Source organism: Coregonus clupeaformis, chromosome 39 (assembly GCF_020615455.1).
Source record: "Coregonus clupeaformis isolate EN_2021a chromosome 39, ASM2061545v1, whole genome shotgun sequence".
Taxonomy (NCBI): Eukaryota; Metazoa; Chordata; class Actinopteri; order Salmoniformes; family Salmonidae; genus Coregonus; species Coregonus clupeaformis.
The window spans coordinates 11,432,355-11,576,533 of NC_059230.1; the positions used below are offsets into that span (position 1 = coordinate 11,432,355).

Here is a 144,179-nt window from a genome sequence, read left to right on the forward strand (position 1 = left end):
TTGAGAGATTGTTGATGAGACCTCTGTCAATAAGTATTCCACCCCTTTGTTATGGCAAGACTACATAAGTTCAGGAGTAATTCTTAACAAGTCACATAATAAGTTGCATGGACACACTGTGCAATAATAGTGTTTAACATTATTTTTTTATGACTACCTCATCTCTGTACCCCACACAATTGTCTGCATGGTCCCTCAGTAGAGCAGTGAATTTCAAACACAGATTAATCCACAAAGACCAGGGAGGTTTTCCAATGACTCGCAAAGAAGGGCACCTATTGGTAGGTGGGTAAAACTTTTAAAAAGCAGACATTGAATATCCCTTTGAGCATGGTGAAGTTATTAATTACACTTTGGATGGTGTATCAATACACCCAGTCACTACAAAGATACAGGCATCCTTCCTAACTCGGTTGTCAGAGAGGAAGGAAACCGCTCAGGAGTTTCACCATGAGGCCAATGGTGACTTTAAAACATTTACAGAGTTTAATGGCTGTGATGGATAAACAACATTGTAGTTACTCCACAATACTAACCTAAATGACAGAGTTAAAAGAAGGAAGCCTGGTCAGAATATAAAATATTCCAAAACATGCATCCTGTTTGCAATAAGGCACTAAAGTAAAACTGCAAAAAAAAAAAGGCAAATAAATTAACTTTATGTCCTGAATACGAAGCATTTTTTGGGGGGCAAACCCAACACAACACTTCACTGAGTACCACTCTTCATATTTTCGTGGCTGCATCATGTTATGGGTATGCTTGTCATCAGCAAGGACTAGGGAGAAACATAATAGAGCTAAGCACAGGTTAAATCCTAGAGGAAAACCTGGTTCAGTCTGCTTTGAAGTCACCTTTCAGCAGGACAATAACCTAAAACAGAAGGCCAACTCTGTGACGTTCTGGCTCCGGGACTCTTAGTAGTGAGCCAGGGTTGTCATTTTCATTTGGGTGTAGTTCTATGTGGGATCTAGTTGTTTCATTTCTATGTTTAGTTTTGATGTTGATTAGTCATATGACTCCCAATCGGAGGTAACGAGTGTCAGCTGTCGGCTCGTTATCTCTGATTGGGAGCCATATTTATACTGTGTGGTTTCACCTTGGTTTTGTGGGTTTTTGTTCCTGTACAGTATTTTGTAACTGTGGACTTCACTAGTCGTCTTGGTTTATTGTTTTGTCGTTCGTGTACTTTTCTCAAATAAAGTCATGTTCGTTCAACGCGCTGCGTTTTGGTCTCCTTCGTCAGACGACCGTGACAGAAAAACCCACCTTAAAAGGACCAAGCAGCGCGTCCAGGAGCAAAGGGTCTGGACATGGGAGGAACTGTTGGACGGTAAAGGGTCCTGGACTTGGGAGGAGATCCTGGATGGTATGGATCGCCCGACCATGGAGCGAGACGGTGGAGAGGCGACGGCGAGAGGAGCAACGGCATCGGCAGGGCCATCGTCGGAAGGACGGGAGGCAACCCCCAAAAAAATTTTTGGGGGGGCACATGGTTTAGGCGGCTGGGCAGCAGGAGGCTGCCACAGGGAGAAAAAGGAGAGAAGGCTAACGGAGTACGGGAGCCATTGGCGAGTAGAGGGAGGGAAGTGTTTGTGGCACGGCGTGAGAGACTGATGGGTGTTGCCAGTCCGGTCCGGCCCGTTCCTGATCCCCGGTTGAGGCCAGTGGTGTGTGTTCCCGGTGCGGACCGGCCTGTTCCTACTCCAAGCACCAGGTCCACGGTGTGCTACGCCAGCCCGGCCCGGCCTGTTCCGGCCACTCGCACCAGGGATACGGTGCGCGTCGCCAGCCCAGCCCGTCCTGTTCCTGCTCCACGCACCAAGGATACGGTGCGCTTCGCCAGCCCGGCCCGGCCTGTTCCGGCCACTCGCACCAGGGATACGGTGCGCGTCGCCAGCCCAGCCCGGCCTGTTCCTGCTCCACGCACCAGGGATACGGTGCGCTTCGCCAGCCCGGCCCGGCCTGTTCCGGCCACTCGCACCAGGGATACGGTGCGCGTCGCCAGCCCAGCCCGGCCTGTTCCTGCTCCACGCACCAGGGATACGGTGCGCTTCGCCAGCCCGGCCCGGCCTGTTCCGGCCACTCGCACCAGGGATACGGTGCGCGTCGCCAGCCCAGCCCGGCCTGTTCCTGCTCCACGCACCAGGGATACGGTGCGCTTCGCCAGCCCGGCCCGGCCTGTTCCGGCCACCCGCACCAGGGAGACGGTGCGCGTCGCCAGCCCAGCCCGGCCTGTTGCTGCTCTCCGCACTAGGCCTTATGTGCGTCCCCAGGGTCCAGCATGCCCTGTTGCTGCTCTCCGCACTAGGCCTTATGTGCGTCCCCAGGGTCCAGCATGCCCTGTTGCTTCTCCCGCACTAGCCCTGTGATGCGTGTCCTCAGCCCGGTACCTCCAGTTCCGGCACCACGCACCAGGCCTACGATGCGCCTCAGACGGCCAGAGTCTGCCGCCTGCCCTACGGCGCCTGAACTGTCCGTCTGCCCAACGCCGTCTGAACTGCCCGTCTGCCCAACGGGCGCCTGAACTGCCCGTCTGCCCAACGCCGTCTGAACTGTCCGTCTGCCAAGCGCCGCAGGAACTGCCCGTCTGTGCTGAGCCTGCAAAGCCGCCCGTCTGCCATGAGCCTTCAGAGCCGTCCGCCAGACCGGAGCCGCTAGAGCTCTCCGCCAGACAGGATCAGCCAGAGCCTTCCGCCAGACAGGATCAGCCAGAGCCTTCCGCCAGACAGGAGCAGCCAGAGCCTTCCGCCAGACAGGATCTGCCAGAGCCTTCCGCCAGACAGGATCAGCCAGAGCCTTCCGCCAGACAGGATCAGCCAGAGCCTTCTGCCAGACAGGATCAGCCAGAGCCTTCTGCCAGACAGGATCAGCCAGAGCCTTCTGCCAGACAGGATCAGCCAGAGCCTTCTGCCAGACAGGATCGGCCAGAGCCTTCTGCCAGCCAGGATCCGCCAGAGCCGTCCAGCCAGGATCCGCCAGAGCCGTCCAGCCTGGATCCGCCAGAGCCGTCCCGCCAGGATCCGCCAGAGCCATCCCGCCAGGATCCGCCAGAGCCAGCCAGCCAGGATCCGCCATCTAGTCAGGTGCTGCCCCTTAGTCAGGTGCTGCCCCTTAGTCCGGTGCTGCCCCTTATCCTGGTGCTGCCTCTTAGTCCGGTGCTGCCCCTTAATCCAGGTGGGTTTAAGTGGAGGGTGGTCATTGGGAGGAGGTTAAGAAAGCGGGTAGTAACTATAGTGGGGTGGTGGTCAAGCCCGGAGCCGGAACCGCCTCCGGGGAGCAACACCCACCCAGCCCTCCCCTATTGTGGGGTTGTGAGGCGCGGTCGCAGTCCGCGCCTTTAGGGGGGGGTACTGTGACGTTCTGGCTCCGGGACTCTTAGTAGTGAGCCAGGGTTGTCATTTTCATTTGGGTGTAGTTCTATGTGGGATCTAGTTGTTTCATTTCTATGTTTAGTTTTGATGTTGATTAGTCATATGACTCCCAATCGGAGGTAACGAGTGTCAGCTGTCGGCTCGTTATCTCTGATTGGGAGCCATATTTATACTGTGTGGTTTCACCTTGGTTTTGTGGGTTTTTGTTCCTGTACAGTATTTTGTAACTGTGGACTTCACTAGTCGTCTTGGTTTATTGTTTTGTCGTTCGTGTACTTTTCTCAAATAAAGTCATGTTCGTTCAACGCGCTGCGTTTTGGTCTCCTTCGTCAGACGACCGTGACAAACTCTACACTGGAGTTGCTTACCAAGAAGACAGTGAATGTTCCTGAGTGAACCTAGTTACAGTTTTGACTTAAATCTGCTTGAAAATATATGGCAAGACCTGAAAATGGTTGTCTAGCAATGATCAACAAACAATTTGACAGAGCTTGAAGAAATTTGAAAAGAATAATGGGCGACTGTTGCACAATCCAGGTGTGGAAAGCTCTTAGAGACTTACCCGGAAAGACTCACAGCTGTAATCGCTGCCAAAGGTGCTTCTACAAAGTACTGAATCAAGGTTGTGAAAAAGTATGTGAATTAGATATTTCTGTATTTTATTTTTAATACATTAGAAAAAAATCTAAAAACTGGTTTTCACTTTGTCATTATGGGGTATAGTGTGTAGATGGGTGAGGAAAACAAATATATTTAATCAATTTTGAATTCAGGCTGTAACACAACAAAATGTGGAATAAGTCAAGGGGTATGAATACTTTCTGAAGGCACAGGAGTTTACAAGTTTTCGTTCCAGCCTTTCACCAACACCTCATTCAACTATGCTGAACAAGAATATAAACGCAACATGCAACAATTTCAAAGATTTCACTGAGTTACAGTTCATATAAGGAAATCAGTCCATTGAAATAAATTCATTAGGCCCTAATCTATGGATTTCACATGACTGGGCAGGGGCGCAGCCATGGGTGGGCCTGAGAGGGCAAAGGCTCACCCACTTGGGAGCCAGGCCCAGCCTATCAGAATGAGTTTTCCCCATAAAAGGGCTTTATTACAGACAGAAATACTCCTCAGTAAACCATCAGCAAACCGCTAGCCTACACAACACCATACACAGTGTCTGCCATCTGCCCTGTACAGTTGAAACCAGGATTCAGCCGTGAAGAGCACACTCCTCCAGCGTGCCAATGGCCATCGAAGGTGCGCATTTGCCCACTGAAGTTAGTTACGACGCAGAACTGCAGTCAGGTCAAGACCTTGGTGAGGACAACGAGCACGCCGATGAGCTTCCCTAAAACGGCTTCTGACAGTTTGTGCAGAAATTCTTTGGTTGTGCAAACCCACAGTTTCATCAGCTGTCTGGGTGGCTGGTCTCAGATGATCCCACAGGTGAAGAAGCCGGATGTGGTGGTCCTGGGCTGGCGTGGTCTGCGGTTGTGAGGCCGGTTGGACTGCCAAATTCCCTAGTCTCTTTGGATAAAAGTGTCTGGCAAATGGTGTATATTATATATTCTAACTCTAAACAGTAAATTGAGACCCCAGCTGAGTTCCAAAAAACACAACAAAAAACATGTCTGCAACCCACAAATTATCACTAACCCAAACAGGTCTTTAATAGACAAAAATACCAAATATGTTACAACATCCCCCAGTCTCCCCTTACTAAACGGAGGTTTTTACTCCGCTGGTCTCGGGAAGGAATTACAAGTCCTCATTGTCTGAAACCGAGTCAAGACCAAGTAAAAGTGTATCTGACACCTAGACCAGTGTATCAAATACTTGTTCTCCCCACTGTATGTTTTTGATGTGATTGATAACAGCTTGGCATGACTGTTTTTCCTGAACTGTGCGTGCATGTGTGTGTGGTTGAACTCATGTTGAACTAATTCTGTATTTTGATATGGTCATGTCTGATCATGTTGACGTAACTGTTATTACTGGCCCGCACGCGCATGTCCTGGCCTTTTTTTTTTTTTTTTTTTTTTTTATTTCACCTTTATTTAACCAGGTAAGCCAGTTGAGAACAGGTTCTCATTTACAACTGCGACCTGGCCAAGATAAAGCAAAGCAGTGCAATAAAAACAACACAGAGTTACATATGGGGTAAAAAACATAAAGTCAAAAAAATACAACAGAAAATATATATACAGTGTGTGCAAATGTAGCAAGTTATGGAGGTAAGGCAATAAATAGGCTATAGTGCAGAATAATTACAATAGTATTAACACTGGAATGCTAGATGTGCAAGAGATTATGTGCAAATAGAGATACTGGGGTGCAAAAGAGCAAAATAAATAACAATATAGGGATGAGGTAGTTGGGTGGGCTAATTTCAGATGGGCTGTGTACAGGTGCAGTGATCGGTAAGGTGCTCTGACAACTGATGCTTAAAGTTATTGAGGGAGATAAGAGTCTCCAGCTTCAGAGATTTTTGCAATTCGTTCCAGTCATTGGCAGCAGAGAACTGGAAGGAATGGCGGCCAAAAGAGGTGTTGGCTTTGGGAATGACCAGTGAGATATACCTGCTGGAGCGCAGACTACGGGTGGGTGCTGCTATGGTGACCAATGAGCTAAGATAAGGCGGGGATTTGCCTAGCAGTGATTTATAGATGGCCTGGAGCCAGTGGGTTTGACGACGAACATGTAGTGAGGACCAGCCAACAAGAGCGTACAGGTCACAGTGGTGGGTAGTGTATGGGGCTTTGGAGACAAAACGGATGGCACTGTGATAGACTACATCCAATTTGCTGAGTAGAGTGTTGGAGGCTATTTTGTAAATGACATCGCCGAAGTCAAGGATCGGTAGGATAGTCAGTTTTACGAGGGCATGTTTGGCAGCATGAGTGAAGGAGGCTTTGTTGCGAAATAGGAAGCCGATTCTAGATTTAACTTTGGATTGGAGATTCTTTATGTGAGTCTGGAAGTTGAGTTTACAGTCTAACCAGACACCTAGGTATTTGTAGTTGTCCACATACTCTAGGTCAGACCCGTCGAGAGTGGTGATTCTAGTCGGGTGGGCGGGTGCCAGCAGCGTTCGATTGAAAAGCATGCATTTAGTTTTACTAGTGTTTAAGAGCAGTTGGAGGCTACTGAAGGATTGTTGTATGGCATTGAAGCTCTCCAGGAGGTTCTAGTGCAGGGGTGTCAAACGTCCGGCCCACGGGCTGGATCAGGCCCGCAAATGGGTTTAATCCGGCCCGCGAGATGATTTTGTAAAGTATAAAAATGAGCTGCAATTTTTCAATAAAATAAACAGCTGTTCCAATTGTGTCCACTGGATGGCGCAATAGCAATTGTGTTAAGCAAGCAAACTGTTTATACCGGGGCAGAGCAAATAGGTCAACCAAGTGCAGCCAGTCCGGATGAGCTACTTTGTTTTGCCCGCGATATTTATTACGGCTTCTACTTTTAACATTATGTGCTTTGGCACCCTCATTGCCCCAATATGTCTCTGTCAAAAAAGAGAAAAGTGGACGCAGAGTGCAGAGTGTTCCAAGAAAAATTGTCATCCTTCTATTTATTCACGGAATTGAATGGGAAAGCTGTATGTTGCAGTGCTGAAAGAATATAACCTTCGTCGCCACTATGTGAGTCTTCATGCCGACAAATATGACAACTTTCAAGGACAGCGGAGAAGAGAGAAGGTGAATGAACTGTTGGTGGGTCTGAAGAAACAGCAGTCTGTGTTTACTCACAGCCGAGACATCAGTGACGCTGCAGTGAAAGCTAGCTACCTCATTGCTAATGAAATCTCAGTGGCTTCAAAACCATTTAGTGAGGGTGAATTTGTAAAAACATGCATGATGAAGGCAGCAGAGATTGTGTGCCCTGAAAAGCACCAGGCTTTTGCAAATATCAGCCTGACAAGAAACACAGTTGCAGACAGGATTTCCGATCTTTCAGTGGATTTGGACAGCCAGTTCAAGCAAAAAGTAAAGTCATTTATTGCGTTTTCGGTTGCAATTGATGAAAGCACGGACATTACAGATGTTGCACAACTGGCCATTTTCATCCGCGGAGTTGATGACACATTGACTGTCACCGAGGAGTTCGTGGAGTTGGTGCCGATGACAGATACAATGACAGCAGCTGATATTTTCACTGCACTCGTCGGCGCGCTGGACAGGGTCGGAGTGGACTGGTCCCGCGCTGTCAGCCTGGCTACAGATGGTGCGCCATCAATGATCGGGAAAAAAGCAGGCGTTGTGACAAAGTTCAGAGAGAAAGTGCAATCTGCAAATGGAGGACGTGATTTTTGGACTTTTCACTGTATTCTGCACCAGGAGGCTTTATGTTGCAAGTCATTAAAGATGGATAATGTCATGAAGGTGGTCATCCAAACTGTTAATTTCATCCGATCCAGAAGCCTGAATCACCGTCAGTTTGACAGCCTTCTCAGAGAGAAAGACCACATCTATGGCGTGCCATACCACACTGAGGTAAGATGGTTAAGCCGAGGTGCTGTGCTGAGGCGTTTCTTTGATTTACGAGAAGAAATTGAACAGTTCATGGAAGAAAAGGGCAAACCAGTGTTAGAATTTCATTCCGCAGAATGGATGCAGGACCTTGCATTTATGGTGGATGTTACAGAGCACCTGAATAACTTGAACAAACATCTGCAAGGGCGCAACAAAGTTGCCACGCAGTATTATGACAGCATACGTTCTTTCAAGTTGAAGCTGTCATTGTGGGAGACGCAACTCGCCGGTGGTGATGCAGCTCACTTCCCCTGTCTGAAAAATGTGTGCGCGACCCAACATGTGGCAGACATGAAGCGGTTCAAAGATAAAATAACGGGACTGTTAAGGGAGTTTGAGCAACGCTTTCAGATTTTTGGTGAACTGGAGAAAGACTTCAAAGTTTTTTGTTCGCCATTCACCGTGAATCCCTCTGATCTGCCCGTCAGCATCCAACTTGAAATAATAGACTTGCAGTGTGACTCGGATTTGAAGGGCAAATTTGCCGCAGCTGGCTTGGACACATTTTATCAGAATCTCTTGCCAGGTTACCCCAACTTGACAGCCCTCGCTGCAAAACTGTTGTGCATGTTTGGAACCACATATCTTTGTGAGCAAGTTCTCTGTAATGAGCATAAATAAAACAAAGCTGCGCTCAAGGCTCACGCACAAGCACTTGAATCACATCCTGAAGTTGGCTGCCACTCAGGATGTGACGCCTGATATTGATGCGCTGGTGAAAGCTAAAAGATGCCAGGTATCAGGAGTCAAATAAACTATGCAACCCCACTTAAAGTGCTGCATGAGACACCCTGATATAGTTATGTGATCTGTGATATACTTCTGTGAATCACTGAGGCATTGTGTGTTTGTGTGTTGTTTGTCCTCAGAATTTCAAATAACTTGAGGTGTTTTATGATTAATAGTGATGTTGTGCTTTTGGACACACACTGTCCTCAGGCTCCAGCTTTATGTTTATATGTTTTTATGTTGATGTGCTATTGTTTTTAATTGATTTTATTTTATTTGTATATTTAACCTATTCTTGACTCTGTGGTTCTTGCACTTGTTTGGGGAACAGGATTTCATTATTTGTATCTACATTTCTGCCTGAGAAATGACACCCTGATATAGTTCTGTGATCTGTGAAACAGTTCTGTGAATCACTGAGGCATTGTGTGTTTGTGTGTTCTTTTTCTTTAGAATTTTCAAATAAACTTGAGGTGTTTTATGATTAATAGTGATGTTGTGCTTGTACTATTTTGGACACACTGTCCTCAGGCTCCAGTTTTATGTTTTATGTTGATAGTATTAATACAAAGAAAACAATCTGAAGTTGTTGTTTTTAAGTTATATATACCATGATTTTACCGGTCCGGCCCACTTGGGAATAGATTTTCCTCCATGTGGCCCCTGAGCTAAAATGAGTTTGACACCCCTGCTTTACACGAAGTGAAGAAGAAGACAATGCACCAGACCTTATCATTTCAGTCTGCAGCTGGCATGTATAGTCGTCTAGAGAACTTTCACTAAAGACACGAGGTGGAAAGGATAATACCTCTCAGACAACCACTGGTACATCTGAAGTTTCCATTCTAACCACAACCATGACCAGAAACTCTACCAAGGACATTGGGATCTCTGGTGGGCAAACCAGAGTCCTACATCATCAACTCAACTATCGAGGACAGCTACACGTAAATACATGTGGCATTTCTAATCCGAATGAGTGTTTAGTGGGGTTTCAAGCATTTCTATTTCCGTGTAGCGTAGTTTCCAAAGTAACAACGTAGTTTGAATCTCTGTCTCTCCCTTCCACTCTGACCCTCCTTCTACACAAGCATTCATGCTAATGTTAGTCCAGTCCACTAAGGACCTGTTTTCACTGTATTATGTTAGTAATCAATAACCTATGTGTGTGTGTGTATTTGTATTGTGTTATTATTTAGTTAGTTAGTAAATAAATAATTAAGCCAATTTGTGTATTGCTGATTCATCAATAAGGTTAGGGTTCTTGCAGGTTAAAGGATTATGCGACGTTCAGAATTAGACTGATAAGAGGTAATTATTTAATAAGTGACTGTTATTGATATATAACATACAGTTGAAGTCGGAAGTTTACATACACTTACGTTGGAGTCATAAAACTATAGTTTTGGCAAGTCGGTGAGGACATCTACATTGTGCATGACACAAGTCATTTTTCCAACAATTGTTTACAGACAGATTATTTCTCTTATAATTCACTGTATCACAATTCCAGTGGGTCAGAAGTTTATAGGCTAATTTACATCATTTGAGTCAATTGGAGGTGTACCTGTGGATGTATTTCAAGGCCTACCTTCAAACTCAGTGCCTCTTTGCTTGACATCATGGGAAAATCAAAAGAAATCAGCCAAGACCTCAGGTTCATCCTTGGGAGCAATTTCCAAATGCCTGAAGGTATCACGTTCACCTGTACAAACAATAGTACGCAAGTATAAACACCATGGGAACACGCAGCTGTCATAACGCTCAGGAAGGAGACGTGTTCTGTCTCCTAGAGATTAACGTACTTTGGTGCGAAAAGTGCAAATTAAGTGCAAATCCCAGAACAACAGCAAAGGACCTTGTGAAGATGCTGGAGGAAACAGGTACAAAAGTATCTATATCCACAGTAAAACGAGTCCTATATCGACATAACCTGAAAGGCCGCTCAGCAAGGAAGAAGCCACTGCTCCAAAACCGCCATAAAAAAAGCCAGACTACGGTTTGCAACTGCACATTGAGACAAAGATCGTACTTTTGGAGAAATGTCCTCTGGTCTGATGAAACTAAAATAGAACTGTTTGGCCATAATGACCATCGTTATGTTTGGAGGAAAAAAGGGGGTCCCTTGCAAGCCGAAGAACACCATCCCAACCGTGAAGCACAGGGGTGGCACCATCATGCTGTGGGGGTGCTTTGTTGCAGGAGGGACTGGTGCACTTCACAAAATAGATGGCATCATGAGGAAGGAAAATTATGTGGATAAATTGAAGTAACATCTCAAGACTGTGTTCCTCTGTAGCTCAGCTGGTAGAGCACGGCGCTTGTAACGCCAAGGTAGTGGGTTCGATCCCTGGGACCACCCATACACAAAAATGTATGCACGCATGACTGTAAGTCGCTTTAGATAAAAGCTTCTGCTAAATGGCATATTATTATTATTATTATAAGACATCAGTCAGGAAGTTAAAGCTTGGTCGCAAATGGGTCTTCCAAATGGACAATGACCCCAAGCATACTTCCAAAGTTGTGGCAAAATGGCTTAAGGACAACAAAGTCAAGGTATTGGAGTGGCCATCACAAAGCCCTGACCTCAATCCTATAGAAAATGTGTGGGCAGAACTGAATAAGTGTGTGCGAGTAAATTCATCCAACTTATTGTGGGAAGCTTGTGGAAGGCTACCCGAAACATTTGACCCAAGTTAAACAATTTAAAGGCAATACTACCAAATACTAATTGAGTGTATGCAAACTTCTGACCCACTGGGAATGTGATGAAATAAATAAAACCTGAAATAAATAATTCTCTCTACAATTATTCTGACATTTCACATTCTTAAAATAAAGTGGTGATCCTAACTGACCTAAGACAGGGAATTTTTACTAGGATTAAATGTTGAAAAACGGAGTTTAAATGTATTTGGCTAAGGTGTATGTAAACATGCTTAAGGTGGATTCATTTTGTTTTTCACACTAAAAGGTTGAATGTGAAACTTTGATTGTAAGATTGATTGTAAGAAGAAAATGCTAATATTTTCAATAGCCGTTATGAATTTTCATAATATGTTATCATTGAAATGTGTATCAAACTGTTGAAGAGCGACTAAAAACATTTCAAACAATAAAGTAATTATTGAAAGGTCAAAATCATCACTCAAAATAATTATGTTTCACAAAATTGATAATATTTTAGAGCCATATAAATAAAACACAGATATTACATTATCAGGTCATTTTGACCCGGAATATGAATTCTTGGGGCATCATGTTTACTATGCATCCTAGGGTTAAATCCCTGTTAGTGAGCATTTATGCTTTGCCAAGATAATCCATCTACCTGACAGGTGTGGCTTATCGAGAAGCTGATTAAACAGCATGATCATCACACAGGTGCACCTTGTGCTGGGGACAATAAAAGGGCATTCTAAAATGTGATCTTTTGTCACACAACACAATGCCACAGATTTCTCAAGTTTTGAGGGAGCATGCAATTGGCACGCTGACTGCAAGAATGTCAACCAGAGCTGTTGCCAGAGAATCTAATGTTAATTTCTCCAACGTTGTTTTAAAGAATTTAGCAGTACGTCCAACCTGCCTCACAACCGCAGACCACGTGTAACCATGCCAGCCCAGGACCTCCACATCCTGCTTCTTCACCTGCGGGATCATCTGAGACCAGCCACCCAGATAACTGATTAAACTGTGGGTTTACACAACCAAATAATCTTTGCACAAACTGTCAGAAACCGTCTCAGGGAAGCTCATTGGCGTGATCGTCGTCCTCACCAGGGTCTTGGCCTTACTGCAGTTTGGTGTCATAACCAACTTCAGTGGGCAAATGCTCACCTTCGATGGCCACTGGCACACTGGAGAAGTGTGCTCTTCATGGATTAATCCTGGTTTCAACTGTACTGGGCAGATGGCAGACAGCGTTTATGGCGTTGTGTGGACGATTGGTTTGCTGATGTCAACGTTGTGAACAGAGTGCCTGTTATAAGAATTATTTAACAAACTATTTCAGTGTCTCTGTGCGTCTCCCAAAAGGTTGTAATGCTTTTGGATCAATGAAACAGACAGAGTCCCGGTCTGCATAGTCAGAGATGTTTATTCATTGAGAATTCTGCCATCACAATTTCAGAGTCCATCTTTTATACTCACACGTCATACAAAAATCCCTCCTCTCTGTAGGCGCGCTGTAGTTTTCCACTTTAAAACTGCTCTCCTGACCATCAGTACACACACACACACACACACACACACACACACACGCACTCTTCCAAGCCTAACAGTTTCTCTCCTCCCTAAATTCCTCAGTTATCTTGGATTCTCAGTTGCCTGTAGACAGTTCTCCTTGTCCTTTGTTGTCTGGCCTAACTCTTACTCACATTGCTAAATAGTATTACAATGTCATAATCTTTACTGGTCCTACACTCACACATTACCAGGTAGTAGATTATAACACATCTCACACAGTTTCGGAGTATAATAATTAGTCACTACTAAGAAAGTACTAATCATACTTAAAACAAGAACATTTCACAACTATATTTAAGGGTGGAACATTTAGTCATTACTTTTAACCTGTATATATTTTAATTTATATATCAGTGCCCCATGGTGGCGGTGGGGTTATGGTATAGGCAGGCATAAACTACGGACAACGAACACAATTGTATTTTATCTATGGAAATTTGAAGGCACAGAGATACCATGACGAGATCCTGAGGCCCATTGTCGTGCCATTCATCCGCCGCCATCACCTTATGTTTCAGCATGATAATGCACGGCAGCCCCATATCGCAAGGACCTGTACACAATTCCTGGAAGCTGAAAATGTCCCAGTTCTTCCATGGCCTCCATTCTAACCAGACATGTCACCCATTGAGCATGTTTGGGATGCTCTGGATTGACGTATACGACAGCATGTTCCAGTTCCCGCCAATACAGATATAGATTATTAATTTATTTCAATTGACTGATTTCCTTATATGAACTGTAACTCAGTAAAATCGTAGAAATCGTTGCATGTTGCGTTTATATTTTTGTTCAGTGTATCTTGACTAGATAAGTACAGTAGCGACCCATCATTCTGGGCAGGTGGGGAAGAGCCCCACCTTTGTTGAGCCCCACCTGTTTTGCATGTTATTTTGGCATTAATACGTGTCACATATCAGTTCACAAAAAATGTTTTTTAAGCTGCATGCAAACATGGCCACTTTTTTGCTTTCTTGAGTAAGGCAGCTCCAAAATGCAGGTGTTTCAGCCTAGCTCAGTGCTTTCTGTGGTGGTGGGGTAGCCAGAGGAAAATACAGAGCATAGGGGTTGATAATGTTCTCTAATTGCGCCGTGATTGGCTCAGTGTTCTGTCATTCATGGGGACAATACGTCACCACAAAATCTACAGGGAGAGCTCGAACATGTAAGCCCCTTGGGTGCTGCCATAGATTTACATTAGAAGTGCCCATCCATGAAGGCTCAAGGTCATTGGCCACAGATAAAATGTCATCAAATCATGTTATATCTACCGTAGCTTTGATTGGACTGACTATGTCAACATCATATTTTCAAAATCTTAGCTAGCAAGCTAGACAAGCAGTCATCATCATAAATCATGTTGACAATCTACTGGCAAATCCTTTTCAATCCTTTTCATATGAAGAGAAATTATAGATAAAACGTATCGGTGCTCATCGGCCATTGGACATAAACATTACACAACAAGTTGGAAATCGCAAATTCAACAATGAGTGGTTTGGAAGGAATCAGTGGCTAACTGCAAGCATTACAAAGCAATCCCCTAGCCTGCTATTCAGTGGAGAGGGTGTGTGGTCCAAGTCTGGGTTTAAGGATCTCTTTTCCAAGCTTAAAATGGTAAACACCATGGGCCAGAAAAGGTTGAATACATTGCCAATGCTGTCAATCCAGGATGGCCTCTGCCCCGTTCTAGACAACTGGAAGCTCAGACTGGGAAAATACGTTTTGAACGGTCATCCAACTTGGAATTCAAGTCGGGAAATCTGGACTCTTTCTAGAGCTCCGACCTGAAGATCACTGACGTCATGATTCAACCTTGTTTTTTACAGAGTTCCCAGTTATCTTGAAAGCACTATAAATCCAGAGAACGAGAGACTTTGATGACAAAGTTTGATGACAAAATGTGCAAAGCAGGCAAAAAAACAGGCATGGTGCTGAAAAGAAAGTCTGTTGTTGGGACAGCTTTATTTAGGCCCTAACAGTTTGTGGGCACCGTTTGTCACCGTTATAGTGCAATTAATGTATTGTTTAGTGTTGTGTTGTGGCTTTGCTGGCATGCATCTAAAACATTTTTTTTGAGTTTGCCCCACCAAGATTGACATGCTAAAATCGCCATTGGATAAGTATTCAACCCCCTGAGTCAATACATGTTAGAATCACCTTTGGCAGCGATTGCAGCTGTCTCTAAGAGCCATACCTGGATTGTGCAACATTTGCCCACTATTCTTTTCAAAATTCTTCAAGCTCTGCCAAATTGGTTGTCGATCATTGCTAGACAACCATTATCAGGTCTTGCCATAGATCTTCAAGCAGATTTAAGTCAAAACTGTAACTCGGCCACTCATGAACATTCACTGTCTTCTTGGTAAGCAACTCCTGTGTATATTTGGCCTTGTGTTTTAGGTTATTGTCCTGCTGAAAGGTGACTTCATCTCCCAGTGTCTGGTGGAAAGCAGACAACCAGGTTTTGCTCTAGGATTTTGCCTTTGATTAGCTCCATTGCGTTTCTTTTTTTAATCCTGAAAAACTCCCCAGTCCTGAATGATTACAAGCATACCCATAACATGATGCAGCCACCACTATGCTGGAAAATATGGACAGTGGTACTCAGTGATGTGTTGAATTGGATTTGCCCCAAACATAACACTTTGTATTCAGGACATAAAGTTAATTGCTTTGCCGCATTTTTTGCAGTGTTACTTTAGTGCTTTGTTGCAAAGAGGATGCATGTTTTGTAATATTTTTTATTCTGTGCAGGCTTCCTTCTTTTCACTCTGTCAATTAGTTTAGTATTGTGCAGTAACTACAATGTTGTTGATCCATCCTCAGTTGTCTCCTATCACAGACAATAAACTCTATAACTGTTTTAAAGTCACCATTGGCCTCATGGTGAAATCCCTAAGTGGTTTCCTTCCTCTCTGACAACTGAGTTAGGAAGGACGCCTGTATCTTTGTAGTGACTGGGTGTATTGATACACCATCCAAAGTGTAATTAATAACTTAACCATGCTCAAAGGGATATTCAATGTCTGCTTTTTCTTTACCCATCTACCAATAGGTGCTCTTCTTTGTGAGGCATTGGAAAACCTCCCTGGTCTTTGTGGTTGAATCTGTGTTTGAAATTCACTGCTCGACTGAGGGACCTTACAGATCATGTCTGTGTGGGGTTCAGTAATGAGGTAGTCATTCAAAAATCATGTTAAAAACTATTATTACACACAGAGTGAGTCCATGCTAAGCAAATATTTACTCCTGAACCTATTTAGGCTTGCCTTAACAAAGGGGTTGAATACTTATTGACTCAATACATTTCAGCTTTTCATTTTTAATGAATTTGTAAACATTTAGAAAAAAACTAACATAATTCCACTTTAACATTATGGGGTATTGTGTGTAGGCCAGTGACAAATCAATCTCAATTTAATCAATTTTAAATTCAGGCTGTAACACAACAAAATGTGTAAAAAGTCAAGGGTTGTGAATACGTTCTGAAGGCACTTCATCACACATAGACTGAGATACAAATCATCCTTTATCTATCTGAAGAGAGAAGTGAAACTTAATCTAAGCTTTAGTGTTGTAGCAGTTTTAGCACTCTCACAACCATCCTCCTCAGAGGCCACTAGTCTCTAAGGGATTGGTGTCATTTCACTTTAATCTAATATCTATCTCTCAGGGAAGTAACCAAGAAAGAACACCACATTTTAGGGATCCCAGAAGGTCGATAGATACTGATATCAGACGTGGTTAAAGTAAGCTTACAAGATCCAACCACAAGTACATCAATGAAGCTACACTAGCTAGACTATGACAGACGAGCACTGTTGTTATTTTTCTAAAGTAATTAACAGAAAAAGTTTATTTTCTCCCCCAAACAAATGGAAGACGGCCAGGAAGATAACATCTAAAAAATATGAAACAAAAACACATCTCTTTTTTTTTGCTGTGATGATTTCCCCAAGTAATGGGCACTACATCCCTGACAGAGAAGAACAATAGGTTGAGCCAGCATACTAAACAATGATTAGCTGACGTTCCGATGCCCATACTAGCGCAGCGCTTCGAAAGCATGCCCGATCCATTGTTTCCTTATAAGTGGTATGCTAGCATGGATATTAGAAAGGAGCCAATGACTACAGTTCCTCCCCAGTGTCTGTCTGTCTGAGTCTGCGGGTGCAGCGCTTCACAGGTATGCTGTCTCAAAGGGCCTAATATCAAATAAAAAGAGACTGGGAGGCAAATAGAAGGTGATCTTGTATGTTTTATTCCATGTCCACCCACCTGTCCGTAGAAGGCCACTCTGAAGTAGGTCCCCAGCAGTCTCCGGCCTGTATGCATCACCTCCAGGATCTTATTGTAGGCTCTGTGCAGTGTGTCATACAGACGGCTCAGTTTCTGAAGAAAAAAACCCACACAGCTGGGTTTTAGTGTGTGTGTGTGTGTGAGTGTATTCACTTACAGTGGGGAAAAAAAGTATTTAGTCAGCCACCAATTGTGCAAGTTCTCCCACTTAAAAAGATGAGAGAGGCCTGTAATTTTCATCATAGGTACACGTCAACTATGACAGACAAATTGAGAAAAAAATATCCAGAAAATCACATTGTAGGATTTTTAATGAATTTATTTGCAAATTATGGTGGAAAATAAGTATTTGGTCACGTACAAACAAGCAAGATTTCTGGCTCTCACAGACCTGTAACTTCTTCTTTAAGAGGCTCCTCTGTCCTCCACTCGTTACCTGTATTAATGGCACCTGTTTGAACTTGTTATCAGTATAAAAGACACCTGTCCACAACCTCAAACAGTCACACTCCAAACTCCATTATGGCCAAGACCAAAGAGCTGTCAAAGGACACCAGAAACAAAATGGTAGACCTGCACCAGGCTGGGAAGACTGAATCTGCAATAGGTAAGCAGCTTGGTTTGAAGAAATCAACTGTGGGAGCAATTATTAGGAAATGGAAGACATACAAGACCACTGATAATCTCCCTCAATCTGGGGCTCCACGCAAGATCTCACCCCGTGGGGTCAAAATGATCACAAGAACGGTGAGCAAAAATCCCAGAACCACACGGGGGGACCTAGTGAATGACCTGCAGAGAGCTGGGACCAAAGTAACAAAGCCTACCATCAGTAACACACTACGCCGCCAGGGACTCAAATCCTGCAGTGCCAGACGTGTCCCCCTGCTTAAGCCAGTACATGTCCAGGCCCGTCTGAAGTTTGCTAGAGTGCATTTGGATGATCCAGAAGAGGATTGGGAGAATGTCATATGGTCAGATTGTAACGATCCCGGCAGTCTGAGTCGGGTCCTGTCTGTGGACTAGTTTTTTCTGTTCGTGATCTCCAGTTTCCCGAGGGTTCTGGAACGCTCCGGGGAGCTCTCTTGATTTCCGCACCTGCATCCCATCAGCAATCTGCACACCTGGTCCTGATCATCACCCTTCTTAGGCTCTGGCCTAACATCCATTCCCTGCCGGATCGTTAGCCATTAACATCATTCTCCCGGAACCTTCACCCAACCCCTGCCGGGTGCCATCAGTTCATCTGCTACTTCACCACCACCTACTCCTCTCCGCCACCCGCTCCGTCTACTGGACTATTCTGCACCTTTTCCCTGTAAATAAACACTCTCATTCGTTTCTACTCACCTTGTCCTGGTCTGCTTCTGGGTTCGGTCTTAGAGAACCGTGACAGAACGATCCGGCCATTAATGAACCCAGCGGACCTGGACTCTGTTCGCCATGCCATTACCCATCAGGAGAAGATGTTGGGCCATCATAGCACGGTACTACAGGAGATCGCGTTGTCAGTTCGGAACCTTTCTACCGGTCTGACGGAGGTCCAGAACCAACGCAAGTCTCCGGTGGAGGATCCACTACCGGTTTCACCCATCTCGCCTGCCGCTTCTGGAGCTGTGTCCTTCCGTGAGCCCAAGGTTCCGATGCCGGATAAGTATGAGGGAGAGCTGGGAAGATGCCGTTCCTTCCTTATGCAGTGTGGATTAGTGTTCGATCTACAGCCCTACTCTTATGCCACAGACAAGGCTAGGATAGCCTTTGTGATTGAGTTGCTGCGTGGTCGAGCGCTGGAGTGGGCTTCAGCCGTTTGGGAACGACAGGATCCCTGCATGGCGTCATACCAGGGTTCACGGCCGAGATGAGGAAGCTCTTCGACCATTCCGTCCGAGGGAGGGACGCAGCTAGAGCGCCTGTTTTCGCTTCGCCAAGGAACTCGTGAGCGTGGCCGACTTCGTGATCGAGTTCAAGACGTTGGCTGTGGAGAGTGGGTGGAATGAGGAGTCTCTGCAAGCGGCCTTTTACCAGGGTCTGTCGGAGCAGCTCAAGGATGAGTTGATCTCCTATCCGGAGCCTAGCGACCTGGACAGCTTGGTAGCCTTGTCTATTCGGGTGGATAATCGAGTCCGAGAGCGAAGGGAGGGAGAAGCAATGGGGTCCGTCCAATCGATCAGCTTCTCAGTTCCCAGTCGGGTCGGGTGGTGGACCAGAACACGTCGATCCTTCTCCACCACAAAGGATTATTGGAGAGGTTCTCTCTCCCGATTCTGAACCCATGCAAGTGGGGGCGGCACGGGTTAACCAAGGAGGAGCGTCAACATAGACGTAAGACCAACTGTTGCCTCTACTGTGGTAGCTCGGGACATTACATCTCCACTTGTTCCCGGCGGTCGTCAAACTGCCCGGCTCGCTAAAGTTGGGAGGACTTTTAGCGAGCCAGTTTCAACCTCTCAGTACCTCTGTCAGACCCCGTTTCCCGGCTACCCTTGTGAACAGGAATCAGAGCTTAGCGATTAACGCTTTTGTCGATTCAGGTGCCGATGGAAGCTTTCTTGATGCCGAGTTGGTGGAACAGCTGGGGCTTTCCAAGGAGCAATTGCCGGAAGCCATTGAAGCGACCACTCTGAACGGCAGTAGTCTGGCACGTATCATGATGAGGACTGAACCGGTTAAGATGCTGTTGTCGGGGAATCATTCGGAGATGATTTCATTCTTCATTCTGCCGTCTTCCCATGTTCCTCTAGTCCTTGGATACCCCTGGCTGAAGGAACACAATCCCACGTTCGATTGGGTGACGGGCAAGGTAGCGAAGTTGGAGCCTTGATTGTCATGCTAACTGTCTCAAGACTGCCTGTCCCCATTCGGTTCCCAGTCAGGTGATTGAGGCTAAACCCCCAGATTTGTCCCTGGTTCCCGAGACATATCACGATTTGGGGGAAGTGTTCAGCAAGCAGAAGGCTCTGTCACTCCCTCCCCACCGACCATATGATTGTGCCATCAACCTGTTCCCTGGAGCTGTCTACCCCAAGGGAAGGTTATACAGTATCTCCCGCCCTGAACGTGAGGCTTTGGAGACCTACATCAAGGAGTCCCTAGCTGCTGGTCTCGTTCGTCCCTCGTCATCACCCCTGGGGGCAGGGATTCTTCTTTGTGGGTAAGAAGGATGGCTCTCTTCGACCGTGTATTGATTATCGGGGGTTGAATGACATCACGGTCAAGAACAAGTATCCCCTGCCCTTGATGAGTTCTGCCTTCGACTCCTTACAGGGTGCTACGGTGTTCACCAAGCTAGACCCACGCAATGCGTATCACATGGTCCGGATCAGAGAGGGAGACGAGTGGTTGACGGGTTTCAATACACCGATGGGTCACTCGAGTATCAGGTGATGCCGTTTGACTGACCAATGCTCCAGCGGTATTCCAGAGTATGGTGAACGACGTCCTGAGAGATATGATCGGTCTCTTTGTGTTTGTTTACCTGGATGACATTCTGATCTTCTCGAAGGAACCTTCCGACCACGTCCAGCATGTCCGGCAGGTTCTGCAGCGATTGTTGGAGAATCGCCTGTTCGTGAAGGCCGAGAAGTGCGAGTTTCACGCCCACACGACATCCTTTCTCGGGTACATCATCTCCAGGGGAGAGATTAGGATGGACCAGGAGAAGGTTAGAGCGGTTCTGGAATGGGCCCAGCCCGGTACGAGATTGCAGCTCCAGAGATTTTTGGGGTTTGCGAATTTCTACCGCAGATTCATCCGGGATTACAGCCGTGTGGCCGCTCCGTTAACGGCCTTGACTTCCAGTATCAGGAGCTTTAAGTGGAATCGGAGGCGGATCGAGCGTTTCTGGATTTGAAGAGGCGATTCACCAACGCACCGATTCTCTCTCAACCGGACACGGACCGTCAGTTCTGTCGTTGAAGTGGGACGCGTCCGATGTGGGGAGTTGGCGCCATCCTGTCGCAGCGATGCTCCACGGACAGTAAACTCCATCCCTGCGCCTACTACTCTGCCGTGCCTTTCGCCTGCGGAGAGGAATTACGATGTGGGTAACCGGGAGCTTCTCGCGGTGAAACTTGCCTTGGAGGAGTGGCGCCACTGGTTGGAGGGGGCGGAGCAGCCGTTATTGTCTGGACTGACCACAAGAATCTTGCTTACGTGCAATCGGCTAGACGTCTCAACTCCCGGGCCAGGCCAGGTGGTCGTTGTTTTTCGGACGATTCAATTTTTTCCCTGACGTTCCGACCTGGATCTAAGAACGGCAAGGCGGACGCCTTGTCTCGGATGTTCTCCAAGACGGAGGAGAGTGGGTCCAAGACCGAGACAATTCTCCCCGGAACTGCGTCGTGGGAGCTGTTAGGTGGAAGATTGAGGAGGAGGTGATGGCGGCTCTTCGGACGCAGCCCGGTCCCGGTAACGGTCCATCCGGTCGGTTGTTTGTGCCTGAGTCGGTTCGTCCTGCGGTCCTCAAATGGTCCCACGCCAGCAAGATGGCTTGTCACCCTGGCGTGGCTCGGACGATGGCGTTTCTTCGCAGACGTTTTTTGGTGGCCTGCCGTGGCCGAGGATACTCGGGGTTATGTTGCTGCCTGTCCAGTGTGTGCGCAGAATAAGAGTACCAATCGGCCCAGCTCTGGACTACTTCACCCCCTTCCTATTCCCCGCGACCATGGTCGCATCTGGCCCTGGACTTTGTCACTGGGTTGCCCGCTTCTGAGGGGAACACGGTCGTTCTGACTATCGTGGACAGATTCAGCAAGTTCGCCCACTTTGTGCCTATTGCCAAGCTTCCTCTGCCTCGGAGACGTCCGAGATCCTGGTTAGGGAGGTTTTCAGGGTCCACGGGTTGCCCAGTGATATCGTTTTCCGACCGTGGCCCTCAGTTTACCTCTGCTGTCTGGAAGTCCTTCTGTTTGGCCATTGGAGCTACAGTCAGTCTCACATCTGGTTTTCACCCCCAATCTAATGGTCAGGCGGAGAGAGCCAACCAGAAGATGGAATCCACGCTACGCTGCCTGGCCTCTTCCAACCCCACCTCCTGGGTCTCTCAGTTGCCTTGGGTTGAGTATGCCCACAATACTCTCCCTACATCTGCCACTGGGATGTCTCCCCTTCCAGTGCCTGTATGGCTACCAACCTCCCTTGTTCCCTTCTCAGGAGAAGGAGCTCTCAGTGCCTTCTGTTCAGGCCCATATTCGTGCTGCCACCGGACCTGGCATCGGGCCAGAAAGGCACTCCTTAGAGTTTCGGACCGGTATCAGCTCCAGGCGAATCGTCGCCGGATCCCCGCTCCCACCTACACCATCGGAGATAGGGTCTGTTGGCTACACGGGATCTTCCTTTACGGACTGAGTCTAGGAAGTTGTTACCGAAGTTCATTGGTCCGTTTGTGGTGGAGAAGGTGATCAATCCGGTGGCAGTTCGACTCAAACTCCCGAGGACGCTCAGAGTCCATCCCACCTTTCATGTCTCCTGCCTCAAGCCTGTTTTCCTCAGTCCTCTGTTGCCTCCTCCGCCTCCCTCCTCCTCCTCCCTGGATGATCGGAGGTGGTCCTGCCTACACGGTGCGACGCATCATGGATTCCAGACGGCGGGGCCGGGTTTCCAGTATCTCGTGGACTGGGAGGGTATGGTCCTGAAGAGAGGAGTTGGATTCCGCGGCGACAGGTCCTAGATGCTGACCTCATCAGTGACTTCTACCACCTCCATCCTGGCGCTCCGGGGAGTCCGCCCGGTGGCGTTCGTCGGAGGGGGGGTACTGTAACGATCCCGGCAGTCTGAGTCGGGTCCTGTCTGTGGACTAGTTTTTTCTGTTCGTGATCTCCAGTTTCCCGAGGGTTCTGGAACGCTCCGGGGAGCTCTCTTGATTTCCGCACCTGCATCCCATCAGCAATCTGCACACCTGGTCCTGATCATCACCCTTCTTAGGCTCTGGCCTAACATCCATTCCCTGCCGGATCGTTAGCCATTAACATCATTCTCCCGGAACCTTCACCCAACCCCTGCCGTGCCATCAGTTCATCTGCTACTTCACCACCACCTACTCCTCTCCGCCACCCGCTCCGTCTACTGGACTATTCTGCACCTTTTCCCTGTAAATAAACACTCTCATTCGTTCTACTCACCTTGTCCTGGTCTGCTTCTGGGTTCGGTCTTAGAGAACCGTGACACAGATGAAACCAAAATATAACTTTTTGGTAAAAACTCAACTCGTCGTGTTTGGAGGACAAAGAATGCTGAGTTGCATCCAAAGAACACCATACCTACTGTGAAGCATGGGGGTGGAAACATCATGCTTTGGGGCTGTTTTTCTGCAAAGGGACCAGGACGACTGATCCGTGTAAAGGAAAAAATGAATGGGGCCTTGTATCATGAGATTTTGAGTGAAAACCTCCTTCCATCAGCAAAGGCATTGAAGATGAAACGTGGCTGGGTCTTTCAGCATGACAATGATCCCAAACACACCGCCCGGGCAACGAAGGAGTGGCTTCGTAAGAAGCATTTCAAGGTCCTGGAGTGGCCTAGCCAGTCTCCAGATCTCAACCTCATAGAAAATCTTTGGAGGGAGTTGAAAGTCCGTGTTGCCCAGCGACAGCCCCAAAACATCACTGCTCTAGAGGAGATCTGCATGGAGGAATGGGCCAAAATACCAGCAACAGTGTGTGAAAACCTTGTGAAGACTTACAGAAAACGTTTGACCTGTGTCATTGCCAACAAAGGGTATATAACAAAGTATTGAGAAACTTTTGTTATTGACCAAATACTTATTTTCCACCATAATGTGCAAATAAATTCATAAAAAATCCTACAATGTGATTTTCTGGATTTTTTTTCTCATTTTGTCTGTCATAGTTGACGTGTACCTATGATGAAAATTACAGGCCTCTCTCATCTTTTTAAGTGGGAGAACTTGCACAATTGGTGGCTGACTAAATACTTTTTTTCCCCACTGTATGAGTGTGCACGCCATTGTGTGTCTGACTCTCTGTGTATGAGTGTGTGTGGGATATTTTCGAGAAAGACTACAGGTTGTTATCAATAAAATGTCACAATATGGTACAGAGCGTTCAATTTGCCTGCTGGGGGGCAAGGAGACCCCCAGCTCCGCTAAAACCATTGACAAATATGTGCTGTTTTCAAGGGATTGTTAAATAAATGTTATAACTATTTGGTTTTAATATCATCACCTCTTGAAGAGCATAGTCAGAACTACACATTTCCGATTATTCCACATTTATCTCGATCATCAAAGTTATGCAGCCAGTAACTGCATGCTTTTCATGATCAGTAAACATCAATTGATCATTTAATTTCAGATACGTGAGGGTAGCCTATCCATTTGGCATGTAACTAGCTAGCTAGCTAAGCAAACGTGTTATTTAACTTGCTTCATCAGAGATTAGGCTTTTGGAAAGAGCTTGACATTGGCAAGTCCTCGTCCTGGGAAAGTTGTCACCACTATAGATGGCAAGCAAATCAAACAATATTTGGATATAGCCATCTAGTTTATCCCCTTAAAGTTAGCTTGTTAACTAGCCATTATTGACGTGCTCTGTTATTAGCTATCTAGCCAGTTTGACGTGGTCCATCAATCAATGTAGCCTAGCTATCATGTCTGTCAGCAGCAATCGTGACACTTAAAAACAATGTTGAAAAGGGGATAATGTTAGCCAACTTCACTAGGTAGGCCTACGTTGGTTGGAGCAAAAAGTACATTAGGTCTACTTACCACTATGTTTAGCTAACTGTACAAAGTTTCTACCGGTAGCTTTCAAAGTAAACATTATCAGCTAACAGTACATCGGCAAATGCGCCCTTCTGCTGCTTGACAAACAGAGCCCACAATGGATGGGAAATTAACCAATCCACTCATACTTGTCAGGTATAGTTAACTTTTATTTTATATCACTCAAATATCCAATTAATGGTGGTCAATATTGAGAGATATCGTCAGCCTACCCTCACGTATCTGAAATTACATGATCAATTTATGTTTACTGATCATGAAAAGCATGCAGTTACTTGATGTATAATTCTGATGATATAGCTAAATAAGCGCAATTGTTTTGCATGGAAAAACAGAAATGTGTAGTTCTGACTAGGCTCTTCAAGAGGTGATGATATTACAACCAAATAGTTAACATTTATTTAACAATCCTTTGAAAACGGCATTCAGTTGTCAATGGTTTTACCGGAGCTGGCGGTCTCCTTGTCCCCCAGCAGGCAAATGGAACGATCTGCACCTTATTGTGACGTTTTATTGATAATGACCTATACCGTAAATAAACAGGTGGCCTATGTACCACCATATTAAAACAATAAAATATGACAGGTTTGGGACGATGGGTGTGAGTGACTCCTCACAGAGAGAGAGAACAGTGAGAGGCCACAGGAACATGCCACTGACAAAAGACACAACACAGAGCCTGTGTTCCAAATGGCACCCTATTCCCTATTTAGTGCACTACTTTGTCCAGGGCCCTTAATAGTGCACTATATAGGGAATAGGATACCATTTGAGACTCGGCCAAAGGGCTTTTTAAAGCCAGAGCAAAATCTTCTATTCAAGTTAAGAAGAGAAGACAGTCTCAGCATGAGAAGGTGGGACATTCTTAGGGTAACCTTCTCATGGACAGTATTTATGTGTGAGAACTTATTCCATAAACTGAGGAAGGACTGAATGAGCCTTGCTTATTTCTGCTTTATAAACACAGGGGACAGAGTAATGGATAGCATCATACAGGGACAAGCAGGACATAGTTGATATTGTCTGGGTTGTTGAATGACATTGTCTCAACCTTACAATCGAATCCTCATTGTGGGATTCCCACAGTAGTTATTTTTCCATGGACAACTACAGTCAATCCTAGAATGGTTTAGGGTATTGTAAAAACTACCACAGCCAGATCTGTATGTGTGTGGTTGTTTGTAAACAAAGACGCTGTGTAAATATTACTCACAAGGATTCAATTTACATTTCAGTCTTGTTTGTGTGTGTGCGTGTGTTTGTGTGTGTTTGTGTTTGGCTCATACCTCAAACTCATGGCTGTCACGCCCTGGCTCTGGGACTCTGTTGTCTCTGATTGGGACCATACTTAGGCAGCCTGTTTTCCATAGTGTTTGGTGGGATCTTGTTCCGTGTTGGTTTTGTATCGTAACCAAGGACTTCACGTTATCGTTTTGTTGTTTTTGTTCGTGTGTGGTACATCTAATAAATTATGTACGCATATCACGCTGCGCCTTGGCCCGCTTCATTAAATGACGAGCGTGACAGAAGATACCACCTCGACTGGGTCAAGCAGCGTGAAGAGGAGAGAGGTTGGACTTGGGAGCAGAGGATGGAGAGTCTGGCGAGAGCCATGGAGGCCATAGCCACGGGGGAGAGACAAGCCCAATAAATTTTTAGGGGGGGGCTCACACCGTGGATGACGGGGCTGCTGGAGGCAGATAAGGGGCGAGGTTGTGGACAAGGAGAGAAGGCCACCGGGTTACGGGAGCCATTGGTGATAAGAGGGAAGGAAAGTGTAGAGGCACGGCGAGAGGTACTGACGTGTGTTGCCAGTCCGGTCCGGGCCGTTCCTGATCCCCGGGTAAGGCCAGTGGTGTGTGTTCCCAGTGCGGTCCGGCCTGTTCCTGCTCCCCGCACCAAGCCTATGGTGCGCGTCGCCAGCCCGGCCCGCCTGTTCCTGCTCCCCGCACCAAGCCAATGGTGCGCGTCGCCAGCCCGGCCAGGCCTGTTCCTGCTCCCCGCACCAAGCCAATGGTGCGCGTCGCCAGCCCGGCCCGGCCGGTTCCTGCTCCCCGCACCAAGCCTATGGTGCGCGTCGCCAGCCCGGTCCAGCCTGTTCCTGCTCCCCGCACCAAGCCTGTGGTGTGCGTCGTCAGCCCGGTCCGGCCCGTTCCTGCTCCCCGCACCAAGCCTGTGGTGCGCGTCGTCAGTCCGGCACAGCCCGTGCCTGGGTCACCGGTGCCTGGTCAGGTGCTCCACATCGGTGCCTAAGCAATCCGCTCCACCGATGTCCAGTCCAGCTCCAGCCAGCGGGTCCAGACCGGACCAGGGGCGCTACGGAGGGTGGTGGTCAAGCCCGGAGCCGGAACCGCCTCCGAGGAGGAATGCCCACCCGGCCCTCCCCTGTTCGGTTTATGTTTGGCGCGGTCGCAGTCCGCGCCTTTGGGGGGTACTGTCACGCCCTGGCTCTGGGACTCTGTTATGTTGAGCCAGGGTGTGTTGTTTCTATGTGTTTTGTGTTCTAGGTTGATTATCTAGCTCATGTGTTTCTGTGTTGGCCGGGGTGGTTCTCAATCAGAGGCAACGAGTATCAGCTGTTGCTTGTTGTCTCTGATTGGGACCCATACTTAGGCAGCCTGTTTTCCACAGTGTTTTGTGGGATCTTGTTCCGTGTATGGTTTGTGTCTGTTACCTAGGACTTCACGTATCGTTTTGGTTGTTTTGTTTTGTGTGGTGAATCAAAATAAAGTATGTTCACTCATCACGCTGCGCATTGGTCCACTTCTATCGACGATCGTGACAGAAGATCCCACCAAAACTGGACCAAGCAGCGTGTCCAGGAGCCAACGCCAGAGGTAACTCTAGCGGATATCCACCACGACTGGGTCAAGCAGCGTGTCCAGGAGCCAACGCCAGAGGTGACTCTGATGGATGTCCACCTCGACTGGGTCAAGCAGCGTGTCCAGGAGCCAACGCCAGAGAGGACTCTAATGGATATCAACCTCGACTGGGTCAAGCCGCGTGAGGAGGAGAGAGGTTGGACTTGGGAGCAGAAGATGGAGAGTCTGGCGAGAGCCATGGAGGCCATAGCCACGGGGGAGAGACGAACCCAATAAATGTTTAGGGGGGGGGGGCTCACACCGTGGACGACGGGACTGCTGGAGGCAGATAAGGGGCGAGTTAGTGGACGAGGAGAGAAGGCCACCGGGTTACGGGAGCCATTGGCGAGTAGAGGGAAGGAAAATGTAGAGGCACGGCGAGAGGTACTGAGGTGTGTTGCCAGTCCGGTCCGGCCCGTTCCTGATCCCCGGGTAAGGCCAGTGGTGTGTGTTCCCAGTGCGGTCCGGCCTGTTCCTGTCCCTCGCACCAAGCCTGTGATGCGCGTCGCCAGCCCGGTCCGGCCTGTTCCTGCCCCTCGCACCAAGCCAATGGTGCGCGTCGCCAGCCCGGCCCGGCCTGTTCCTGCCCCCCGCACCAAGCCAATGGTGCGCGTCGCCAGCCCGGCCCGGCCTGTTCCTGCTCCCCGCACCAAGCCAATGGTGCGCGTCGCCAGCCCGGCCCGGCCTATTCCTGCTCCCCCCACCAAGCCTATGGTGCGCGTCGCCAGCACGGCCCGGCCCGTGCCTGGGTCACCAGTGCCTGGTCAGGTACCGGTCAGCTGCTCCACATCGGAGCCTAAGCAATCCGCTCCACCGATGTCCAGTCCAGCTCCAGCCAGCGGGGCCAGACCGGACCAGGGGATCTACGGAGGGTGGTGGTCAAGCCCGGAGCCGGAACCGCCTCCGAGGAGGAATGCCCACCCGGCCCTCCCCTGTTCGGTTTATGTTTGCCGCGGTCGCAGTCCGCGCCTTTGGGGGGGGGGGTACTGTCACGCCCTGGCTCTGGGACTCTGTTATGTTGAGCCAGGGTGTGTTGTTTCTATGTGTTTTGTGTTCTAGGTTGATTATCTAGCTCATGTGTTTCTGTGTTGGCCGGGGTGGTTCTCAATCAGAGGCAACGAGTATCAGCTGTTGCTTGTTGTCTCTGATTGGGAACCATACTTAGGCAGCCTGTTTTCCACAGTGTTTGGTGGGATCTTGTTCCGTGTTGGTTTTGTATCGTAACCAAGGACTTCACGTTATCGTTTTGTTGTTTTGTTCGTGTGGTGAATTTAAATAAAAGTATGTTCACTTATCACGCTGCGCATTGGTCCACTGTGTTCGACGATCGTGACAATGGCGTTTCTCATAGACAGGGATGATGAGCTTGGCTATGTGTGTGATCAGTTCATATCTCTCTGCTTTGCACAGCCCCTCCACACACAGCTCCAGGTGTTCCACTAGAACAGGGGTGTCAAACTCATTTTAGCTCAGGGGCCACATGGAGGAAAATCTATTCCCAAGTGGGCCGGACCGGTAAAATCATGGTATATATAACTTAAAAACAACAACTTCAGATTGTTTTCTTTGTTTTAATACTATCAACATAAAACATAAAACTGGAGCCTGAGGACAGTGTGTCCAAAATAGTACAAGCACAACATCACTATTAATCATAAAACACCTCAAGTTTATTTGAAAATTCTAAAGAAAAAGAACACACGAACACACAATGCCTCAGTGATTCACAGAACTGTTTCACAGATCACAGAACTACATCAGGGTGTCATTTCTCAGGCAGAAATGTAGATACAAATAATGAAATACTGTTCCCCAAACAAGTGCAAGAACCACAGAGTCAAGAATAGGTTAAATATACAAATAAAATAAAATCAATTAAAAACAATAGCACATCAACATAAAAACATATAAACATAAAGCTGGAGCCTGAGGACAGTGTGTCCAAAAGCACAACATCACTATTAATCATAAAACACCTCAAGTTATTTGAAATTCTGAGGACAAACAACACACAAACACACAATGCATCAGTGATTCACAGAAGTATATCACAGATCACATAACTATATCAGGGTGTCTCATGCAGCACTTTAAGTGGGGTTGCATAGTTTATTTGACTCCTGATACCTGGCATCTTTTAGCTTTCACCAGCGCATCAATATCAGGCGTCACATCCTGAGTGGCAGCCAACTTCAGGATGTGATTCAAGTGCTTGTGCGTGAGCCTTGAGCGCAGCTTTGTTTTATTTATGCTCATTACAGAGAACTTGCTCACAAAGATATGTGGTTCCAAACATGCACAACAGTTTTGCAGCGAGGGCTGTCAAGTTGGGGTAACCTGGCAAGAGATTCTGATAAAATGTGTCCAAGCCAGCTGCGGCAAATGTGCCCTTCAAATCCGAGTCACACTGCAAGTCTATTATTTCAAGTTGGATGCTGACGGGCAGATCAGAGGGATTCACGGTGAATGGCGAACAAAAAACTTTGAAGTCTTTCTCCAGTTCACCAAAAATCTGAAAGCGTTGCTCAAACTCCCTTAACAGTCCCGTTATTTTATCTTTGAACCGCTTCATGTCTGCCACATGTTGGGTCGCGACACATTTTTCAGACAGGGGAAGTGAGCTGCATCACCACCGGCGAGTTGCGTCTCCCACAATGACAGCTTCAACTTGAAAGAACGTATGCTGTCATAATACTGCGTGGCAACTTTGTTGCGCCCTTGCAGATGTTTGTTCAAGTTATTCAGGTGCTCTGTAACATCCACCATAAATGCAAGGTCCTGCATCCATTCTGCGGAATGAAATTCTAACACTGGTTTGCCCTTTTCTTCCATGAACTGTTCAATTTCTTCTCGTAAATCAAAGAAACGCCTCAGCACAGCACCTCGGCTTAACCATCTTACCTCAGTGTGGTATGGCAGGCCATAGATGTGGTCTTTCTCTCTGAGAAGGCTGTCAAACTGACGGTGATTTAGGCTTCTGGATCGGATGAAATTAACAGTTTGGATGACCACCTTCATGACGTTATCCATCTTTAATGACTTGCAACACAAAGCCTCCTGGTACAAAATACAGTGAAAAGTCCAAAAATCACGTCCTCCATTTGCAGATTGCACTTTCTCTCTGAACTTTGTCACAACGCCTGCTTTTTTCCCGATCATTGAGGGCGCACCATCTGTAGCCAGGCTGACAGCGCGGGACCAGTCCACTCCGACCCTGTCCAGCGTGCCGACGAGTGCAGTGAAAATATCAGCTGCTGTCGTTGTATCTGTCATCGGCACCAACTCCACGAACTCCTCGGTGACGGTCAATGTGTCATCAACTCCGCGGATGAAAATGGCCAGTTGTGCAACATCTGTAATGTCCGTGCTTTCATCAATTGCAACCGAAAACGCAATAAATGACTTTACTTTTTGCTTGAACTGGCTGTCCAAATCCACTGATCGGAAATCCTGTCTGCAACTGTGTTTCTTGTCAGGCTGATATTTGCAAAAGCCTGGTGCTTTTCAGGGCACACAATCTCTGCTGCCTTCATCATGCATGTTTTTACAAATTCACCCTCACTAAATGGTTTTGAAGCCACGGATATTTAATTAGCAATGAGGTAGCTAGCTTTCACTGCAGCGTCACTGATGTCTCGGCTGTGAGTAAACACAGACTGCTGTTTCTTCAGACCCACCAACAGTTCATTCACCTTCTCTCTTCTCCGCTGTCCTTGAAAGTTGTCATATTTGTCGGCATGAAGACTCACATAGTGGCGACGAAGGCTATATTCTTTCAGCACTGCAACATACAGCTTTCCCATTCAATTCCGTGAATAAATAGAAGGATGACAATTTTTCTTGGAACACTCTGCACTCTGCGTCCACTTTTCTTTTTTGACAGAGACATATTGGGGCAATGAGGGTGCCAAAGCACATAATGTTAAAAGTAGAAGCCGTAATAAATATCGCGGGCAAAACAAAGTAGCTCATCCGGACTGGCTGCACTTGCTTGACCTATTTGCTCTGCCCCGGTATAAACAGTTTGCTTGCTTAACACAATTGCTATTGCGCCATCCAGTGGACACAATTGGAACAGCAGTTTCTTTTATTGAAAAATTGCAGCTCATTTTTATACTTTACAAAATCATCTCGCGGGCCGGATTAAACCCGTTTGCGGGCCTAATCCGGCCCGCGGGCCGGACGTTTGACACCCCTGGTGTAAAGGTTGAGAGTTTCAGAGTTTCTCCATTTCAAACGTGTGGACTAACGTCTCACGTTTTCTTTCTGGTCTAACCATGCTTGGTCTTCCTTTGGTAATGGAGTTGTAGTTTTAAACCGTTTTGTAACCTTTAGCTTAGGCTTCACGGCTGCTGGTCTTGTAGAGTGTCAACCATTTTAAGCCGTGGGCTTCCTGGTCTGGTAGAAATTCAACCATTTGAACGTTTAGCTCACGCTTCACGTCTGCTGGTCTAATGTTAAAATATTTTTCAAGGCTTTTTATGCACTCGTGGTAAAAGGGGCGTTTCATCATGTTTGTGCTCATCTGGGCGTGGCCACTGACTGAGGACAAATCAATATGGAAAACAATTATCTCATCTAGAATGCTAAAATCACATTGTTATCGTCACAAACGTATTATAATACTTAATAATTTGTTTTATACAACAATTAGATGTAAACCTCATAACTGGGATGTGTACACCCCCAGAGATACAGTTATGGTGTTCCACCATCTTTAATGACATCACAACATAGTAACGAATTTGACATGATTGTTCTTTAAGTCCGTACCGACCATTTCCCACATTCTTTTATGTAGGAATATTGTTTCTTTATCCGATTTTGGCGGGAAGACTTACTTTGTTAACAAAAAGGTCATTTCTCCCAATACTTCATGGCAAGGAAGAGAAAGTCTGCACGGTATTTACAACCGGTCATAAAACTGGCCCCCAGGAAAGGGGGTGTTCAAACCTTTGCCTAGCCGGCATGTTTGATCCTCAACCCATGAGGGCAAGTCATGACAGTGCAGTCGCAAAAAACATCAAGCACTATGATGAAACTGGCTCTCATGAGGACCGCCACAGGAATGGAAGACCCAGAGTTACCTCTGCTGCAGAGGATAAGTTCATTAGAGTTACCAGCCTCAGAAATTACAGGCCAAATAAATGGCAATCAACATCAACTGTTCAGAGGAGACTGTGTGAATCAGTCCTTCATGGTCGAATTGCTGCAAAGAAACCACTACTAAACGACACCAATAAGAAGAAGAGAGTTGCTTGGGCCAAGAAACACGAGCAATGGACATTAGACCGGTGGAAATGTGTCCTTTGGTCTGCAGTCCAAATTGGAGATTTTTAGTTCCAACCGCTGTGTCTTTGTGAGACGACATGTGGGTGAACGGATGATCTCTGCATGTGTATTTCCCACTGTAAAGCATGGAGGAGGAGGTGTTATTGTGTGGGGGTGCTTTGCTGGTGTCAGGATGTCAGTGTGATGCGGTAGGACGAAGTCAGGCGCAGGACACAGAGCTAATCGAAAACGTACTTTACTCATTGGTAACGTAAAATAACATAACCTCCACGCAGGGAGGAAACAAACCCGCTCACCAGACGGCAACCAAACATGAACAAACACGCACAACATACAGTGGGAGCCAGAGGGTTAAATAGGGAAGTGATCAATACTAATGGGAACCCGGTGTGAACAATTAAGACAAGACAAGTAGAACACAGAAACATAGATCGGTGGCAGCTAGTACTCCGGTGACGACGAACGCCGAAGCCTGCCCGAACAAGGAGGAGAAGCAGCCTCGGCTGAATCCGTGACAGCTGGTGACACTGTCTGTGATTTATTTAGAATTCACGGCACACTTAACCAGCATGGCTACCACAGCATTCTGCAGCGATACACCATCCCATCTGGTTTGGGCTTAATGGGACTGTCATTTGTTTTTCAACAGGACAATGACCCAACACACCTCCAGGCTGTGTAAGGGCTATTTGACCAAGAAGAAGAGTGATGGAGTGCTGCATCAGATGACCTGGCCTCCACAATCCCCCGACCTCAACCAAATTCAGATGGTTTGGGATGAGTTGGACCGCAGAGTAAAGGAAAAGCAGCCAACAAGTGTTCAGCATGTGTGGGAACTCCTTCAAGACTGTTGGAAAAGCATTCCAGGTGAAGCTGGTTGAGAGAATGCCAAGAGTGTGCAAAGCTGTCATATTGGCAGAAGGTGGCTATTTGAAGAATCTAAAATATAAAATATATTTTTATTTGTTTAACACTTTTTTGGTTACTACGGGATTCCATGTGTTATTTCATAGTTTGATGTCGTCACTATTATTCTACAATGTAGAAAATAGTAAAAATAAAGAAAAACCCTTGAATGAGTAGGTGTTCTAAAACTTTTGACCGGTAGTGTAAATACAGTGGGGAAAACAAGTATTTAATACACTGTCGTTTTTTTGCAGGTTTTCCTACTTACAAAGCATGTATAGGTACACTTCAACTGTGAGAGACGGAATCTAAAACAAAAATCCAGAAAATCACATTGTATGATTTTTAAGTAATGAATTTGCATTTTATTGCATGACATACATATTTGATCACCTACCAACCAGTAAGAATTCCGGCTCTCACAGACCTGTTAGTTTTTCTTTAAGAAGCCCTCCTGTTCTCCACTCATTACCTGTATTAACTGCACCTGTTTGAACTCGTTACCTGTATAAAAGACACCTGTCCACACACTCAATCAAACAGACTCCAACCTCTCCACAATGGCCAAGACCAGAGAGCAGTGTAAGGACATCAGGGATAAAATTGTAGACCTGCACAAGGCTGGGATGGGCTACAGGACAATAGGCAAGCAGCTTGGTGAGAAGGCAACAACTGTTGGCGTAATTATTAGAAAATGGAAGAAGTTCAAGATGACGGTCAATCACCCTCGGTCTGGGGCTCCATGCAAGATCTCACCTCGTGGGGCTTCAATGATCATGAGGAAGGTGAGGGATCAGCCCAGAACTACACGGCAGGACCTGGTCAATGACCTGAAGAGAGATGGGACCACAGTCTCAAAGAAAACCATTAGTAACACACTACGCCGTCATGGATTAAAATCCTGCAGCGCACGCAAGGTCCCCCTGCTCAAGCCAGCGCATGACCAGGCCCGTCTGAAGTTTGCTAATGACCATCTGGATGATCCAGAGGAGAATGGGAGAAGGTCATGTGGTCTGACGAGACAAAAATAGAGCTTTTTGGTCTAAACTCCACTCGCCGTGTTTGGAGGAAAAAGAAGGATGAGTACAACCCCAAGAACACCATCCCAACCGTGAAGCATGGAGGTGGAAACATCATTCTTTGGGGATGCTTTTCTGCAAAGGGGACAGGACGACTGCACCGTATTGAGGGGGAGGATGGATGGGGCCATGTATCGCGAGATCTTGGCCAACAACCTCCTTCCTTCAGTAAGAGCATTGAAGATGGGTCGTGGCTGGGTCTTCCAGCATGACAACGACCCGAAACACACAGCCAGGGCAACTAAGGAGTGGCTCCGTAAGAAGCATCTCAAAGTCCTGGAGTGGCCTAGCCAGTCTCCAGACCTGAACCCAATAGAAAATCTTTGGAGGGAGCTGAAAGTCCGTATTGCCCAGTGACAGCCCCGAAACCTGAAGGATCTGGAGAAGGTCTGTATGGAGGAGTGGGCCAAAATCCCTGCTGCAGTGTGTGCAAACCTGGTCAAGACCTACAGGAAACGTATGAGCTCTGTAATTGCAAACAAAGGTTTCTGTACCAAATATTAAGTTATGCTTTTTTGATGTATCAAACATTTAAAATGTCTGCTTCCAAAGAGTGTGAGAGTTTCTCAGAAAGGCCATTTCATAATTATAATTCCCCATAATTTAAGAAGAACAAGGGAAGGAGACAGAAGGGTCTGTGAAAAATGTATCAAGACCAATACCAAGAAGCTAACGAACTGTGCTGTTATGACTTGTTATAAGGTGTTAGAAAATGTTTATAATTTGTTACAATGTTATAAAATGGTGTTAGGGTATAATGGTTAGGGTGTAGGGGTTAGGGTGTAGTGGTTTGGGCTAAGGAGTGTATAATTGTCTATGAGACCTGACTGTGTGTTGTATCTCTCCTGTCCAGCAGCCAACACATTTCCGTATGTGAAGAAGCGTGTGGAGGTGTTGGGGGAGAAGCAGGTAGAGCTGAAGCCTGTGGACGGGGCCATCGACGAGATGCAGGCGCGCACCGCCGAGCTGACCAAACTCTGCTCCTCCCAGGAGGTGGACATTATCCAGCTGCAGCTCAAATTGCAGGGCTGTGTCTCTGTACAGGTAGACTTTACTGTAGTTACCTCACTTTGTGCATGCAGCTAACACCACAGACTAACATCAGACCTTAACACAGTGGTATTCAAACTTTGCCAGCGGGGACCTCATTTCTTCCACCAGAATTTCTGGGGAAACATTTTTTTCACAATAATTTCTCTTGACTCCACTCAAAATCTAATGACACAACCTTAAAGGAGCTGTTTGTTTTTTACAACCAAATGTCAATTTTGTATGACGTTATAGAAGGGTCCAGATACCTTTTGTGTGATTTTTGTATAATTTTTTTACTTGCCTCAAACAGCAAATCACTTCCTCATCCTCGTTGTGTAGTATGGGGGCCCTGAAAAAAACATGAACAACGGCTCCAAAAACCCCCAAATAGGTCCTTTTAGAAATGGCAAAGCTCTCAGTATAGTGATGCAGATCTATAGATGTTGTACACATGAAATTGGGTCATTCCGAACTTTATCCACAATGTTATATTCCATTTTGTTGCGACTCAAGCGATACCTCTCCATCCATTCTACAGGTAACTGCCAAAATAATGGAAACACTTGAGTAAATGATGGATACAAAGTATATTGAAAGCATGGGGTGCTTTCACACAGGAAGTTCCAGACACTTGTAGAATCTATGCCAAGGCACATTGAAGCTGTTCTGGCAGCTCGTGGTGGCCCAATGCCCTCTTAAGACACTTTATGTTGGTGTTTCCTTTATTTTGGCAGTTACCTATAGCAGCAGGTGACACCGAGAATAGAACAGCTGGATAGGAGAAATGTCTCTAGTCGCGCAAAAGTGAATATAACATTCCAGATAAAGCATACAGCATGCTAGTGTTTGTTTGTTACCCAACTACGCTAATCCAGGGCTGCCCAACCATGCTACTGGAGAGATACCATCCGGTAGGTTTTCACTCCAACCCTAATCTAACACACTTGATTCTAATAATTTGCTGGTTGGTTGATAAGATGAATCCGGTTAGTAACAACTGGGGTTGGATTGAAAACCTACAGGAGGGTAGCTCTCTCCAGGAACAGGGTTGGGCAGCCTTGTTATAGTCTCTGAACTAAGGCATCAGGGTTCGCCTGGCATCAAAGTGCCTACATGCAGGATGCAACATGCCTAGATTAACCATTATGGCTTAATCAATTATGTTATTTCTGTGCTGCGTGTTGATAAAGATTTCATTGGCTGTGGGTAGGCAGCATAAGAGTTCCCATGCCCTAACTGAGGGTGACGCTGAATGCCTAAGATATTACTTTTAAAGATTGTTACTCATGCCCTTGTCTTGTGTGCCGCAGGTCAATGCAGGTCCTATGGCATATGCCAGAGCCTTTCTGGACAACTCCAAAACCAGAAAGTCAGGTATGTGTAGATTCAGCTCTGGGCATAGTTACCCACCATACCAAATATCATCTACACCCGAAAGTTCAAACTCAAGTTGTGGAGCAAATAATGAAATATTTTTTTTGTGTGTCATCGCCTTGTTGGATAACCGTTAATTTAAAATTTGATGTCTTATGACACCTGCTGAGTACCATCCTTTGTACCCATGTAGCTTGGATGTGTGTGTGTGCTTTCGTGGGTGTCTGTGTGTCCTGTCTATGCAGGAGGTTTGTGGAGGCCTGCAGCATGGCACTGAACATAAATGAGCGTCTGATCAAGGAGGACCAGTTTGAGTACCATGAGGGCCTGAAGGGCAACTTCAAAGACATGGTTAAGGAGCTGTCAGACATCATCCATGAACAGGTGACATGGGAGAGGTGGGGGGGCTCCCCTTAATTAATCATAGCCGCTGTATACACAGTCAGCCTTACAAATGCACACAAGATGACAAGACAAAATTATTTGTTTTTGGCTCTAGCTCTCACACTTCTGACCACACTCTCTCTAGAGGACTCACGTCTGTGCTTCTCCTCCTACTCTCATCCTCCTCTCCCTCTCTTTCTTTCGATCAAACACCTCAGAAAAGCCATTGTTCAAACCAGATTCTCTGCAAGGCCTGGACTTGATCTTATGATATCATACTCAGTGTCCAGCTAATGAAATTCCAGCTTGGTCATGAGCGCTCTCTCTCTCTCTCTCTCTCTCTCTCTCTCTCTCTCTCTCTCTCTCTCTCTCTCTCTCTCTCTCTCTCTCTCTCTCTCTCTCTCTCTCTCTCTCTCTCTCTCTCTCTCTCTCTCTCTCTCTCTCTCTCTCTCTCTCTCTCTCTCTCTCTACACACACTCTATCATCATAGGTGCACTCTTAGAAACTAAAAGGGTTCTTCGGCTGTCCCCATAGGAGAACCCTTTGAATAACCCTTTTTGGTTCCAGGTAGAACCCTTTTGGTTCCAGGTAGAACTCTTTACAGTTCCATGTAGATAATGTATAACCCCTTTCCACAGAGGGTTCTATATTGGAACACAAAACGGTTATACCTGGAACCAAAAAGGGTTCTCCTATGGGGACAGCCGAAGAGCCCTTTTGGAACCCTTTTTTCTATGAGTGTATGGTATGAACTTTGGTCAAGGTTTCAGACTGGCCTGTCTATGTGTTTATGGCTGCACAGAGTGGGAACCAGTCATGCAGAAAGCTGCTCTAGTGTTCCTAGTTCATTCCATATCACATCTGTAAACATCCAACTGGGCCCACTCCCTTCAGGGTTTATCTTATGTGACTGTTTGGCATGATAGGGACATGTACTAACAAGCCTACACTCATTCAATCTAAGGACTGGTGTTCAGAAACAGGCCTAATGTAGGGGCAGAAGGGGTAGTTGACCTGAATCGAACACTCGTATGTTTTGTGTACTGTAGCAGTAAAAAGGGTAGTAGGTTTAATGTGGAGTGGTAGTTTACCTAACTTTGGGTTGGTTTGTGTAATCTTAAAAGCTGACAGAAGTTGCATTCTGACTGTAAAAAGCCACCTCGTTGTGACAGGGTTGCTAGAGTGTTAGCCGGTGTTGCAACCAACTGGTTCTATGAAAGGCAGTTTCCACATTGAGGTTAATCTGCCCTGAATCAAGAAGCAACAGATCTTCACATATGCATGCACACACATACTCACACATACACACTCATGCACACACACAAATGTACACATGTATACACACTCATACATGCACACTAACCCACACACACACACACTACCCTGCCCTATTCTAAGCAACAGTATGTGTCATAATCACTCCTCCTTGTGCAAAACCTGTCAAACATTCCTAATATGTGCCACATCTACTGTTTTTACTACTCTGTTTTCCTATTCTGTTTTTATTACTCTGTTTTTACTCTGCAGTCCGTAATTCAAACAACAACAAAACGACCACCCCTTATTTAGCTATACAGCTGAGGGATGGGGCTGGGGGAAATGTAGGCTAATCCCTCTTAAATAGACAAGGACTGACAGTCTATGGCATCCACATGAAAGTTATAACCCTATTTTGAAGCTTTACATTGTTAAAATAACCTTATATTTTGGCTTATGATGGGGTACTAAGCTCAGGAGGCATTTGTAGATTATATTTGTGAAGGATCATTGGCTGCCGTATATATCATTAATTAAAAAGTCCAACAATGGATGTACAAATCAGACTGTAACTTTAAGCAGAGTAAATAATGATGCTCTTTGACCAAGGTCGATTGGTATGTACTGAATCTATTGTTCTCTCACAATAGCTTTATCTTTCTCCTGACTGTTGGCAGCACATTAAAATAGTTCTTCTGTTTTTACTTTTACTTTCCTTTTCTGTCTATAACACTAACTTTTCCCTTTCTACTGTCTATGCTGTCCCTTGCTGCGCCTTAGATGTAAGGAGTGCCAGGTAATTAGATGCCCTCTGTGGGGTAATGTTGCATATTCATTTCTACATGGTTGATGAAAAACCAACCGGTTTTCATTTCCTTGCCCTCCCATTAATGACCGTCAGTGGGTTAATACACTGTTTGTGGCAACAGTGTGTCTGTCTGGGTGCCCGCATCAGACCTGGGATCAAATACTGCTAGCACTCCAGGCAGGCTAAAACAGGTTTTTAGAATTTGCTGCAAATGTATTTAAAAAAACAACAGAAATACCTTATTTACATAAGTATTCAGACCCTTTGCTATGAGACTCGAAATTGAGCTCAGCTGCACCCTGTTTCCATTGATCATCCTTGAGATGTTTCTACAACTTGATTGGAGTCCACCTGTGGTAAATGTAATTGATTGGACATGATTTGGAAAGGCACACACCTGTCTATATAAGGTCCCACAGTTGACAGTGCATGTCAGAGCAGAAACCAAGCCAAGAGGTCGAAGGAATTGTCCATAGAGCTCCGAGACAGGATTGTGTCGAAGCACAGATCTGGGGAGGGGTACCAAAACATTTCTGCAGCATTTAAGGTCCCCAAGAACACAGTGGCCTCCATCATACTTAAATGGAAGAAGTTTGGAACCACCAAGACTCTTTCTAGAGCTGGCTTCCCTGTCAAACTGAGCAATCAGGGGAGAAGGGCCTTGGACAGGGAGGTGACCAAGAACCTGATGGTCACTCTGACAGAGCTCTAGAGTTCCTCTGTGGAGATGAGAAAACCTTCCAGAAGGACAACCATCTCTGCAGCTCTCCACCAATTAGGCATTTATGGTAGAGTGGCCAGACAGAAGCCACTCCTCAGTAAAAGGCACATGACAGCCCACTTGGAGTTTGCCAAAAGGCACCTAAAGATTCTCAGACCATGAGAAACTAGATTCGCTGGTCTGATGAAACCAAGATTGAACTCTTTGGCCTGAATGCCAAGTGTCATGTCTGGAGGAAACCTGGCACCATCCCTACGGTGAAGCATAGTGGTGGCAGCATGATGTTTTTCAGCGGCAGGGACTGGGAGACTAGTCAAGGATCGAGGCAAAGATGAACGGAGCAAAGTATAAAGAAATCCTTGATGAAAACCTGCTCCAGAGCACTCAAGACTTCAGACTGGGGCAAAGGTTCACCTTTCAACAGGACAACGACCCCAAGCACACAGTCAAGACAACGCAGGAGTGGCTTCGGGACAAGTCTCTGAATGTCCTTGAGTGGCCCAGCCAGAGCCCGGACTTGAACCCGATTGAACATCTCTGGAGAGATCTAAAAATAGCTGTGCAGCAACGCTCCCCATCCAACCTGACAGAGTTTGAGAGGATCTGCAGAGAAGAATGGGAGAAACTCCCCAAATACAGGTGTGCCAAGCTTGTAGTGTCATACCCAAGAAGACGCGAGGCTGTAATCGCTGCCAAAGGTGCTTCAACAAAAAACTGAGGAAAGGGTCTGAATACTAACACTACCAGTTATTCTTTCTAGTTTTTACGTTGTAGAATAATAGTGAAGACATCAAAACTATGAAATAACACATATAGAATCATGTAGTAACCAACAAAGTGTTAAACAAATCAAAATATATTTTATATTTGAGATTCTTCAAATAGCCACCCTTTGTCTTGATGACAGCGTTGCACACATTCTCTCAACCAGCTTCATGAGGTGGTCACTTGCAATGCATTTCAATTAACAGGTGGTCCTTCTTAAAAGTTAATTTGTGGTATTTCTTTCCTTCTTAATTCATTTGAGCCAATCAGTTGTGTTGTGCCAAGGTAGGGGGGTATACAGAAGATAGCCCTATTTGGTAAAAGACAAAGTCCATATTATGGCAAGAACAGCTCAAATAAGCAAAGAGAAATGACAGTCCATCATTACTTTAAGACAGTCAATACGGAACATTTCAAGAACTTTGAAAGTTTCTTCAAGTGCAGTCTGAAAAACCAACAAGCGCTATGATGAAACTGGCTCTCATGAGGACCGCCACAGGAATGGAAGACCCAGAGTTACCTCTGCTGCAGAGGATAAGTTCATTAGAGTTATCAGCCTCAGAAATTGCAGCCCAAAAAAATGCTTCACAGAGTTCAAGTAACAGACACATCTCAACATCAACTGTTCAGAGGGAACTGTGAATCAAGCCTTCATGATCAAATTGCTGCAAAGAAACCACTACTAAAGGACACAAATAATAAGAAACCTGCTTGGGCCAAGAAACACTAGCAATGGACATTAGACCGGTGGAATTTTTATTTATTTTTATTTTTGGCTCCAACCGCCGTGTCTTTGTGAGACGCGGTGTGGGTGAACAGATGATCTCAGCATGTGTATTTCCCACCATAAAGCATGGAGGACGAGGTGTTATGGTGAAGGGGTGCTTTGCTGGTGACACTGTCTGTGATTTATTTAGAATTCAAGGCACACTTAACCAGCATGGCTACCACACCATTCTGCAGCGATACGCCATCCCATCTGGTTTGGGCTTAGTGGGACTATCATTCGTTTTTCAACAGTACAATGACACAACACACCTCCAGGCTGTGTAAGGGCTATTTTACCAAGAAGCAGAGTGATGGAGTTCTGCATCAGGTGGGAACACCTTCAAGACTGTTGGAAAGGCATTCCAGGCGAAGCTGGTTGAGAGAATGCCAAGAGTGTGCAAAGCTGTCATCAAGGCAAAGGGTGGCTACTTTGAAAAATCTCAAATATAAAATATATTTTGATTTGTTCAACACTTTTTGACACTACATGATTCCATATGTGTTATTTCATAGTGTTGATGTCTTCACTACTATTATACAATGTAGAAAATAGTTTAAAAATAATAAATAAAATAAAAACACTTGAATGAGTAGGTGTGTCCAAACTTTTGACTGGTACTGTGTGTGAATTTTTTTTCTGGGGGGGGGGGTAAATTTGTGATTATGGGGTATTGTGTGTAGATTGATTAGGAAGAAAAACAATGTAATCTATTTTAGAATAAGGCTGTAACCTAACAAAATGTGGAAAAAGTCAAGGGGTCTGAATATTTTCCGAAGGCACTGTAAGTGTCTGTAGCTGGTTGAACAATGATGGTAATGATCACTAATGGTAATGATGTATGTTGTTGTCTACTCTGTCACCATAGATCTTCCAGGAGGATATGATGCAGTCACTGCTCCAGAACTCCTTACACGTATTCTGTGCCATCAGTGGGACGACTACAGTCCTGGGCTAAAGTCTACAGACCGCACACACACAGAGTATAGCTATTTTTCACACAAACAAACACATTCTCTGCCAGCTGAACCCAAACCGGACCTGTCGGCTTCCTCACTCACTTTGGTCAAAAAAGACTGTAAAATCACCATCTAAAAATGTGTTTAATTTAGGATTTTTTATTTTTTTAAAGAGACGTGATCGTGTCTCAATGTAATAAAGGTAGGAAATTATTGTTATTTTCAAATACAATCTCATTTTGGTCCTCGGCTGAATCTAGTATTTTGGCATGTTTATTCGTTTCTTTGAACTCTGGACTGTTGCAACTAAAAGCTCTATGCAGACTGACTTAATCACTTCAGTGTAAGGCAGTGTTAACACTGCAGGTTAGCGTTTTTCATCATGAATCTTGCCCTGGAGGCAGCTCTGCAGAGTGGTCACTAGCTGGAACAGACACAAAGTCATAAAATCTGATTTTAAACCTAACCATAACCACACTGCTAACCCTAAGCACATTTTTGTTTGCATAAATTTTTACAATATAGCCAATATTTACTTTGCAGCTGGCCTATCTAAGGGGAAATCGCTCAGTTCTGCCTCCAGGACAAGACTCATGACAATAAACATCAACTTGCGTTAACACTTCACCACTGTAGACAGTAGCCTACCTACCTACTAAAGAGATAAGCCGCTTTACAGTATGTGGATCACCAAGGTGTGTTCGTTATGAAACAGGTTGAAATGGGGAGGTACTACTGCCTGAATTCATCCAATAAGAACACAGATTTTTGTGTTACGTTGCAAAATGTCTTTCTACGGTGTGCCCCACTGAACACGACCCTGGTAATGGCTGTCTTTTGTCCATGATGAATGCAAAGCTGTTGTTCCCTTGCACACTGCATCAAATGGCTTTGTTGCTTTAGAGAAGTGGAAACACAATATTACACTTAAGTGCTGGAGTCTATTCTGCAGTGCTCTATGGTGGCTAATGTTGCGTATGTTATAGGAACAAACAAACAGTAACCCATCTGTTGTTTGTACACTTAGAAAAAAGGGTTCCAAAAGGGTTCCCTTTTTGGTTCCAGGTACAACCCTTTTCGGTTCCATGTGGAAAAGGTTCTACATGGAACCCAAAAGGGTTGTATCTGGAACCAAATAGTGTTCTTCAAAGGGTTCTCCTATGGGGACAGCCGAATAACCCTTTTAGGTTCTAGATAGATTCGGTTCTAGATAAAGACTGGTTGACTGACATCACACAAGTGATATGTGCGCAACGATGTGGCCGGAAGGCGTGCGTTGTTATGATTCTGAACGGTCAGATAGCTAGCAACAATGACAAGAAGCTGCCATGTGGGGAATCATAGGTGGCTTGTTTCAGCTCGTTGTATCTTGTTATTGATACCATGTATTTGAGAGACAACAAGTGCTCATTGTGCAAATGTATTTATGTTTTCAATAAACATTTAGAGACTAAATATAGTTTACATGTTGTCAACAGTCTAAGCCCACCCTGTCTGTTTTGCCCCATAGCTGCGCATGCTTCGGTTTGTTGCTAAACAACCGTGCCATCTATTAGACAATGTACAGTAAGGAAAAGAGATTCAATTAAGTATACTCTATGATGTCAAATTGTCAGTCACTCTAATAACCCAATGCTCAGACAGTTTATTTAGTTGTTGAGCTGTGTTGTCTGTTCTGATATGGGGCCCCTGCTCTTTGACCGTAAGATTGATTAGCATGGTCCCAGATCTCTTAGTGCTTCTTCACAACTGATATGCTGCATTGACACAGGCAGCCCAATTCAGATCTTTTGACCAATTATGGGCAAAAGATCTTATCTGATTGGTCAAAAGACCAATTATTGTGGGACCAGGCTAGTGATTGTGATTTATGCCTCTATCACAGGAGTATTCAAATCCTACCCTACAAGTTCCGGAAACCTGCTGTTTTTCTGTTCTACCTGATAATTATTTGCACCCATCTGGTGTCCCAGATCTAAATCAGTCCCTGATTAAAGGGGATCAATTCAAAAAGGCAGTGGAACTGTATTTGAGGTCCAGGTTTGAATTTGAGGGCTCTATCTCTCCTCAGAAAAGTATCCTGTCCTATGTCAAGTAATAATTAAACTCCCAACACATGCTGATTGTACAGTATTTCACAAGTGCTACACTGAAATTAGCAGACCGATGATAATAATATGCAGATGTATATAATATATTGTTATGCTGTAAAAGAAGAAAGCTATCTATGTCTGTATGTGATATAATGTATGTATTTATATTTATACTGTTTTTGGAACAATGCATGGTTGCATCAGGTCTGGGAGAGAGGTGTTATTTCTCTGATTGTGTCTGACTTTTATTTGCCATTTTTAATTACACTGTATATGTGAGTACAGATGCTTGTTGAACATACTGTATGTTTGTAAAGCCATTTTTCAATAAAACATATTTTTTTTAAGTTAGTTGTATTGACCTCATTATGTTGTATTTCTTTATTCATTTTTATGTATTAACGTTATTAATGGATGTATTATTAACTTTGTTATTATGGTGTTTAAATTATACACGGGACTCATAGCCTAAGCAGGGGTGGTGTATTATAGGGGATAGAGGGTGACTTTTTTTTATTTGATCCAATTAAGGAAACGAATGACTGACACACTGTCAAACTGATGACGACATATCCTACAGTCCTGTACTGTAGTAGCCTGACATTGAGCTATGGCTCTAGTCGATGCAAACTGCCCAACCTGCCAGTCCGCTGCGCGATAGACTCACACTCACACGAAATGGAATAATAACTAGGTAGCTGGAGTAAATCCTGTGTTTACTTTTGTTTATGTTTATGTGAACGTGAGGCACATGTATTGTTTTCTCAGTTAGGGAGACAACTGCTCGACAATTCTGGGAACCTTACCTTTGGAATTCCGTGCGCGTTTTCGGAAGGCGCGCTCCATCAGAATTACGTAAGGGACAACATGATTTTGAAACATATGGAATTTCTCTTGGTTCTACAATACTTTATTCCTTTGGTCACTCCAGAGGTTGCAGTTGAGAAAGGTATGTATTCGTTTACTTTTCCCGACCTTTAATAGTCATAATATGTGACACCAGTTTAGTCATTTTCAGTAGGCAAATCTTGTTTGGAAAGCTAGGATTCCCTGTCCATTTCCCGAAACCGACGTCAGAGACGTATTAGACATAGCCTAATATGATTAGGTATGTTATTTTTAGGGCTGTCAGAGTTAATCAGTTAAGTCCAGTTAACTTTTTGTAATATTAAATTGCACGAACAATTTTTATTATTGCATTGTCTGAAAGCGTTCAAAATACACAGAAAACATCCCAAATACATAATCTATAGCTACAGCTAAAAACAACGATGCAAAGTAAAAACAAGTTGACATTAAGGTTAAAGGAAGTGTGCTTTTTCAATTTACCAAATGTTGCTTACTTCAGACAAAATCAATACTTCAATATTCTTGTAATGTTTTTTGTATGAAAAATTAATTAATTAGAGCGAATTCAGAAGCAAATCCTGCGATTAACGAGATTAATCATTTGACAGCCCTATTTATTTTTGATGTAGCCTAATTATAAAGCATAATAATTGTGCATATTGTGTGCATAGCCACGGGAAGTATTTGTATTTATTATGGATCCCCACTCTTCCTGGGGTCCAGCAAAATTAAGGCAGTTATACATTTTAAAAACATTACAATACATTCATAACAGATTTCACAACATATTTAAGTGTGTGCCTCTACCCTACTACCACATATCTATAACACAAAATCAATTTGTACATGTGTGTATAGTGCGTATGTTATTGTGTGTTTGTATGCATGTGTCTATGTTTGTGTTGCTTCACTGTCCCCACTGTTCCATAAGGTGTATTTGTATCTGTGTTTTATATCTAATTTTACTGCTGGCATGAGTTACTTGATGTGGAATAGAGTTCCATGTAGTCATGGCTATATGTAGTACTGTGCACCTCCCATAGTCTGTTCTTGACTTGGGGACTGTGAAGAGACCTTTGGTGGCATGTCTTGTGGGGTATGCATGGGTGTCCGAGTTGTGTGCCAGTAGTTCAAAAAAGACAGCTCGGTTCATTCAACATGTCAATACCTCTCACAAATACAAGTAGTGATGAAGTCAATCTCTCCTCCACTTTGAGCAAGGAGAGATTGACATGCATATTATTAATGTTAGCTCTCTGTATACATCCAAGGTCCAGCCATGCTGCCCTGTTCTGAGCCAATTGTAATTTTCCTAAGTCCCTCTTTGTGGCACCTGACCACACGACTGAACAGTAGTCCAGGTGCGACAAAACTAGGGCCTGTAGGACCTGCCTGTCACGGTTTCGGCCGAGGCTGCTCCTCCTCCTTGCTCGGGCAGGCTTCGGCGGTCGTCATCCCCGGAGTACTAGCTGCCACCGTTGTATGTTTCGATGTTCGTTTGGTTTTGTCTAGTTGTTGTACACCTGTTCCCTGTTAGTGTGATTATGTACCCTTTATATGTTCCATTAGTTCTATATCGTGGAGCTCCGCCCCATAGGGGAGCTCTGCTCCTAGTGGTTTACCCTCTGCCCTAAGGCAGCAGCAGCCTGAGACAAAATTATGCACACACCTACAGCCAATAGGAGTACAGGTGTCCCTATAAGAGGGGATGCCTCCCCTCAATCAGCCTCCCTTTTTCTTCAGCGACTGGATGACTAGACTGAAGAGCCAAGAAGAGACGAAGCACAAGACTCAGGACGAAAAACGCTGTTGATATTCCAGTCATCAACGTCGTCTAAATGAGCACACCGGGAGATTTTCCACCCCCAAAAGCTCTTTTCAGAGCTCAGTGCAGATGCACTTCCATGGCGGCCGGTGACCACCACGACCTATGTTTCGTGTGTTTGGGATCCCAGCATGCCAAGGAAGGCGTCTGCAGTCCCCCGAATTGCGCCTCCTGTGCCCTCCTTTCTTTAAAGGAGAGGAAGCAGCGTTGGGCGTTTTTCAGGGAGGACATCCCCCTTGAGGATGTGCTGTCGATACTAGCCTCTGCTTCAGAGGCGTCGTCCGACGGCGCAGACTCGGGGGAAGATAAGGACTTTGAGGAGGGGTCTGGCATTCCAATGGAACAGTCGGACCCCGTCCCTCATACTTTCAAGCCCCCCTTTCCTTTGGAGAGCGAGAGGGCTTGTAGTCCCTATAGCGAAGGGGATACGAGCTCTGAGAGATCAGAAGCTCTCTCTTTTGCTGCAGCCTCTCTGAGATCGGATTTTCCGGGTCTCATTGAGAGAGCTGCTCAACGGCTGGTAATAACGCTGCCCCCTCTTCCCTCCGCACCGGAGGTTGATATGATGGAGGGCGGTCCTTATTCCAGGCCAAGGAAGGCGGCAGAGCCAGTGGCTCCTGCCATGCCTTCTTTGGCTAGGTACGTTGAGGGCTCGTGGGAGGCACCTTTAGCGGCGCGTTCGCCTGTAAAAGCGTATCTCCCATTCACGAGAGTGGAAGGAAGGTTTCAGGGTCAGGGAATCCCCAGGTTAGAGAGCGCCATGGCGGCGTATCTCGTACCGGGTTCGAGCCCTTGGCCCTCTTCCAAGAAGGCCACGTTGCCATCCCAGAAGGACCAACTCACAGCGTCGCTGTTAGAGAAGTCCTTTGGGTTGGGAGCCCAAGCTGTAGCAGCAGCTAACAACATTGCCCTCTTGGCGGCCTCTCTGTCCCGTTTAACCACGGGCAAGACAGAGCTGGCACCGGAGGAGGTGGAGGAGGCGTCCAGAATTTCTGGCGCCATACTCCACCTGACACAGGCGTCCGCAGTCTGCGCGGGGAGGTCCATGGCCACTTCGGTGGTCGGGGAACGACACCTCTGGTTGTCCTTGACATCCATGAAAGAGGCAGACAGGACGTCTCTCTTGAACGCCCCCCTCTCTGACGACGGCCTCTTTGGGGGTCGCAGTCAAAGAGGCGACTGGAGCGTTTTTCTAAGCTAGAGGAGGAGAAGAAGCAGCTGGCCAAGCACCTGCCGTTGGCAGGACGACTCGGCCCCCCTCCATCCCAAAGGCCATCTACCTCCGCCCCTCTAAGTAGACCGGGGTCTACGGCGAGGCGGCGTAATCGGCGTCATCCGGCGGCCACGAGCAGCAAGGGAACGGGCCCGGCCCTCCCAGCAGCTACGGTAGCCCCACTACAGCCGGCGAGGGAGGTGACGAGGACGCCGACCTGGCCCTCCAAGGGAGGCAAGAGGAGGCGTACGTGACGGGACGTGGGGGAGAGGATGGAGGACGCATCGATGGTGTCGAACGTGCCCACTGTTCCCCCCCACCCTTCGGTTGAAGGGATGGGTGTTGATGTAAATGCCTTTGTTGATGTATTTAATAAAGAGTTGGCTCCACCTGACTTTGTCAAAAAAGAGCCTCTTTTCCATAATACGTCAGAGAGCGTTCAAATCTCACCCTCTCTTCCTTACCACTCTAAGAGCCGCTCAGCCCACCGAGGGTGCGTTGCTGAACAGGCACTAAGAGTAGGTATCCAGAAGACCTCAATCAGGTCGTCACATCACACTTCACGTATAAGAAGTGCTTTACATAGAAGGCAGCAGTCCCGGTCAGATTCTGACATGAGGACGCAGCCGCTATTTGGGGATGGCGCACTAGCACAGACTAAGGTCTCCACTAGTACGAGCCAGACCCATGCTGCGTTCACGGAGGGCCCGATTACCGCGGTCACCAAGGTGCCCAGAGTATCGACGCCCCCAGGCATTGTAACACAGCAGCTATCTGGGGACGGCGCATTATCGCAGACCAAGGTCTCGGTTAATGCGATTCAGACCCATGCTACGTTCACGGAGGGCAGGATTACTAGGGTTATGGGTATAACCAAAGTATCAGCTCCCTTGACAGAACGAGCCAGTACTCACCACACTGAGCGTGAATCAACCCACCAGGGGTGCAGAGTTGAACACACACAGAAGGTGAAAGTTAAGAAGGTATCAAGGCGCCGCCTTGTTTTACCTCATTGAGACCTCATACTACAGACTTCTAGGAGTACTGTAGTGAAGGGCTCTGATAGCGAATTGCAGTCACCTAAGATGACGCAATCGCTTGCTGGGGATGGTGCCCTGCCGCAGGCTGTGGCCTCGGTCAGCGCAATTCAGACCCGCGATGCGTTCAAGGAGGGCAGGAATACGACGGTTACGGGTTTAACCGACGTCCCTGCTCCTCTTTCTTTCTCAGAACGCATTGATAGTTCCTCTCCCTTTCACGGGAGGCCCACCTTGGGCTGTTCCACCACTTCAATGTTGGGGAACAGTGGCGGTAAGGGCCATAGAGGAATACAGGTCCTTCCTACTGGATGCACCACAGCTTCGTGCCCAGCCACTTTCTCTGCATTGCTGGCAGTGGCGAAGAAGCTGCACCCTCTCACGCTGGCTAGAACAGACGTTGCAGAAGGGTTATGCTCTCCAATTCCACCGGACCCCACCCCCGTTCAGGGGAGTGGTGGAGACGGTGATGAAAACGCCAGACAAAGTGGCCGCTCTGATGACAGAGATTACGGAACTTTTGGCGAAGGAGACAGTAGTTCCCCGGGAGCAAAGGAACAAAGGGCTATATTCGCCTTATTTCCTAGTGCCCAAAAAGACGGGGGGAGTGAGGCCGATTTTGGATTTACGCATTCTCAACGAGAGCATAACCAAACGGCCCTTCCGAATGCTAACGACAAAACGTCTGCTGGAATGTGTCCAGAGAGGGGACTTCTGTACGAGCATAGACCTAAAGGACGCGTACTTTCATGTACCGGTTCAGCCGCGTCACAGGAAGTTTCTGCGGTTCGCCTTTCAAGGGGTGGCGTACGAATACACGAGGATGCCATTTGGGTACGCCCTGGCACCTCGCACATTTTCCAAGTGTGTGGAGGCGGCATTGGAACCGTTGCGTCGTCAGGGAATACGGCTACTAGCCTACCTGGACGACCTACTGGTTCTCGCCCCGTCAGCAGAGCTGGCGATCACTCACACAACACAGACAGTGATGCATCTCACAAGTCTGGGGTTTGCTGTGAATTGGAAAAAGAGCGCGCCCTGGCCCACTCATCAGATTGTCTACCTGGGGATACAGCTAGACACTGTGAGGATGAGGGCTCGATTTCGGACCCCGAAGGGTAGCCTTGTTGCTAGCCCTGAGGAAGTGTCGTCCGAATCACACGGTGACGGCGCTGTCGATCATGTCACTTTTGGGTCTCATGTCGTCAGCCCACTCTGTGGTTCCGCTGGGACTCCTGCATATGCGCAGGATGCAGCGATGGTTCGCCCAACTAAGACTAGACCCATTGCGTCAACGTCATCGGTTGGTGGTGGTTCCACTCTCGCTCAGTGCAGATCTGAACTATTGGAGAAACCCGCGCGTTCTCACGCACGGAGTCCCGATAGGAAAGGTGTCCTCTCACATCCCAGTATTCACGGATGCGTCCCTGACAGGATGGGGAGGGACATGTCAGACTCAAGCGATAGGAGGTGTGTGGCCTCAATCAGGTCGTCATATCAACCTCTTGGAGTTGGAAACGGTTCGACTGGTTCTGACCCACTTCGCGTCTACCCTTCGGGGTCGCGATGTGCTGGTCTGGTCAGACAACCGGACCACAGTAGCTCACATAAATCGCCAGGGAGGAGTCAGGTCTCCTGCTCTCCATCGGGCAGCAGAGGAATTGTGGCTGTGGGCTCACGAGCACCTTCGCTCATTGAGAGCAACACACATTCCGGGCTACTTGAACGTAGGAGCAGACCTCATGTCAAGAGGGGGTCCTCGAGACGACGAGTGGTGTCTGCATCCGGACATTGTTCTCCAGATTTGGGAACAATTCGGGAGAGCCCAGGTGGACCTATTCGCGTCACGTGTGAACGCGCAATGTCCTCTGTGGTTTTCTCTGAGGGAACAGGACGAACCGCCACTGGGAAGGGACGCCTTTTCGCACCAACCGTGGCCGAGAGTTCTCCTGTATGCATTCCCTCCGCTGTCCTGCATTCTCCCACTGCTAGCCAGGGTGAGGTCAGGGGGGCTGTCAGTGATACTGATAGCGCCCGATCGCCCGGGGGCTCCGTGGTTTGCGGAGATGAGTCAGATGTTGATTGCGCCACCTTGGCCAATTCCACATCGACGGGACGCGTTGTCTCAGGCGGGAGGCACGATAGGGAAATTGCCCATAATCGGCCAACCACTGAAGGCCTGGCTGCTGAGAGGGACAGGCTAGAGCGCCGTGGGTTATCTGATGCAGTGATCAGGACCATACAGGGTTCACGTGCCAGTTCCACTTCTAAGATGTATGCCAGTAGATGGAACGTGTTTTCACGATGGTGTGTCACACAAGGTGTAGACCCCATGAGCTGTCAGGTGGAGAGTATTCTCTCTTTTCTACAGCTCATGTTTGATAAGCAAAAATCGCCTGCCACTATTAGGGTGTTTGCAGCAGCGATTTCAGCTTGTCATGAGGGGTTTGGCAGAGACAATGTCTTTAGCCACCCTCTAGTGAAACGCTTCCTATTAGGAACGCGGTGACTTAGGCCAACACCTAGAGTCACGCTTCCTCAGTGGGATTTGGCTTTGGTACTCGAAGCGCTATGTAAGTCGCCGTTCGAGCCATTGAATCAAATACCCCTCAAGATGCTGTCTATTAAGACAGCACTGTTGCTCGCTTTGACTACAGCTAAGCGGGTTAGTGATTTGTGTGCTCTTTCGACGAGACCTGACTGCCTGGCCATCAATGGTGACCTGAGCAGAGCAGTGTTACGTCCTAACCCGGCATTTGTGCCGAAGGTTATTAAGAGTTCATATAGGTCACAGACCGTGGAGCTGTGGGCTTTTTCTCCTCCTCCTCATAGAGAGAGGAGTGAGGAAAAGCTCCATCGCCTGTGCCCGGTACGCGCTTTGGCGTGTTACGTCGAGCGCACAGCAGCGATCAGGTCATCGCCTCAGTTGTTTGTGTGTCACGGTGCGGCTGCACTAGGTAGACCACTTTCAAAACAGCGGTTGTCTCACTGGCTTTGTGAAGGCATTGAGACAGCTTATGAGGCAGCGGGGCGGCAATTGCCTCAGGGTATCAGGGCTCACTCCACTCGTGGAGTAGCGGCTTCTACTGCCCTTTTCAGAGGAACAGGGGTAGAGGATATCTGTAGAGCAGCATCCTGGTCGACGCAGTCTCCATTTATCCGTTTCTATCTCTTAGATATGTCTTCTAACTCTCTGGCTCGATCTGTACTCAGCGTGGCTGAAGGGAGATCTTGAGCAAGATAGAGAGGAGAAGCAGGACTGTGGACATAGGTTTCCATCAGGTCCGCTTTGGTTAGGAAGACGTGTTTTTGATAGATGTGTTTTCTAACTCTTTGGCTCGGTCTGTACTCAGCATAGCTGAAGGGAGATCTTGAGCTAGGAAGAGAGGGAAAAGCAGGGCTATGGACAGGGTTTCCATCAGGTCCGCTTTGGATAAGAAAACATATTTTGTGGCATGAATCCTGACTGACAGGGTCAGTACAGTAGAGGCATGCGTTGATTAACAGAATGTGAGGTCATCTATCTGCTTGTTCAGTTAGTATGACTCATGTTTTTGTTCCTGCCCACTAATCTCTGGGATTCCATTGAGTGAGTGAGGCGGTCTACCGCGTTTACAATGTAGAGTGACACTTGGTGTCATTCCATTAGTGGTCGGTAGTGTTTTCACAGGATATTGAGGCACATCTATCTGCTAGTACAGATTAGTATGGCTTCTATTCTGGTGATCTGCCCACTAGTCATTGGCATTGCCATTGGACTAGGTGGGGCGGGTCTTTAACCGATGACTCGGTATATTGTGACGCCCGTAGGGGTTTTTAGTTGCAGTACTGCGGGACTCGTTTGCAGCCATTGCTAGGCCTGACTTTCTCGTTTCGATGGGAAGTGTTAGGTTCGGCAGGGAGTACATTTTGGAGCGCTACGCTCCGCCTTAAACCACTAGGAGCAGAGCTCCCCTATGGGGCGGAGCTCCACGATATAGAACGATTAGTTACCGGAGTGTAACTCCAGTTCTATGAGTGGAGCGGAGCCCCATAGGACTTAAGGCCCTGCCGACCCTCTCTAGTCTCGCTGAAGAAAAATATCTCGGGAGGTTGATTGAGGGGAGGCATCCCCTCTTATAGGGACACCTGTACTCCTATTGGCTGTAGGTGTGTGCATAATTTTGTCTCAGGCTGCTGCTGCTGTCACGGTTTCGGCCGAGGCGGCTCCTCCTCCTTGTTCGGGCAGGTTTCGCCGGTCGTCGTCTCCGGAGTTCTAGCTGCCACCGCTCGATGTTTCGTGTTTGTTTGGTTTTGTCTGTTAGTCACACCTGTTTTGTGTTAGGTCTCGTTTAGCACCCTATTTAGTTTCCTTGTTGTTAGGTTTGTGTTGTGTGTGATTGTTCGTGTCGTGGTTGCGCTACCTGTTACGGTACGCTATTTTCCGTAGTTTCCTCCTTGTGTTTAGGAGAGATTTACGCACCTTTGTGTGCGCTTGCATTACGCCTGTGTGCGTCTTTTTGCCTCCGGGCTGTTGTGGATTATTTTTGTGCTAGTAAAGTCTTGTTGGACTTACCCTCTGCTGCCTGCGCCTGATTCCACACCACACCTATACACAGCAACGTGACAGAATCACACACCACCAGATGGAATCAGCAGGAGCACCCGTCGACCCCATGGAGGAGCGTCTCCTTGGACACGAGCACCGGATCAACCGTATCGGGCACGCCTTGGAGGGCGTCATGGACACCCTTCGTCGATGGGAGACCAGCGGGGTTCCCATAGCCCCACCTATCGCACCATCACCTTCACCACCGGACAACCAGCCCGTCCATCGACCGGAACCCAGTGGGATTCGGCTCTCGCTCCCGAGGGCGTGACGACGGCACCGCTGCCGGGTGTCAGGGGTTCCTCCTACAAGTGGAGCTCTACATTGCCACCATACACCCGGCGCCCTCGGGATACGAGAGCGTGTCCGCCCTCATCTCCTGTCTCACCGGCAAGGCGTTGGAGTGGGCCAACGCTGAGTGGAGGGGAATAGACGCCGCCACCGTCACGTATGCGGAGTTCTCCCGTCGCTTCCGTGCGGTCTTCGACCATCCACCAGAGGGGAGAGCGGCGGGGGAACGTCTATTCCACCTCCGACAGGGGATGAGGAGCGCTCAGGCGTTCGCACTGGAGTTCCGGACTCCTAGCGGCTGATGCGGGGTGGAGTGAGAGGGCCCTCATAGACCACTTCCGATGTAGCCTTCGGGAGGACGTCCGCAGGGAGTTAGCCTGCAGGGACAGTACACTAACATTTAACCAGCTGGTGGACATGGCCATCAGACTGGACAACCTGCTGGCGACCCGCGGACGTCCCAGGTGGGGGCCTCCCATTCCACCCTCCAGCGCCTCCGAGCAGTGTCCGATGGAGCTTGGAGGTGCTGGCGCTAGAGGGAGAGGAGGTAGGAGCCCGAGGGGGGCAGTCTCCTGCACCAAGTGTGGGCGCGGAGGGCACACCGCGGCTAGGTGCTGGGGAGGGTCCCCTGGGGAGGGAGAGAGCCGGTCGTACAGTGGGGAGTCCACCCAGGTGAGTAGGCGCCCTACTTACCCAGAGCTTTCTGTCGTGCACATTACCTTACCTGTTTGTTTCCCACAGGTTGCACCTCGGTCCCAGCATAAGGCGCTAGTCGATTCAGGCGCAGCTGGGAATTTTGTAGACCGGAGATTCTGTATTAAGTTAGGGATTCCCCTCCTTCCAGTCGACAAACCCTTTCCTGTACATGCCCTAGATAGTCGTCCGTTAGGATCTGGGTTGATTGGGGAGGTCACAGCGCCACTTAGGATGAGGACGCAGGGGGTCATAAGGAGACGATTCAACTCTATCTGATCGACTCTCCTGCGTATCCGGTGGTACTGGGGCTTCCCTGGTTGATGACCCATGATCCTACTATTTCGTGGCGAGAGAAAGCTCTTAAAGGGTGGTCTGCTCAGTGTGAGGGGTTATGTCTGGGTGTTTCCGTAGGGGCGACCTCGGGTGGAGAGTCCGAACCAGATGCCAGCACTGCACATTCCTCCTGAGTATGAGGATTTGGCGCTTGTGTTCAGTAAGACCAGAGCGGCACAGTTGCCACCTCATAGACAAGGGGATTGTGCGATAGACCTCCAGACAGGAGCAGCGCTTCAGCGGAGCCATGTGTATCCTTTGTCACAGGAGGAGAAAAAGGCAATGGAGACTTACATTGCCGAGTCTCTGAGACAAGGATACATACGGGCCTCCACTTCTCCCGCGTCCTCGAGCTTCTTTTTGTGAAGAAAAAGGATGGAGGTTTGCGTCCGTGTATTGATTACCGCGGTCTCAATCAGGTGACGGTGAAGTACAGCTATCCACTTCCTCTGATTGGGACTATGACGGAGTCCTTACACGGGGCAAGGTTCTTCACAAAATTGGATCTCAGGAGCGCATATAACTTGGTGCGCATTAGGGAGGGCGATGAGTGGAAGACAGCATTTAGTACTACATCCGGCCATTACGAGTATCTCGTCATGCCATATGGGTTAATGAATGCTCCATCAGTCTTCCAATCGTTTGTAGACGAACTTTTCCGGGACATGCAGGCGCAGGGAGTAGTGGTGTACATAGATGATATTCTTGTGTACAGTGCTACTCGGGCCGAGCATGTAGCCCTGGTGCGCAGGGTATTGAGGAGACTGTTGGAGCATGACCTGTATGTCAAAGCTGAGAAATGTCTGTTCTTCCAGGAGTCAGTTTCCTTTTTGGGTTACCAGTTGTCTGCGTCGGGGGTGAGAATGGAGGTGGACCGAGTGTCCGCCGTGCGTAATTGGCAAACCCCAACTACGGTTAAAGAGGTGCAGCGGTTCTTGGGTTTTGCGAATTACTACCGGAGGTTTATCCGGGGTTTTTGGACAGGTGGCAGCTCCCATAACGTCTCTGCTGAAGGGGGGTCCGGTGCGCTTGCAGTGGTCAGCTGAGGCGGACAGGGCCTTTGGGAGACTGAAGGACCTGTTTACCTCGGCCCCGGTGTTGGCGCACCCGGATCCCACTTTACCCTTCCAAGTTGAGGTGGACGCGTCTGAGGCCGGTATCGGGGCAGTTCTTTCTCAACGATCCGGTACACCACCTAAGCTCCGCCCCTGTGCTTTTTATTCTAAGAAGCTCAGTTCGGCGGAGCGGAATTATGACGTAGGGGACAGGGAGCTGTTAGCCGTAGTACAGGCCCTAAAGGTGTGGAGGCATTGGCTTGAGGGGGCTCAGCACCCTTTCCTCATTCTGACCGACCATCGTAACCTGGAGTACATTCGGGCAGCTAGGAGGCTGAATCCTCGCCAGGCTCGATGGACTATGTTTCTCGCCCGGTTTGTGTTCAAGATCACTTACATCCCTGGGTCCCAGAACGGGGAAGGCAGATGCTCTGTCCCGTCGGTATGACACGGAGGAGAGGTGCGTGGAGTCCATTCCCATACTACCGGAGTCTTGTCTGGTGGCACCGGTGGTGTGGGAGGTCGATGCGGAGATCGAGCGGGCGTTACGCACCGAGCCTAGTCCTCCCCAGTGTCCGGTGGGTCGGGTGTACGTTCCACCTCGAGGTCCGGGATCGGCTGATTTATTGGGCTCACACGTCCCCCTCCTCTGGACATCCGGGTATTGGCCGGACGGTGCACTGCCTTAGTACGAAGTACTGGTGGCCAACGTTAGCCAGGGATGTGAGGGTTTATGTCTCCTCCTGCTCAGTATGTGCCCAGTGTAAGGCGCCCAGACACTTGCCCAGGGGTAAATTACAGCCCCTGCCCGTTCCACAACGACCCTGGTCTCACCTCTCGGTGGATTTTGTTACCGATCTTCCCTCCTCCCAGGGGAATACCACCATCCTGGTCGTTGTGGATCGGTTCTCGAAGGCCTGTCGTCTCCTTCCCCTGCCGGGTCTTCCTACGGCCCTACAGACCGCTGAGGCTCTATTTACTCACGTCTTCCGGCATTACGGGGTTCCCGAGGATATAGTGTCCGATCGAGGCCCCCAGTTTACCTCCAGAGTCTGGAGAGCATTTATGGAACGTTTGGGGGTCTCGGTGAGCCTTACCTCGGGTTACCACCCGGAGAGTAATGGGCAGGTTGAACGAGTCAACCAGGATGTGGGTAGGTTTCTGAGGTCATATTGTCAGGGCCGGCCGGAGGAGTGGGCGAGATATGTGCCCTGGGCCGAGATGGCACAGAACTCTCTCCGCCACTCCTCCACCCAACTAACCCCTTTCCAGTGTGTATTAGGGTACCAGCCGGTTCTGGCACCATGGCATGAGAGCCAGATCGAGGCCCCCGCTGTAGATGAGTGGGTGCGGCACTCGGAGGAGACGTGGGACGCTGCACACGTCCATCTGCAGCGTGCCATACGTCGACAGAAGACGAGCGCCGACCTACACCGCAGTGAGGGGCCAGTGTACGCACCTGGAGATCGAGTCTGGCTCTCAACCAGAAACCTGCCCCTCCGCCTGCCCTGCCGGAAGCTGGGTCGGCGGTTTGTGGGGCCTTTTAAAGTCCTGAGGAGATTGAACGAGGTGTGTTACAGGTTAGAACTACCTATTGATTACAAGAATATTAACCCCTCGTTCCATGTGTCTCTCCTCAGGCCGGTGGTAGCTGGTCCACTCCAGGACTTTGAGATTGAGGAGACTCCTCCGGCCCCGTTGGACATCGAGGGGGCTCCGGCGTACACGGTTCGGACCATCCTGGATTCGAGACGCCGGATGGGGGGTCTCCAATATCTCGTGGAGTGGGAGGGGTACGGTCCGGAGGAGCGGTGCTGGGTGCCAAGGAGGGACATTCTGGATTCGTCCCTGATGACCGAATTCCATCGTGGTCATCCTACGCGCCCTGCTCCGCGTCCCCCTGGTCGTCCCCGAGGCCGGGGGGGGTACTGTCACGGTTTCGGCCGAGGCGGCTCCTCCTCCTTGTTCGGGCAGGTTTCGCCGGTCGTCGTCTCCGGAGTTCTAGCTGCCACCGCTCGATGTTTCGTGTTTGTTTGGTTTTGTCTGTTAGTCACACCTGTTTTGTGTTAGGTCTCGTTTAGCACCCTATTTAGTTTCCTTGTTGTTAGGTTTGTGTTGTGTGTGATTGTTCGTGTCGTGGTTGCGCTACCTGTTACGGTACGCTATTTTCCGTAGTTTCCTCCTTGTGTTTAGGAGAGATTTACGCACCTTTGTGTGCGCTTGCATTACGCCTGTGTGCGTCTTTTTGCCTCCGGGCTGTTGTGGATTATTTTTGTGCTAGTAAAGTCTTGTTGGACTTACCCTCTGCTGCCTGCGCCTGATTCCACACCACACCTATACACAGCAACGTGACAGCTGCCTTAGGGAAGAGGGTAAACCACTAGGAGCAGAGCTCCCCTATGGGGCTCCGCTCCACTCATAGAACTGGAGTTACACTCCGGTAACTAATCGTTTGTCATGTGTTGTGTGTAATTGTTTTCACCTGTCGTTTGGTGCAGTGCTGTTTGCCAGTCGCTCATTTTGTACCGTCGCACTGTTGTTTTGTGCGCAGTCGGTTTTGGAGTGTTTTACGCACTGTGGCGTATTGTTCGCCTCCGGGTTGGTTAGACCCGTTTTGTTATTTTGGTTTATGCAAGTAAAGTCTGGTTTGACTTAGCTCCTGTGTCCTGCATTTGATTCACACCACATCCGCATCAGAGTTCGCCACACTGCCTTGTTGATAATGCTGTTAAGAATGCAGAGCAGCGCTTTATTATAGACAGACTTCTCCCCATCCTAGCTACTGTTGTATCAATATGTTTTGACAATGACAGTTTACAATCCAGGGTTACCACAACCAATTTAGTCTCCTCAACTTGCTCAATTATTACAAGATTTCGTTTTAGTAAATGATTTGTCCCAAATACAATGCTTTTAGTTTTTGAAATATTTAGGACTAACTTATTCCTTGCCACCCATTCTAAAACTAACTGCAGCTCTTTGTTAAGTGTTGCTGTCATTTCAGTCGCTGTAGTAGCTGACGTGTATAGTGTTGAGTAATCCACATACATAGACACGCTGGCTTTATTCAAAGCCATAACACATACAGTACCAGTCAAGAGTTTGGACCCACCTACTCATTCAAGGGTTTTTCTTTATTTTTGCTATTTTCTACATTGTAGAATAGTGAAGACATCAAAACAATGACATAACACATATGGAATCATGTAGTAACCAAAACGGTGTTAAACAAATCAAATTATATTTTCTATTTGAGATTCTTCAAATAGCCACCCTTTGCCTTGATGACAGCTTTGTGCACTCTTGGCATTCTCTTAACCAGCTTCACCTGGAATGCTTTTCAAACAGTCTTGAAGGAGTTCCCACATATGCTGAGCACTTGTTAGCTGCTTTTCCTTCACTCTGCCGTCCGACTAATCCCAAACCATCTCAATTGGGTTGAGGTAGGGGGATTATGGAGGCCAGGTCATCTGATGCAGCACTCCATCACTCTCCTTCTTGGTAAAATAGCCCTTCCACAGCCTGGAGGTGTGTTGGGTAATTGTCCTGTTGAAAAACAAATGATAGTCCCACTAAGCCCAAACCAGATGGGATGGCGTATTGCTGCAGAATGCTGTGGTAGCCATGCTGGTTAAGTGTGCCTTGAATTCTAAATAAATCACAGACAGTGTCACCAGCAAAGCACCCCCACACCAAAACACCACCTCCTCCATGCTTTACGGTGGGAACTACACATGCAGAGATCATCCGTTCACCCACACCGCGTCTCACAAAGACACGGCGGTTTGAACCAAAAATCTCCAATTTGGACTCCAGACCAAAGGTCCAATTTCCACCGGTCTAATGACCATTGCTTGTGTTTCTTGGGCCAAGCAACTCTCTTCTTCTTATTGGTGTCGTTTAGTAGTGGTTTCTTTGCAGCAATTCGACCATGAAGGACTGATTCACACAGTCTCCTCTGAACCGTTGATGTTGAGATGTGTCTGTTACTTGGACTCTGTGAAGCATTTATTTGGGCTGCAATTTCTAAGGCTGGTAACTCTAATGAACTTATCCTCTGCAGCAGAAGTAACTCTGGGTCTTCCAATCCTGTGGCGGTCCTCATGAGAGCCAGTTTCATCATAGCGCTTAATGGGTTTTGCGACTGCACAAATGTTCCGTATTGACTGACCTTAAAGTACTGATGGAGTGTCGTTTCTCTTTGCTTATTTTAGCTGTTCTTGCCATAATAAGGAGTTGGTCTTTTACCAAACAAGGGTATCTTCTGTATACCACCCCTACCTTGTCACAACACAACTGATTGGCTCAAACGCATTAAGAAGGAAAGAAATTCCACAAATTAACTTTTAAGAAGGCACACCTATAATATAATAATAATTGAAATGCATTCCAGGTGACTATCTCATGAAGCTGGTTGAGAGATTGCCAAGAGTGTGCAAGCTGTCATCAAGGCAAAGGGTGGCTATTTGAAGAATCTCAAATACAAAATATATTTTGATTTGTTTAACACTTTTTTGGTTACTACATGATTCCAAATGTGTTATTTCATAGTTTTGATGTCTTCACTATTATTCTACAATGTAAAAAATAGTAAAAATACAGAAACACCCTTGAATGAGTAGGTGTGTCCAAACTTTTGACTGGTAGTGTACGTTTTTCCAGCAACAGACTATGATCGATAATGTCAAAAGCCACACTGAAGTCTCACAAAACAGCCCCAACAATATTTTTATCATCAATTTCTCTCAGCCAATCATCAGTCAGTTGTGTAAGTGCTGTGCTTGTTGAATGTCCTTCCCTATAAGCGTGCTGAAAGTCTGTTGTCAATTTGTTTACTGTAAAATTGCATTTTATCTGGTCAAACACAATTTTTTGCAAAGGTTTACTGGCTGATTGGTTGGCTATTTTAGCCAGTTGTCACGCCCTGACTCAGGGGACTCTTATATGTTGAGTCAGGGTGTGAATGTTCTGTGTTGTATTTTTTATGTTTGTGATCTGGTATGTATGGTTCTATGTTGGCCGGTGTGGTTCCCAATCAGAGGCAGCTGTCGCTCGTTGTCTCTGATTGGGGACCATACTTAGGCAGCCTATTGGCACTGTCTAGTTGTGGGATCTTGTTCCTGGTAAGGTTAGTTGTGTGTCTACCTTAGGACTTCACGTTTAGTTTCCTTTGTTGTTTTGTCGTGTGTTTATAGTTCAATAAACATGTACGCATATCACGCTGCGCCTTGGTCTGACCCGTCATTCAACGAACGTGACACCAGTTAAGGGGGCTTTACTATTCTTAGGTAGGGGAATAACTTTTGCTTCCCTCCAGGCCTGAGGGCACACACTTTCTAGTAGGCTTAAATTATAGATATGGCAAATAGGAGTGGCAATATCGTCTGCTATTATCCTCAGTAATTTTCCATCCAAGTTCTCAGACCCCGGTGGCTTGTCATTGTTGATCGACAATAATAATTGTTTCACCTCTTCCAAAATTACAATGCTTGTCTTTCATAATTTGCTCAGACATACTTGGATGTGTAGTGTCAGCGTTTGTTGCTGGTATGCCTAAGCTTTCTAATCTTGCCAATGAAACAATCATTAAAGTAGTTGGCAATATCAGTGGGTTTTGTGATGAATCTGATTCAATGAATGATGGCGCGGAGTTTGCCTTTTTGCCCAAAATTTCATTTAAGGTGCTCCAAAGCTTTTTACTATCATTCTTGTCATTTATGTTTGTTTCATAGTGTAGTTTCTTCTTCTTTTTATTCAGTTTAGTTACATGATTTCTCAATTTGCAGTACGTTTGCCAATCGGTTGTACAGCCAGACCTATTTGCAATTCCATTTGCCTCATCCCTCTCAACCATACAATTTTCAATTCCTCATCAATCCACGGGGATTTAACAGTTTTAAAAGTAATTTTCTTAATGGGTGCATGCTTATTAGTAACTGTGATATGCAATTTCATAAATGTGTCAAATCAAATCAAATCAAATTTTATTGGTCACATGCGCCGAATACAACAGGTGCAGACATTACAGTGAAATGCTTACTTACAGCCCTTAACCAACAGTGCATTTATTTTAAACAAAAAAGTAAGAATAAAACAACAACAAAAAAGTGTTGAGAAAAAAAGAGCAGAAGTAAAATAAAGTGACAGTAGGGAGGCTATATATACAGTAAAATAAAGTGACAGTAGGGAGGCTATATATACAGGGGGGTACCGTTGCATTGTCAATGTGCGGGGGGCACCGGCTAGTTGAGGTAGTTGAGGTAATATGTACATGTGGGTAGAGTTAAAGTGACTATGCATAAATACTTAACAGAGTAGCAGCAGCGTAAAAGGATGGGGTGGGGGGGGCAGTGCAAATAGTCCGGGTAGCCATGATTAGCTGTTCAGGAGTCTTATGGCTTGGGGGTAGAAGCTGTTGAGAAGTCTTTTGGACCTAGACTTGGCACTCCGGTACCGCTTGCCGTGCGGTAGCAGAGAGAACAGTCTATGACTAGGGTGGCTGGAGTCTTTGACAATTTTGAGGGCCTTCCTCTGACACCGCCTGGTATAGAGGTCCTGGATGGCAGGGAGCTTTGCCCCAGTGATGTACTGGGCCGTACGCACTACCCTCTGTAGTGCCTTGCGGTCAGAGGCCAAGCAGTTGCCATACCAGGCGGTGATGCAACCAGTCAGGATGCTCTCGATGGTGCAGCTGTAGAATTTTTTGAGGATCTGAGGACCCATGCCAAATCTTTTTAGTCTCCTGAGGGGGAATAGGCTTTGTCGTGCCCTCTTCACGACTGTCTTGGTGTGTTTGGACCATGATAGTTCGTTGGTGATGTGGACACCAAGGAACTTGAAGCTCTCAACCTGTTCCACTACAGCCCCGTCGATGAGAATGGGGGCGTGCTCAGTCCTCTTTTTTTTCCTGTAGTCCACAATCATCTCCTTTGTCTTGGTCACGTTGAGGGAGAGGTTGTTGTCCTGGCACCACACGGCCAGATCTCTGACCTCCTCCCTATAGGCTGTCTCATCGTTGTCGGTGATCAGGCCTACCACTGTTGTGTCGTCGGCAAACTTAATGATGGTGTTGGAGTCGTGCCTAGCCATGCAGTCATGGGTGAACAGAGAGTACAGGAGGGGACTGAGCACGCACCCCTGAGGGGCCCCCGTGTTGAGGATCAGTGTGGCAGATGTGTTGTTACCTACCCTTACCACCTGGGGGCGGCCCGTCAGGAAGTCCAGGATCCAGTTGCAGAGGGAGGTGTTTAGTCCCAGGATCCTTAGCTTAGTGATGAGCTTAGAGGGCACTATGGTGTTGAATGCTGAGCTGTAGTCAATGAATAGCATTCTCACGTAGGTGTTCCTCTTGTCCAGGTGGGAAAGGGCAGTGTGGAGTGCGATAGAGATTGCATCATCTGTGGATCTGTTGGGGCGGTATGCAAATTGGAGTGGGTCTAGGGTTTCTGGGATTATGCTGTTGATGTGAGCCATGACCAGTCTTTCAAAGCACTTCATGGCTACAGACGTCAGTGCTACGGGTCGGTAGTCATTTAGGCAGGTTATCTTAGAGTTCTTGGGCACGGGGACTATGGTGGTCTGCTTGAAACATGTTGGTATTACAGACTCAGTCAGGGACATGTTGAAAATGTCAGTGAAGACACTTGCCAGTTGGTCAGCACATGCTCGGAGTACACGTCCTGGTAATCCGTCTGGCCCTGCGGCCTTGTGAATGTTGACCTGCTTAAAAGTCTTACTCACATCGGCTACGGAGAGCGTGATCACATAGTCGTCCGGAACAGCTGGTGCTCTCATGCATGCTTCAGTGTTGCTTGCCTCGAAGCGAGCATAGAAGTGGTTTAGCTCGTCTGGTAGGCTTGTGTCACTGGGCAGCTCGCGGCTGTGCTTCCCTTTGTAGTCTGTAATAGTTTTCAAGCCCTGCCACATCCGACGAGCGTCAGAGCCAGTGTAGTATGATTCAATCTTAGACCTGTATTGACTCTTTGCCTGTTTGATGGTTCGTCGGAGGTCATAGCGGGATTTCTTATAAGCGTCCGGGTTAGAGTCCCGTTCCTTGAAAGCGGCAGCTCTACCCTTTAGCTCAGTGCGGATGTTTCCTGTAATCCATGGCTTCTGGTTGGGGTATGTACGTACGGTCACTGTGGGGACGACATCATCGATGCACTTATTGATGAAGCCAGTGACTGATGTGGTGTACTCCTCAATGCTGTCTGAAGAATCCCGGAACATGTTCCAGTCTGTGCTAGCAAAACAGTCCTGTAGCTTAGCATCTGCGTCATCTGACCACTTTTTTATTAGCCGAATCACTGGTGCTTCCTGCTTCAGTTTTTGCTTATAAGCAGGAATCAGGAGGATAGAGTTATGGTCAGATTTGCCAAATGGAGGGCGAGGGAGAGCTTTGTATGCGTCTCTGTGTGTGGAGTAAAGGTGGTCTAGAGTTTTTTCCCCTCTGGTTGCACATTTAACATGCTGGTAGAAATGAGGTAGAACGGATTTAAGTTTCCCTGCATTAAAGTCCCCGGCTACTAGGAGCGCTGCATCTGGATGAGCGTTTTCCTGTTGATTAATGGCCTTGTACAACTCATTCAGTGCAATCTTAATGCCAGCATTGGTTTGTGGTGGTAAATAGACAGCTATGAAAAATATAGATGAAAACTCTCTTGGTAAATAGTGTGGTCTACAGCTTATCATAAGATACTCTACCTCAGGCGAGCAAAACCTAGAGACTTCCTTAGTATTTGATTTTGTGCACCAGCTGTTGTTTACAAATATACAGAGACCGCCACCCCTCGTCTTACCGGAGTTTGCCGTTCTGTCCTGCCGATGTAGCGTATAGCCTGCTAGCTGAATGTTGTCATTGTTGTCGTTCAGCCACGACTCCGTAAAACATAAGATATTACAGTTTTTAATGTCCCGTTGGTAGGATAACCGTAATCTTAAATCGTCAATTTTATTCTCAAAAGATTGAACATTGGCTAATAGGATTGATGGGAGAGGCAGTTTACTCGTTCGCCGTCGGATCCTTACAAGGCACCCGGATCTGCGTCCACGATATCTCCGTCTCTTCCTCACGCGAATGACGGGGATCTGGGCCTTGTCGGGAGTCTGTAGAATATCCTTCGCGAACGCCTCGTTGAAGAAAAAGTCTTCGTCCAACGCGAGGTGAGTAATCGCTGTCCTGATATCCAGAAGCTCTCTTTGGTTATAAGAGACGATGGCAGAAACATTATGTACAAAATAAATTACAAATAACGCGGAAAAACACACATAGTAGTACAATTGGTTAGAGGGCTGTAAAACGGCAGCCATCTTCTTCCGGCGCTGTTCAGAGTGCAGTGTCTGATTGCTCGTCATTACACACCACAGACCAACAAATATTCTTCACATCAACAACATTGGAATCACTACAGAACTTATTGTATGACTTATTATACACAATATTAAGCCCAGCCTTTGGAACTTGGGTTTTCCTAGATATGGCTACTATATTGTGATCACTACATCCGATGGATTTGGATACTGCTTTCAAACAATTTCTGCAGCATTAGTAAAGATATGATCAATACATGTTGATGATTTAATTCCTATACTGTTTGTGACTACCCTGGTAGGTTGATTGATAACCTGAACCAGGTTGCAGGCACTAGTTACAGTTTGAAGCTTTCTCTTGAGTGGGCAGCCTGATGAAAGCCAGTCAATATTTAAATCACCCAGCAAGTATACCTCTCTATTGATATCACATACATTATCAAGCATTTCACACATGTTATCCAGATACTGACTGTTAGCACTTGGTGGTCTATAGCAGCTTCCCACCAGAATGGGCTTTATGTGAGGCAGGTGAACCTGTACCATATTATTAAGTAGGGGTGCTGAGGGTGCTGCGGCACCCCCTGATAAATAGGTGCAATATGCAGAAATCACTCCACCATTTCCTGGTTGCTAAAATTCTAATAGTTTACCTAATTTCAGTTTATATGTCAAAACAAGCAATTACAGTGTAGAGAATCATTGTACCATCTAAACCGCTGCGATATATATTTTCCATAACCAAAGATATTATATTTTCAGCTGTTTGAAGCTGGTGGGCAAAACCGAAAGTAAAAGATGCAAAAACGAAACTTAAGAACGGGAAGCATAGAAATAGAGCACATAGAACAGATCTACCGCTGCTTAGATTTGCTTTCAAAATTAGTGCACTAGATCTTTATTACTCCTGTATGAGCGGAGAAAAATACTTGTGCAAACAAATACAGTGCAAACAAACCCATAAACTGCAGAGACAGAACCATAAGCAAACCTGTCAGCATCTCTATTGCTAAACCCACAGGTAGGTAACAATCACTGTGGGGTGAATCCTGACTTCCAATCCTAACTTCACAATTTCACTTAGTCTCCCATTGAAATCAATTCATGTCTATGTGCAAATCTGACCAAAGTGGAAGTTAGGATTTGCCCCTTTATGAATTGGGATTAGTGAACTCCTCTGAACTTCATCCAATGTGTCCTTATCGACAGCAGTCTACTGTAATACAAACAATGTGCTGCTATTAATCTTGTTTTACGAGTTTGAAATTGACATTTGAGGATGAAAATGTGTATTATTTTTTGAAGAAATTATCAGGACAACATGTAGAATCACATCAGTCTTTGTCAGATCCTATTTTTGTAGTCTAGACTCAATGTTTTGCTTCTCTCTCTCTCTCTCTCTCTCTCTCTCTCTCTCTCTCTCTCTCTCTCTCTCACACACACACACACAGAGTTGGTGAATAACTTCCAGTGTTGCCTCTACTCCTCAAAGGCCATGAACTGCAACTGGCTTCCAGCCAATCAGGCCCCAGATGACCTCCAGCTCTACTACTGGTGAGAACTATCCTACTTCCTGTAAAAATGCCCTAATCCCTCCCTACCCAAAGCAACGGACTGACAGTAAAGGTGTGTGGATAAAATCACTGGGGAAGCCAGAAAATATTACAACCTATGTGTTGTGATAGTTGCGTTGTTTGTACTATAACTTGTTAGTTCATATGTTTTGCGACTTTGGTTTTAGAAGTGGGGGGGGACATACAGTATATATTTTTTTTTTTATCAGGTCGGATAAACAGTCCAAACAGCCCACCCGACCGATCGGAGATGTCCGCCTGGTCCTAAAGCACACTGTTGCACACCTCGTTTTGTATCACATTCCAATGATAAAACCGGGGGGGGGGACAAAAATGCAATTTCAGAATGTGGGGTGTCCCCGTCCCCAGTGAAAGTTGCACCCCTAAGACCAAAACAATAAGAAAGGGAAAGGGGTATGTACACTGAATCAGAGAGGTGCGGGGGACTGCGTTAATCGACATCCACGTCATCCGCGCCCGGGGAACAGTGGGTTAACTGCCTTGCTCAGGGAAGACACAGTGGCAGAATAAATTCAACCACACCTTTGTTTCATCACAAAACCAGAGAGCAACCTCTGTCCGGTGAAGTCCACAAAGCACATTGCATGTAACAAACAGTTACATGACCTACAGCATGGTCAAGCAAGTTAATGTTTCCGACATTTTCGGACCACTAAACAACTATTGATTTAGAACCACGGAGAGTTACTGCAAGTCACAAAGAAAACAGGAGCTGCCTCCACTATTCCAGCACCATGTCAACTTCAACATTTCAGCATCATCAAATCACCTATGCTTAGTCTAATATAGTGACAACTAAAATATACCAAAAACTATTTAGTCCAATCAACATAAGCTAAATATCATGTGGCTGTCCATAGTTCTGATTTCTGTGTACGTGTGTGCATGCGTGGTGTGTGTGCACGTTCATGCAAGTAGAAAAAACATGTTGTGGTCCTCTGTAGCTCAATTGGTAGAGTATGGCGCTTGTAACGCCAGGGTAGTGGGTTCGATCCCCGGGACCACCCATACGTAAAAATGTATGCACGCATGACTGTAAGTCGCTTTGGATAAAAGCGTCTGCTAAATGGCATATTATTATTATTATGTTGACTCACCCTACTTGTAGAGAAACGCCAAGGCCATCCTCCTCTCCTTCATGTTGACGTAACAGTCTATCACTCTGTCAGTGGTGGTCAGTGCCGTTTTAGATGAGGGAGGACAATAATTTTTTTCATGAGCATGGCCTTATTTCTATTACAGCATATTGGTTGTCATTCATATTCCATTCACCCAGTTAAATGTAACAGCGATAGGTTTAGGCTACTATATTATACTCAAATTTTCCCTATACCCATCATGAGGTTGCTACTTTTATTTATTTATTTATTTCACCTTTATTTAACCAGGTAAGCCAGTTGAGAACAAGTTCTCTTTTACAACTGCGACCTGGCTAAAACCTAGCCTATGAATGAAAGTTTACAACGTAGGTGCACACAGGTCGAGAGGCAAATTTGATGTGACAGACAGTGACACATGGACAGACAGTGACATTCAATACCGCCTTGCACACTCATCCCTGATCACGCGTAAACACAGTTCACAGTTTCATAGCAGCCACGTTGTATTCCTTCTCGCATCTACGTTATGCTTGTGGACTTCAATGCACAACACATCAACTGTATGTGACCAGGCGAAAAAGCCTTTAGAAGCCAAACCGCTACACACATTCTATATCGTTGTCACCATATTAGCTAAACTTAGTAACGTCATAGTCAGCATAGCTAATAGAACTAACGCGTTAGTAAATCCGCTACAATCATGCAGTAAAGTTACAGTGTACAGTCAGTAAGCAGTTACACCGGTGGGCCCCGGTGCCAATAAATTAGTAAAACCAAAAGTTTACCTTGACTTGGAAGAGTTCCAGTGTTGTGTTGGGTAGTCATAGCCAGCTAGCTAACATAGCATCCCTCTGTTTGAGCATGGTGTTTCAGTAGGCTAAACTAGCTAGCTGCATTTGCTAGCTAAGTAAGTGAAAGAAAATGACAAAATCTCTCTCCCACTATTTCTCTCTTGCTTCTCCTTCATTTAGGAAGATATTAATTTGTTCAAAACTGTTCAACTATTGTCTTTCTCTCTCTTTGAGTCAACTACTCACCACATTTGATGCACTGCAGTGCTAGCTAGCTGTAGCTTATGCTTTCAGTACTATATTAATTATCTGATCCTTTGATTGGGTGGACAACATGTCAGTTCATGCTGCAATAGCTCTGAAAGGTTGGAGGACGTCCTCCGGAAGTTGTCATAATTACTGTGTAAGTCTATGGAAGGGGGTGAGAACCATGAGCCTCCTAGGTTTTGTATTGAAGTCAATGTACTCAGAGGAGGACGGAAGCTAGCTGTCCTTCGGCTACACCATGGTGCTACCCTACAGAGTGCTGTTGAGGCTACTGTAGACCTTCTTTGCAAAATACTGTGTTTTCATCAATTATTTGGTGACGTGATTATATTTAGTATAGTTTTATCTAAAAATGATAACTTTTTAAATGTTTAAAAAAATATGAAATTCACTTAGGAGGATGGTCCTCCCCTTCCTCCTCTGAGGAGCCTCCACTGCACTCTGTCATACAGTTCAATCTTTAATTTTTTGTTGTCCTAGGCTACCTGGCTAAAATGCTTGCCCGCTAGCCTAACTTCCTTTCATGGGCAACGCTAGCTAGTTAACATTAGCCTTCTACATCTAAATACATATTGAACTTCCATCGTCTCAGGCCAGGAGCACAATGTATGAATTTATGGTTGGATCAGAATCACCTTTATAATCATTGGCTAGTACAGAGAATTAAGTAAAACAACAAGTCCAAATCCCTATCTCCAACCATGGCTAATTTAGGAAAGGGACAATTTTAACTAGCTAGCTAGCCACCAGAGGACAACAACACAATTAGATGCAACAATTTAAGTTGTTTCTGTCAATGACGTATGCTCTCAATGCGATTTGATAGGAGTGATGCCAAATCCAAACTGGCTTCCCTTGACACTTTTTTTTTGGTGTGCCAGGACCATTCACAGTTGAGCTCACACAGTTTGGCTATTATTTTATATATTTTTTTTATCAAGGGAGACCAAATTCTCACTGGCTTCCCTTGCATTCAATGCTACGAGCAGCAACAATGTCATTATCTTTTGGACCAGACAGCATCAGATAGATGGCCTACACATACAGAGACAGAGGGGCGTTGCTTTGCTCGCTTTCTCCAGTGAGATACACTATATATACAAAAGTATGTGGAGACCCCTTCAAATTAGTGGATTCGGCTATTTCAGCCACACCCGTTGCTGACAGGTGTATAAAATCGAGCAGACAGACATGCAATCTCCATAGACAAACTTTGGAAGTAGAATCAACTGTAAGTGCTGTTATTGTGAAGTGGAAACGTCTAGGAGCAACAACGTTTCAGCTGCGAAGTGGTAGGCCACACAAGCTCACAGAACGGGACCGCCGAGTGCAGAAGCGTGTAGCGCGTAAAAATAATCTGTCCTCGGTTGCAACACTCACTACCGAGTTCCAAACTGCCTCTGGAAGCAACGTCAGCACAATAACTGTTCGTCGGGAGCTTCATAAAATGGGTTTCCGTGGCCGAGCAGCCGCACACAAGCCTAAGATCACCATGCGCAATGCCAAACATCGGCTGGAGTGGTGTAAAGCTCGCCGCCATTGGGCTCTGGAGCAGTGGAAACGCGTTCTCTGGCGTGATGAATCACGCTTCACCATTTGGCAGTCCGACGGAATAATCTGGGTTTGGCGGATGCCAGGAGAACGCTACCTGCCCGATTGCATAGTGCCAACTGTAACAATTGGTGGAGGAGGAATAATGTTCTGGGGCTGTTTTTCATGGTTCGGGCTAGGTCCCTTAGTTCTGGTGAAGTGAAATCTTAACGCTACAGCATACAATGACATTCTAGACAATTCTGTGCTTCCAACTTTGTGGCAACAGTTTGGGGAAGGCCCTTTCCTGTTTCAGCATGACAATGCCCCCGTGCACATATCGAGGTCCATACAAAATGGTTTGTCGAGATCGGTGTGGAAGAACTTGACTGGCCTGCACAGAGCCCTGACCTTAACCCCATCGAACAACTTATGGATGAATTGGAACGCCGACTGCGAGCCAGGTCTAATTGCCCAACATCAGTGCCCTACCTCACTAATGCTCTTGTGGCTGAATGGAAGCAAGTCCCCGCATCAATGTTCCAACATCTAGTGGAAAGCCTTCCCAGAAGAGTGGAGGCTGTTATAGCATCAAAGCGGGGACCAACTCCATATTAATGCCCATGATTTTGAAATGAGATGTTCGAGCAGGTGCCCACATACTTTTGGTCATGTAGTGTACATTCAGCCTCTTGTGAATTGAAGTAAAATTATGAAACACAAAGAGACAAAAGATAAATTATTGTATATATTTTTTTTTTTTCTTGGTACATTTTTTGGGGAAGCCTGGCTTCCCTTGGCATCCATGAATACATGCCACTGCAGACTCAACTGGTAAAATAACTCCTGGCACACTGTGAATATTTGCAAGTGAAAAATGAATTGCCAATGGTGACATACGCCTAGAGACCTTCACCAAGGCTTCTTCTGCCAATTCACTTCATATTTTGCTTCTCCTACACATCCTACCTATCATCTTAGATGTCATTAAGCTTCAGGAGTGCAAAGGTTCATCTATCAATTCAACTGACAAGCAATGGAATTGAGCCCAACCTATATGTAAGTGTCAGTTTAGTAGTGTCAGTTGAGCAGTGTCAGTTGAGCAGTGTCAGTTGAGCAGTGTCAGTTGAGCTGTGTCAGTTGAGCAGTATCAGTTGGGCTGTGTCAGTTGGGCTGTGTCAGTTGGGCTGTGTCAGTTGAGCAGTGTCAGTTGGGCTGTGTCAGTTGAGCTGTGTCAGTTGAGCTGTGTCAGTTGGACTGTGTCAGTTGAGCTGTGTCAGTTGAGCAGTGTCAGTCGGGCTGTGTCAGTTGAGCTGTGTCAGTTGAGCTGTGTCAGTTGAGCAGTGTCAGTTGGGCTGTGTCAGTTAAGCTGTGTCAGTTGAGCTGAGCAGTGACAGATTGTCAACCCTCTCATCCCTAATGCTTCAGGTTCTCTGGTGAATCCCACAAAGCAGCATGCAGTGATTACCAGTACAGAGCTAGTGAGAAGACAGGATGTCGCCTGAGAGGAGACTTCCTTGAACATAACGTCAACTTCCACGTCAATGGGACTTTCAATGGTTTGTCTGTACAGAATATCTTCTGGGTATTTCCTATAAATTGTGGTAAGAATAACTACATTTTTTAACAGTTAAAAATACATGTTTGCGATATATCCTCATGGAATGACCCGAAAACCATTCCAAAAATTACATATTCTTTTAATTCTAAAACTATTTATCAAAGGATACCAACTAATCAGTAATTTCATGATACTACCAAACTCTCAAGTATTCAATAATTTTATATTACCAATACTCTCATTTATCTAAGGTTATATTGTATGTCTGATTCTCTTCAGTCAAGCCCCCGGCCCCTAGGGTTAAGATCACAGAGGAAGGGAAGGATCTCATTCTGAGCTGGGACCCTCCGGACTTAGCCGCTCACCACTGCTGGGTTTACATCTTAAACTACAGCAAGTGTCAAGAGTCTCTGGTAAGCCATGGATGTGTGGATATTTTTTATTTATATAACCTTTTATTTATCCAAGCAAGCTAGTTCTGAACAAATTCTTATTTACAATGACAACCTGGCAAGTGCAGATGTTTTCTGTTGTTGCACTTCCCAGAAGAGTTTTCAATAGTTTCATATTTAATTTAACCTTTGGTTATTTATGGTTCACTCGGCCATTGTTGTACAGGTTAGTCTCACTGAGATAAAATCTAGTTTGCAACAGAGACCTGATGTTCAAAACCTCTGTATGTAATAATGCTGAATGATTCATAAACAAATAAACAGATAACGAGGCCTAAGTTTATCTGGCTACAGACAGTTTATAGGTCAGATGAAGGGTTGGGTGTTCAGGTATTACACCAATAGAAATACAGCTTTAGTCACTGGAACATGTTTACACTGCTTTTACAGACCTAAAGGGCCTGGTGTGTGTGTGTGTGTTAGTGAAATGGTACCATTATGTGTGTTTCCTCCAGAGTAAGGAGATACAATACCAATATGAAAATGTAGTTGTGGACGTGCCGTACGACCTGAGATGCCAATACAGAGTCCAGGTTAAAGCAGTCTATAAGGAGTCATGTGGGGCAGGAGAAAGCGACTGGAGCGATGTGGAACTTTATGGTACTTTCTCCACTTTCTTTCTCCACACTCTCTCTCTGTCAGGACACAGACAGTGATATAATTATATTAACATTGAAATAGTTTTAACTTTCCCTGTTTCAAATAAAATGGAGGACGAAGAGAAAAAAAGTGTATATTATACCATTAGTCTATAGTCTTTAAAATAGTATATGTCATTATAATAGAATTGTATACTATTGACTAAATGTAATAGACTTCTAATCTAATAGACAAGATTAGAATTAGACCCAGTCACTGATGTTTTGCTTGTGTTCCTTTCAGGTGTGGAGGATCGTCATGTTGATTGGTCGATGACTGTAGTTGCCATCCTCATTCCTGCTGCAGTTGGCCTATTCATCATCCTGTTTCTTTGTTGTTTCATGAAGTAAGTCAACCTACATCATGGGTCTACATTCTGAGTGTGTGTGTGTGTGTGTGTCTTGGAATCTTGGTGTTTAGATTGTCTTAAGAGAAAGATATCTAGGAAATGTGTTTTCACTCAAGTAATTGACATTTTGGTGAATAGGGTTTGAAATTTGCCCTCGTTTTCTTTGGTTCTATTCCAGGCACAGAAATAAGCTTTTCCCCGAGATTCCACAACCCTCATTGATTTTCAAGGACATGGTGAACAGCAATAAGGAACAGAAGGTGAGAACAGCAACATCCTCTTGTCTTATTAGCAGTGGTCTAGCAGTAAGGGGCTGGCTGATGTTGTAGGACTTCACTTACTAGAAATGCTAACATCAGCGTATAGAGTACATACTGATATCGAACTTCCTCTTTTCAATTAATCCACGTTGCCCCATGACCCTCACACACACACACACACACACACACACACACACACACACACACACACACACACACACACACTCACCCTCATTCCCTGCCTTCCAGAGCTCCATAGGGAATCCCTATGTCCCGGTAGAGGAGGAGGTGGAATGTAAGATCAGCCTGACCCCTGAGAAACTACACACTGACCCAGTAGTGATTACTACAGTACAGACAGATACAGCTGCAGCCGGTATGACCTGGGAGCTAAGTGACTTCAGTGTCATTGACCGACACTCAGAGCAAGCCATTTTAAGGTGTACCCCAACTGCATTGCTGAAGATTGCCAGGACTTGGAGCTCCGCAGTCGATGTACCACCTTAACAACTTGGATACAGACGGAGAGTGTGTGGAGTATGGACCGTGGAGAATGGAGACACCTTTTTCCTAGACTGTTTTGAGGTGTCGACGCAATGACTCCTGTATTGTTCTGAGTAACATGTGTGGAAGTGGGGGGGATGTGTGTGTCTGTTTGCTTGGGCAGATACTAACAACTGTTCTCATGAACCTCTTGCATCCCACAGCTTGGGGTCGTAGGTCAAATGTCAGACGTTATCAGAAAGCCAGTGCAGGAAACGAGGAGGAGCTGGACTCATAACCCTCACTCCTCAACCAAATGGAACATTGGTAGGCAGTGCGCAAAGATATGCCCAGGCAGCATCACAGGCTTTATCTGACTGATCAACCCTGTTCATCATGTAGTGATTTAGGGGACACATACAAAGACTAGAACCAGTTATCCGCTGTGGAATGAGTCAACTATATGTGCCATAAAAGTCCAGACATCTTAGCCCCTGCTTTAAAGGAATACTACACTCAAAAACGATGTTTGAGTATTTTTTTCCATTAGTTCACCATTATAAAATCCCCCAAAAATGTGCATATCAGCAATGAAATTTTCAAGAAAGCACTTTCAGTAGAGCAAAAACGTTCCTTGATGCATCAAATGATGCAAAACGCAACAACAGTAAAATAAGTATTCAGTATTCCTTTAATGAATTTAAATACAGGGAGGCTACATTCTAAACTGAAGAGCATAATTAGGTGATTATTGGAGTCAGGTGTGTTAGCTGGGGCTGGGGCAAAACTGTGACACCAATCAGGCCCCCGAGGATTGGAGGTGCCCACCCCTGTGCTAGACAATACATATCAAAGGCAAGAGGCTATATGATGCCAATGTGAGCTAGCTTGTTGTCAACCTACTGCAGTTTATCTAACTCATCTCTGGCATTGCTATTAAAGGGATAGCTTCCGTGTACATAATAGCTATGTGCAGAATAGGTGGTACAGATGTGTATATTGTAATATGTACAGTATAATGTAGTGGGGGCTGCTGACGAGAGGACGGCTCTTAACAATGGCTGGAACGGCGCAAATGGAATGCCATCAAACACATGGAAACCATGTTTGATGTATTTGATACTATTCCACAATTCCGCTCCAGCCATTACCACAAGCCCGTCCTCCCCAATTAAGGTGCCACCAACCTCCTGTGGTATAATGTATATTTTGAGTTTTGCATGTCAAGGAATACTTTTATTTTACATAAAAAATTGTACGTGTGCTATATGTTTCTAGGTGGAACCTTGTTATTATTCTACATGCCTGATTCATTTCTATCTCCACACACACTCACTCATCAGGTATCATTAACATCCAATCTAAATACATGCAGAGACTCTTCCTTGGCAGAAACGTTACGCTGCATACCCTAACACCCAGGAATGAAAAACGTACTTTGATGAGGCCCTGAACAGGTTTTGAGGCCCTGAACAGTTTTTGCATATTTTTTATACTGAATGTTATCAGATCTTCAACCAAAACCTAATATATAATTTTGGGGGGTTATTTGTAAACTCAGGTTCCCTTTATCTATAAAGGGAACCTGAGTTTACAAATAACCCCCCAAAATAATTGTATTTAGTTAACAAAGTTATGCAACACCCAAATACACTACCACCACCATGCTTGACCGTTGGTATAAGGTTCTTACTGTGGAATGCAGTGTTTGGTTTTAGCCAGGCATAATGGGTCCCATGTTGTCCAAAAAGTTATACTTTTGACTCATCTGTCCATAGAACAGTCTTGGTGATCATCCAGGTGTTTCCAGGTGCTTTTTGGCAAACTTGAGTCAACTTTTTGGACGAGATGGGTCCCATTATGCCTGGTGAAAACCAAGCACTGCATTCCACAGTAAGAACCTCATACCAAAGGTCAAGCATGGTGGTGGTGTGATTCTTTGGGGATGCTTTGCTGCCTCAGGACCTGGACGACATGCCTTAATAGAAGGAACCATGAATTCTGCTCTGTATCAGAGAATTCTACAGGAGAATGACATTCCATCCATCTGTGAGCTGAAGCTGAAGCGCAGCTGGGTCATGCAGCAAGACAATGATCCAAAACACACAACCAAGTCTACATGAAAATGGTTAAAAACACATTTGAAGTTTTGTAATGGCCTAGTCAAGGTCTAGACCTAATCCCAATTGAGATGTTGTAGCAGGAATTGAAACGAGCAGTTCATGCTTGAAAACCCACACATTTCGCTTAGTTAAACCATTTCTTCATGGAAGAGTGGGCCAAAATTCCTCCACAGCGACGTGAGAGACTGATCAACAACTACTGGAAGCATTTGTTTGCAGTCATTGCAGCTAAAGGTGGAACAACAAGTTATTGCACGTAAGGGGGCAATTACTTCTTCACACAGGGGCGTTGGGTGTTGCATAACTTTCTTTATTAAATAAGTATGTAATTGTTGTGTTATTTGTTCACTCAGGTTCCCTTGATCTAATATTAGGTTTTGGTTGAAGATCTGAAAAGTAGAGAAAATTAGAAAGGGGCCAACAACAACAATTTACAACACTATACCATTTAGACATCTAGTCTCATCAATCTAGTCTGTCAATCAATCAATCAAATGTATTTTATAAAGCCCTTCATACATAAACAGTTGTCAAAAGTACTTATAGATATCCAGCCTAAAACCTCATAGAGCAAGCAATGCAGAGCCAGAAGCACCGTGGTTGATATGGTGCCAGATGGGGGGTAAGAAGAAAGGGAATTTGCTATGAAGTCCTTATATGTGTACTGTACAAATATTGTTACCGATCTAATAAAGTAGCCTATTTAATGTCCACATCTTCATTGGGGGACAATGAGTCATGCATCATTAATTTATCCATCTATCCTTAATTTATACAGATGATCCCATTGTAAGGTCAAATCTATTTCATGTGAGAGACCTGTTCATATCTGATGATGACATCCCATTACACTTGAAAGGAATATCATCCCATTATCCCAACAGAAATGTGAGCTAAAAGACACACAGACTAACTTTGTTCTGTCTGCCCATCCAGTAGGCCATCTTCTTTAAAGGGCAATTCTGCCACTTTCTAACCACATATTCATTATCTCCAGCACCATACCAGTGTCTATATATGTGGAAATGGTGGGTTTCTATGATCTGTGGTTAAAAGATAAGAAGAAAGGTCCTAAAAATATATTTTTTTTTTAGATATTGGTTTTGTATTGATATATTGGTCTACACACTCTATATACCAACAATTATTAAGATCTGAACATGTTTAAGATCTGAGAAAGAGGAAAAATGCTTTAATATGACTCACTCTCCAGTCTCCATTGACTGGCATTGGATTTGCATATAATCTAGGGGTGTGTATGTGACAGAGAGTGGTTTTCTTTAGATATTGTTTTCATATTATATATATATATATACAGTACCAGTCAAAGGTTTGGACACACCTACTCATTCAAACCTTATTTCTACAATGTAGAATAATAGTGAAGACATCAAAACTATGAAATAACACATATGGAATCATGTAGTAACCAAAAAAGTGTTAAACAAATCAAAATATATTTTCTATTTGAGATTCTTCAAAGTAGCCACCGTTTGCCTTGATGACAGCTTTGCACACTCTTGGCATTCTCACAACCAGCTTCACCTGGGCTGCTTTTCCAACAGTCTTGAAGGAGTTCCCACATATACATTCCTGTCTTGCAGGAAATCACGCACAGAACGAGCAGTATGGCTGGTGGCATTGTCATGCTGGAGGGTCATGTCAGGATGAGCCTGCAGGAAGGGTAACACATGAGGGAGGAGGATGTCTTCCCTGTAACGCACAGCGTTGAGATTGCCTGCAATGACAACAAGCTCAGTCCGATGATGCTGTGACACACCGCCCCAGACCATGACGGACCATCCACCTCCAAATCGATCCCGCTCCCGAGTACAGGCCTCGGTGTAACGCTCGTTCCTTCGACAATAAACGAGAATCCGACCATCACCCCTGGTGAGACAAAACCGTGACTTGTCAGTGAAGAGCACTTTTTGCCAGTCCTGTCTGGTCCAGCGACGGTGGGTTTGTGCCCATAGGCGACGTTGTTGCCGGTGATGTCTGTTGAGGACCTGCCTTACAACAGGCCTACAAGCCCTCAGCCTATTGCGGACAGTCTGAGCACTGATGGAGGGATTGTGCGTTCCTGGTGTAACTCGGGCAGTTGTTGTTGCCATCCTGTACGTGTCCCGCAGGTGTGATGTTCGGATGTACCGATCTTGTGCAGGTGTTGTTACACGTGGTCTGCCACTGCAAGGACAATCAGCTGTCCGTCCTGTTTCCCTGTAGCGCTGTCTTAGGCGTCTCACAGTACAGACATTACAATTTATTGCCCTGGCCACATCTGCAGTCCTCATGGCTCCTTGCAGCATGCCTAAGGCACGTTCACGCAGATGAGCAGGGACCTTGGGCATCTTTCTTTTGGTGTTTTTCAGAGTCAGTAGAAAGGCCTCTTTAGTGTCCTAAGTTTTCATAATTGTGACCTTAATTGCCTACCGTCTGTAAGCTGTTAGTGTCTTAACGACCGTTCCACAGGTGCATGTTCATTAATTGTTTATGGTTCATTGAACAAGCATGGGAAACTGTGTTTAAACCCTTTACAATGAAGATTTTGATTTTTACAAATTATCTTTTAAAGACAGGGTCCTGAAAAAGGGACATTTCTTTTTCTGCTGAGTTTTTGCGGCAGGTAGCCTAGTGGTTAAGAGCGTTGGGCCAGTAACCGAAAGGATGCTGGTTCGAATCCCCAAGCTAACTAGGTGAAAAAAATCTGTTGATGTGCCCTTGAGCAAGGCACTTAACCCTAATTGCTATTTTAAGTCGCTCTGGATAAGAGCATCTGCTAAATGCAGAAAATGTAAAATGTAATATATATATATATATATATTGGTCCGGACAATCTATATACCAAAAATTATTAAGATCATTTGAAAATGTATTCACAGGACTCGATTCATGAAACGTGTCCAAAGACTGAATATAGTACAATTTCAAAAACTCTCATTATAGACGCTTTGGCTGATTTAAAAAATGTCTTCAGATTTGTCCATCTGTAAGGTCAGAGAACAAGTGTAATAAAGGAAATTATAAATGTCCGTTATGGACATGAACGGGATATGTAGACTGCTATTGTGCTGGATATAATAAAAATCAGGTTGGAAAGTGGTGGAATTGCACTTTAACTGCTGTCTGTGTGTCATTGTGGTGTAAAGACAACTATGCTGATAATGCCGTGATGATAAGAAGATCCGCTGACACTGTACTTTGATTATAAAGGATTATTATAACAAAGAGTTTCAGCGTCAGATTTACAGATACCTGCAGATATCTGAAGAACAGCCGGACCCAATCTGATTTGCTATTCCTCCCTCCTTTGTTCAAGACATGGTATTTATATCCTATGTGACATAGTAAGGCGTGATTTTAATACACCAATCCCTGGCTTTTCACATATCCTCTTTTCCAGGAATTTAGTAATGCTTTCCAGATGTTTCAGCAAGCAGAGCCAAGTTTCCTCTAACACACTTTTGCAAACGTCAGCACAATCATAGACCCTCAGACACTACATCATCATCAGTTTTAATTGCCTGAAGAACTTCATCACATCCTCCAGTCATAAAAACCTTGTATCATATTCGCACCCCATTTGTTCGCCATTGGCAAGAACTCAGGCCTGTCAGTGCAAGAACAGAAAGATGGTGCGGCAGGTAGCCTAGCAGTTAAGTGCATTGGGCCAGAAACCGAAAGGTTGCTGGTTTGAATCCCTGAGCTGACTAGGTGAAAATTCTGTCGATGTGCCCTTGAGAAAGGCACTTAACCCTAAATGCCTCTGGATAAGAGCGTCTGCTAAATTACTTAAATGTAGATACAGAAGATCATCCATCACTCACCTATTGAAAGCCAACTCATCACAACAACAGTTCCCTAAATGTAGGCCTATGTTGCATTTTTGTTTTCTATTAGTATCTTATTTTTTTATTCATCATGCAATTCAGAGTTCAATTGAATGAATTCAACTTCAACTTTAATTTTAACCAGATTTTAACCTGCAACATCTGGAAGTGGAAGGAAATAGGGATCCACTCTTGAATTAAAGAGATTATTAGTTAACGTGTTATCTCCTATTGTGTATCCTACTTTAATGTTGAATCTTAGAAATAGAAATAGAGTAGGCCTACATACAGACATAGTACATACACATTATGAAAAAGTATTTCAGATTTATTTTGGTAAAATAATGTACTTCCACTCCATGTGAGGATATTGAACAATGGATCCATAACATCTGACTTATTTAGAGGTGAAAACACAGTTAGGCCTAGTTTCGGCTACGCTTTAAATATAAACGGATTTGTTTATACAGCCACTGCTCAAACTCCTCCCACTTTATCTTAAGAGTAATAGTCTTCTTTCTTAGCACGACAAACAGCTATTTTGCATGTTTCGTTTCGGTTTTGCTGGATCTCTGGTTTTCTCCATCCGTTTTAATTAAACAGTGCAACATCTGTTGAGAATCTTTTGGATACAAATTCCGTCGAAGCGGGACAGACGGGTCTTGACAGAGATCACTCGCATAGGTTGATACAATGTACAAATGCTGGGGAGTTTTCATCTTGTACTATTTTGTTTCATTCGTGGCTACACAGCCTGAAACAGGTAATAGAAAAACATGTTCTTACTGTTTTTTCATACCATGGGCGTAGGCTATCTGGTCGTATCGTTCGATATGTTTAGTTTATGTTTTTATTAAACTTGGTTTGGCAGCTGGCACTCAGGACGTTTCCCGTTAATTACGTCAGAGTGACAAGTTGCGCAAACATTTTCACCACTAAATGTGTCTTCTTGCAAGTGTATACTAAGAATATATAGAGTGAACAGATTACTGTGTAATAAATGAGGCAGAAACACGTATTATGTCTTTAATTAAAATGGGAATGCTATACCTAGGGTGACCACTTTTAAAATACCAAAATGCAGGACAACAGGATGATTTAGCGGGACATTCGCGGGACAGTGTAGCCTACATGTTTTTATTATTATTCAGCTAACCATCCTAAAATCCCATAAGAAATGATGTGGTGTTTTTGTTGTAACAGTAACGTTATACTATGCTATTATATGCCTATTTGTTTCTGTTATGTATGATACTAATTAACCATTATGTGATAATCCAAGACATTGATTGGGCTCCGGAGTGGCGCAGCGGTCTAAGGCACTGCATCTCAGTGCTTGAGGCTGACTTGCCTAGTTAAATAAAGGTTTTAAAAAAATTACTTTGATCTAACTTTACTAAATGAGCAGAGTGACGCTCTGGTGCCCTCTGGCAGCACTACACCCCTTGCAGTCTGCTACACTAAACTAGCTAATTTAAATTCACCAGCCGCACCTAGCCTATTCATTTTCCTCGCGCAAAATGTGTTCTATATCGTGCCGGGGGGGTCTATTAGTCAATCACAGCTGGTGCGCAATGTCTATTATTAAAGTAGTCTCAAGGTATTAATCGCCTGAGGTAGAGTACCTCATGATAAGCTGTAGACCACACTATCTACCAAGAAAGTTTATCTATATTTTTCATAGCAGTCTATTTACCACCACAAACCAACGTTGGCACTAAGACCGCACTCAACAAGCTGTATAAGGCCATAAGCAAACAAGAAAATGCTCATCCAGAAGCGGCGCTCCTAGTGGCCGGGGGCTTTAATGCAGGCAAACTTAAATCCATTTTACCTAATTTCTACCAGCATGTCACATGTGCAACCAGAGGAAAAAAAACTAGACCCCCTTTACTCCACACAAAGATACACGTACAAAGCTCTCCCTCGCCCTCCATTTGGCAAATCTGACCATAATTTTATCCTCCTGATTCCTGCTTACAAGCAAAAACTAAAGTAGGAAGTACCAGTGACTCGCTCAATACGGAAGTGGTCAGATGACTCGGATGCTACGCTACAGGACTGTTTTGCTAGTACAGACTGGAATATATTCTGGGATTCATCCAATGGCATTGAGGAGTATACCACCTCAGTCACCGGCTTCATCAATAAGTGCATCAACGACGTCGTCCCCACAGTAACCGTACGTACATATCCCAACCAGAAGCCATGGATTACAGGCAACATCCGCACCTATCTAAAGGCTAGAGCTGCCGCTTTCAAGGAGTGGGACACTAATCCGGACGCTTATAAGAAATCCCGCTATGCCCTTAGACAAACCTTAAAACAGGCAAAGTGTCAATACAGGACTAATATTGAATCCTACTACACCGGCTCTGATGCTCGTCGGATGTGGCAGGGCTTGCAAGCTATTACGGACTACAAAGGGAAACCCAGTCGCGAGCTGCCCAGTGACGCGTGCCTACCAGACGGGCTAAATACCTTTTATGCTCGCTTCGAGGCAAGCAACAATGAAGCATGCATGAGAGCACCAGCTGTTCCAAACGACTGTGTGATCACGCTTTCTGTAGCCGATGTGAGCAAGACCTTTAAACAGGTCAACAATCAGAAGGCAGCGGGGCCAGACGGATTACCAGGATGTGTACTCAGAGCATGTGCGGACCAACTGGAAAGTGTATTCACTGACATTTTCAATCTCTCCCTGACCAAGTCTGTGATACCTACATGTTTCAAGCAGACCACCATAGTCCCTGTGCACAAGAAAGCGAAGGTAACCTGCCTAAATGACTATCGCCCCCTAGTACTCACGTCGGTAGCCATAAAGTGCTTTGAAAGGCTGGTCATGGCTCACATCAACACCATCATCCCGGAAACCCTAGACCCACTCCAATTCGCATACCGCCCCAACAGATCCACAGATTACGCAATCTCAATCACACTCCACACTGCCCTTTCCCACCTGGACAAAAATAACATCTATGTGAGAATGGTGTTCATTGACTACAGCTCAGTGTTCAATACCATAGTGCCCACAAAGCTCATCACTAAGCTAAGGACCCTGGGACTAAACACCTCCCTCTGCAACTGGATCCTGGACTTCCTGACGGGCCGCCCCCAGGTGGTAAGGGTAGGCAACAACACATCCGCCACGCTGATCCTCAACACAGGGGCCCCTCAGGGGTGGGTACTTAGTCCACATCACCAACAAACTATTATGGTCCAAACACACCAAGAAAGTTGTGAAGAGGGCACGACAACGCCTTTTCCCCCTCAGGAGACTGAAAAGATTTGGCATGAGTACCCAGATCCTCAAAAAGTTATACAGTTGCACCATCGAGAGCATTCTGACCGGTTGCATCACCGCCTGGTATGGCAACTGCTCGGCATCCGACCGTAAGGCGCTACAGAGGGTAGTGCGTGCGGCCCAGTACATCACTGGGGCCAAGCTTCGTGCCATCCAGGACCTATATACTAGGCAGTGTCAGAGGAAGGCCCAAAGACTCCAGCCACCCAAGTCATAGACTGTTCTTTCTGCTACCGCACGGCAAGCGGTACCGGAGCGCCAAGTCTAGGTCCAAAAGGCTCTTTAACAGCTTCTACCCCCAAGCCATAAGACTGCTGAACTATTAATCAAATGGCCACCTGGACTATTTTCATTGACCCCCCCCTTTGTTTTTACACTGCTGCTACTCGCTGTTTATGATCTGTACATAGTCACTTTACCCCTACCTATGTACAAATTACCTCGACTAACCTGTACCCCCGCACATTGACTCGGTACCAGTACCCCCTGTATATAGCCTCATTATTGTTATTTTATTGTGTTCCTTTTTGTTTCTTTTTTTTTGTACTTTAGTTTATTTAGTAAATATTTTCTTAACTCAATTTTCTTAAAACTGCATTGTTGGTTAAGGGCTTGTAAGTAAGCATTTCACGGTAAGGTGTTGTATTCGGCGCATGTGACAAATAAAAATTGATTTGATTTACAACCCCTTTATATCCACGTATGTATCCTCCTTGACCCCTTGACCATAATAATGGGTGTTATTGTTTTTCCTTTAGACCTCCCATCACCAAGAAATGTGACTTTCTCTTGGACGAATGAGTTCTGCTGGGAGCTTTCATGGAGTCTACAGGAGAATGTTGATAGTCAGACGTGTAAATGCCATATCACTATATCACGGATAGGCCAGGTGAGGAAAATGTTACAGGTCGTCCTAGCTACCATCGGTCAACCAAATAGAGTTGTCTGTTGAACATAATTGGCTGTCTGCCCACTGCTTTCCAATGGCTTGTAGGCCTACAGATGTGCAGTTATTTAAACACTTCCTCCTACTGCTGGCAGTACTTGTATTCTGGCACCAAAACATATTTATTTTAAGTTTCAAAGCTAATGTTGTACTTTCCTTTGGATTTTTTTTTTTTAGATTAGATTTATTGTCCTCTGAAGAGGAAATTATTTTTCACACACTCATACATTTACATAAAACACCAAACCAACAACCCATCATCACCCAGACTAAGGCTTCGTCCCAAATGGCACCATGTTCTCTATATAGTGCACTACTTTTTACCAGAGCCCTATGGGCACATTAAACAGTGGTAAATAGTCCCTTATTCCTGCTAAATTCCTAAATTCATTCCCTCTGTAATATCTTTCATTCTTGAATTTTCCCCTTCTCTTCGCAGAAGAACGTAATCAAGAAGAGGAAGGGAACACAGTTACAGGAGTGTTTTCCTCTGATGGAAGGCGTGAGCTTCTTCTTACAAACTCAGTGTGAGAACAGGACACGGATGAGTCAAACTATAGTTCACACCATCCCTGCCCCCACAGGTTGGTTATCAACAACAGAATGTTCTCCGAAACAACGCTGTCACTCTCTATGGGCCGGTTTTCCAAATCAGATAAAACCTAGTATTGGAAACAAATACATGTTTAAAGAGGATCTCCATAAACATACTTTTTAGGCCAGTACTAGACAATCTGTGTCCAGAGAACTGGCCCTATACAGTATACTACAGAGTTAATGTAATTGACTTGGGTGTAAATCAATCTCTCTGTTCTCTTCACACCACTCTATCTGTGTGTCTCTAACTCTCTATCTGTGTGTCTCTAACTCTCTCTCTGGACATCATGAAAATGATCGGAGAGGTTGAGAGTAGAAGAAGTTCAGGAGCAATAAAAAATAAAATAAATAAAAATATATATAATAGAATTATTGTAAAATTAACTCTGTCCATAAGGTGTAGATAGTAAGTATAGACCGGAAGTAGAGGCCTGGGCATTGTTGTTCACTAATTTACTCCAAGTAGGGAAAGGATGGTGGGGTTGAAAAGTAATAAAGGGGAGTATATATATATAAAAAAAAATAAAAAAAAACATGGGGGATTGGAAGTGATGCAGACAATTACATTGATAGAAGATACAATCTATCTGCAATATTAAGCTGATCCATTCCCCCCCAAAGAAAATAAATAATACCTCTCTCTCTCTCTCTCATAACAGAGTTGGTGAAGAACTTCAAATGTTATCTCTACTCCTCTAAGGCCATGAACTGCAGCTGGCTCCTAGCCAATCAGGCCCCAGAAGACCTCCAGCTTTACTATGGGTGAGAACAATTCTACTTCCTGCTTCTCCACCACTCACGGTCCAATACAAGGCTAACTGTGGAAGAGTGTTTATATTCAACAAAATATAGATGAAGAGTTACAAAGATAGTCTTTGTTTGTTTGGGTGGTTTTTCAGTTGTTATATCTATGACCCAGGGTTTTTCCTGATTAGGTCATGTTGTAACTATGACAACAACTATACAATCTCAGTCCTCTCATTTCTGATGTTTCAGGTCCAATAATGTGAGTAAGGTATCAGAATGCAGTGAGTACCTGTACAACACTGGTCAGAGGACAGGATGTCATCTGAGAGGAGACTTCGACAAACTGATCTACTTCCAGGTCAATGGGACTCTCAATGGTTCATCGGTACGGAATACCTTCGAGGTGAATCCTCATGTCCATGGTAGGACTAGAACTCATCTATTTTCACTCTTCAGGCTAAATCTGAGGCCAAAATCTAAATAATAAATAGTCTGAGTCATCATAGTTTCCTTATTATTTAATTAATATCATCGTAATCACGTTGCATCAACGTCCTGTGGCGGTTTGGCTTAATTTACATCTAATTTTCATCAATTTATACAGTTTTTCTCTCAAAGGTTGCTTAATTAACTATTTCTCTGTCCATTCTTCCTGCAGTGAAGCCCCTACCTCTTGAATGGAAGATCACAGAGGAAGGGAGCAATCTCAATATTAGCTGGATTTCACCAGACATAAAAAATCCACACTGTTGGGACTACGTCATCAACTATACCAGATGTAAAAAGCCTATGGTAAGGAAAGGGAAGTGTGGGCAGTACTGGGATTTGAATATATCGCCTTAAAGTTATGAAAATGAACTGCCATTGTTTCGTTTCAGCACTTGTCTGCAAAAATGTTATTTTGTCTTTTACAGCCAGCCACTGTATAAAGTACACTTGCTTTTATTTATCAACTTTGTTGTCTTGAATTACAGTATGTAGGTTTAGTAGAGTAATAGCACTCAAATGTCTGTTGCTGTAATGTCGTTCCAGAGTAATCACTTAGAAGACAAGACTTGGATAATGGTGAACTACGACCCTTACTGTCAGTACCGTGTCCGCATTAAACCCATCTTTTCGGAACGGTGTGGTATGGGAGAGGGTGACTGGACTAAGGAGAAACTATATGGTATGGTTTCCCCCTTCTTTCTCCCCAAGTTTCTTGGGTCATCCTCTTTCATAATTATAAGCTAAATAAAATGGAGCTGGTATATATACTGAGTGTACAAAACATTAAGGACCTTCCTAATATTCAGTTGAACCCCCCATTTTGCACTCAGAACAGCCTCAATTCGTCAGGGCATTCACACTACAAGGTGTCAAAAGCGTTCCACAGGGATGCTGGCCCATGTTTACTCCAATGCTTCCAACAGTTGTGTCAAGTAGGCTGGATGTCCTTTGGGCGGTGGACCATTCTTGATACACTGGGAAATGTTGAGCGTGAAAATCCCAGCAACATTGCAGTTCTTGACACAAACCGGTGTACCTGGCACCTACTACTGTACCCCGTTCAAAGGAATTTCAATCTTTAATCTTTTGTCTTGCCCATTCACCCTCTGAATGGCACACATACACAATCCATGTCTCAATTGTCTCAAGGATTAAAAATCCTTATTTAGGCTGTCTCCTCCCCTTCATCTACACTGATTGAAGTGGATTTAACATGTTATTAGCTGGTGACTAAAATGTCAATGTTATATGTAAAGCCTCTATCCTGACATTGTTGTTGTTGTTGTTTGTGTGTTTAGGTAAAGAAGGGAATCGTGATTGGCACCTGCATGTTGCAGCCATCTTCATTCCATTCATGGCGGTTATAGTTGCCATCGTGGTTTGTGTTTGTATAAGGAAGTGAGTACACATCAATCTATACACTTCTGAATTCACTCCACAAAATATGGGATACTGCAATATCTGAATGGTGATGAATATATTATAGGTCCTTTTTTAGATATTGTTCCAAATGACTGTGTATTTTGCCTATAGACACAAGGACAAGATTCTCCCCAAAGTTCCCAAGCCAACCAACCTCATCAGGGATATGTTCAACAACAACAATGAGATGAGGGCTATGGCGAACCTCTACATCCCAGCACAAGAGGAAGTAGACTGTAAGATCACCCTAGTACAAGACCCTCTTCCTCAGGAGCCAGAGTCATGAGAAACAACATGAATATGCAGTGAAACTGTGGACAAGCTGATAGGGTCCCAGCAGACTGGGAGGACCGCAGTGTTTTAACCTTGTGTGGTGGTGGCTTTTTTTGACTCAACATGGGACACTTTGAGGAGGTGGTTTCCTGTTACAAGGGTTTAACACTGGTAACCTGGATCCCGGGACTGCCCCAGGATCATTCTTCACATTTCCGAAAAAAATAAAAATGACAAGACCCAGGAAATTACAACATTTTCCCCCAATGTCGCACTAATGCAATTCCACAAAATACACAACATGCACAGCAGCAGATTGGCAAAAAATTAAATAGCACATTATCCAAACAAGTAAGCCTTTACCTTAGCCTATTTACTTCACACAAAGTCTCCATAAATTCAAAGCACACACATACTTGACACTGCCTGACTGCACACCAGACTCGAATGCAGTTTAGAGTTATCATCAGAACTGAAAATTCGATCCCGGTCCGACCCAAGCCCGGTGAGCTGAAGCCGGAGCGCAGGCCTGGTCCAACATCACAGAAATTAAATTAGCCCGAACCCTAAAAAAAACAGAAAAAGCACAGAGAGAGGATAACTCGCCTTAGTTATGATCAAGTGAATGATGAACATATTGGAATAAAGTTGGCTAATGCAATTGAAGGCATTTATCAAATTCTTGCTTATGCTGAAACTCCCAAAGTCAAATCCAACCGTTATATTAATTTTAAGCAATAGTCATGTGTGGTCACATAGATTATAATTTCAGCACCGTTCTGATTGGGACAGCGGCATCGCGCTGCTTTGAGACAAGCGTGGGGGACTCGTCTAGATAAATCAATCAATGTCAGATTTTTGTTTTCACTGAATCTCCGTTTGGATATTTGGTAACAATTAGGCTGGGGAAATGTTAGCTAAATTGTAAATTGCTCATATAACCTGTTAGCTGATCAAGTGTATTATTTATCTATTGACTCACTAGCCTTATATAAAGGCTATTTTCCTATCGACCCAATCCCACTGAAACCCCAAATCCTGACTCCTGTTTCGCATGAAAATTCCTAACTTTATTGTAATCTATAGGTTGGATTACCAGAGCACGTCTCGCCTATGCATGTCAAAATACCGCTATAACTTGTCTCCCTCTTCTCTGCACTGTCTCATATTGATGCCCTTATGAGAGCTTTGGTAGAGAATGTGTGATCAACAAACAATATATATATATTTTTTAAACAGTTGGTCACCGATAAGATACTGTAGTGGAAATTTGAGTGTCCTCTGTGTCTCTGCAAATGCGTGACTACATGTAGCGTGTTGTTTCCTGATTATTGTGTTAGGATGTTCTGTGACTGCTCTCAGGAAGAGGGCTGATAGAAGAAGAACAGAAAGAAGGGAACACATTGTTACTTTGGCCCAACATCTAGATACTATTTGTGCAAGGTCCTGATCAGCCTACTGCACTCAGAGCAGAGACTAGTTTGTGTATGAGTATAAAGAGTGCTGAAGTGAGAGCACCCCTTCAGAACTTCTGACAGACTTGTACTTTGAGTATTACGTTTGTTGTAACCTCTCCGGCCAATATCAATAAAGATCTGTTCATTTAACTTTGACTTGGAGTCCTTAGTGGTAATTTCCACGAAAATACCTTGATATTTAAACAATTTCCTCTCTTCATCTCCCTGTTTTTCATGAGCTGATCTGCTGTATGTATAATTATCAACTCGATTTTGCCAAATATCAATAAATCATTCAAATGTATTTATAAAGCTATTTTTACATCAGCAGATGTCACAAAGTGCTTATACAGAAACCCAGCCTAAAACCCCAAACAGCAAGCAATGCAGATGTAGAAGTACGGTGGCTAGGAAAAAGTCCCTAGAAAGGCAGGAACCTAGGAAGAAACCTAGAGAGGAATGAGGCTCTGAGGGGTGGCCAGCACCTCAGGAGTAAATGTCATTAGGCTTTTCATAGCTGAGCATTCAGAGGTCGAGAGAGCGAGAAAGAGAGAGAGAGAGAGAGAGACATCAGGCCAGGTAGTCCTGAGGCATGGTCCTAGGGATCAGGTCCTCCGGGAGGGAGAGAATTAGAGGGAGCATACTTAAGCTCACATAGGACACCAGATAAGACAGGAGAATTACACCAGATATAACAGACTGACCCTAATCCCCTGGCACATAGACTATTGCAGCATAGATTCTGGAGGCTGAGACAGGGGGGGTCGGGGGACACTGTGGCCCCGTCCGACGATACCCCCGTATAGGTCCAACCAGGCAGGATATACTGTAACCCCACCCACTTTGCCAAAGCATAGCCGCCACACCACTAAAGGGATATCAACAGACCACCAACGTACTACTCTGAAACAAGGCTAAGTACACCCCACAAAGATCTCCTCCACTGCACGAGCCCAAGGGGGTGCAAGACCGGACAGGAAGATCACATCAGTGACTGAACCCACTCAAGTCGAGTATTGCGCAAAAAAGCCTGGCACGATGTGATGCACCCCTCCTAGGGACGGCATGGAAGAGCACTAGTATGCCAGTGAAATTAGAAATTCTAGGGACAATAAGGAGGCCTGCGTTTTGTGGCCGTAGCGTACGTGTAGGTATGTACAGCAGGAACAAATCAGAGAGATAGGTATTAGCAAGTCCATGTAATGCTTTGTAGGTTAGCAGTAAAACCTTGAAATCAGCCCTAGCCTTAACAGGAAGCCAGTGTAGAGAGGCTAGCGCTGGAAGAATATGATCACATTTTTGGTTTCTAGTCAAGATTCTAGCAGCTGCATTTAGCACTAACTGACGTTTATTTAGTGCTTTATCCGGGTAGCCGGAGAGTAGTGCATTGCAGTAGTCTAATTTGCAAGTTGCAGATTTGGACAAAAAGTTTCAGATTACGAAGATAGAAAAAAGCTGCCCTTGAAATATTCTTGATACGTTCGTCAAAAGAGCGATCAGGGTCCAGAGAAACGCTGAGGTCCTTCACAGTTTTATTTGAGACGACTGTACAACCATCAAGATTAATTGTCAGATCAAACAGCAGATCTCTTTGTTTCTTGGGACCTATAACTAGCATCTCTGTTTTGTCCCAGTTTAAAAGTATAACATTTGCCACCATCCACTTCCTTCTGTCTGTCTAAAACACAGGCTTCCAGGGTAGGCAATTTTGGGGCTTCACCATGTTTCATTGAAAAGTACAGCTGTGTGTCATCCACATAACAGTGAAATTTGGCATTGTGTTTCCGAATGACATCACTAAGAGGTAGAATATACAGTGAAAACAATAGGGGTCCTAAAACGGCACATTGAGGAACACAGAAACTTACAATTGATTTCTCAGAGGACAAACCATCCACAGAGACGAACTGATATCTTTGCGACAGATAAGATCTAAACCAGGCAACAACTTGTCCGTGTCAACCAATTAGGGTTTCCAATCTCTCCAAAAGAATGTGGTGATTGACGGTGTCAAAAGCGGCACTAAGATCTAGGAGCACGAGGACAGATGCAGAGCCTTGGTCTGACGCCATTAAAAGGTCATTTTTCCACCTTCACGAGTGTAGTCTTAGTAAGATGATGGGGGTATAAAACCAGACTGAAGCATTTCGTATACATTATTTGTCTTCAGGAAGGCAGTGAGTTGCTGCGCAACAGCTTTTTCAAAATAAATTGAGAGGAATGGGAGATTCGATATACACTACTGGTAAAACGTTTTAGAACACCTACTCATTCAAGGGTTTTTCAGATTTTTACTACTTTCTACATTGTAGAATAATAGTGAAGACATCAAAACTATGAAATAACACATATTTAATCATGTAGTAACCAAAAAAGTGTTAAACAAATCAAAATATATATTTTTTCAAATAGCCACCCTTTGCCTTGATGACAGCTTTGCACACTCTTGGCATTCTCTCAACCGGCTTCATGAGGTAGTCACCTGGAATACATTCAAATTAACAGGTGTGACTTGTTAAAAGTTAATTCGTGGAATTTCTTTACTTCTTAATGCGTTTGAGCCAATCAGTTGTGTTGTGACAATGTGGGGGGGGGCAAGTCCATATTATGGCAAGAACAGCTCAAATAAGCAAAGAGAAACAACAGTCCATCATTACTTTAAGACATGAAGGTCAGTCAGTACAGAACATTTCAAAACTTTGAAAGTTTCTTCAAGTGCAGTCGCAAAAACCATCAGGCGCTATGATGAAACTGTCTCTCATGAGGACCGCCACAGAAATGGTAGACCCAGAGTTACCTCTGCTGCAGAGGATAAATTCATTAGAGTTACTAGCTTCAGAAATTGCAGCCAAAATAAATGCTTCACAGAGTTCAAGTAACAGACACATCTCAACATCAACTGTTCAGAGGAGACTGTGTGAATCAGGCCTTCATGGTCGAATTGCTGCAAAGAAACCACTACTAAAGGACACCAATAAGAAGAAGAGACCTGCATGGCTACCACAGCATTCTGCAGTGATACGCCATCCCATCTGGTTTGGGCTTAGCAAGACTATCATTTGTTTTTCAACAGGACAATGACCCAACACACCTACAGGCTATGTAAGGGCTATTTGACCAAGAAGGAGAGTGATGGAGTGCTGCATCAGATGACCTGGCCTCCATAATCCCCCTACCTCAATCGCCCGACCTCAACCCAATTGAGATAGTTTGGGATGAGTCGGACCGCAGAATGAAGGAAAAGCAGCCAACAAGTGCTCAGCATATGTGGGAACTCCTTCAAGACTGTTGGAAAAGCATTCCAGGTGAAGCTGGTTGAGAGAATACCAAAAGTGTGCAAAGCTTTCATCAAGGCAAAGGATGGCTATTTGAAGAATCTCAAATATAAAATATATTTTGATTTGTTTAACACATTTTTGGTTACTACATGATTCCGTATGTGTTATTTCATAGTTATGATGTTGTCACTATTATTTTACAATGTAGAAAATAGTAAAAATAAAGAAAAACCCTTGAATGAGTAGGTGTTCTAAAACATTTGACCGGTACTGTAGGCCGATAGTTTTTTAATATTTTCCAGGTCTAGGTTAGGCTTTTTCAAGAGAGGCTTTATTACTGCCACTTTTAGTGAGTTTTGTATCCAAAGATCAAACATCCAGAGGATAGGGAGCTGCTTATTATGTTCAACATAGGAGGGCCAAGCACAGGATGTAGCTCTTTCAGTAGTTTAGTTGGAATAGGGTCCAGTATGCAGCTGGACGGTTTAGAGGCCATGACTATTTTCGTGAATGTGTCGAGAAATCCAGGATAAAAAAACTTGAGTGTCTCCATTGATCCTATGTCCTAGCAGTTCTGTGCAAACTCAGGACAACTGAGCTTTGGAGAAATACACAGATTCAAAGAGGAGTCCGTAATTTGCTTTCTAATGATCATGATCTTTCCGTCGAAGAAGTTCATGATTTGATCACTGCGTAAGTGAAGGCCATCCTCTTTAGGGGAATGCTGCTTTTTAGTTAGCTTTGCGACACTATCATAAATAAATGTATTATTCTCCTTTATTAGGTTAGAAAATTAGGCTGATCGAGCAGCAGTGAGGGTTCTTCGATATTGCACGGTACTGTCTTTCCAAGCTAGTCGGAAGACTTCCAGTTTTCTGGAAGCTTGCTTCAGGGCTCGGGTATTTCCTGTATACCAGCAAGCTAATTTCTTGTGACGACAGTTTTTTGTTTTTAGGGGTACGACTGCATCTAGGGTATTGTGCAAGGTTAAATGTAGAGCCTCAGTTAGGTGGTTAACTGATTTTTATACTCCGTCCTTGGGTAGGTGGAGGGAGTCTGGAAGGGCATCAAGGAATCTTTGGGTTGTTCGTGAATTTCTAGCTCGGCTTTTGATAATGCTTGGTTGGGGTCTGAGCAGATTATTTGTTGCGATTGCAAACGTAATAAGATGGTTGTCCGATAGTCCAGCATTATGAGGAAAAACATTTAGATCCTAAATATTGATTCCACGGGACAAAACTAGATCCAGGGTGTGACTGTTGCAATGCGTAGATCCAGAGACATGTTGGACAAAACCCACTGAGTCGATTATGGCTCCGAAAGCCTTTTGGGGTGGGTCTGTGGACTTTTCCATGTGAATATTGAAGTCAGCAAAAATCTTGCTGGGGCAAACAAACACAACACAACACTAAACAATACATTAATTGCACTATAACGGTGACAAACGGTGGCCACAAACTGTTAGGGCCTACATAAAGCTGTCCCATCAGCAGAGTCCCAACACCTTACCACTGCTACACCTGGCACTTGTCTGGCAGCAAAACAGTTCATTCAGCCTCATTTACTGCCTTTAATAAATATTTAGCTGAAATGGCTGACTTGCTTAAACAAATGTGGTTTCTACTGACAATTGAGATGTACAAACTATGGCATAAGGGGACGACAAGTGGATAAGAGGCAATCCATAATTTCGATTAAGACATTAATGAGCGAGGTAGGACGGTTGTACTCAATGAAACTATTTGTTTAGCACGTTTGAAATGTACAGCGACAGAATTCAGAACATGGGCCGTTCTTACAGTGTTCTCCCTGTACACCAAGTCAGAACCGTAGGATAAATAAAGGGGGCATATAAGCAGACAAAGCTCTTACAATATTTGATGATTACATTTCTCTAAAACAGGTTATAGGCTACATGTGCACCACCAATTCAGAACAGTAGGCGAAATTAAGAGGGGAAAATAGACCAAATTATTAGGGTGAGGCACATGGGCTACTAACAGCTTGCTACACAACATACACTTAGTATTACTTTCTTTCTTACTTTCTTAGCTTCAGTATACATATCTCCCTGGCATATTACATCATTTATGCAGCAGCATACAATACATTTTTGGGCTAACCTTGTTGTGCTGTGCTCACTTAAACAGGACGGTGTCACGGCGGACCTTCGCGGGCAATTTATGTCATCAAACTTTGTCATCAAAGTCTGGCATTCTCTGGATTTATGGTGCTTTCAAGACAACTGGGACCTCGGAAAAAACAAGGTCGGATCATGATGACGTCAGTGATCTTCAGGTCGGAGCTCTAGAAAGAGGCCAGAGTTCCGGATTTACAATTCCGAGTTGGATGACTGTTCAAAATGTATTTTCCCAGTCGGAGCTCGTTTTTTTCGAGTTCCCAGTTGTCTTGAACTCACTGAAGTCAGATTTCGCAGTTCCAAGTTAACAGTTGTTGTGAGCGCAGCACAAATCATGCTTCATTGACAGCTTGGCCAACGTTGAATGGAAAAGAGACCCTTAATCCCAGACTTGGGAACACACAACCATCCACTGAATAGCAGGCTAGTGATTGCTTTGCAATGCTTGCAGTTAGCCACTGATTCCTTCCAAACCACTCATTGTTGAGTTTGCGATTTCCAACTTGTTGTGTTATGTTTATGTCCAATGGCCGATGAGCACCGATACGTTTTATCTATAATTTTTTTTCATTATTTATCTTCATACGACAAGGATTAAAAAGGATTTGCCAGTAGATTGTCGACTTGATTCATGATGATGACTGCTAGCTAAGATTTTGAAAGTATGATATTGACATGATCAGTCCAATCAAAGCTACTGTAGATATAACATGATTTGACGTAATTTTATCTGTGGCCAATGACCTTGAGCCTTCTTGGATGGGCCCTTCTAATGTAACTCTATGGCAGCACCCAAGGGGCTTGAATTTTCGAGCTCTACCCTTAGACTTGGTGGTGACATAGTGTCCCCATGTGTGACAGAACACTGAGCCAATCCCGGCGCAACTAGAGAACATTACCAACACCTACGCTCGGTAAAGTGTTTTTTTAAATTATTTTTAGCTACAAATGTGAGGCTCTGCCCCACCTGCCCTGAATGACGGGTCGCCACTGCTGGTGGCACAGATGCTGTGTCATCCTTTCCTACACTTACATTTCCCTTGCCTAACGATTGTGTCTGAAGCGTTGCTTGCAACTCGGCTATCCTCTCCATGAAGCGATAGTTTATGGAGCCAGATACCTGCCAAAAGGTTGATCGTACGTATCGTAAAAAAATCGTAAGAAAAGCCATGCGTGAAACATGAAAGTAAACGTGAAATTTCATCTGTGAACATACACGACCGGTCAAAAGTTTTAGAACACCTACTCAGGCCTCAGGGGCCTCGGTCTGGCTCGGATGCCAAGGTGCCAGGGCTGGCTGATACCTCAACACGCACTGGAAAGGAGTGAGGTTAGTGGAAGAGTGGCGGAGGGAATTCTGCGCATACTCAGCCCAAGGTAAAAAATCAGCCCACTCCCCCAGCCGGTCCTGACAGTAACACCTCAGGAACCTGCCCACTTCCTGATTGACCCTCTCCACCTGCCCATTAGCTTGAGGACGGTACCCGGAGGTGAGACTGACCGTGACCCCCAGGTGTTCCATGAACGCTTTCCATAGGCGTGAGGTGAACTGAGGACCACGGTCTGACACAATGTCCTCCGGGATCCCGTAGTGCCGGAAGACGTGTGTAAAAAGATACGGCCTATCCCAGGATGACCCGACACAGGCGCCGTGTGCGCCCAGGAAAGGAGGTAGTCCCGCACACCTGTGGGCACGTAGGCACGGTTCTCCAGGCACTGTGCAGGTGCGGGTTCCGTACGCAGGGCCTGCCGTATGTCGGCCTCCACGTCCCACACCACTGGCGTGATGATATGGAATGGAGGGACGATGGGGGTCTCCTCTCCCTGCCTCTCCTCTGCGTCATAGAGGCAAGACAGGGCATCCGCCTTCACGTTCTTCGAGTGTGGCCTATAAGAAAGTGTGAATTGGATCCTGGCGAAGAATAGAGCCCACCTGGCCTGTCTCTGGTTTAGCCTCTTCGCTGCCCTGATGTACTCCAGGTTGCGGTGGTCCATCCACACCAGGAAAGGGTGTTTGAACACCTCCAGCCAGTGCCTCCACGCCTTCAGAGCCTTCTTGACCGCCAAGAGTTCCTCTGGGCGGGGCTCAGCTGCTTGGAGTAGAAAGCGCAGGGCCGCAGTTTCGGAGGGGTTCCGGTGCGCTGGGACAGCACTGCCCCGACTCCTACTTCGGAGGCATCCACCTCGACGATGAAGGGGAGTGAGGCGTCTGGATGTGCCAGCACGGGAGCAGTGGTGAAGCGTGCCTTCAGTGTCTTGAACGCCCTCTCCGCCTCTGTAGTCCAATGAAGCCTCTGGGCACCTCCTCTCAGCAGGGAGGTAAGAGGCATGACCACCATGCTGAAGCCCCGGATGAACTTCCGGAAATAGTTGGTGAACCCCATCTCCAGATCATGGTATTCCTCCGGTAAATCCACTTGTGTGGCGTGGTCCGGACTTTCTACCGTAGTGGTTTTGACAGACACCACAAGACACCTCCCCTGACACTCCTGTGACCAATCCAGATTCCTCCTACGCTCTGCCTCGGGCAAATGTGCAGAGCCCACCTCCATTGTCTCTGGCCACAGAGCAGTTGCAGCCATGGGCTCCAGATTCCGTGCAGGTCTTTGCCGGGACCGCAGGAGGTTGTCCAACCGGATCGCCATGCTGATTAATTGGTCGAGTGACAGGTTGTCATCACGGTAGCCTAACTCCAGCTGTACCTCCTCCTGCAGTCCGTTGCGGAAAACGGTGACCAGAGCCATCTCGTTCCATCCGGTGGAGGCCGCGATGGTCCAGAACTCCAGGGCAAACTCCAAGGCGGTCCTAGAACCCTGGCATAGTCGGAGTAGACGCTCACCCTTCTCTCAGCCCTCCACAGGATGATCAAACACAGAGCGGAAGAGGAGGATGAAGCGCTCGTAGGACTCGAACCTCGGGTCTGCCCGTTTCCCAGACCGCAGCACCCCAGTCCAGGGCCCTTCCGGTCAGTGCCGAGATGACTGTAGCAACCCTGTCTCTCCCGGAGATAGCCTCGGCGTAGCGAGCGAGGTACAGGTCACATTGCAGACGGAAATCCCTTGCATCTCGCTGGCACGCCGTCAAAGTGCTCCGGGAGGGACAGGGGTATTCCACGGACCGGCTCAGATGGGACGGAGGCAGGTAGTGGTCGTGTTGGGGCTGGTGCCGGAACCGGTACGGGAGACTGGAGGGACTGCACTTTCCCCTCCAACAACAGGATGGTTGCAAAGCTGTCATCAAGGCAAAGGGTGGCTATTTGAAGAATCTCAAATATAAAATATATTTTGATTTGTTTAAAAAAAAATTGGTTACTACATGATTCCATATGTAATATTTCATAGTTTTGATGTCTTCACTATTATTCTACAATGTAAATATAAATAAAATAAAAATAAAAATAATAAAAATAATCTTGTGTTGCAATTCTGACTTACAATAATACCTTACAGAGTTTTGGCAGTTTCATCTCACCAACAAAAAAAACGTTCAACAAAAAAATATCTGTAACCGAGTAAAGGAAGACATAAAGTAAGAATTGAATGTGTAAATGTTCATTCATAGTCGTAACATAGGGTTTGTACATTTAGTGATCTATTTTAATGTTCACGTTTCATGTTTCACGCATGGCTTTTCTTAGGATCCTAACAATTTACGTATGGATTTTCTTACGATCATAACGATACATACGTTCAACCTTTTGGCAGGTATCTACCTCCATAATAGTCATCCTGCATATTATGAGTACAGCGACTGCAATTTAATGGCATCGCATAATGTTACTACTTAGCTTTTTCGGCTGGTGGAACTCCTGTAGAACCTTGTCCAGATAAAGCGTCCAGGGTGAAAAAGTTGAATGAAAAAGTTGAGCTTTTGTGTCACTCGTTGGAGGTTATCTATCAAGCTTAGCAACTTTGGTCATCTGACTTTTGTTTGACTGCCGTTACAAAAGTTTGTATGATTCGACAACGTTATAGCCTACTCAGGGTGCACTCGGTGCGTCCTGAGCACGCTTCTGTGTTGAGATAGCCTAGGCCTACTGCTGAAATGTGCTGAGTTAATTGGGGAACATGATAACGCTCTGAATTTACTAACGGCCTGGTTCGCAATTCACAACAATGTCATTGGCGATCAAAGTTACTCTATCATTACTAAATATTAGTTTCACTTCCTGTGAAATCTTTACATAGTACCGCAGCCAAGCCGGCAATATGGCGCAGCAACAATCTTTTTTTGGGAGAACCCTGGCATAGTGACCATATCTTGGTTTAAATGCTTTAAATGGGCATTTCCGATTTTTGCGGTATTTCCAGGGACTCTCAGATTAAATATGAATTATTCCCAGTATTGAAACTTGGTAGATTTTCAGGAAAATATGAATCCCTACTCTGCATTGGAGTTACTACAGTAAAGCGTTGGACACTGACTTGTGAACCAAAACAGAGCCTTGGCATTTTTGAGTCTGTCCTGATTAAAACTGAGGAACCAGAAGAGTACGAGAAGGTCATTCCCAGTCCTCGAGTTTAGGACATGCAGGTCAAAGATCAAATATGAGCCTATGTGAGAGGCAGCCTGGGAACCAGTCTGTTTAGCTAACATTCCACTGCTTGTACTCTGTGTCATTGCTAAACTTCTTTGACATATGACATGGAGTACAAGGAGTGGAAAGATAGCTAAACAGACTCATACCCAGGCTGTGTGCAACACTTGTGTGAGAGGAAGGACAGAGGAAGAGTGTATATAACATGGTTTCCGCTCCCAATCTGAATAAGACGAGTGCACAACCCATTTTTTTTAAATATCTAAACCTACAAATAGGACAAGGGGTTGGCCTTAAAAGTGTTCTGCTGTAGCCTACTGCCTATCCAGGTAATATAGAGGTGCATTGAGGGGAAAAAGTATTTGATCCCCTGCTGATTTTGTACGTTTGCCCACTGACAAAGACATGATCAGTCTATTTATTTGAACAGGTTTATTTGAACAGTGAGAGACAGAATAACAACAACAAAATCCAGAAAAACTAATGTCAAAAATGTTATAAATTGATTTGCATTTTAATGAGGGAAATAAGTATTTGACCCCTCTGCAAAACATGACTTAGTACTTGGTGGTAAAACCCTTGTTGGTGTCAAAGTTGCGTCAATTCAAATCTGGTATTAGGAACAAAGGAGGTCAACACGACTTCTAAGATATACTAGTTATTTTAATTCATGCAAAAACCTTCAATGGTAAATATGATGTTTCGTATATACGGGCTCTCTGAAATACCTCGCAGGGCACCCCAGAGAACTAATCCATTGTTCTAGGATCTTGCTCAAATACTCTGACAGAGAGAGTTTCCCACCTCTCTGCTGGCCAATTAGAGTAAAGACTTGAGCGTGGTTTAGACTTACTCAGCCTATCCGTTGATGCACCCCTGTTGCCAGCCTCTTCTGTTACCAGGCATATGTTTATCATAACAACCTGTCATAGTGAGAAGAGCCAGCTCCCTTAGACACCATTCCTACGTCCAAGGAAGGTTCACAGATCACAAAGAACCAGTATAGTCTAGCATTTGGAGACATAAATTATTATCTCATTTTACCCCCTAAAACAGCTCTTCTCATCAATCACAGCTTGCCAGGTGTCACAACCTACATTAGCCCAGTCAAGAATGCATTCTTTCTAAGTTAGTCATCCCATCAATTTAGGAGAATAATAAATCCCCAATATTGGCAATCACAGAGGTCAGACGTTTCTTGTAGTTGGCCACCAGGTTTGCACACATCTCAGGAGGGATTTTGTCCCACTCCTCTTTGCAGATCTTCTCCAAGTCATTAAGGTTTCGAGCCTGACGTTTGGCAACTCGAACCTTCAGCTCCCTCCACAGATTTTCTATGGGATTAAGGTCTGGAGACTGGCTAGGCCACTCCACAAAATCAGCAGGGGATCAAATAAATGTTTGCCCTCACTGTATATTCATGCTGAGCATAACATAGTCACAAGGGTAGCCCGTCAGAAGGGAATTCCCTAACATGTATTTCCTGGTTTCTTCCTAAAGGTTACTTCCCTGTTACTAGATGCTGACAGGAATGGAATTCTGAAGAATTTACATGTATTATTAGACTCTGGATTTGGAACTGTGCCTAAATTTGAAGTAGCTACATGGATAGTATAAAATACTTTGTATAGGCTATGGTATTCCTATCATCACAAGTTACAAGCAGTCTGGCAAGCAGTCAGAGAAACTGAAATGGGATTAAATGAAAATACCATTCAAAAACTATCATTTGGTATTTGTTTCATTAGTCCAAAACGCATCCTATGGTGACACTTTCTGTATTTTGAAAGTTCTATAGCTTATCTTTAAAACTTGATTGCTGACATGCAAAACATTTTGGTACTGTATCAAGAGTGGCCTACTGAAAAATAAAATATAGAGTGGAACTTTCTTTTAACAATTTAAGATGGCTCATGTCACTTCATTTTCTTTAGATTATTAATGTAGCCTATAGGGGACAATCAGGGACAAGGAACAATAATCAACATTTAAGAATAACAAAGAGATAATACTGAAGTCTATTTAAGAACTTATGCTGGCTTCACCTGCTCGTGGGAAATGGGAAATTGAGAACACTGAGATAGAGCACTGCATTACTGCAGGACTTCCGCGTCGGCCGCAGGACCCGAAAGAGAATTATGCTGCGCGGTCGGAATGGTTCATGCTGCAGGCGGGCATCGGGCGGTCAGAAATACAAATTCGGGATGAAAATATTATTTTAGTCTCGCAAACTATTTCATAATTGTCGTATCGCCGTTTTAAATGCGCTGTGAATTGTTCAAAAAATTGTTTATCTTATCTATCACATGAATTGCTCTCTGTCATTCTGGTTGGTTGTGACCCTCCTCTCCCAGCCTCTAGCTGGGGTTCAACTGGATCGCGCGCGCCTGCTTCAAACAGTAGTGCTGGCAAAAACAATTATCCGATGTGATTGAGATTATGAGGCCACTTGTGATGAATTATTAAAGGATTTTAAAAAGCAATTGTCAGCTTACAGTTCTCACTGGAAAGTATGTTGTTAATCATTTTGTAAAGGTAATGAAATAATGGCTATTGTGATTGGTCACTAGTCAGCCTATCAATAGCCTGTGTTGCCTTTCCTTTCTTTTACTGACAGTTCGAGTTGAGATCATTGAAAAGTTTACAAGGTGAACTCTTTCCTAATAAAAAAATGTATGCAGGGACTTTTTGTCTGGGCTGCTTCAAATGAATTTGTTTACACTGGAGTTTGTTTTAATAAAATTACTTTATTCCAACCAGCAAATGTCTTATGAAGAAATTATGTATTCAAATCAAATCAAATGACATTTGTGAAATGCTTACTTACAAGCCCTTAAACAACAATGCAGTTTTAAGAAAGAATACCAAAACAAATCACACAAAAAATACAATATAAAATAAAACGAAATAAAAGTAACAAATAATTAAAGAGCAGCAGTAAAAATAACAATAGCAAGACTATATATAGGGGGTACAGGTACCGAGTCAATGTGCGGGGGGACCGGTTAGTCGAGGTAATTGAGGTAATATGTACATGTAGGTAGAGTTATTAAAGTGACTATGCATAGATAAACAGAGAGTAGCCATATGATTAGATGTTCAGGAGTGTTATAGCTTGGGGGTAGAAGCTGTTTAGAAGCCTCTTGGACCTAGACTTGGCACCCTGGTACCGCTTGCCGTGTGGTAGCAGATAGAACAGTCTATGACTAGGGTGGCTGGAATCTTTGACAATTTTTAGGGCCTTCCTCTGACAATGCCTGGTATAGAGGTCCTGGTTATCAGGAAGCTTGGCCCCAGTGATGTACTGGGCCGTATGCACTACCTTCTGTAGTGCTTTGCGGTCGGAGTCCGAGCAGTTGCCATACCAGGCAGTGATGCAACCAGTCAGGATGCTCTCGATGGTGCAGCTGTAGAACCTTTTGAGGATCTGAGGACCCATGCCAAATCCTTTCAGTCTCTTTAGGGGGAATAGGTTTTGTCGTGCCCTCTTCACGACTGTCTTGGTGTGCTTGGACCATGTTAGTTTGTTGGTGATGTGGACACTAAGGAACTTTAAGCTCTCAACCTGCTCCACTACAGCCCCGTCAATGAGAATGGGAGCATGCTCGGTCCTCTTCTTTTTCCTGTAGTCCACAAGCATCTCCTTTGTCTTGATCACGTTGAGGGAGAGGTTGTTGTCCTGGCACCACACGGCCAGGTCTGTGACCTCCTCCATGTAGGCTGTCTCGTCGTTGTCGGTGATCAGGCTTACCACTGTTGTGTCATCGGCAAACTTAATGATGGTGTTGGAGTCATGCCTGGCCATGCAGTCATGAGTGAACAGGGAGTACAGGAGGGGACTGAGCACGCACCCCTGAGGGGCCCCCGTGTTGAGGATCAGCGTGGCGGATGTGTTGTTACCTACCCTTACCACCTGGGGGCGACCCGTCAGGAAGTCCAGGATCCAGTTGCAGAGGGAGGTGTTTAGTTCCAGAGTCCATAGCTTAGTGATGAGCTTTGAGGGCACTATGGTGGTGAACGCTGAGCTGTAGTCAATGAATAGCATTCTCACATAGGTGTTCCTTTTGTCCACGTGTGAAAGGGCAGTGTGGAGCGCAATAGAGATTGCATCATCTGTGGATCTGTTGGGGCGATTTACAAATTGGAGTGGGTCTAGAGTTTCTGGGATAATGGCGTTGATGTGAGCCATGACCAGCCTTTCAAAGCACTTCATGGCTATAGACGTGAGTGCTACGGGTCGGTAGTCATTTAGGCAGGTTACCTTAGTGTTCTTTGGCACAGGGACTATGGTGGTCTGCTTGAAACATGTAGGTATTACAGACTCAGACAGGAAGAGGTCGAAAATGTCAGTGAAGACACTTGCCAGTTGGTCAGCGCAATGCTCGGAGTACACGTCCTGATAATCCGTCTGGCCCTGCGGCCTTGTGAATGTTGACCTGTTTAAAGGTCTTACTCACATCAGCTACGGAGAGCGTGATCACACAGTCGTCCGGAACAGCTGATGCTCTCATGCATGTTTCAGTGTTACTTGCCTCGAAGCGAGCATAGAAGTAATTTAGCTCGTCTGGTAGGCTTGTGTCACTGGGCAGCTCGCGGCTGTGCTTCCCTTTGTAGTCTGTAATAGTTTGCAAGCCCTGCCACATCCGACGGGTGTTGGAGCTGGTGTAGTACGATTCAATATTAGTCCTGTATTGACGCTTTGCCTGTTTGATGGTTCGTCGGAGGGCATAGCATGGATTTATTTTATGCTTCTGGGTTAGAGTGCCGCTCCTTGAAAGCGGCAGCTCTACCTTTGAGCTCGGTGCGGATGTTGCCTGTAATCCATGGCTTCTGGTTGGGGTATGTACGTACAGTCACTGTACGTTGCACATTATAATGCATAAGATGGTGGTTTTGAAGATGTGCAATTTGAACATTGTGAGACTGCGGGCAGGAGCTGGATGAGATCTGGCGGGAGCAGGTGTGATGTCGGCAAAATAAAAGCCTGGCGGGCGCAATATGAAATCTTGTGGGAGCGGGCGGGCACCATACGGAAAAACCTGTCCCACACAGACCTCTACACTGAGGTATAGACTGGGAAGTGGGCATAGACATGATTGTGTTCAAGTGCTTTTGAAGTCTGAACAATTTTTCAACCAATAGGGTTTTAGTTAGCTTAATATGCTAGCTAATGTTGCTAATAATAAAGTTAGCGACCCACTGGGCACACACTGGTTTAATCAACATTGTTTCCATGTCATTTCAAATACATTTCATTGAACCAATGTGTTATAGAGGTTGAATTGATGTCTGTGCCAAGTGGGTAGTTTGCTTAACATTGACAATATGGTCAAACCACCTACATTAGCCATATTGATAGTTGTAGTCGTCAAGAACATATTTGTTGTCATCTTTTGGTTGAAAAGGTCAGTGGTGAAATGTCACATCTTGGCAACTCAGGCAACACCGAGAAGTTTCTGACTTGGAGGGTTGTTCAAGTGAAACTTCCCAGTCAGAACTAGGAATTTCAGATAACTGATAGCACATGAACATGGCATTAGTTCCTATTTCACAAATTTTTGGAACAAGATTTGAAGTTATAAACTGGGTGGTTCGATCCCTGAATCCTGATTGGCTGACAGACGTGGTATATCAGACCATATACCATGGGTATGACAAAACATTTATTTTTACTGCTCTAATTATGTTGGTAACCAGTTTATGATAGCAATAAGGCACCTCCGGGGTTTGTGGTAGGCTATATGGCCAAGATACCACGGCTAAGGTCTGTATCTAGGCACTCTGTGTTGCATCTTGCATAAGACCAGCCCTTAGCCATGGTTTATTGGCCATATACCACACCCCATCGTGCCTTTGCTTAATTAATATACATTGCTATCTGCTGTCTGATAGAACAATCATACCTGACACAATGTTGGCAATCATCATAATATATCCTGTAGGCTATGGAACCTTATAAAAAAGAGGCAGTTTAGTTGATTGATCATGTTTTATTCTGTGCAGATTCACCACAATAAGAAAAAATCCCTCAGTTAGTAGGTTATTTTAACAGGACACAGGATATGACCCAGATGCAGACACAGGAGATGGAAGGTTCAATATACAGAGTAGTTATATTAAAACCACAGGAGGCAGGAAAAGGGCAGGTCGAGGACAGGCAGAGGTTCTTAAACCAGGTCCGAGTCATATAGGTAAAGGACGGCAGGCAGGCTCGGGGTCAGGGCAGGCAGACTAGGTCGGAACTGGGAGAACTAGAAAACAGGGACTAGAGAGAACAGGAGTACGGGGGAAAAAACACGCTGGTATGCTTGACGAGACAAGACGAACTGGCCACATACGAACAGAAAACACAGGTATAAATCAAATGGGGATAAAGGGGAAAATGGGCGACCCTTAGAGGGGGGGTGGAGACAAGCACAAGACAGATGAAACAGATCAGGGTGTGACATTCTATTTATCTTCATAAAAGGGGGAAAATATAATGATACAAACTGTATCTAATATTCAACAGAGTATATTGGCAATTGCTTTTCAATGTTCTTATTGCACAACGCATTTTATTAAAGCCTAAATAGAATGCATTTTCTGCATGTCACTATTGCACAGCATCGCCATTTTGGCTCTGTAGAGCGGCTGGAGCTTGTGAAGTCCAATGAAGAGAGAGTTTACAGCGCCCTCTACCGGCTTCTCTCATAGAGCCCAAATGTCGACGGAGGGTGGTGCTGATGCTGCAAGGATACAGAAAGCGTCGACATAGAGGGATGTGAGTATCTAAACCGTACCAGAATTAGAACTATTGGCGCAGTCTCTGTGGCGCAATGGAATAGCGCGCTGGACTTCTAATCCAGAGGCTCCGGGTTCGAGTCCCGGCAGAGATGTGCCGCTCTGGTTGCCATACTGCAGATCTGCGGAATTTTTATTAGAGAAAATGTAAACTGTCCCATAATAAACTGCAGCCACCATTTCATTCCATGCATCCTTCTAAGTATTCTAAATATAATGCTGCACTTCACTACATCTCTACACACCATAACAACAAAAAAAGTATATATATACTAACCATAATAATAATTTATAATCTGGCGTTTAATTAATATCAAATAAAGACTTATTTACATATTATTTTGCTTGATTTTATTTGTTCTTTACGTGATTGAATGGTATGTTCGAACACTTATTTAGCATTACAATATCAAGGGAAATTCTTGCTAGGCCAATATTATAATATGTATTTTTTCAAACCTAGGCTACTATAGACAGATTTATTTCACTGCACAAACAATACATCCCTAGCCTATATATTTTTTCTCAAGTAGATAATCTCTGAGGAATTGTAGAAAATGAATCACTTATTTAGGAAAAATACATCAATGCCAGTCTACTGAATAAGCTATGCATGCAATAACGGACCAAACAAGAGAGCACTTTAATTATGGCAATGCCTGGAATCCTAATTATAGCGGCTATATGTTTCAGTGAACAAATTATGGTAGCTAAATGAGTTGTTTATGAGGTGCATCCGTGTGAAGGTATTTTAATAGTTGTTCCTGTTGTTTGGGGAGTAGTTCAGGAGTCAGTGCACTTGAGGGCGCTCCAACACTGGGCTATGCTTTAAAGCCAAGAGATGGGTGAGAACATGAGAGCAGTAGCCTAATAGATCACTATACAGACTCAAAGGTGACAGTGAACACATTTGTATAGCCTCTGTATCTGGCTATAATAGGCTAGAATACACTTCATCATTAAATTGAGGGAAAGGAAGCAACATATGCTGTCACTTTTGGGGCAGTACTTGGTTGTGTCGTGCAGAATGATTGCAGAATGATTTGCTTTGCAGAATGATTCAACTAGCCTAGTCCATGAGCATGACACGTCATTAGATCTATAACCTATTGCTCCATCTCGCTTACAAAGAAAAATACAGAGATGATGATAATGGAAAAAGTCCAACAAACATGGACAAAGTATTTTAGTTTTTTTCTGGTGACAAAGAAATGAGCATATAATAGCGGTAACATCTACCGCGAGATTCAGACTAGAAAGAAGAGGGGTGTGTGCTGTAGTGCTGACGTGAGAGCGAGAGAGAGAGCGAGACAGAGCGGGAGAGATAGAGCGAGAGATAGGAGAGAGAGAGAGAGAGTGCGCGAGAGAGAGTGAGCGAGAGAGGAATGCGCCGCTAATGAGAAAACGGACCATCGCGGAGCACGAAAGAGCGGACAGCGAAAAGGGGAGAGGAGGAAAAACGTAGAAATTATCTAAACCGCAACAAAAAAAATAGCAGAAAGGGGAGGTGGAGAACGACGAAAATCGTCACATATATTCGTTGGAAGGATGACATTTACCCTATACTGGTGAATAGAATCCAACTAGGATTTTTAATGCTGTCCTCAAGGAGAATTGAGCTAACGGACTTACTGGTCTTCTGAACCATGCACAGGCTTTTGCTCCTGAGTTTGGCGCTGAGTTTTCACCGTGGTAAGATAAGGATTTTCCCTGTTACCTTCCCTAATCAACGACACACTGTTTCATGTTGTCGTTCAATACCGATGCATTCGAACTTGATGAGGGGAAAGTTACGCTAGATTCGTTTCAGTTGTGTGTGTGTGTGTGTGTGTGATATATATATATATATATATATATATATATAGAGAGAGAGAGAGAGAGAGAGAGAGAGAGAGAGAGAGAGAGAGAGAGAGAGAGAGAGATGCTAAATTTTTCTGAGTGTATGGCGATGAGTTCGTCATTACATGCGCCGCAGTGTGTGGTAGGCTATTTCATAGGGTGTGTGTGTCTAACATGATCATGGCCTGATTGGTGCAAGAACCTAGTATCCACAATTTGACCTTAGTCCTGTGCATTCGGTAGTTTATAGCCTTTTATTCAAATAGGATGTTAGGCAGAAAGGACGTGATTTGAATTACAGTGCACGTCTAAAATGATTACATTTACGTCATTTAGCAGATTAGCAATTAGGGTTAAGTGCCTTGCTCAAGGGCACATCGACAGATGTTTTACCTAGGGGATTAAAACCAGCGACCTTTCGGTTACTGGCACAACGCTCTTAACCACTAAACTACCTGCCGCACCAAAGGTGCTCGATATTGGAAGGTGGAAACGGTTTGCGTCAATCATTCAAACGTTGCTTGTAATATTTTATTGGTGCCTGTGATATGTATAGCCTAATAACACACACACCCGCGTACGCACGCACGCATGCATGCATGCACACACACACACACACACACACACACACACACACACACACACACACACACACACACCACGGCCACTGGAGACGAGGTATGGCCAACATAATACCCCTAACGTCGTCTAGATATCATATCTGAGTAATGACAGGTAGGCGATAATAGCTATTGTTATAACGTAGTTGCTAGGAGACAATTGCTCAAGGGGAAAGTGATTTCTCAGTCTACCTGTTAGATTACATCTTCCTCGTGCTCGCGCGCACGGCACAAGGCAACCCTCCCTTTTCATTGTCTACCATGTGTGTGTGTGACAGCAAGAGAGTGCGTGTGCTGTGGATGTGCAGGCGCGTGCAGGTACTGACCACCCGACCACTTTATCATACTGTAGGTAGGGGGCGTGTTTGAATGGTCTATAGGATGATGTCATCCATGTGTCTCTTTTTAGATTGCTATAGGTTAAGGCTACTCCTTTGTCCTTCTCTCAACATCCATACACAATATTAGTCTACTAGTACATACTCAATGTTAGTATTGTATTACTTTTTCACTGCCTAATCCTGTTAAACAACTCACAGATTACCTATGTTGTGGCTGCTATAAACAGTAATCCTTATGAGTATGAAAAAAAAAAAAATGTATGCACTCACTACCTGTAAGTCGCTCTGGATAAGAGCATCTGCTAAATGACTAAAATGTAAAAATGTAGTCATTACACACAACAACACATATTATAATACATCACATTCACACATGGAACGAAGCTGATGCGCATGCACACTAACACACGCACACACACGCATGACCATGCACATACACACTAACACACACGCATGTACGCACACACACACACACACAGGTCTGGCTCGTGTTTGTTTGATGGGGGTTGAGGCAGGCTAGTCAAGTTCTTCCACACCGATCAAGTTCTTCCACACCGATCTCAACAAACATTTTCTGTATGGACCTCGCTTTGTGCACGGGGGCATTGTCATGCTGAAACAGGAAAGGACCTTCCCCAAACTCTTGCCACAAAGTTGGAAGCACCGAATCGAATGTCATTGTATGCTGTAGCATTAATATTTTCCTTCACTGGAACTAAGGAGCCTAGCCCAAACCATGAAAAACAGCCCCAGACCATTATTCTTCCTCCACCAAACTTTACAGTTGGCACTATGCATTGGGGAAGGTAGCGTTCTCCTGGCATCCGACAAACCCAGATTCGTCCGTCGGACTGCCAGATGGTGAAGTGTGATTCATCACTCCAGAGAATGCATTTCCACTGCTCCAGAGTCCAATGGTGGTGAGCTTTACACCACTTCAGCCGATGTTTAGCATTGCGCATGGTGATCTTAGGCTTGTGTGCGGCTGCTCGGCCATGGAAACCCATTTCATGAAGCGCCCAACGAACAGTTCTTGTGCTGACGTTGCTTCCAGAGGCAATTTGGAACTCGGTAGTGAGTGTTGCAAACGAGGAAAGACGATTTTTACACACTACGCACTTCAGCTCTCAGCAGGCCGTTCTGTAAGCTTATGTGGCCTACCACTTAGCGGATGAGCTGTTGTTGCTCCTAAACGTTTCCACTTCACAATAACAGCACTTACAGCTGACCGGGGCAGCTCTAGCTAGCAGGGCAGAAATTTGACGAACTGTCTTGTTGGAAAGGTGGCATCCTATGACGGTGCCACGTTGAAAGTCACTGAGCTCTTCAGTAAGGCCATTCTACTGTCAATGTTTGTCTATGGAGATTGCATGGCTGTGTGCTCGATTTTATAAACCTGTCAGCAACGGGTGTGGCTGAAATAGCCGAATACACTAATTTGAAGGGGTGTCCACATACTTTTGTATATATAGTTTGAGTGGCTCTGCTACAAGCCACACACACACACACACACACACACACACACACACACACACACACACACTATGTAACACAGCATGGCTGTAAACTATCTCAAACACTGTGCTCATTATGGCAATGGTACAATGTCACCATTTCATCATTCATTTGTAGGCCATACTCTTCAAACTGCCTGCCTGTCCAATACACTGCTCTCAAAACACTTGAAGATACAAACTATTCTGTTGTTTTTATTCTAAATTTCCAGTTTTCTTAACAGACATTTCACATGGTTTGAAAGGTAAATGAATGTGCTGTTAACCATTCAACTACAAAGACTCTTTATAATTCATGAAAATGCTATTGTTGTTAGTAGACCTACACCTAATCTTACGACACTGCAACTTGCTACTGTTCCTACCTAGACTGCTTGAAATGCTGGCTATAACAAAGGCCTCAGTGCAGGTGCAACATTTGTCCATTTGTTAGCCTCTGTCCTTGTGAACAATGCCACCACTACTGACACATACTCACATACTCACATACTCACACACACACCACACACACACACACACACACACACACACACACACACACACACACACACACACACACACACACACACACACACACACACACTACTGACCAAAGAAACCAACCCTGTATTGCAAATATTGCAAAAACGTTGAAATGGAACATGTAGCTCATGCAACTATGTAGTTCGAATCACATGTGGATCTATTCATAATGTGGATCTATTCATAATGTGGATCTATTATAATGTGGGTCTATTCATATTGTGGATCTATTCATAATGTGGATCTATTCATAATGTGGATCTATAATCATGTGGATTTATTCATAATGTGGATTTATCATAATGTGGATCTATTCATAATGTGGATCTATTATAATGTGGGTCTATTCATAATGTGGATCTATTATAATGTGGGTCTATTCATAATGTGGATATATCATAAAGTGGATATATTATAATGTGGGTCTATTCATAATGTGGATCTATCATAATGTGGATCTATCATAATGTGGATCTATTCATAATGTGGATCTATTCATAATGTGGATCTATTAATAATGTGGATCTATCATAATGTGGATCTATTCATAATGTGGATCTATTCATAATGTGGATCTATTATAATGTGGGTCTATTCATAATGTGGATCTATCATAATGTGGATCTATCATAATGTGGATCTATTCATAATGTGGATCTATTAATAATGTGGATCTATCATAATGTGGATCTATTCATAATGTGGATCTATTCATAATGTGGATCTATTATCATGTGGATCTATTATCATGTGGATGTATTCATAATGTGGATCTATTATAATGTGGATCCATTCATAATGTGGATCTATTATAAAGTGGATCTATTATAATGTGGGTCTATTATAATGTGGATCTATTCATAATGTGGATCTATTCATAATGTGGATCTAGCTGTAAGTTTTTTCACCATACTCCCAATTCCAGAATTTAATCAAGGAATGGCTAGCATCTTTGGCACATTAGTTATGGCTATGCTACGGTGTTACTTTCACTATCAACACAATGTGACTTGATGCTTTATTGCATGTTTGTTTGGTACTTTGTCATAATAGTATGGCTGTATTAGTATGTTGTTTGTTCTAGAAAAAAATGAAAAATGAAACATGCTACAAAACTCCAAATTAGATAAGGCTCATTGTTTAGGCCTATCGTGTCCACTTTATACTAACCTATAAAATGATCAGAACCACTGTAATAAATTATATTACACATGTAGCATTATGTAGCTCCAAATTACAGCAAGCCGTTCGGTTATGATAATTAAAAGTCGTACAGCAGTAGGAGTTAAAGCCCCTACTACATTTATCGTCTGTTTGACTGGGCTAACCAATGGAGTTCTGAAAACATTCTCATAAGATGTTCTCTGTAAGAAGCCACAAAGCGAGACAGAGCAAGAGAGAAAGTAAGCGATAGAAACAGAGAGAGAAAGAGAGAGAGAGAACGAGAAAGAGAAAGAGAGAGAGAAAGAGGCAGAGAAAGAGCCAAGTCTATCACATATGACTCAGCCTCTTTGCCATGTTTTCAAATTGTGTGTCTACATTTTGCCGAGCACCAATTTGGGGGTGGGGGAAGGGTGGCACTGGTAGTGGGGGTGGTCTGGTGGGCAGGTGGGTGAAGTCGAGGGGGCCAGAACAAGACCGATTATAGTTTTTTCGGTGGGTGGCTGTAGTGGGGGATGGGGGGGTGAAAATAAAGAAAGCGAGAGAGAGAGAGAGAGAGAGAGAGAGAGAGAGGGCAGGGAGAGAGTGAAGGGGTGGGCCAGCTGGAGAGAAGGGATGATTTCTCAAGCCTGACTGGTTCCTCTGTGGGGACAGCTAGCCACACACACACACACACACACACACCTCATTCACAGAGAATATGGAAGAGCGAGTTCAAGGGCTACGCTCAAATCAGAATTATTTAACCCACATCTGAGGCCTCTCCCTCCTTCCCTGAGCTCCGGGGCCTTGGAAGATGCCTCTGCACATGCCTTGCCTTAGACTAGAATTCATTGGCATTAATCACTTTTGAAGCTTCTCATCTTCTCCCTCTTCATTCAGATTTATTTGTCTCCCTCCCTCCATTTTTCTTCCTCCCTTCTCTCCATCCTTCAATTTCTCCTCCTCCTTCTTTCTGCTAGCTCAACTTGATTCCCTTCTCTCTCTCTGTCCCCTCATATCTTTTGTTCTATTTTCCCCTCTCCCTCTATTTCCATCTACCCCTCAGACTTTTTATTTTTCTCTTTCTTTCTTTCTTTCTTTCTTTCTTTCTTTCTTTCTTTCTTTCTTTCTTTCTTTCTTTCTTTCTTTCTTTCTTTCTTTCTTTCTTTCTTTCTTTCTTTCTTCTCTTCTCTCTCTCTCTCTCTCTCTCTCTCTCTCTCTCTCTCTCTCTCTCTCTCTCTCTCTCTCTCTCTCTCTCTCTCTCTCTCTCTCTCTCTCTCTCTCTCTCTCTCTCTCTCTCTCTCTCTCTCTCTCTCTCTCTCTCTCTCTCTCTCTCTCTCTCTCTCTAATAAGTTCCAGATGTGGTTCTCACATTCCTTTAGTCAGTGGAGAGAAGAGGGGGAGGGGTCAGAAGAAGAAGCACATGAATTAAAAGAGGGAGCACATGATGAAGGAAGAGTACAGAAACCCTGTACTGAAGACACACACACAGACACACAGACACACACATACACATACACACACACACACACACACACACACACACACAGGAGAGGGATTCACTGCTGTTGTGGAACGTGTTTTTCTCTCTAAAAAGTTTTGGGACATTCCCCTTTCCCCCTCTTCGCCCACTGTCCCCCTCTCCCCCTCCCTCCTTCCCTCCATCCCCCCATCCCTCTATCCCTCCCTCCTCCCCCTGTAGGAATGTGGCCGACGGGTGATGATGTCATTTCATTTCTCGCTCGCTGAGTTTCTCCTCGAGAAGGGGAGGGAGATTTGTGTCGCTCCATCCATCTTTCTCTTCCTCTCTACAATAACAGCATTACAGCTAGCCAACTAACTAATAAGCTTATTAGCTGGTCTACACTACTAGCCGTACAGCCATTTAGCCTGCAGGGAAATAGTCAGGTTAACCAGATAGCTTTTGGGAGGGAGAAGGATATGGTTAAATACAGCTTATCCACATCAATTCCATACAGGGTGCTCATTGACATGTAAACATTTTTCTAATAACTGTTAAACTATTGAGCTTACAGTAGACTTTCAATTGAGAATTCCTTCAATTTTGCAATGATACACTCCAGTAGGTTAGCACTTTGCTATTAAGTCCCTTACATAGTGTGTTGCTATAGCCATACACCTCCTCCTCAACAGCCTGCAGATGTTAGTGATCCAGGGGTGTTTGGCCTGGTCCATGAATATATAACATAACATCGCTCCAGGGGTCAAGGCCCCAGCTTTTATTAGATAGTTTGTGACGGATGACATTGTAAGAAGCGACAAACTAATACAATTAGATTGAACTGGATTGAATTAGAGTAGACCTTGAAGAGCATTATTTATGGAAAGCACTGAAAATAGAACCTCAGGTATTTGAATAGTTAAATCAGTGTTTCCCTTAGGTTGGGTAGGTAAAGGTATAGGTGGGTCGCAGCGATAGACTGAGGTCTGGCTGGATATATTGTTTGTTTATGTGGTGGGTCACAGGGTAGGCCACAACTAAACATAGTTTGGAAACCACTGTGGTGAATTATTGATTCATAACGGTATTGATTTTGCTACCTAATTCAGAGTTTGAATTACAATATTCTAGAACAAGGACCTAGCTTACTACAAAACACCACTTTGATATTTGTGTATAGCGTAGCCCTTGATCAGTGTTAGAAGCTGCCTGTCATTGGTAGTCCATGGTAATCACCCTTCGTTTCCCTCAAGTATTCTTTTGTCACTCATTCACGTGCTCGTTTCACAATGGAGGGCCAGGGCTGGCTTATTTTGAAGAGAAGGGTTGTGAAAAGCCCAGGCATATTCCTGTGGTCCCGTAACGTGTCAGACACTTTGACCATGAATTATCTTATTACCCTGCACTGATCCCAGGGGGTTGCCATGGCCACTGTGTCTATCATTGTGTCAGTGGTCCTCACTGGCTGTAGCCATGGTAACAATGTATGTAATGGTGGTTCAATACAAATAAAGGACTTTTCTTTTTTTTCCTTAAAAAAAAAAAAACTAATTTAGCAGACACTCTTATCCAGAGTGACTTACAGTTAGTGAGTGCATACATTTTCATACTGGCCCCCCGTGGGAAAGTCTGAGATGTGAAATATGAGTGATTAGCCCCAGAGAAGAGGACATAGAGAAAAAGCACACATACATACAGAGAGAGAGGAAATAATTATCTTCCCTCCATTTCCAAATAAATCTGTTTCTATAGCAACCATGTTACCAGGGGCTGCATGGATAGAGGGAGCGAGAAACAGAGGGAACAGGGGAAATAAATAAGATAGGAGGAGCGATGGCGAGGTAGAGAGGGAAAATGTAAAGAGATGGAGAGGTAGACTGAGGGAGGGAAGGCGTGATTATTTCTTAGTATGTGCCACTGGACAGACAAAGGAAAGAAAGCAAGAGAACTGGGAGAGAAAGGAAAGGAACCGGGGTACATGGTGACAAAGGGACAGGGAAAGAGAGGGGTCTAGGAGTGGTAAAGGGGAGGATAGAGAGGGAAGATGACAGAGAATGGAAAAAATGGACACAATGCTTCTTTCTCTTTCTCCTTTTCTACCCCCTGTTTTCTCCACCTCTAGCCAGTCACCTTTGTGTGTTAACTGACATGATGGCAGCATGGTCCCTCTTTCATTCCTCTATCCTTTCTCTCCCTCTCTCCTTTCTCTCCCTCTATCCTTTCTCTCCCTCTCTCCTTTCTCTCCCTCTATCCTTTCTCTCCCTCTCTCCTTTCTCTCCCTCTCTCCTTTCTCTCCCTCTCTCCTTTCCCTCCCTCTATCCTTTCTCTCCCTCTATCCTTTCACTCCCTCTATCCTTTCACTCCCTCTATCCTTTCTCTCCCTCTATCCTTTCTCTCCCTCTATCCTTTCTCTCCCTCTCTCCTTTTTCTCCCTCTCTCCTTTCTCTCCCTCTCTCCTTTCTCTCCCTCTATCCTTTCTCTCCCTCTCTCCTTTCTCTCCCTCTCTCCTTTCTCTCCCTCTCTCCTTTCTCTCCCTCTCTCCTTTCTCTCCCTCTATCCTTTCTCTCCCTCTATCCTTTCTCTCCCTCTATCCTTTCTCTCCCTCTATCCTTTCTCTCCCTCTCTCCTTTCTCTCCCTCTATCCTTTCTCTCCCTCTATCCTTTCTCTCCCTCTATCCTTTCTCCCCCTCTCTCCTTTCTCTCCCTCTATCCTTTCACTCCCTCTATCCTTATAGCCATATAGCAGTATTACCATGGCGATAGGCTATGCCCAGTCTAGTCTGCGATGCCGCCATGTGATTATAGTCAGTTAGACTCAGGTGGTGTCAGGCAGCGACAGTGCCACTCCTAACTTTGTCATTGTGACCTTATCCTCAAAACTATCTTCATCCTCACCCTCATCCTCATCTTCATCACAGTTTTGTCACCCGTCCACCTCTTTGCTTGTTCTGCCATTCCTGCATTTTCAGGCATTTAAATATCACCAACTGCTGTCCACATATAGGAGAGACGTATTCCATATTGAATGGATAAGATAGTGAAAGCGAATACGGATAATATGAGCTGAAAGGGAATACAGAGAGAGAGAGAAACAAAGAGAGAATGAAAGAGAGAAAGAGACAAAAGCGCATTGGACAATTAATTGGATAGGTGGAGGGATGAGGTCATGATTAATGTTTTGCAGAAAATGGGTGTATCAGACACAAGGGAGGGTTTTGTCAGACACACACACACACACATACACACATTCATATATCCACACACACACACAAACACATACACACCCACACATGCATGCACACACACTTACACCAAAACAACTTTTTTGGGGGCAGTTACTTTAGACGTCAGCTGTTGCTATGGTGATGTCTGTGATCCAACGACAGAGCAGGATTGGCTAGAGTGGAAAGAGGCAGAGAAAGGCAGGACTGAGAGAGAGGGAGAGAGAGAGGGATAGAGAGGGAGCAATACAGGGATAGATAGACAGATATAGATAATTAGATTGATTGATAAATCCATACAAATGCTTTTAAAGGATTAATAAGATGCACTCAATTCATTCAGGCACATCAGACAAAGCCCTGACGTCATGGCATCATACTGTAGCCTTTTGTTGCTCAGGAGACAGTAAAACTTCATCACATACATGTGGTGAGATATGCAAGGGCATCCTATCTAGGAATTAAAGACGTATGTAATCTGTCCTGATGGCATTCCTCTTAGCAGGGTGGCTGGAATAGTTTTCACACAATATTTCACACACAGCTATAGGGCAAGTCTGTAACATGTTGTGTTATTGTTAAGATGAAAGGCTTGTGAGGCACAAGAGGTGTTAATTGCAGCACTTCGTGCCATTTCACTGTGTGCTCAGGCTTTGGTGTGTCAATGTGGCTTTGTTGACAGCAGGGCTTGGCTTGTCGTTGTGTCTGTGTGGATAGGGTTTGGTGACCGTGATGTGTCTAGTCGACCGCATGTTATAGATAGACAGTCAATGTGGTCGATGTTTGGTTTGACGTGTGTGTTTATGTGTGTGTGTTGACAGGGTATGCTATTTCTATGTGGTCACTGGTAAGGGTTAGGTTTGACCGTGAGTGTGTTTGCGAAGCCACGCGGTATAGTTTGTCGTCATATGTCTGTGTGGCAGAGGTTTGATTCTGTGTGCGTGTGCGTTCGTGCGTGCATGTGTGTTTGTTTCATAAGGGCTCTGTGTAACTGTGTGTGTGTGTGCGTTCAGGGTTCTTTGTGACCATGTCTTTGTGCGGTCAGGGTACTCGGAGTCTCTCGATGGTATCTGGGGATCACTGACTCAAGGAAATCAGGACACTCTAAATTTGTCACTGCAGCATAACCCACATTATGGAAGAATACAAGAGCTCTCTTTCTTTCTTTCTTTCTCTCTCTCTCTCTCTCTCTCTCTCTCTCTCTCTCTCTCTCTCTCTCTCTCTCATTATCTCTCTCCCTCTCCCTCTCTCTCTCTCGCTCTCTCTCGCTCTCTCTCTCGCTCTCTCTCGCTCTCTCTCTCTCTCTCTCTCTCTCTCTCTCTCTCTCTCTCACTCTCTCTCTCTCTCTCTCTCTCTCTCTCTCTCTCTCTCTCTCTCGCTCTCCTCTCTCTCTCTTCTCTCTCTCTCTCTCTCTCTCTCTCTCTCTCTCTCTCTCTCTCTCTCATTTTCTCTCTCATCTCTCTCTCTCGCTCTCTCTCTCTCTCTCTCTCTCTCTCTCTCTCTCTCTCTCTCTCTCTCTCATTCTCTCTCTCTCTCATTCTCTCTCTCTCTCTCTCTCTCTCTCTCTCTCTCTCTCTCTCTCTCTCTCTCTCTCTCTCATTCTCTCTCTCTCTCTCTCATTCTCTCTCTCTCGCTCTCTCATTCTCTCTCTCTCTCTCTCTCTTCTGTCTTTCCTTTCTTCCTATCTACCTCTCTCTGCTCTCTTTCTATAGCTTTTTTCTCATTGTCTCTTACTCAGACACACGTATATTGAATAATTATATGAGTAAGTAGTATGGAAATACACAGAGCAGATAACATATTGATATGGTTTATGATATGATATAGACTGTATTTTCAGTTTGCCCCTAATGTAGGTCTAGCATTACATGGGAAGGCACTGTGTGCTCTCATTGTCAAGCTATTGAAATAGCCTCCCCATAGTCCCAGTGGGGATCTTGTTTGTGGTTTCTTGGATGACAGTGAAGGGAATACCTTGTCAAGTGGTGTTTAAGGTAGAGGGAGTGATGCCTTGTCTGCCCTGGGGCTGTTTGGTCCTTAGTTGTTGTTGGAACATGGCATTCTAGCCTTATACTCGTGGTCAGAGGAGGTTAACAGATTAGATAGCATATCTAGCGAGCTACGTTGATTTGATCTGACTGGATAGGAGCCTAATTTAGAGGTATTCGTAGTCATCCCATGGCTTACATTTGGACTAATGGTGGATCACATTGATATTGTCACTTTCGAAGCAGCCTTTTCTTTAACGTGGTGTGCCACAGGGCTCAAATCTAGGACCACTGCTCTTTTCTATTTTTGTCTGTGATTTACTTGTAGTTGGCCTATGCTAGACATACAAATGCACATCGTTTGTATGTGCATGATGTTTGCTCTTTCTCTTTGGAATCATTTATGTTCTGCTTCTGTCAGAACCCATTGCTATTATTGTCCAGGACATTTTTTACACATGACTGTTTTTTCATGATATCAGGCGTACTGTAGGCTACCTCCTTGAATCACACACATTCAATCAGGTTTGGAGGGGGTACAGTATGCCCACACATGAGAAAAGGAGAGACAGAAATAAAGAGAATTGGAGGGAGTTAGAGAGAGAGACTTGGGGTCATGGAGGGATGCGCAGGCATATGCCAGTTGTTAAGAAAGTGAGAGAGATGGGGAACGCTGGAGGGTTCAGAAAGCGAGAGAGAGAGGGAGGAGAAGTGTGAGAGAGAGAGGGAATGGGGAGAGAAAGAGAGAGAGTGAAAGTGCTAGAGGGCTGATATTTAATGTGATAAATGGGTTGTGACAGTGTGGCTCTAAACCCCCTCCAACCAGAAGAGGAGGAGGAGGAGGACCACGGAAATAGAAAGCAGTATGGGTAAATGACATATATTATATACATATATTATGTATATATATATACAGTACCAGTCAAAAGTTTGGACACACCTACTCATTCAAGGGTTTTTCTTTATTTTTACTATTTTCTACATTGTAGAATAATAGTGAAGACATCAAAACGATGAAATAACACATATGGAATCATGTAGTAACCAAGAAAGTGTTAAACAAATATATTTTATATTTGAGATTATTCAAATAGCCACCCTTTGCCTTGATGATAGCTTTGCACACTCTTGGCATTCTCTCAACCAGCTTCATGAGGTAGTCACCTGGAATGCAAATCAATTAACAGGTTACCTTCTTAAAAGTTAATTAGTGGAATTTCTTTCCTTCTTAATGCGTTTGAGCCAATCAGTTGTGTTGTGACAAGGTAAGGGGGTATACAGAGGATAGCCCTATTTGGTAAAAGACCAAGTCCATATTTTAATGCAAGAACATCTCAAATAAGCAAAGAGAAACGACAGTCCATCATTACTTTAAAACATGAAGGTCAGTCAATACGGAACATTTCAAGAACTTTTAAAGTTTCTTCAAGTGCAGTCGCAACAACCATCAAGCACTATGATGAAACTGGCTCTCATGAGGACCGCCACAGGAATGGAAGACCCAGAGTTACCTCTGCTGCAGAGGATAAGTTCATTAAAGTTACCAGCCTCAGAAATTGCAGCCCAAATAAATGCTTAAAAGAGTTCAAGTAACAGACACATCTCAACATCAACTGTTCAGAGGAGACTGTGTGAGTCAGGCCTTCATGGTCGAATTGCTGTGATTTATTTAGAATTCAAGGCACACTTAACCAGCATGGCTATCACCGCATTCTGCAGCGATATGCCATCACATCTGGTTTGGGCTTAGTGGGACTATCATTTGTTTTTCAACAGGACAATGACCCAACACACCTCCAGGCTGTGTAAGGGCTATTTTACCAAGAAGGAGAGTGATGGAGTGCTGCATCAGATGACCTGGCCTCCAGAATCCCCCGACCTCAACCCAATTGAGATGGTTTGGGATGAGTTGGACCGCAGAGTGAAGGAAAAGTAGCCAACAAGTGCTCAGCATATGTGGGAACTCCTTCAAGACTGTTGGAAAAACATTCCAGGTGAAGCTGGTTGAGAGAATGCCAAGAGTGTGCAAAGCTGTCATCAAGACAAAGGGTGGCTATTTGAAGAATCTGAAATATAAAATATATTTTTATTTGTTTAACACTTTTTTGGTTACTACATGATTCCATATGTGTTATTTGATAGTTTTGATGTCTTCACTATTATTCTACAATGTAGAAAATAGTAAAAATAAAGAAAAACCCTGGAATGAGTAGGTGGGTCCAAACTTTTGACTGGTACTGTATATATATGTATACATTAATAAAAACTATACAAATTCAGAGATAGTGAGACAGAGGGAGGGGAGAAACATCACAAAGAAGTGAGACAGAAATACATTTCGATTGCCCTTCTTTAATTGTTTACGAGTCCAGTCAAGAAAACAGTACATTACACTGTATGTATAGTGTACATTCAGAGAGAGAAGTAGAGAGAGGCGGACAAGAGAAACAAAACAACATAACTAAAAGAACGCTTGACGTAAATCTGACTTGGATTGTCATTCTCTCATGGTTTAGCGGTCTTGATGAGCAGTTTAATTACAGCGTATGTCATTATGTACCGTGGAACAAAACCTTTTTCATATTGGACGAGCAGTCACAACACTTCATCAGATGAATACAGTACAGGTTTAGACTGCAGAAAGAACTAAGAACTATGGTGGCTCTCAGTAGAGAGCTGGAACAGCCCTGTAGAGTACAGACAATGACATGTACTGTAAGACGTTAGAAAGAGAGAGAGAGAGAGAGAGAGAGAGAGAGAGAGAGAGAGAGAGAGAGAGAGAGGGGGAAGCCTGGGAGATGACTCATAATGTAGGGAGGAATGGAGAGAGAGAGAGAAAGAGAAGGAAAGAGAGAGATAAAGATAGAAGGAGAGGTTTAAGACAGGGAACCATGAGGGACTGGGAGATGGGGGTGAGACCCGATGGGTTAAATCCTAAGGGTTTGATCTACCTCTCTCCTCCTCTCTTCTCCTCTCTTCTCCTCCTGAGTCATCTCAAGTCTCACTCCCTCGTTCCCCCTCGGTCTCTCTCTCCATTGTTGAAATATTTTTCTCACTATTTTCCTAATCTTTCTGTATCTCAGTGTCTTAATGCACCCTCAATCTCCAACTGGTTATCCTTGTCTTCAGTTGAAGGAGAACAACATACCATATCAAACACACCATCAGAAATTTAACTTTTATGCCTAGCTACTAATTTTACCACAAAAACTCCAATGAGTGAAATGCACATTTCTGGCCCTACATGGCCACAGTTTATTCTCAGTTTGTGTATAATGACGCTGTATGTATGTATTTACTGTAACAACAATCTAACAACAACACAGCTGTGGGCTTGTAACAAAATGTGATGTTATATGTTTGTAACAATGCGTATGCACCCTTCTCTCTCTCCCCCCCCATCTCTCTCGCTCCCCCTTTCCCCTCCCCCTCCCCCTCCCTCTATTCCCTCCCTCTCTCCTTCTCCTACCCCAGTGTGGACAGCGCGTTTCTCCCAGGAGCCAGCGGACCAGTCGGTGGTGCTGGGCCAGAGGGTGATTTTGTCCTGTGTTGTGTTTAACTACTCGGGCATTGTGCAGTGGACCAAGGATGGACTGGCCCTGGGCATCGGAGAGGACCTCAGGGGTGAGACTACAACAACTCTTAAGACCCCCCAACAACACCCAACAACACCCAACACCCATCGTTTCTAGTCGCCCTCCTTAAAAGGCCTCTCTGTATATCGCCCTGTCTCCCCTTTTCACTCTATCTTTCATTATCTCATGTTGTGCTGTTGTGGTTTTTACCTTTTGTGGTTTTTACCTTGTGGTCCTCTGTAGCTCAGCTGGTAGAGCACGGCGCTTGTAACGCCAAGGTAGTGGGTTCGATCCCCGCGACCACCCATACACAAAAAAATGTATGCACGCATGACTGTAAGTCGCTTTGGATAAAAGCGTCTGCTAAATGGCATATTATTATTATTTTCTCTACCACCTCTCCCCCTCTTTCTATCTCTACCCCCCCCTCTCTCTTTCTCTCTGTCTCTCTCTTTGTCTCTCTCTCTCGTTCTCTCTCTATCTCTATGTCGCTGAGTCTCTGTCTGTCTATCAATTTCTCTATACCTATCTCTATCACGAACATACACGTTCTATCTCTCCTATCTGTAAGAAATAAGGCTTGTTAAAAAAATGTTTATGTAAACTCATTGCTTTTCTCACATTCTGTTTCAGGCCACACTTTCCCCTTTATCCCTCTTTCTCTTCCTTTGCAGCTTTCTCTTCCTGCTTCATTCCGTCTCGCTCTCTCTTTGCCTCTGTTCAACCCCTCACTCATTCTTCATTCTCCCTCCCTCCCTCCCCCCCTCTGCCACTCTTTTCCTCTCCTTCACACTCTCTCTTCCTCCCTCTCTTTGCCTCTGCTTTCTCTCAAACCCTCTCTCATTCCTCTCTCCCTCCCTTCCTCTGCTGCTCCTCTTCATCTGTCCCCTCACCATTCCTTTCTCTCTCTCTCTCTTTCTCTCTCTCGCTTTCTCTCTCTTTCTTTCCCTCTCCCTCTCTCTCTCTCTCTCTCTCTCTCTCTCTCTCTCTCTCTCTCTCTCTCTCTCTCTCTCTCTCTCTCTCTCTCTCTCTCTCTCTCTCTCTCTCTCTCTCTCTCTCTTTCAATCATATTGTTACTGTAATGGTTCAGTGCTTCAAGCCAAAGCTTTTAAATAGAAACATGTGAATGAACACTGGTTCCCTCATACACACGCTCCCTCTCTCCCTCGCTCCCCCGCTCTCTCTCTCCCTGCCTCTCCCCCTCGCTCCTTCGCTCTCTCTCCCTGCCTCTCTCCCTCGCTCCCTTGATCTCTTTCCCTCTCCCTTTCATACTCTTTCGCTCTCTCGACATTTCACATGCAAATACATGCATAGACAACACACAGACACACATGATATGCCAGTTACAAGGACACACAAGGTTATGGGAGGGTAAGCTCATTTGAAGCATATGGATATACATACAGTACATTCTACTGTGACAGAATAATTCAGATGGAATTTATATGTGAAGAGAAAGGATATGAAATCTGCTACAGCATTTCTGTCCGTTTGGAGTCCTCTAAAACGTTGTTGTCATAATGCATGCATTTTATTCTCTTGCTGGTGAAAGAGAGCATGGCTGCCACCTGCTGGTGAGAATGTATAGCATCACGGGAGCTGTGAGCGCTAGAAGAGAGCGAGTGAGAGAAGGGGGGAGGAAGGAAGGGGGAGAGAGAGCGAGAGATAGACAGAGAGAGAGAGAGAGAGAGATAGACAGAGAGATAAATAGAGAGAGAGAGAGAGAGAGAGAGAGAGAGAGAGAGAGAGAGAGATAGAGAGAGTGTGCATACATGCGCATATATATGAATATTTGCATGGTTGTTTTCATTTGCATAAATAATTATGCACAGGTGTTTTTGGTTTGTTATCATTACATTCAATACATTCCAAATGAGCCTGTCCTTCTCATTTATCATTTAACCAGCATCTACTGGTTGTCCCTATGTCTGACTCTCTCTCCCTTCCCCCCAGCCTGGCCGAGGTACCGTGTGTTGCGGGTGCAGGAGCTGGGCCAGTATAACCTGGAGATCATCTCAGCTGAGCTGTCTGATGACTCCCTGTACGAGTGCCAGGCCCCTGATGCTGCACTACGTTCTAGAAGAGCCAAACTCACCGTCCTCAGTAAGATACAGCAACTGCGTGCGTGTGTGTGGTTGTGTAAGTGTGTGTGTGTGGTTGTGTATATGTGTGTGTGTGTGTGTGTATTCCCATATGTGTGTAACCCCCCTGTCCTATCTCCAGTCCCCCCAGATGACCCAGTGATAGATGGGGCCCCTGAGGTGCTGCTGAATGCAGGGGACCACTATAACCTGAGCTGTGTGTCCCGCGGGGCCAAGCCCCCTGCCATGATAGAGTGGCAGAAAGACGGGATCCCTGTAGATGGAGCAGTCAGCACTACCGTGAGTCAATGAAACATGCATGTACACAGACATACACATAGTATTATAACACACACATGCACACACACACACACACACAAGTACATATCACAGGCATGCACACACACACACACACACACACACTCAAATACATACACACATTGGACACAGTCACTGACTTTCATTGCGTCACGCCTACCTTTTCTCATAGTTGTATTGGCCGTCATCTCTTGAGTCCATTGTTACCCCTCTCTTGACCATTTATCTGTCTCCCTCCCTCCCTCGTTCCTTCTTTCCCTCCCTCCATCTGTCTCCATCAGGAGGTGCTCCCAGACAGGAAGAGGGTGACGACCCACAGCTTCCTGCCCATCCACCCAGTGGACACAGACACAGGGAGGAACTATAGCTGCGTGGCCAGTAACCTGGCTATCCCCACCGGGAAACGCACCACCGTCACCCTCAACGTACACCGTAAGTCACCCTCAAAGTACACCGTAAAGACTTGTTCATAACCATCCCCTTAGCTTTACATCGTTTTCACTACAGACTGTATGACTGAATATCTGATGTTATTCAAAGACAACAGCTACTAATGAAAACCAGTAGATCACAGATCACTGCCCAGGACCCTTGAGGGATTCTCTCTTTTTCCATCATCTCTCTCTACCCCCCTCCTCCCTCCTTCTCTCTATCATTTGCTTATTTGCTTATGTATCGGTGTGCCTCAGTAACCCTGTGTATCCTCTCTTTCCAGACCCCCCCACGGTGACCCTGTCCATCGAGCCTCGCTCCGTCCTAGAGGGGGACAGAGTCACCTTCACCTGCGCAGCCTCCGCCAACCCTCCTATCATGGGATACATGTATGTCCTCTATCTATCTGTTCTTCTTTCTGTCTGTCTGTATGTCCACCTGTTTCTCTCTCTAGCCGTGCATTAGTCTTGCTGGATAGTTGTATTTTGGGTAGTTACATGTTTAATGTGTTAGTCGTGGTGTGCATGTTTTTGGCCAATGCGGGAATCAAACCTACAGCTCTGGCAGTACATGTTTATTCATACAATATGTATGTGTTCTTTCTCAGGTGGGCTAAAGGTGGAGTGATCCTGCAGGGGGCCAGAGAGAGTGTGCTCACCACCAAAGCTGACCATTCCTTCTTCACTGAGCCAGTGTCATGCTCAGTGTTCAACGCCGTGGGCAAAACCAACGTCAGCATCCTGGTCGATGTACACTGTGAGTCTGACTAGACCTCCATGGCTGGCCAATAGCATCTGTCTGTCTGTCTGTCGGTCTCTCTCTCTGTCTGTCTGGCTGTCTGTGTGTCGCTCTGTCTGTCTGTCTCTGTCTCTCTCTCTGTCTGTCTGTCTGTCTGTCTGTCTGTCTGTCTGTCTGTCTGTCTGTCTGTCTGGCTGTGTGTGTCTCTCTCTCTCTCTCTCTCTGTCTGTCTGTCTGTCTGTCTGTCTGTCTGTCTGTCTGTCTGTCTGCTCTCTCTCTCTCTCTCTATCTCTCACTCTCTCTCTGTCTGGCTGGCTCTCTCTCTGTCTGTCTGTTTGTCTGGCTCTCTGTCTCTTGATCTCAATCTCTCTCCTCTCTCTGTCAGTCTTTCATTTCTCTTTACCTGGTCATTTTTGTATTGTCTTTGACTTTGTTATCAGTCCTCTCTCTCTCTCTCCCTCCCTCTCTCTCCCCAGTTGGTCCTATTCTGGTAGTGGAGCCCAGACCAGTGACAGTGGACATGGACTCTGATGTCGCTCTGAACTGCAAATGGGCCGGCAACCCTCCTCTAACACTTACCTGGACCAAGAAGGGCTCCAATATGGTGAGGGCCAGCTCTCTCACTCCTCCACTCTCTTCCTTCTCTCGCTCCCTTTATCTCTTCTATCCTCTGTATCTCTCCGTCTCTCTATTCTCTTTTGCGCCCCTGCTCTGTCCATCTCTCTCTTTCTCTCTCGTTGTGTAGGTCCACAGTAACGACAACCATCTCTTTCCCCCTCTCTTATCTATCCGTTGTCTGTCTTCTTTCTTCCTATCTCTCCTTTCTTTCTTTCTTTCTTTCTCTTTTATTATCTTTTGTCCCTCTAAAAAAGTAGAATGGCCTCCGTGTCACGAGTTACAAAGCCAGAACCCAGAAGCAGACCAGGACAAGGTAAGTTGAAACGAAGGTGAGTGTTTATTTACAAATTCAAGAGTGATGCTGAATAATCCAGGGAACAGAGCGGGCGGCGTTGATTAGTTGTTGGGGGTGCAGTGGTTGATCCAATCATGGCTCGGCAGCCGCCGACCACCAGGCAGAGGTTGGATGAAGGTCCCGGATGAGTGATGTTCATGGCTAACGATCCGGCAGGGAATGGATGTTAGGCCAGAGCCTAAGAAGGGTGATGATCAGGACCAGGTGTGCAGATTGCTGATGGGATGCAGGTGCGGAAATCAAGAGAGCTCCCCGGAGCGTTCCAGAACCCTCGGGAAACTGGAGATCACGAGCAGAAAACTAGTCCACAGACAGGACCCGACTCAGACTGCCGGGATCGTTACAGTACCCCCCTCCGCGAACGCCACCGGGCGGACTCCCGGAGCGCCAGGATGGAGGCGGTAGAAGTCACGGATGAGGTCAGCATCTAGGATCTGTCGCCGCGGAATCCAACTCCTCTCTTCAGGACCATACCCCTCCCAGTCCACGAGATACTGGAAACCCCGGCCCCGCCGTCTGGAATCCATGATGCGTCGCACCGTGTAGGCAGGACCGCCTCCGATCATCCGAGGAGGAGGAGGAGGAGGCGGAGGAGGCAACAGAGGACTGAGGAGAACAGGCTTGAGGCAGGAGACATGAAAGGTGGGATGGACTCTGAGCGTCCTCGGGAGTTTGAGTCGAACTGCCACCGGATTGATCACCTTCTCCACCACAAACGGACCAATGAACTCGGTAACAACTTCCTAGACTCAGTCCGTAAAGGAAGATCCCGTGTGGCCAACCAGACCCTATCTCCGATGGTGTAGGTGGGAGCGGGGATCCGGCGACGATTCGCCTGGAGCTGATACCGGTCCGAAACTCTAAGGGAGTGCCTTTCTGGCCCGATGCCAGGTCCGGTGGCAACGACGAATATGGGCCTGAACAGAAGGCACTGAGAGCTCCTTCTCCTGAGAAGGGAACAAGGGAGGTTGGTAGCCATACAGGCACTGGAAGGGAGACATCCCAGTGGCAGATGTAGGGAGAGTATTGTGGGCATACTCAACCCAAGGCAACTGAGAGACCCAGGAGGTGGGGTTGGAAGAGGCCAGGCAGCGTAGCGTGGATTCCATCTTCTGGTTGGCTCTCTCCGCCTGACCATTAGATTGGGGGTGAAACCCAGATGTGAGACTGACTGTAGCTCCAATGGCCAAACAGAAGGACTTCCAGACAGCAGAGGTAAACTGAGGGCCACGGTCGGAAACGATATCACTGGGCAACCCGTGGACCCTGAAAACCTCCCTAACCAGGATCTCGGACGTCTCCGAGGCAGAGGGAAGCTTGGCAATTGGCACAAAGTGGGCGAACTTGCTGAATCTGTCCACGATAGTCAGAACGACCGTGTTCCCCTCAGAAGCGGGCAACCCAGTGACAAAGTCCAGGGCCAGATGCGACCATGGTCGCGGGGAATAGGAAGGGGGTGAAGTAGTCCAGAGCTGGGCCGATTGGTACTCTTATTCTGCGCACACACTGGACAGGCAGCAACATAACCCCGAGTATCCTCGGCCATGGCAGGCCACCAAAAAGCGTCTGCGAAGAAACGCCATCGTCCGAGCCACGCCAGGGTGACAAGCCATCTTGCTGGCGTGGGACCATTTGAGGACCGCAGGGCGAACCGACTCAGGCACAAACAACCGACCGGGTGGACCGTTACCGGGACCGGGCTGCGTCCCGAAGAGCCGCCATCACCTCCTCCTCAATCTTCCACCTAACAGCTCCCACGACGCAGTTCCGGGGGGAGAATTGTCTCGGTCTTGGACCCACTCTCCTCCGTCTTGGAGAACATCCGAGACAAGGCGTCCGCCTTGCCGTTCTTAGATCCAGGTCGGAACGTCAGGGAAAAATTGAATCGTCCGAAAAACAACGACCACCTGGCCTGACGGGAGTTGAGACGTCTAGCCGATTGCACGAAGCAAGGTTCTTGTGGTCAGTCCAGACAATAAACGGCTGCTCCGCCCCCTCCAACCAGTGGCGCCACTCCTCCAAGGCAAGTTTCACCGCGAGAAGCTCCCGGTTACCCACATCGTAATTCCTCTCGCAGGCGAAAGGCGGCGAGTAGTAGGCGCAGGGATGGAGTTTACTGTCCGTGGAGCATCGCTGCGACAGGATGGCGCCAACTCCCACATCAGACGCGTCCACTTCAACGACGAACTGACGGGCCGTGTCCGGTTGAGAGAGAATCGGTGCGTTGGTGAATCGCCTCTTCAAATCCAGAAACGCTCGATCCGCCTCCGGATTCCACTTGAAGCTCCTGATACTGGAAGTCAAGGCCGTTAACGGAGCGGCCACACGGCTGTAATCCCGGATGAATCTGCGGTAGAAATTCGCAAACCCCAAAAATCTCTGGAGCTGCAATCTCGTACCGGGCTGGGCCCATTCCAGAACCGCTCTAACCTTCTCCTGGTCCATCCTAATCTCTCCCCTGGAGATGATGTACCCGAGAAAGGATGTCGTGTGGGCGTGAAACTCGCACTTCTCGGCCTTCACGAACAGGCGATTCTCCAACAATCGCTGCAGAACCTGCCGGACATGCTGGACGTGGTCGGAAGGTTCCTTCGAGAAGATCAGAATGTCATCCAGGTAAACAAACACAAAGAGACCGATCATATCTCTCAGGACGTCGTTCACCATACTCTGGAGTACCGCTGGAGCATTGGTCAGTCCAAACGGCATCACCTGATACTCGAAGTGACCCATCGGTGTATTGAAACCCGTCAACCACTCGTCTCCCTCTCTGATCCGGACCATGTGATACGCATTGCGTAGGTCTAGCTTGGTGAACACCGTAGCACCCTGTAAGGAGTCGAAGGCAGAACTCATCAAGGGCAGGGGATACTTGTTCTTCACCGTGATGTCATTCAAACCCCGATAATCAATACACGGTCGAAGAGAGCCATCCTTCTTACCCACAAAGAAGAATCCTGCCCCCCAGGGGGTGATGACGAGGGACGAAGCGAGACCAGCAGCTAGGGACTCCTTGATGTAGGTCTCCAAAGCCTCACGTTCAGGGCGGGAGATACTGTATAACCTTCCCTTGGGGTAGACAGCTCCAGGGAACAGGTTGATGGCACAATCATATGGTCGGTGGGGAGGGAGTGACAGAGCCTTCTGCTTACTGAACACTTCCCCCAAATCGTGATATGTCTCGGGAACCAGGGACAAATCTGGGGGTTTAGCCTCAATCACCTGACTGGGAACCGAATGGGGACAGGCAGTCTTGAGACAGTTAGCATGACAATCGAGGCTCCAACTTCGTTACCTTGCCCGTCACCCAATCGAACGTGGGATTGTGTTCCTTCAGCCAGGGGGTATCCAAGGACCAGAGGAACATGGGAAGACGGCAGAATGAAGAATGAAATCATCTCCGAATGATTCCCCGACAACAGCATCTTAACCGGTTCAGTCCTCATCGTGATACGTGCCAGACTACTGCCGTTCAGAGTGGTCGCTTCAATGGCTTCCGGCAATTGCTCCTTGGAAAGCCCCAGCTGTTCCACCAACTCGGCATCAAGAAAGCTTCCATCGGCACCTGAATCGATAAAAGCGTTAATCGCTAAGCTCTGATTCCTGTTCACAAGGGTAGCCGGGAAACGGGGTCTGACAGAGGTACTGAGAGGTTGAAACTGGCTCGCTAAAAGTCCTCCCAACTTTAGCGAGCCGGGCAGTTTGACGACCGCCGGGAACAAGTGGAGATGTAATGTCCCGAGCTACCACAGTAGAGGCAGCAGTTGGTCTTACGTCTATGTTGACGCTCCTCCTTGGTTAACCCGTGCCGCCCCACTTGCATGGGTTCAGAATCGGGAGAGAGGACCTCTCCACTAATCCTTTGTGGTGGAGAATGATCGACGTGTTCTGGTCCACCACCCGACCCGACTGGGAACTGAGAAGCTGATCGATTGGACGGACCCCATTGCTTCTCCCTCCTTCGCTCTCGGACTCGATTATCCACCCGAATAGACAAGGCTACCAAGCTGTCCAGGTCACTAGGCTCCGGATAGGAGATCAACTCATCCTTGAGCTGCTCCGACAGACCCTGGTAAAGGCCGCTTGCAGAGACTCCTCATTCCACCCACTCTCCACAGCCAACGTCTTGAACTCGATCACGAAGTCGGCCACGCTGCGAGTTCCTTGGTGAAGCGAAAACAGGCGCCTAGCTGCGTCCCTCCCTCGGACGGAATGGTCGAAGAGCCTCCTCATCTCGGCCGTGAACCCCTGGTATGAAGCCATGCAGGGGTCTTGTCGTTCCCAAACGGCTGAAGCCCACTCCAGCGCTCGACCACGCAGCAACTCAATCACAAAGGCTATCCTAGCCTTGTCTGTGGCATAAGAGTAGGGCTGTAGATCGAACACTAACCCACACTGCATAAGGAAAGAACGGCATCTTCCCAGCTCCCCTCATATTTATCCGGCGTCGGAACCTTGGGCTCACGGAAGGACACAGCTCCAGACGCGGCAGGCGAGATGGGTGAAACCGGTAGTGGATCCTCCACCGGAAACTTGCGCTGGTTCTGGACCTCCGTCAGACCCGGTAGAAAGGTTCCGAACTGACAACGCTATCTCCTGTAGTGCCGTGCTATGTTGTCCCAACATCTTCTCCTGATGGGAAATGGCATGGCGAACAGAGTCCAGGTCCGCTGGGTTCATTACTGGCCGGATCGTTCTGTCACGAGTTACAAAGCCAGAACCCAGAAGCAGACCAGGACAAGGTAAGTTGAAACGAAGGTGAGTGTTTATTTACAAATTCAAGAGTGATGCTGAATAATCCAGGGAACAGAGCGGGCGGCGTTGATTAGTTGTTGGGGGTGCAGTGGTTGATCCAATCATGGCTCGGCAGCCGCCGACCACCAGGCAGAGGTTGGATGAAGGTCCCGGATGAGTGATGTTCATGGCTAACGATCCGGCAGGGAATGGATGTTAGGCCAGAGCCTAAGAAGGGTGATGATCAGGACCAGGTGTGCAGATTGCTGATGGGATGCAGGTGCGGAAATCAAGAGAGCTCCCCGGAGCGTTCCAGAACCCTCGGGAAACTGGAGATCACGAGCAGAAAACTAGTCCACAGACAGGACCCGACTCAGACTGCCGGGATCGTTACACTCCGGCCACATCATCGCACTCCCCTTTTCGTCTGTCCATCTCTTTCTCTCTGTTTGCCCCTGACTCTCTGTTTGTTCCTCTCTCTCTCCATCCCTTGTGTAGGTCCTTAGTAATAACAACCAGCTGTTCCTGAAGTCAGTGAGCCAGGCGGACGCTGGGCAGTACGTGTGTAAGGCCATCGTCCCCAGGATCGGAGTGGGAGAGACAGAGGTCACGCTCACTGTCAACGGTAAGGAACACCACACATCACACGAATAGATAAGCTGGAGTTTATGGTTCAAATGTGTGTGATGATTTGATGTAGGCTTTAATACTGCTATGAAGACTGGAGTGTGCAACTTTCATTTCAAACTTCATTGGTATAGTATTTCTTCTTGTTATACATGAAGTGGAATGTACCACCCCTCACTCTTTCTCAAGCTCACTCTCTTTATTTCTTCCTATCCAGGTCCCCCCATCATCTCCAGTGAGCCCGTCCAGTATGCGGTGAGGGGGGAGAGAGGAGAGGTCAAATGCTATATTGCCAGCTCTCCACCACCGGACAAGATTGTAAGTTGACAGTTGATACTGTACAAACTCTACTGCAAGCTTATACATTACCACCTATACATTATCGTCATGAGATGACCGCCTATACATTATCATCATGAGATTACCACCTATACATTATCATCATGAGATTACCGCCTATACATTATCGTTGTGGGTACCACCTATATGTTATTGTCGTGAGATTACCACCTATACATTATCGTCGTGAGATTACCACCTATACATTATCGTCGTGAGATTACCACCTATGCATTATCGTCGTGAGATTACCACCTATACATTATCATCATGAGATTACCGCCTATACATTATCGTTGTGGGTACCACCTATACATTATCGTCGTGAGATTGCCACCTATACATTATCGTCGTGAGATTACCACCTATGCATTATCGTCGTGAGATTACCACCTATACATTATCGTCATGTGATGGCCACCAAAATCTTTTCGAATTGTCCTGAGACCCACCAAGTAAACAAGATTTCTAGTAGAGGGACACTTCTAGTGCAGCCAGTCACAGTGTCTGAAACCAGCTGATATCTCCTCTCCTCCACTTGTCTCTCTGGTCCGGATGCTCTCAGACAGTGGCTGCATCTGAAATGGCACCATTTTCCCTACATAGTGCACCCTATGGGCCATGGTCAAAAGTAGTGCACTGTATAGGGAATAAGGTGCTATTTGGGACGCAGTCAGTGTGTAGTTGGTCTCTTCCTCCTCTCCTCTCCTCTTGTCTCTAATGTTTGTGAGTTTGATTCTCTCTGACGCACCAGCTTGCGTCCTTAATGCAGGGACAGAAAGGGAGTTATAAAATATGAAGGACTGGCTGGAACAGTTGTCCCAGTAAATGCCTCCGTCAGAGTTTCTCGTTTTTCAGAATAAATGGAAGATTACCGGAACATGTGGCCTCATGCATTTTTAAATACTCTCATACTTCAGTGTGAATAATAGCTTTTAGCGGATTAGAAGTTGCGGAAGTGTGTAAGATTCTCACCAACTCTAAAACCACTACATATGACTCTATAGTCCAAGAATAGAGAGATAGAGAGGCTTAGAACGGTTGCTGCTGGTAATGTGTGAATCTCATTCTGTGTGCGTTGTGTGTGTGAATGTGTTTTTGATGTATGTATGTGTTTGCTTGTTTACTTTAGTGGGGATGTGTCTGTGTGTACATCTTTGTATGCCCACTTGTGTGTACAGTATGCCTGCATGTGTACAATATGTGTGTAAATGCATAATGCATATGTATGTGTATGCCAGTAAACATAATGTACTGGGGTCCATATGGGTGTGTTAACTTGCGCCTGTCTGTCTGTCTGTGTTTCAGGTGTGGGCGTGGAAGGAGAACGTATGGGAGAAGGAGAAGGGAACTCTGTTGGAGAGGTACACGGTGGAGCAGAGTAAACCTCTGTCTGAGGGAGGGGCTGTCCTCTCCACCCTCACCATCAACAACGTCATGGAGGCTGACTTCCTGTCCACCTACAACTGTACCGCCTGGAACGCCTTCGGTCCCGGGACCATGATCATCATCCTGGAGGAGACTGGTATGACCAGAGACAAACAACAACAAAAACAGCAACAACAGCAACAATAACCACCATATATTCACCACCATTATATTCACAACCATTATATTCATACTCCTAACTTGATATGACCAGACATCTCTCCTCAAAAACAACAACAATACTCACGCCTGCTCTATCACAATGTTTTAGCTGAATCTGCATGTTGTATTGTGTTGACTACTTACATTTTTCTGTACTTTCTCTCTCCCTCTCTCTCCCTCATTTTCTCTCTCCCTCTTTCTCTCTCTCTCTCTCTCTCTCCTCTCTCTCTCTCTCTCTCTCTCTCTCTCTCTCTCTCTCTCTCTCTCTCTCTATCGCTCTCTCTCCTCTCCCCATTCTCTCTGTCTCATTCCATCCCCCTTTCCTCCCTCCCTCCTCTCTCCCTCCATTCCTCTCTCCTCTCATCCCTCTCTCAGAGGAGGTCCCAGTGGGTATAATAGCAGGAGGGACTGTTGGCTGCACCATCCTGCTGTTCCTGTGTTTACTAGTCCTGGTGCTGGTCTTCTACCGACAGCGCAAAGGCAGTGAGTGACACCTGCATCTACTCCACACAGACAAACCATCTATAAAGTATCAAACACATACCAATACATGTTTCATATGCCCATGCCTTAAAAACACCATACACCTGTTTGTCTTCAGATATCTAACCTGTACCCCCACACATTGACTCGGTACCGGTACCCGCTGTATATAGCCTCATTATTGTTTTTTTGTTGTTGTTTTTTTAAACTTGAGTTTATTTAGTAAATATTTTCTTAACTCTATTTCTTGAACTGCATTGTTGGTTAAGGGCTTGTAAGTAAGCATTTCACGGTAAGGTCTACACCTGTTGTATTCGGCGCATGTGACAAATAGAATGTTATTTGATTTTTGATTTCATATCAATATATGAACCCATTATTTACCTTTACACATTATACATTATTCACATAACCCACATGCACATATACATACTGTATACATATTGTATCTATCTAAATCAATATACCCTGACATATCCAGCAGTATTCAACTGTGTACTGTGCTGTTGTGTTGTGCTTCCAGGTCGTCGCGGGGTCACGCTGGGTAAGCCAGACATCAAGGTAGAGACAATAAACAAGGAGACCCACAGTCTGGAGGAGGACTCCGGCAGCGTTTCCACGGCATCGCGCATGGTCAAGGCCATGTACTCGGTGAGTTGCCATGACAATGGGACAGCAGGTTGCCTTGAACTTTACTGCCTTTGGTTTATGTTACCCAAGTTCCCCTCAGGGGATCAATAAAGTTTATTCAATCATTCCAACGACACCTCAACTCTGAAGCTATCACCTTACACAACCAACCTCTTAAGAGAAATGCTGAACTTATTTTTCTTCTCAATCGTATCAACTTTTGCTGTTCTATCTTTCCAATCACAATACTGACATTTTTAACACTTATGGTGACCCTTTTCAACCTAAATTTAGATCTGTCACTTTCTCTTCCTTTCCTCTTTTTCTTCTACTTCGCCTCTTATGTTGGATTCCTCCCCACCTTTGTTGTTTTTTTGTTGTTTGATGGTTTAGTTTCTGCCCTCTTCTGTACCCTTCTCTCCCTCCTCTCAGCCCTTTAAAGACGATGTAGAACTGAAACAGGACCTACGCAGCGACACGCTAGACACGCGCCAGGAGTACGACCTGAAGGTGATATCATCACACACACACGCAAACACACACACATGCACGTACACACCCACACACACACATACACACGGACACACACACACCTTAGTTACAATATGTCTTCTTCTCTCTGTCCAGGATCCCACCAACGGCTACTACAACGTGCGAGCCTCCACCCACGACGAGGGCCGTCCCGCCTCCCGCTCCATGCACTACTCCGACTACCGGTCCTCCAACCCCGCAGGGGGCGCTACCTCCGTCAGCAGCAGTGCTGGAGGATCAGGGGCCACAGCCAGCGGAGGAGGCCCTCCAGGCCCAGGGCCCCTCTCCACCCCTGGCCGCCCCAGCTGCTACGACCCCCGGCCCCCCTCCAGACTGTCCCACAACAGCTATGCCCAGTTTAACACCTTCACCCGGGCTGGGCAGAGCCAGCAGCCCCCTCCCAATCCCCCGCCTCAGACCAGCGACTTCCCTGGGGACTGCAGCCTGTTGGACTCCTCTCAACTGGCCTACGACAACTACGGCTATCCCTCTCACCCCTATACCCCCTACCGCATGGGCTTCGCCCCGCCCACTCTGGCTCCCTTGGAAGCCGGGCCATCCTATGAGATGTACGGGGTGGGGTCGGGGGTGGGGCCTGTGCCGGTGGTGGGGCCTGGTGTGGGGGTGGTGCCTGGGGCAGCAACGTCAGGGTCAGAGACTGGACTGGGGAAGTATGGAAGCTCTACCCGCTTCTCCTATACCTCGCAGCATTCTGACTACGGCCACAGAGGACACACACAGAGGATGCAGACACATGTGTGAGATACAGTACATTCTCACGTAGAGGGTGAGGGTGCATTCTCATACACACTGTCATTCAGACACACACACACACATTCGCATTCTCAAACATACACACATAAACACGTGTGAGCTTACACACACACACACAGAGAGACACACATGCAGGCACACACACACAGACACACACACACACACAGGAGTTAGAATTTGCTCACAAGACAGGGAGTGTATGAGAAAGAGAGATAGTCCAGATCAGTGGACAATGGAGAGTATCCCAGTGAGACAGGGAGGGGAATTCCTTGTAATCTAGAATTCCCACACTCCCAGTGTTCAATTCTTCGCTCTGAAAGAGCAGAAAGCGAAAGTCACAATCAAGACCAGAGAAAACAGGACTAGAGAGAACAAGAGATCTTTAGATGTTAATTATCTAAATAAATAGCATAAGTGCTATGAATTTAGATTGTAATGAGTGACAAGAGGGAAGGGCGTTACAGGCAATTTATTCCATATACGATTGCCAAATATTACCGTAAGGCATATCATGGAGAAATTGACCGTCAAATATGGTACTCATTCGTTGGGCGGGAGAAACCTCAACCAGTGGAGGGTAATGACTGTCCGCCATTTTGTTTTAGCTGGTTGTTGTTTTATACAGTGATCTTAGAGCACATATATATCCCAGAATTTACTTCATTGGCGACATTGGTGCTGGTTAGTGGGGCCATCGTACGTTTTGCACTGCGTTACAAACAGTATTCATTGCTTAGACATCCGTTATCTACGTATAGCTGTATTATATATATGTCTGTTTTTATTTGCACACCAACAAACTAGAGCTTTGTATTCTATTTTTTAACATTTTACTGAATTATTTTTGTCATATTTCTGTGAAGGAAGTGTCTGTGGACCAAAATGTTCAAACTTGAGAGCGTTTAGTATTTGTTTGGGTGATATTCACCTCAACAAACAAAGAGAAACACAAATAAGTATTTGTGGACCTGTTTCTGTCAGCCATGATGACTGGCAGAATTCAGGAAGCGGGGGTATATACAGGAAACTTTTTACCAAGTGTCCATGTTGCTCTTTATTTTGATGTAAATCTTGGGTTACAAGCATTTATGCAGTAGAGGTCCTTCTATGGGCAGGTGTTGTGTGTTGCTAGGCCTACCAAGGGTTTCGGTTCCGGGCATATGGAACTATAAGCCTGGTACCCTGGGATTCAAACGGAATTTGATTTGTTACACCATTTATATGAATATACTACATCATTTATATGGTGAAACATTGCGAATTCAGCTTGGATCCAGACTATAAGCCTTAGCCTGGTGCCCCCTGCTGAAATAGAAAGAGGAGATGTGGTAGCCTGGTCCCAGATCTGTTTGTGCTGTCTTGCCTACTCCTATGGTCATTGTCACACTTGCGAACAAACAGACATGGGACCATGGCTAGTGAGATGGTGTGTATGGGGGTTTAGAACAGAGTGGCCTTAGGGAACATGTCGTAACGCTTTCATTACTCATACTCAATCACCCATGATGACGAGGCCAGAGGAGAATGTGTATGGAAAGGTGCAATGAAGGTTTTTCTACAGTATTGACATATAGTGGCGTGTGAATGTGTGTGGGTGAAAGAAATAATGAGCAAAAGGGAGAGAGAGAGAGAGAGAGAGAGAGAAAGAGAGAGAGTGTGCAGTGTGTGTGTGTGTGCGTGCACATCTATTTGTACAGTGTTTGTATAGATGTGTGAATGGCTGTGTGTGTGTATGTAACGCATATACATACAGTACTCTACCTGCGTGTGTGCGTGAATATTGTATGCATGTCAGTGTGTACAGTATGTGTGTGTGTGCATGTCTGTATGTGTTTATGTGTGTGAGTGTGTTTCAGTAATACAGCGTTTCCCAAACTCGGTCCTGGGGCCCCCCCCTGGGTGGACATTTTGGTTTTTGCCCTAGCACTGCACAGCTGATTCAAATAACCAACTCATCATCAAGCTTTGATTATTTGAATCAGCTGTGTAGTGTTAGGGCAAAAACCAAAATGTGCACCCCTTGGGGTCCCCAGGATCGACTTTGGGAAACGCTGCATTAATATGTCCATATCATTTCTCTTCGCAATCCTGTTACAATACTTTTATACCTCTGGTAGGACTGTATCCTGTATTATTGTGTCTTTGAATTTAGAAATACAATGTTAATCTTATTGTACTGTTCTACGTAGCAGAGAAAAACTGTTCAAAAGATGTACAACAAAAATCACATTTTCATTTTTTAAGTTCATTATTTCCAATATTTTTTAAAAATGGTATGTAATTATTTTTCCACAGTATTACAGAAATAAAAAGCACTGTTTTTTAGAAAATAAAACATGTGGTGTGATGCTTTCAGGGGAATGGGATAACAACCAATTCAGAGAATACAGTTTATTTTGTGTTTTCCCCTACAATCAACATATATTATTACCTACAACCCAATGTAATATATATATTTTTTTTTTATAATCTTTCATTAGAGCCAAATTTGAAAAATTTCTGAAAATGTGATTAATCACAGCAAATCAATGCAATTAACTTTATTAATATCATTTGACAGACTTTATCAGTACACATTCAATTTACTAATAATTATATTATATAAATGTGAAAAAGCACAACACCACCATGCTTATATACTTCTACTGGGCAACTTGACTATTTCCACTACGACTGCATTCACTATTTCTACTGTTACTATTCCACTAAAGGCTACTATCCCACTACTACAAAAGTCATACTTCTACAATACACTAGCGTCAAATTTTCAACACTAACAATTTTAACTTCTTCCATTACCATAAAAATGCTTTTGGAGTATTGTCACACAATTTTTCTAGCGCCAACTCAACTTCCATTATATTTCAGTACGATAGGTGGCAGTAACATAATTCTGTCATCTTTGCTTCCCAAACCAAAAAAAAGAAAATAATTGTCACCGACTGCACAGCCAGAGATGCTTTTGAGGAGATGGGAAACTTCCTTGGAATAGCATTAACGCCTATTGTGTACATTGCAAATGCTACGTGAATGGGCCGTGCAGTGCATTCTGGGCGATTCTGGGTGAAGGAGAGCTCTCCTTCAAGGATGAATGGGAGTCAATTGAACATTAGATCAAAAACCCATCATTAGCATGACTTTCGTCAACAAGAAGTACAACATTACAAATCTTTTCCGAGATAATTAACTTGCTATATATGATATTATATAGCTTTGGAATCGTGACATTACGTACTTTCAAATAAAATAGGCACCTTTCTCAACTCATAGCCTGACTTTGAGAAGAGATTGCGTGATGATTAACTTTCCATTCATTGCCCAATGGGATTCCTATCTCCTCCTTTCTGTTATCCACTACCGGTCAAAAGTTTTAGAACACATACTCGTTCAAGGGTTTTTCTTTATTTTCACTATTTTCTACATTATAGAATAATAGTGAAGACATCAAAACTATGAAATAACACATGGAATAATGTAGTAACCAAAAAAGTGTTAAACAAATCAAACTATATTTTATATTTGAGAATCTTCAATTAGCCACCCTTTGCCTTGATGACAGATTTGCACACTCTTGGCATTCTCTCAACCAGCTACACCTGGAATGCTTTTCCAACAGTCTTGAAGCAGTTCCCACATATGCTGAGCACTTGTTGGCTGCTTTTCCTTCACTCTGCGGTCCGACTCCCAAACCATCTCAATTTGGTTGAGGTCGGGGGTTTGTGGAGGCCAGGTCATCTGATGCAGCACTCCATCACTCTCCTTCTTGGTAAGATAGCCCTTACACAGCCTGGAGGTGTGTTGGGTCATTGTCCTGTTGAAAAACAAATGATAGTCCCACTAAGCCCAAACCAGATGGGATGGTGTATCGCTGCAGAATGCTGTGATAGCCATGCTTGTTAAGTGTGCCTTGAATTCTAAATGAATCACACAGTGTCACCAGCAAAGAACCCCCACACCATAACACCTCCTCCTCCATGCTTTACGGTGGGAACTACACATGTGGAGATCATCCTTTCACCCACACCGCGTCTCACAAAGACACGGTGGTTGGAACCAAAAATCTCCAATTTGGACTCCAGACCAAAGGACAGATTTCCACCGGTCTAATGTCCATTGCGTCCATTCCGTCTTTTCTTATTATTGGTGTCCTTTAGTAGTGGTTTCTTTGCAGCAATTCGACCATGAAGGCCTTATTCACACAGTCTCCTCTGAACAGTTGAAGTTGAGATGTGTCTATTACTTGAACTCTGTGAAGCATTTATTTGGGCTGCAATATCTGAGGCTGGTAACTCTAATTAACGTATCCTCTGCAGCAGAGGTAACTCTGGGTCTTCCATTCCTGTGGCGGTCCTCATGAGAGCCAGTTTCATCAAAGCGCTTGATGGTTTTTGCGATTGCATTTCAAGAAACTTTCAAAGTTCGATTGCAAAAGGAAATAAGAGAAGTACAGTGGTAGTGGAAACTAGTAATTCCAAACCTAGTCCTGAGTCTTTTTTGGATCAATGTTGTTACCTGGGAGATCCGTTTGAAGTCTTTTAAAATTGTGGATGCGTTGGATGAGGTTGCGTCAATGAGAATAACGAGAAGTTGGCTTATTTAGTTTTTTTTGTGTTTCTATGGAACAGAAGGAGCGTGCTCTGCCCCTCAAGAAGATGTCGGATTGGAATGTGTCGTATGTGGATCTTCGAAGCAGGGCGCCTATCAAGGGTGTTATCTCTGTGGTGGCGCTAGAAGTAAATGCAAAGGATATATATGTGAAGAATTGGATCAGGTGGTTGGTGCACAACGACTGATCCGCATGGTAGATGGAGTGCAGAAGCCCACTCCATCCATTCTATCGTTTTTTTATGAAGAGTCTCTTCCTTCTCACGTGTATTTGGGTTATATGAGATTCCCTGTGAGAGCCTTCGTGCCCAAACCCATGCAGTGTGATAAATGTAAATAATTTGTTAATGTGTCAAGTGTATGTAGACGGGAGGAGTATTAAATGCCAGCTGAGCCTAAATTCTGCAATTGTGGTGGTGAACATGCACCCGAATTTCTGAACTGTCCTGTTAAGGTGAAGGATACGGAGGTGGCAAGAATAGCGGCTGTCCAGAATGTCTCCTATCAGGAGGCATTGAGAAGAGCGGAAGAAAGTTGTGAAGTTGAAGAAGTAATGGTAGTAGGAGTAGAAACACAAGATGATGTTCCTTGTCAACAGGGGGATCCTGACATGTTTAATGTTAAGAAGGTGGACTTTGTAGCGTTTATTACTTTGGTTATCAACTGCACTGCGCAAACGGAGAGGAAATCGGAGAAAATAGGCATCATTGTGAGTGCGGCTGAGCGTTTTTTGGGACTCAGGAACTTTTCTGCAGAGGCATTACAAGGAATCCTGTCGATGAATGCTCTGTCCTCACAGGCACCTGAGCCTGTGTAGGGATGTCATTTGAATGTGACGGAAGGAGTTGGATGGTTGTTTTGATTTTTTTTGTATTTTTTTGTAATATATCTCGGGTCCCCCCTTCCATTGCGGGAAGGGGGGACCCGAGATATATTATTTTTGTTTTTGTTTCAATACCCCGTACAGTAGGTGGCGGCAATACAACAATAAGTCTAGTCTGCCATACAACTTTGAAGAAGAAGAAGAAGAAGAAGAAGAAGAAGAAGAAGAAGCACAGACAATGGGATGCACTCCCCGGAAAAGATGGTGAAAGCGGACGCTGATGTGGAGCGTCAATATAATGGCTGGGGAATCAAGGAGAACTGGAATATTGTCCAAAAGAGTAGAAAACGGAGCAAAGTAGCATACAGTGATGAGACTGTCCCTTCTTATCTTGTAGGAGTCCATTTTGTTAATGAGGAGCAGCTAATTGGATTACCAATTTTGAAGAAACCATTTGATTTATCCAAACTGGTGGAGAGAGTGCTGGGTAAAGTGAATGCTGTGAGGATCACTATAGGGGGGCTTGTTTAGATTTTTTGTTCTTCAGAGGATCAGAAGGAGCGTGTGTTGCGTCTCATCCGATTTTAGAAGTTTGATGTGTCCTGTGTGTCTCTTCGGAACAGTGCATCCCTCAGGGGGGTAATATCTGGCGTTTGTGGGAAGTGGATGTTGAAGAGATGACAAATATTCCTGGAGTGATTGATGCTTGTCGGATGAATCGAAGAGTCTGTTCTTTTGTTTTTTGATAAGGAGTCTCTCCCTACTCAAGTGCAGTTGGGATATTTAAACTACACAGTCAGAGCATTTGTTCCAAGACCAATGCAGTTTGATCATTGTAAAACTTTTGGACATGTTTCAAGTGTTTGCAGAAGGGAGAAGCTGAGATGTTAAAGTT

General features: G+C 45.4%; 4 protein-coding genes and 1 non-coding gene across 7 annotated transcripts; all 5 read left to right on the forward strand.

Annotated features, from left to right (window-relative positions):
- Nucleotides 1–33,918: 33,918 nt before the first annotated feature.
- On the forward strand, nucleotides 33,919–43,572 carry LOC121554169 (dedicator of cytokinesis protein 11; the record flags this gene model as incomplete). Its single annotated transcript, XM_041867642.1, has 5 exons — nucleotides 33,919–33,955; nucleotides 35,927–36,117; nucleotides 37,416–37,479; nucleotides 37,673–37,863; nucleotides 43,049–43,572. Coding segments are annotated over 5 exons (573 nt in total), but the record flags the coding sequence as incomplete, so codon positions are not given.
- Nucleotides 43,573–45,857: 2,285 nt separating this feature from the next.
- LOC121554428 (interleukin-5 receptor subunit alpha) lies at nucleotides 45,858–75,834 on the forward strand. Of its 2 annotated transcripts, none has more exons than XM_041868017.2 (8): nucleotides 45,858–46,181; nucleotides 67,880–67,982; nucleotides 73,140–73,315; nucleotides 73,552–73,685; nucleotides 74,180–74,324; nucleotides 74,607–74,709; nucleotides 74,891–74,972; nucleotides 75,222–75,834. In XM_041868017.2, exons 1-8 carry the CDS (start codon nucleotides 46,100–46,102, stop codon nucleotides 75,477–75,479), a joined length of 1,083 nt encoding a protein of 360 aa, XP_041723951.2. In that variant the 5' UTR covers nucleotides 45,858–46,099; the 3' UTR covers nucleotides 75,480–75,834. The 2 variants fall into 2 exon arrangements, with proteins under 2 accessions (XP_041723951.2, XP_045067706.1); XM_045211771.1 differs by having other exon boundaries at nucleotides 75,680–75,834.
- Nucleotides 75,835–81,890: 6,056 nt separating this feature from the next.
- LOC121554525 (interleukin-5 receptor subunit alpha) lies at nucleotides 81,891–90,799 on the forward strand. The gene is made up of 9 exons (XM_041868137.2): nucleotides 81,891–82,171; nucleotides 85,471–85,601; nucleotides 86,098–86,242; nucleotides 86,915–87,017; nucleotides 87,252–87,424; nucleotides 87,661–87,794; nucleotides 88,035–88,170; nucleotides 88,790–88,889; nucleotides 89,025–90,799. Exons 1-9 carry the CDS (start codon nucleotides 82,102–82,104, stop codon nucleotides 89,197–89,199), a joined length of 1,167 nt encoding a protein of 388 aa, XP_041724071.1. The 5' UTR covers nucleotides 81,891–82,101; the 3' UTR covers nucleotides 89,200–90,799.
- Nucleotides 90,800–107,402: 16,603 nt separating this feature from the next.
- Nucleotides 107,403–107,476, forward strand: trnar-ucu. The gene has a single exon. It is a non-coding gene; the product is annotated as a tRNA-Arg (tRNA).
- A 1,246-nt stretch (nucleotides 107,477–108,722) lies between these two features.
- On the forward strand, nucleotides 108,723–138,192 carry LOC121554280 (kin of IRRE-like protein 1). 2 transcript variants are annotated; one of them, XM_041867762.2, is made up of 15 exons: nucleotides 108,723–109,073; nucleotides 123,506–123,655; nucleotides 125,560–125,709; nucleotides 125,830–125,987; nucleotides 126,287–126,437; nucleotides 126,721–126,826; nucleotides 127,045–127,193; nucleotides 127,652–127,779; nucleotides 133,381–133,507; nucleotides 133,727–133,827; nucleotides 135,157–135,373; nucleotides 135,814–135,921; nucleotides 136,445–136,572; nucleotides 136,945–137,061; nucleotides 137,179–138,192. In XM_041867762.2, exons 1-15 carry the CDS (start codon nucleotides 109,028–109,030, stop codon nucleotides 137,842–137,844), a joined length of 2,502 nt encoding a protein of 833 aa, XP_041723696.1. In that variant the 5' UTR covers nucleotides 108,723–109,027; the 3' UTR covers nucleotides 137,845–138,192. The 2 variants fall into 2 exon arrangements, with proteins under 2 accessions (XP_041723696.1, XP_041723697.1); XM_041867763.2 differs by having other exon boundaries at nucleotides 136,984–137,061.
- The last annotated feature ends 5,987 nt before the right edge of the window (nucleotides 138,193–144,179 follow it).

Coding starts and splice junctions, on each gene's coding strand:
- LOC121554280 (XM_041867762.2), top strand. CDS start 109,028: ATGCACAGGCTTTTGCTCCTGAGTTTGGCGCTGAGTTTTCACCGTG. Junction 109,074..123,505: donor GGCGCTGAGTTTTCACCGTG/GTAAGATAAGGA, acceptor CTCCTACCCCAG/TGTGGACAGCGCGTTTCTCC. Junction 137,062..137,178: donor GCCAGGAGTACGACCTGAAG/GTGATATCATCA, acceptor CTCTCTGTCCAG/GATCCCACCAACGGCTACTA.
- LOC121554428 (XM_041868017.2), top strand. CDS start 46,100: ATGATTTTGAAACATATGGAATTTCTCTTGGTTCTACAATACTTTATT. Junction 73,316..73,551: donor GGTATTTCCTATAAATTGTG/GTAAGAATAACT, acceptor GATTCTCTTCAG/TCAAGCCCCCGGCCCCTAGG. Junction 74,710..74,890: donor TTTCTTTGTTGTTTCATGAA/GTAAGTCAACCT, acceptor GTTCTATTCCAG/GCACAGAAATAAGCTTTTCC.
- LOC121554525 (XM_041868137.2), top strand. CDS start 82,102: ATGTACAAATGCTGGGGAGTTTTCATCTTGTACTATTTTGTTTCATTC. Junction 82,172..85,470: donor GGCTACACAGCCTGAAACAG/GTAATAGAAAAA, acceptor TTTTTCCTTTAG/ACCTCCCATCACCAAGAAAT. Junction 88,890..89,024: donor GTTTGTGTTTGTATAAGGAA/GTGAGTACACAT, acceptor TTTTGCCTATAG/ACACAAGGACAAGATTCTCC.